The sequence below is a fragment of the Phlebotomus papatasi genome, chromosome 1 (genome assembly GCF_024763615.1).
Source record: "Phlebotomus papatasi isolate M1 chromosome 1, Ppap_2.1, whole genome shotgun sequence".
NCBI classification, from domain to species: domain Eukaryota; kingdom Metazoa; phylum Arthropoda; class Insecta; order Diptera; family Psychodidae; genus Phlebotomus; species Phlebotomus papatasi.
The window spans coordinates 76,454,458-76,576,353 of record NC_077222.1 but is presented as its reverse complement, the minus strand read 5'-3'; the positions used below and the strand labels follow the sequence as shown (position 1 = coordinate 76,576,353).

General features: G+C 32.5%; 4 protein-coding genes across 34 annotated transcripts; 2 read left to right on the top strand and 2 right to left on the bottom strand.

Annotated features, from left to right (window-relative positions):
• Positions 1–12,605: 12,605 nt before the first annotated feature.
• LOC129803441 (casein kinase I) lies at positions 12,606–93,296 on the bottom strand. 30 transcript variants are annotated; one of them, XM_055850101.1, is made up of 12 exons: positions 92,538–93,287; positions 91,163–91,599; positions 67,240–67,409; positions 59,968–60,078; positions 55,825–55,976; positions 42,657–42,771; positions 42,227–42,495; positions 38,392–38,562; positions 34,401–34,481; positions 28,886–28,984; positions 23,136–23,242; positions 12,606–14,373 (listed from the first exon to the last, which is right to left on the bottom strand). In XM_055850101.1, exons 2-12 carry the CDS (start codon positions 91,225–91,227, stop codon positions 14,322–14,324), a joined length of 1,392 nt encoding a protein of 463 aa, XP_055706076.1. In that variant the 5' UTR covers positions 91,228–91,599; positions 92,538–93,287; the 3' UTR covers positions 12,606–14,321. The 30 variants fall into 30 exon arrangements, with proteins under 30 accessions (XP_055706076.1, XP_055706052.1, XP_055705995.1 ...); XM_055850077.1 differs by lacking the exon at positions 55,825–55,976 and adding an exon at positions 47,028–47,179; XM_055850020.1 differs by having other exon boundaries at positions 12,606–14,391; positions 55,825–56,021; positions 92,563–93,287.
• Positions 65,465–67,238, top strand: LOC129803596 (uncharacterized). Its single transcript, XM_055850291.1, has 4 exons — positions 65,465–65,602; positions 65,674–66,603; positions 66,674–66,910; positions 66,974–67,238. The coding sequence occupies exons 1-4, from the start codon at positions 65,561–65,563 to the stop codon at positions 67,178–67,180; spliced, it is 1,416 nt and encodes a 471-aa protein (XP_055706266.1). The 5' UTR covers positions 65,465–65,560; the 3' UTR covers positions 67,181–67,238.
• A 3,509-nt stretch (positions 93,297–96,805) lies between the features above and the next one.
• Positions 96,806–98,567, top strand: LOC129803654 (uncharacterized). Its single transcript, XM_055850375.1, has 4 exons — positions 96,806–96,973; positions 97,255–97,405; positions 97,475–98,189; positions 98,253–98,567. The coding sequence occupies exons 1-4, from the start codon at positions 96,931–96,933 to the stop codon at positions 98,469–98,471; spliced, it is 1,128 nt and encodes a 375-aa protein (XP_055706350.1). The 5' UTR covers positions 96,806–96,930; the 3' UTR covers positions 98,472–98,567.
• Positions 98,568–103,490: 4,923 nt separating this feature from the next.
• Positions 103,491–115,382, bottom strand: LOC129803221 (period circadian protein). 2 transcript variants are annotated; one of them, XM_055849678.1, is made up of 11 exons: positions 115,015–115,382; positions 108,732–108,848; positions 108,537–108,620; positions 107,661–107,953; positions 107,056–107,598; positions 106,636–106,992; positions 105,262–106,574; positions 104,916–105,194; positions 104,715–104,843; positions 104,454–104,642; positions 103,491–104,396 (listed from the first exon to the last, which is right to left on the bottom strand). In XM_055849678.1, the coding sequence occupies exons 2-11, from the start codon at positions 108,815–108,817 to the stop codon at positions 104,181–104,183; spliced, it is 3,489 nt and encodes a 1,162-aa protein (XP_055705653.1). In that variant the 5' UTR covers positions 108,818–108,848; positions 115,015–115,382; the 3' UTR covers positions 103,491–104,180. The 2 variants fall into 2 exon arrangements, with proteins under 2 accessions (XP_055705653.1, XP_055705645.1); XM_055849670.1 differs by having other exon boundaries at positions 104,454–104,843.
• Positions 115,383–121,896: the final 6,514 nt, after the last annotated feature.

Here is a 121,896-nt window from a genome sequence, read left to right as displayed (position 1 = left end):
GGTAATGCGGATGCTGGGAAACAATTGAGTTTTCCATAAAAATAAAATTTGTGTCACTGTGCATTTTTCTCTTTTCACAAAATACCTGGGGTAGAAGTAAACACTTTCTGGGGAGAATGTAAACACCCTTTTTTCCACCCTTGAAATTAACTTTGCACCACTTTCGATTATTTTAATTACTTAAGAGATATATAAAAACTGTATATTTTTCAAAAAATCACGACACTTTTTACAAAGAATAATTAAAATAGCAAAAAAAACTAAAAGCATGCATATCAAAGACATTTTTCAATGGATTTTCCCCATATTTTGACATCATGTGACTTTTTATTGAACACAGTGCCACCAATTTTTTTTCGTAATCTATGAATTATAGATATTTCGCATGAAGGTCAATTTCCCGCTCTTTTACCTACTCAATTTGTGAAATTGAAATTGACTGTTTACATCTACCCCAAATGCTGTTTTCTGACCAATTATTAATTCTTTTGAAATAATATGAATCTCAATTTCTCTAGTATATGCATAAATATAATCCTAAAAGATGTAGGAAAGAACTGGTATTGCTACATTTCGATTATTTTACACAGTTTTTAATTTCCAGGTGGAAATCCAAATGACCAAAATAATTGAAATATCAACATTTTCGGGAAAAATGATTTTTATTTTTAAAGTATTAGGATTTTATTGACCAATTCATCTGTGGACATACATCCCCATGGTATCTATGAATGCTTATGGGTTTTATCCTCTGGAGTCTTAAAATTAATGAAAAAAATCACAGTGTTTACAACTACCCCAGTTTACTACTGCCCTAGTTCCCCCTAAGATAAATTCTTTCTTTTCCATTATCTCTTTAAGTTTAAATATTTTAAAAGTGTAGTCAAATTCTATGAGAATTCTTTGAAGTAGCAAAATAAAAGTTGGCAAATTGCTTTCAAAACTCTCAAATCTATTCAAATGAATTTTAGAGTGGTGCTATTATTAATTACCAAACACACTTCCTAATTTTGAGATCAGAAAAGCTCAAATATTTAAGTTAAATAATTTAGTGTTAGACAGACTTAGAGCTCAATTTGAGAGACAGCTTTGCGGGAAACTGATTCGAATGTAGTGTACCTAATCATTATTTTGATTATAATTACGGTAAGCTGCTGTAGCTCTGTCCAGCCCATTACGATTCTGAGTTAAAGGATCATCACTAGCGCTTTATTTTATTCCAATATTGTCAAGAATTATTCTAGATTTAAAAATCTAAAAGGTCCCCTCAACAAGCTTTAAAATAAAAAAAAAGCTTGTTAAGAACTTTGGCATTTACATCATTTCAGGTTCGTTGTTGTAAAAATTGTTAAATTTGACTTAAAAAAATTTGACACTTTGAAATTAAATAACTTTATAGGAGGAGAAAATGAATCAGTCTTTTTAAGTCGATTAAAGATTTATCCCAAAGTTGACCGAATAAATCTTTTTTTTTGTAAAATCAATAAATATCCAATTATATTTTTTACTAAAGATCTATAGAGATGGTCGTACTATCCCAATAAATTTCCGTCTAATGTGAATCCTGCTGTTCCTAAATTTTTATAGTGCTTCACTTACCTTATCTGAAGTTATTATTTGTTTATTATGCAGCACCTGATAAAGCACACTATTTTCTGGATCCTAAGGCGAACATATAATCCGGCTCACACAGAGAAAAGGTCCAACAATGTCCATTTGATTAGATCTAAAGGAAGAATACTGGAAAAGATTCGTATGAGTTGAAAGAATATAATTTTAATATCGCACTTCATTTTTGCTCTCAATATATTAATTTAAAAATATTAACCAATATGAATCATTTCTTGAGACATTTCATTTCATTCCCACAGGTTCCATCACTTGAAATAGTTTTTAACTTTAACAAAATGCTTAATTTATTTTTTCAACAATAGCCAAACGTTACTTCAATTTACAGTCTATATAGCACAGCTTGTTTATTTTTCGACCTTTTTAGAAGATCTTTCAACACTGGATGTCTTTGAAATAAAGAACCTCCAAGTGTGTCAAAATATTCTGCTGTTAGATACGGACTAAGCACTTTCCAGCGGGAAAAGAATTTTGTTTATGCTTTTGATTATGTGTAGAAAAAAAAAACCACTCAAACAATTGCCGTTTGTTTTATTCTTCGTTGGTTCTTCTGACTCTAAAATATACTTGATAAAAAAAAGCATTCCCCGGGTGAAATATAGATGAGAGAAGAGTCCGTGAAATTTTTAATTAGCAATTTTCCACCATTGAATTGAGTGAAAAGTTCATCAATCGTTCATTAATCTCCCCGAAATAACTTGAAAATATGAAATGAAATTAATAAAGAATCGATAGCCGTTCTAGCCGACAGTTGAGTGATGGCAGTGAAGTGGGAATCCACTGAGCCATCTGTTGAATACAGGCCCATCAGTGAAAAGTTCATCCAGTTTCGTTCAATACTCTCCAACACGGAGGCTCTTGGGGCAAGAATAGAAAATTCTGCTCGGAAATAGAAATCCTTGAAATGATTTAAATTTCAATTCAATACAAATTTCACTTTAGATATTTTGCCTTTCTCTCGGCAAATTGCCAATAACACGCACGACAGCAACATCAAATGCTTTGGATGAAGATCGGATTATTGGTTTTTTTCTCTGTTCTTGTTATTTCATTATGGTCTTTTTTTTCTTTTCTTGAAGGCTTTGGAAAATGTATTTTATTTTCTTGGCGGGAAAAGAGTTTCGCGCGAAATTCTACTTATGTAAAACTTCTCGATTTTCTGAATTATGCGGGGCTTTTCTTGGTTGTTGTATTCGCTGAAAAGCTCAATGTGCGAATTTTCCTATTTTGTTAATATTTCCATTTAAAAGATTCAACTGATTTTACTCGGCAAAATTGTAGGATTTATCCAACGATTACAGATGAAATTGCAAATAAATTTCATTTATTTAAGTTTACAATGAATACATTTAATCAATAACGGGACCATAATATACATTTTTCAGTTTAGCATTTCTTATCGTTCTTATCATATACAAAAAAGAGACTTATTGGTCAAGTATTTTTTTAAACTTTCCTTCATTCTGTTATCCTTGATTTTTTTCTTTTAATATAAAGAATCTATTAGTGATATTTAAAGTCAATTGTTCCACGATTTCTCGTGTAAGATTGTGTTAATCATAATTTTTTTTATACTGTTTTCCATTTTTATCATTTCTTTTCCTTCATCTTGTTTTTTGTTTAATAAATAAGCTGTTGTTTTGTTCACTAAAATAGTTCTTCTTTCTCACTGTAAAATGTAATTTAAATTTACATTAAATTAATTCAATTGAGTCTTGTGATTCTCAATTTAAAAAGGATTTATATTAACCTAATATTTTCATATATCTTTTTTTTCTGTCTCATTGTTCAAACCACAAATATTTTCTTCCTTTCTTTATTTTCGTGTCCTAAAATAAATTGATTGTTATATTTTTCCTTTTTTTCTGTGACTCTTTCAACTCCACTTTGCATTTAAAAAAAAAATAAACAATAAAGGAACGAGGCTAGAGAAAAAAGTGCAGGCGATAAATTGGCACAACTCTGGCTAACTAATTTTTTTCTTTTTAAACTCAGATTCGTTCTTTCTTTTTACAATAATTTTTTTTTTTAAACAAAAAAGTTAGCAAAATTATGAAAAATGTTTCATTATGATCTTTTTAAATATTATTTACTTCTTTCTCATCAATGAAAAAATGCAATATTTTGTTAGAACTCAGTGTTCCTGTTTCTTTTTCTTTCTGATAAGACGAGAGATCAATCCCATGTTTTATTTTTTAATTTTTTTCTCTTTATGATATTCATTTTCTAATATCACAAAACTTATATATTATTTATAATATTCCATAGTATCTTCATTTTTCTTCTCCTATCAATTGAAGTGATTTACAGTGTAATTGTCAATTTTCACTTTAGCAATGGATTTTCGTTATTTAAAGTTATGATGTGTGTCGAAATTGTATTTTTTTCCTTTTGAAAATTACCATCCCGTTTCTTGTTCTTTTTGTTTCCTTCTTTTTCACAAAATTCGCTTTATATTTGTTAAATTTATCTTTAAATTTAATTTTTTTTTGTATATATTTACAGAACAAACAAGCGAAGTGTTATTTTAATTATATTTTTAAGCTTTGGAAGTATTCTTTTTTTTATAATAAATTTATCCCTTTCCGTCGTCACGATCAACGTGCAATCTTTTCCTTTAGAGAAATAAAAAGTTTCTCAGTTTATTATACACGATTTGTCCAAACTCTGTTGCAGTACTCTATGCACTTATGATGTCTCATTTATTATTTGGTGATTGGAAACCTGAAAACTAAACTTATCCTGTGCCTGTAGACTAAATTTTCCAAATCTTAAAGGGCTAGCACTACTAAAGGGGTTACGTGGGTCACGCGGACTAAAAAAACAGCATATTTTCTTAACATCTTTTTTTTAACATAATAAAAAATATTTAATTCGGGCTCTTCAGTACATAAAAGTACAACATTTAAACTATATGTACTGAAATTTTGATTTCAAAATTTTTAAAATTCAGGCGCTGGGATGTGATTTTTCGAATCGGTTTTAGAAAAAATATACCTTTCAATGCAAGTATGAGTTTAACTCATCAGCTAACAGGAAATATTTAGTTTTTTGACGTCAGATGAATATACTCTGAGAGATCTTGTCCACCGTAAAGGATTTGTTTAAAAAAGTTCTCCGAAAACAAATTACTAACGACTGAAATTTTAAGATTTTTAAATGACAATTTTCGAAAATATAGTTTAAATTTTGTACTTGGATATTTTTAAAAACCAAAAACAAAATATAAATTTATCATGTTGGAAACAACACAATAGAGAAAATATGTTGTTTTTCAATCTTTTTGACCCACGTTACCCCTTAAAACCATTTTTCATGTAATACCACCTTGAACAAATTGGTAAATTCATAAAATGTTGCTGAATTGAAAAATTGCCAAATCAAAATTATTGATCAGTAAGGGGAGATGGAGCTATTTTAAAATTTGGGGCTACATTTAAAAATAAAAGCCGGATTTTACAATTGTTTTATTTAGTTTCATAATTGTTTTATAGAGCTAAATTACATTACGTTAAAGTCCAGTTTCCTTTAGAAATATTCGAAAAAGATCGTACAAATGTAGCGGTAGCCCCAGAGTTTAAAGTAGCTCCACTTCCCCCTATTTTGTATTTCAATTCTTATGGCTCCAGCACACCTTTTAGATCAAGATAATTTCATGAAATCAAAATTCACTATCCCTTTTATACTGGAACGTTTCGCATAAGTTTTTCTTACTCTTTCGCTCTTAAAATTAGGTCGAACTAAATTGAATTTGGTGTGATGCTTAAAAGAAGAAGAAGAGTGAGAAAGAATGAGATGGACTTATGCAAAAAGTTCGGGAATGAAAGTTGCCTGAATTTCAATTTTATGAAATTTTCTTGGTCTAAAAGGTGTGTCGGAGCGGTCGGAGCCAATAAATTTCATTTTCAATTTCTATTTCAATTTTAATTTGACAGAGAGAGGCGGCTATATCTGATTTCAGTTTGAAAGAGTAAGAGGTAAAATTTCAATCGATTGAAATTAAGTCAATTGAAAAGGTGTGCCAGCGCCATTAAAGAAAAATTATCATTTTACTGTATTAAACTAAAATTAGGCAATAAAAAATCAAACTTGAAAAATATATTGAATTTAGAGCATTAAAAGCACTGTATTAACACACAAGTTTTAGCAAATTCAACTTTTTATTGAAAAATTTGATTTTTGCTTATCATTTTTTAAAAATTTTATTTCATTCCGAATCGTAAGATATCCAACAAGCTAATTTCATTCCATCTAACTTTTTTCAAAAGTTTAGGTTTTCAATAAGAACTTTATAGTAAGAAGGAATTTTTCTGATTCAAAAAATCTTATAAATTATCCTACAAAAATGTTAAATGATTCCGGGAAAAGTACAAAAAAGATTGAGTTACAAAGGTCTCATAAAAACAATTAATATTATTTATTTTATTTCAAAGGTCTAGCGAAAAACGTAGATAAAGAATACTTGAAAAATTCGATAAATTAACACAAACTCTGTTAGGACTGAAAAATCTGATTCTCTAAAAAAAAAAACGTTTCTGACAAGTTTCTAAAAAGTATTACAGATGTTCAGTGAAACAATGTTTTTAACGTAAACACTTAGTTAAGAAAGAATATACCAAATTATGCAATCTTATCATTCCCAAATTTCCACAATTTAACAAAATCAAGTTGGGCGCCGATTTGACAAAACTCTTCTATTCTAAACTCTTCTAAGGTCGGATGAACGTTCTACAAGGAACCCCTATTGACACTTTTGTCAAAATGTTGAAAATTATTTAATGTATCTAGTAAAATGTAAGTAGTATGACGTTTTTTCTGTAATATACCTCTTCCTATAAACAGATATGTTCAAATTTCATATTCCAAATGGTACAGAGTAGGGTGTCAATAGGTGCTGACACGAGTTCTTAAAGTGTCAATAGACGTTCCTTTCACCCTATATTTTGTATGGATGAACATCCTTTGGCAAACTTTTCTTGTTAATTTGACAAAACTCGTTCTCAGTGTATGAATTATCTTATCATCTCAAGCACAGTTTAAATTAAAGTGATTCTTGTAGGGGAATTCTGTAACAGTATGACAATGTCATACGACAAATTTTCATAGTCAATTTTGGAGTATGACCACATTAAAGCCCAGTGAGCATCTAATGGCTCTTGTAAGCAGCTCTATGAAGCTCTCAGTAACTAATAAGTGTTGGCTTTTTAATTAGTTATTCCGAACATACCATATAAAAAATTTTAAATTTGTCATATGACATTGTCATACTGTTACTTCCCCTACTGATCAATTTTGTATCATTTAATGGCCGAAATAGAGCATTTTACTGACCATTTTAAATTTATTAAAAATCAATATGATTTTTCATTAATAAAGTCTGATAATTTAGAAATTATAAGCAAGTTAGAAACGTATTAGAAAGAAAATAGTAGCTTTATCTTTTTTTTCTTTTATAGCTGTAAGTCCTTGGTCATTTCAAGACATAATTCCTAAATCACTTAAATTTCTATGATTTCGTTGCGAAATCTAAAAGCTTCGAAAATAAAATTTCGCTAAAACATTATGCTGAAAATAACCATACATCCCACAAAAAAGCTTAAGGCTAATTAAGAGGATTAGCAAAGAAAATTTATTCAATAAATAAAAAATTGCAATGAATTTCTTTTTGTTCGATGAAACTTTTTTAGAATTAATTCAAGTCAAGGTGGACAATTCAGTCTTATTTCTGTTTTTACATAATTTTTTATTAGCTATCGTTTTGATTCTCGATCTTGACTTACTTTGTAAAACAAAACTTTTCAAATTCTGTTAAAAATTTAATAAAAAATACTCAAAACATTTTTAAAAGATTTTGCATTAGAAAAGTTATTTTTTTCCCAATTTTGACTCTCCTTAAATACATTTTCACAAATAGAGTTAAGGGAATGTCTATTGGCACTCTAAGAACTTGTGTGGTTTTGCTCAGCCAAGTTCTTTGAAAATTTTTCTTTTCTAAATTTTGACTTTAAATTAATTTTAATTTTGGCTACGAATCAGAAGATATATATTTTATTTTTCAAAGTGTTTGAAACGTTACAAAAAAGTAGATGAACTCCCTCCGGATACGTCAGGGGGTGCAATCCTTTTGTCTCTGAAATTCTGTTCACACTGTCTATCCACTACTCCAAATGACGATTTACAGGGAAAATTGGGAATTCGTCGCGGGTACTCCTTCTTGGACATTTATCAATTGTCAATCAATCAATATCAATGTCCAAGAAGGAGTACCCGCGACGAATTGTGTTTGGTTCATTGGATTTGATCAACAAATTCCGACGCTCATCGGAAAGACAAATTGTCCTGGAAAACCTAGCTCAGTTCCACCACCGTTGGCTATCCCTTTATACAACAATTACCGTTCGTGAGAAGCTAAGAGTTGAGAAGTTGCTTCTTCGTGTTGAGAGATCACAACTTGGATGGTATGGGCATGTTTAGTGCATAGATAGAAAAAGATTCCCCAGAAAAGCTATGCAAGCCATTGTGAGGAGACCTCGACCTCAGGGCAGACCTAGGACAAGGTGGCTGAATCAAATTCAGAATCTTGCCTTGGAGGGCCTTGAGATCGAACCCGAACATCTTCCTGAGTGGCGAAGGATCAACAAGGGTGAACTGCTAAACTAAATGTTAAGAGTTCGAGTCGCGACTCCAATAGGAATAAGAGCTTGAAAATGATGACGATCATGACTTCAGATGAATGTACTATGAGTAATTGTGACTACCACAAAGTAAGTTTTTTTTTCAAAAAAGGCTTCAGAAAATCAGGCCCAAAGGCTGAATATTGAAAATTTTAAAATGGAAATTAAAAAAAAATTAGTTAAAATGTTGTATTTTTAATGTGCTTCACTGAGAAAAAAAAGAGGCTACGATTAACTTTTTTTTGTCATAACTTTAACACTTTTTGGCTGTAAAAATATATCAACATTCTTTAATGTTAATTTTACACCTTTTAAGGGTCAAATCAACATGAAAGAAGGGTAACTTTAACCCATAATATACCTAAAAAGGGTAATATTTACACCGTTTTCGGATCAATATTGCAGGGTAAAATTAACATTTCGGAATGTTATTTTGACTTTTTCGGATTTCTCTCAGTCAATGTAAGAAATATTTATAGAAAAAATACGTTTCTTTAGCTTTGTGACTCACACTAACCCTTTAATTCACTATGATTTCGGGCATAGCCGGCTTAGAGTTATTTCCAACCTCTAAAAGGAAATTCGTCCTTAAAGAGCTAAGAAAGTTTCCAGAACGAAAATTACGTCCTTCTTCTAGATGAACTTCTAAAAAAAACATGGCTTTGTACACCCTTAAAATTTTTGGGACACTGCACTGACCAAAATATTGGAACAAGTTTTCCTTGGAACAAATTTTTTGGAATCAATTTGTACCTAGAGAAGATATTTTTTTGTTCTAAAAAGTTTTCTTTACAGTTTTGTTACGAAATATAGTTACAATTTTGTTAGAGTTTTCTTTTGGAACCGTTTTGATACGGTGGAATGTCTACAAATTTGAGTTGATTTCGTTTTATACAAATTTGTTCTTGAAAGTTGGAATAGAATTTATTGCACTCGGCTGTTTTGTTCCCACTGTCAGAAACAAATTAGTATTTTTTTTTATAACAATATTATTCCCACATCTGTAACATATTTGTCCCAAAAATGTTCGGTATCCGTGGACGAGGTAAATTTTGGAACGAAATTGTTATTCATATGGGGAATCTTTTTGTTTCCATTGTTGGAAACAAATTCGTGTAAAAGATTTCGTCTTACAGTTAAGGCCTATACTTCAGTTGAGATGGATTTTTGTGGCGAAAGTTCATAAGGAACATCAAATAAGAATCAATTTAGGAGTGTCTTATACGGACGCGTGCATGCCGAAATCATATGCGAGTGCTGTCAGCAAGAGGGAAAGGGAATCTCGAATTAAAAAAGTGAAACCATGTAGGGTAACGTGTGGTACCCTACATGGTTTCACTTTTTTAATTTCTGGACAAGGTGCTTTTCGGGACATAATCACAGTGAACAGACTGGGCTTTTCTACATGGTCATTGCTTTTTTACGCCTTCATTGCTTTTTTACACGTGAAAAATTATTCAAAAACTGGCTGCACAAAACCAATTTTTGCACTAATTTGATATTTTTTATGCCTTATGAGACATTATTCTTTAAGAAGAAAATGATATATTATTAAAATTTTCCGATTATAAGTACCTTGAGAAAGAGCAAAGATCAATTGACCGGTCAATTGCTTTTTGCTCTTGATTCAAAGTGTTTAGATTTGGCAAATTTTACTAATAAATCATTTTCTTTTTAAAAAATATTGTCTCAGAGAACGGAAAAACATCAAATTGGTGCAAAAATTGGTTTGGTGCCGCAAATTTTTGAATAATTTTTCCACGAGTAAAAAAGCAATGAAAGCGTAAAAAAGGAATGACCATGTAGAAAAGCCCAGTCTGTTCGCTGTGAATCTGTGTATTGTGGGACACATAAAAAATCCTATAAATATTTGTTTTCTTTATTATTCTGTATTATTTTTAAGTTCTATACGAAATATTAAGCTCTTTACGTATCAGATAAACATAAAACTTCTGAAATTTTATTTGATTTAAAGCGTGAAATACGCGTGAATTGTTAGAAACAGTGCTTAGTTTTATTCGATTTAAGTCACTTTAAAAGTGAAATTTAAGAAAAAATTTTATGAAAGAGTGAAGTTTAGAACTTCTACTTAAAGGTAAATAATCAGGCTCGATGAAATTTATTTCCATAATAGCGACTTTTGTCTGTCCCTAAATACCCAACTGTCCCGAAATATACCACTCTTATTTCTTTACATTTTTTTTTGCTATTTAGTATAAAAAATGATGCATTTTTCAACATTTTTCGATAAGAATCTTATTCTGGATAACATAAAGAACATAAATATTTGTATCAACCAAGAAAAAAATTATTTGAGAAGTCGTTAAGCTGTTTGAAACTCGAAAGTGTTAAAAAGTGTCCCGAAATACGACACGTTACCCTAGCATTAACATTTCCCACAGATTTGGCGTCCTCCTCGCTTCGGTGACTGGTGACTGAATGTGAGAAAAGGGATACGATTTTGTACTAGACGAGCTATTTTTTTTTTGGAACAAATTCATTACTAATATTAGGTATCTTTTTGTTTCTCCTAGAAGACACAAATTTATTCCAAAAATTTTCGGTGTCCGTGAAAGAGCTACGTTTTGGAACAAATTCGTTACTAATATTATCTTTTTGAGTCTCATAAAATGAACAAAATTGTGCCAAAAATTATGGTGTCCGTAGACGAACTAATTTTTGGAACAAATAGGGTAAAATGAGGTAATTTGGAACCATTTCCAATTTGGGACACTTGAGTTTTTCTCACTGTTTCAGATGAGTCAAGAGAAAACGAAGACCGCAAAATAGAAGAAAAAGACATTTAAGAAAAAAGGAACAGATTTCTTCCTTTTGAATCTCTAAAACACTGAGAAAATCTCAAGTGTCCCAAATTGCAAATGGTTCCAAATTACCCCATTTTACCCTATGTACCGATTTTTTTACCATGTAGGTCAACTTCTTATTTGGGAAATTTTCTATAAAACTTTTTGAGCAAATATTCAGCTGAGACATCAATCTTTGATAATAAAAGTTCACTACAAAGAATATTGGACAAACCGTGTAAAAACTGTTGTAAAAAAAGAAAAATTAAACGGATAATCACAATTGATTGTATAATTTGTTTATCATTTTGATCAGAATATGGTGAAAAATAGGTTATCTCAGAAAGTTATGCTCTTTACACTTGTGTACGCTTCCTGCAAGAATAGATTTATGCATTTTCCAATCAGCACACATTATGTTTTAGGGCAGAATCACATTAACATTAAAATGCTCGCAGTAGCCTCACCGTATTTCGTTAATTTACGCATTTTCATTGCAATTCATACGCAAATTCTCGATTACCGTATTACCTTATCTCATATTCGGTGGCAATAAGTGAAAATAATATAGGAAAATTGAAGAAATAAAGCGAAAATTCAATAAACGGTGAGCAAAAAAAACTGTAAGAGAAATTAATCGTACAGTTTTTTTTGGCTCACCGTTTATCGCATTTTCTTTTTATTTCTTTAATTTTCTTATATTATTTTCACCCAGTGCCACCGAGTATGAGATAAGGTAATACCGTAATCGAGAATTTGCGTAAGAATTGCAATGAAAAGTCGTAAATTAACGAAATACGGTGAGCATTTTACTGTCAATGTGATTCTGCCCTTACCCAATTATACCTTCAATTTCACTCTTAAGTCAGCATTTTATTTTCTCAATTCCCCAAACGAAATGTCACATCAGTTCTACAATGCAATGACATTAATTAATTACTCGCTTTCCGCATTCAATTAAATAATTAATCATTTTTCTCTCTGACGCTTCACTCTGGTGAATATCCTTTCATTCTGATTAAATAAATTTTCCTTCATTGGCCTTTTTGTCTTCAACAGTTTCCGCTTCTTTTATTTATAACGAACGAGTGTCCCTATTTCATTTCTTTTATTGCGTCCTATTTTTGTATGTTGCTTTTAATTGTAGTCTGCAAGCGATTATCTTCCGGCTATTTCAATGTTTTTAGTGGTATTTTTTTTTCATTCATTTTTCCATCTTGAATCCATAAGCACAACATTTTCATGTGTAAATGATGTTTACGAAAATTTATGAGAATGAAGCTTTATTTTTTCTTTAAAGGAAGCCAAAAAAAATGTGAATGCTTCTGGACAGAAGCAAGTCTCCCCTGAAAAGAGCAATGTATGTGATAAGAAATAGAAACAAGAATAGTTTTTTTTGAGCAAATAAATGAATATCTCTTTTTTTTGTGAGTGAAAATATTCATTGAGGATGGCGGAATGTGTGGGATTTGGATTAAAAAATAAACTTTAAAAATAATTTCTTCATAGCTAAATAACACTTTTTAATTCATGTCATTCAAAAATTTATAATGCAAAAATTTCACCTATAAATACTTTTTCTTTCAAATCTCCTATTTTTCTGCAGTTTCTTTTCTTTTTGTCTCATTTGATCTTGACTAATCATTCATCAAAAAATTTGGTGTTTTTTTTTCATTATATCTTACTTAAAAATGTTCTCAAACAATGAAAAGTCAATTGATTACAAATATGTACATATACACATATTAAAAAAATTCATTTCATCTCACTTAAAAAAAATTGTTCAATGAAATGTTCACCATTTTTATTTTTTATTTTTTTTTGCAGAAATCAGCTAAATAGATCTGATTTGTGTTTTAATTTCATTCTCAACTCCTCTCAATTTTCACATTACTTCATGACTTCTTTCTTTTTTTTAGTGGTTGTATTTTTAAGGGTAATATTTTTCAATTTATGTTTTTTTTCCTGTTAAAAATATAGTTTTTTGCATATATGCTTATGTGTATATAGTAACATGTTCTTTATGTTTTTATATAATAATTGTATTATGGTTTTTAAACGCAAAAAATTAAAATACATTTTTTATCATTTAATTACATACAGTATTTCCTAAGAATATTACAATTAAAGTTCTTTTTAACACATTCACGTTACTCACTTTGTTCATCCTTCGATTTTCATTTCTGTTCCTTCTTCTTCTCCCTTTTGTTTTTCTCAACTTCCTCAGAACCTGCAACTATTTTCGTTTATTTCTTTGATTTTATTTTTTTTTGTTTTTTGTTTTTCTTTGAGAATTTGTTGTCCTATTAGTTAAATTCTTCGTTCATTTCCTTTTTTGCGACTTGATTCTTTGAGATAACTCTTTTTTTCAGCTAAATATTTTTAAAACCTTCAATAAAATCGATGATTATGCTTGCAAAAATAGGACTAAATAAAAAAATATATCACGATTAACAGAAAGAAACAAATAGATAAAAAACAGATTCCTAAATAAAAAAACGCAAAGCGATATTATGATCACTTGAATATTTTTTCAAATACAACAACTAATAAAAAGGAAATTCAGCACTAGGAAGGAATTATTTTAAAATTTTGAGCTTTCATCTAAAATAAAATTTAAAAAAAAATGAATACACACCAACTAAATATATTCACTGGAACATACAATAAAACATGGTTATAGAAAACACAAAAAAAAACCTGCTGAAGAAAATGCCGCATTATCATCTGAGGAATCACTTGGACATTAACTTAATAACTTAAGAGAGGAGGTACATGGTAAAAATCAAGACATAAGAAATTTACCAATTGTTTTTTGTCTTACTCTCGTGCAATTAACAGGCTTTCCCATCAATTGCACTTTATCCACTTTTGCAAATTGGTGCAAGCAAACCAAGAAAAAAAAAACCTAAAATTGTTATTATCCTGCATAGAGTCCCTCCTGAAAATGTCTCCCAAATCATTTAACTAATGTGACTTCCTTGTGTCCGTTCCAAAAAAAAAAATATATGCACTGTGGTTACAATGGTAGAGTCGGAGTGTTAGTTGGTGTTGGCGTCAACACTGACGCGGATGGATAACGGAGTGTATGCTGTGAAGTTGCCTGAACGAAATCTTGACTCGGATTCAGAACACTATCCCGTGAATTTGAGTGTGAAGTGGCACGAAGCAATGTGACTGCCTCTCTTTCTGGACTGCATTGCACTGCTTCTAGTCATTTTTGACGTGATGATTTCTTCTTCTTTCGTTTAAAGAAACAGCAACACCTGCAAAAAACAACCCAACTTTTGAGCAATATTCCTTCCTGCCGCCGACACTTAGAAAAAAAGATCAACAGGGAAACCTGGGGCAAAGTATGACAAAAAATAAACATTGTATATTTTCCCGATCTGGAAATTTAGGGGAAGGCTTTCAGGCTTCGCATATACTCTAATTTCTACACTGAGAAAAATAGAGGGTGCGATTAACTTTTTTTCCTCATAACTTTAACACTTTTTAGGTGTAAAAATATATCAACATTTTTTAATGTTAATTTTACACCTTTTGAGGGTAAAATCAACATGAAAAAAGGGTAACTTTAACCCCCAATACACCTAAAAAGGGTAATATTTACACCGATTTCGGATCAATAATGCAGGATAAAATTAACATTTCCGGAATGTTATTTTAACTTTTTCGTATTTCTCTCATTGTAGCCAAGGGGCCTCTTGACATTCATTTTTCCATATGTTTTTAGATAGAAGCACTGAAATCTAGTATCAAGTCTTTCTTAAAGAGAATTGACTAAAAAGTCTGAGGAGTAGGGTAAATGTCCTAATTCAAAACCATTTCCAGACGCTTTAACTTTCACAGTAAATTCAACACATTATGTTCATATTTTTTCTGAAGCGAATCACATAAATTTGCTCCTTGACTCTTCTAGAATGTTACTGTTTAGTGAAAATTCTTTAGATATAATTTGAAAACTTCTTAAATACAAGAAAAATACGCGAGCGTAAAATGCTTCAATTGGAAACATATTAATCCAAATGGAAACAAGGAAAAGTTTCTAATTGCAGACAAACAGTGTAAGTGAAACCGCGACGAAAGGCTTCCAAAACTTTATTAAATTGCTCTTGAGTGCAGGATTTGTTCTTATTCCTGGTCTTTTCTCCTTTCCCAACTAAAGCAATAAGAAAATCTCTCCACGAAAATCATATTCCCGGGTTTCCTATTGAAGTATTTGCAGACACTTCAGAAAAACCCCTTTTGCTCACGAAATAGGTAATTATTTCATTTGAAAACTTCACGTACCGTTAACAATAAAGATTAGCACTTAATTTAACTAAAATTAGTCAGAAATATGACATAAATATTAAACAAAACGAACAAACGACAGTCACCTTATTGTGTTTTTCATTGGAAAACATGGTCGATCGATGAAAAATTCGGTGGTGATAAGGTACACTTTTTATTTTTCTGAGAAATTAACAAATTAAAATTTGTGAATATGAATGGATTTTCGCTTTATTTGGAGCAAAATTAACTAAATAATGAAACTGTGATGTAGAAAATATATAAATATAGTAATTTAGTACTGTATTTACTATGAAAACAGTGATGTTTCCTTTTGGAGTAGCGAAAAATTTCCATTTGGAGCAGGTTTTGAATTAGCTTAATTTACCCTACTCTAATTTCTAACCACGGGCCTCTCGACATTCATTTTTCCATATGTTTTTACATAGAAGCATTGAAATCTAATAGCAAGTCTTTCTTAACTCATTCCAGACCGCAACATATGCTGCAAGCCAATTTCATCATTTTTTAATCAAAAATATCTAAGCTCAGGAATTAATTGAGGTCCTACAAAAATATCTTACATTTGGACATCCTTAGTTTGTAATCATCTACAAGAATCGGATTTTTATCAGTTCTGAATAATTAAAAGATATTGTTTTTCACAGAATATTCATATGCTGATTTGGGTACTCAGAGTCCCAAAAGAGACGAAAGAGTTAAAGAGAACTGACTTAAAGGTTTGATATATTTTAACCCTCTAACGTCTGATTTTTTAATATGCAAGAAAAAGTGGTGAGATAAGTTTTTCTAGGCTAATTATGGTCCAACAAACTCAAAGATACCATCTGTTCGTCATTATTTTTTTTAGTTTGAGTGCCAGGTGGGAAAAGGCGAAGAAACCCTCAAGAGTATGATAAGCGTTTAGGTATCAAATGACTAAAATATTTTTATTATAAAATATCGAACAAAGAGTAAAAGGAGTGGCAAAGCATCCCAGGCTTTGCGAAATACTCGAACTCGTGACTTAGATGCTATACAGTAGACTCTCTCTCAATTGGGCATTTAGGGCGAAATGTCATCCGGTTTATCGATAGATTTGGGCGTCAATTCCACAAAAAGCGCTCAATTGTAAAAAATCACGATAAAATAGGAAGAACTACATCGAATTTGAGCAAATTAGCTTCATAATTAAACGTGAAAATTGTCAACAAAATTTTTCGCCCGATTGAAAAACAGTGTGTGTGCCGATTGAGTGAAAGTTTACTGTACCTCAAAAGTACTTTCGGATCATTTACCATTTACCGGTTCTCGACCGATTTGAATCGATTCATAAATAACTCAATAGATTTCACAAAATAGTTTAAAGAGTAATAAAAATTATATTCGAACAAAAAATACTTATTGGTAAATAACCGGTTCCTTACCGGTTCACAACCGATTTGAACCGACTTATAAATCACTCAAAATATTTCCCAAAATACACTTCAGGAGTAATTTAATTGAATTTTGTATAAAAATTATTTAACGGGTATGAGCCGGTTCATTACCGATTCAAAACCGATTGGAACCGGTTTAGTTTTGTCAGAAATTCCAAGACCTTTCCAGCGATCCCAAACGTGACCCCATTCGCTTGATAAATGCGCTCTCTTGTGTCTTTTTAATCTTTGATCTTGAAAAAACGTTATTAGGAATGATTCACAGTGTGATTTTAGATTAACCATGTTTCACAGTTATTATAATGAGAGCCGTAAACATACCACTCATTTCTCTAACCCCTTCAAAGTCATGTTTTTTAAAGTTGCTTAAAAACGAGTCGTGTAATTTTTTTTTTTTTCATTATTGGATTTGTTTTAGAAGATGTCCAAGTGGACATTTCGCCTAAATACGAAAATACTGGGATCGTTGGAAAGGTCTTGGAATATCTGACATATCTAAACCAGTTCCAATCCAATTGTTACTCAGTGATCACATTTTTTCTTTTTTTGCTTTGTCATAGCATCATAGGGTGTCCTTGATTGACAGGGAATAGGATTTCAGGCACTGCGTTTATAAATATTTCTTGCTATTTTTGCAACTTTTTTTTTTTAAACAATTTACACTCTATTCTTGTGGTTTCTTTGTGAGAATCTCAAGAATTGGCAAAATCGATTTTTTCTTAGCTGCCCCATCCCCCGACATAAGCCAAGATCATTAATCGGTTGTAGCGCCGGATAAGTAAATAGCTAGAGACTTGCAAAAAATATTTTAGATTCCTTCAACCTTCTACTTTACAATTATGTACAGACATAAGAAAAAAATAACTTTAGGTAGTCAGGAAAAATTATTTTCTTTATGGGACACCGGTGTTCCAATCGTCCTTAAAGGGTTAAATTAGAATTTTTACACAGAATTAAGCCATATCGTAATATAATTTAGCTTCACTTATTGGTTTATGGAGCTAAACTATATCATGGTAAGGTCCAGCTTCATTTAAAAAATAATAGAACAAAAACATATTTTTCAAAGATACTCCAACTTAAATATGCCCCACTTTTGCCCCTAATCATTTCTTTACGAAACGTTTCTCAATGGATGCAGTTCGGCCAAGAATCAAACCGAAAGCCTCTATACGTTACAAAGTCAATGCTTTGATCTTTCCACTACTGAAATGTAGCTAATAAAAGTAAAATTTGTGTTTGACTTCATTGGACAGGGTTGTAGGACTTGTAGTAATGAGACTTGTAAAAAGGTTTTCATAAACTCATTCTTTAAATAATTTTTTTTTCAATTTTATGAAGTTCCTTTAGCTTTTAATTCATTTTTTAAATTTCTATTGTATAACTTTTAACTTAAATTTTCTTATTTTTTAAAAAAATTTGTAAATGTTTTTAGATTGCCACTGCTGGGAATTTACATGAAATGCTCGTAAATCGTATTACCCACAAAAAAGTTTGTAAAATCTGTACATTTTCAAAATCTACATTTTGTACAGAAATAATTTTAGCTCACGTCTTCGAGACAAATTAATGGACAACTATAAAGTTAAAATCTATGAATTTTCACTAAGTTTAATAATGAAATGCTATAATACCGCGGAAAGTGCGTGAACAAATAACTACCACCAGTTCAATCTTAGACTAATGTATAGTAAATATCATATAAATTTCCTGAAACATCACATATCCAACAGTGTATACTGTACTGGAGCAAATTTCACAAGTGGACGTGAATTATTATTGTCAACAGAGCACTTCTAGTTGCACACATAGTAAAATTTATAGGTGCATCTTATTCTAGAGCTTCCACATTATAATACTAGGGTGAAAGGAACGTCTGTTCGACAGGGAACCCCTATTGACACTCTCATCAAAATATTGAAATTTATTTAATAAATTGTTTATATCTAGTGAAATTCATATAATCTGACCTGCTTTCCTTTAACCTACCCTTTTCTAGAACTGTTCTGCGAATTTAAGAAGGTTTTAAAAAGGTTTAAGCAATTTCAATTGTCGACGTGGAGAAATTTCAAGATTCTTATGAAAAAGTGTAAGAAAGAAGCTTTTACAAAAATAATTTTTTTCTATTTTTTTTTTTTAATAAAATGAACGTATATCTGTTGCATAACAGTCAAAAAATAACTAAATTTTAATTTAATACACAATTTGCATCAATTTATTTTAATTAAAATGAATTTAATTACAGTGTCAATAAACCGAGACAAAATCGTCGATTTCAACGTCTATTGACAGGTACAGATTGCCGACTTTTGTATCAGCTTGATGAAGAAGAATAAGAAGAATGAATAAAAGTAAACAAAGTTGGTGCATTTTTGTGAAAGAAATAGTGAAATTACTAACAAGTTAAGTGTTTGTGCGCAAAAAAGACTAAGAATGTTTGTTGGTGAGTTGCCACTGGTGATATTTTTATAGTAGAACTTCCTACAGCTCTAGCACTGCAGAAATCTAATGTGTGACAAAAATTTCGACTGCACCAGAGATGCCCCAATGGAAATAGTATTGTCTATAAGCTGTTGAGAGAGAATTCTTAAGGAGAGTGTCAAGTTTTATAAATCTAAAAGCTGCCCATTGCATCCTGTAAGGAATACAATGTAAGATTATGAGGATAGAGAAGTTTATCATCACGAGAATGGCTGCTGTGAAGGGACATAAGATTTACAGAAATCTCTGTGAGGAAGAGTTTCTTACGGAAGGACGGGGCATTCTGGATGGAGATTTAATAGATTCCCTGGTTGGCAGTCCCCCAGATGGAGTCATCCAGTGCAATAAGGAAGTTTTCAGCCAAAATCTCAATCAAAGGTGTAAAGAAAAAGTGTCCAATAGGTGTTCAAATTTCGTGTGTCAATAGATACCGAAAGTGTCAATAGATATGGCATTTAGTCATGATCTTAAAAAATACAGTTTTTTTTAGTTTTTCAAACATTTTGAGAAAAGTGAATGATACTGAACGGTAGTCAAACTAATAAGTTGATATAAGTTAATATTTAAACACAAAAAAATTTAATATAATAGAAGATATCAGTCAGGAAAGTTACGAAAGTTCTTAAAGTGTCAATAGACGTTCCTTTGACCCTAATTGTGTTGCTCTATTATTAATCAATATTGAATTATTATTAAAAAATAAATAAATATATAATAAATTTTGAATGGACATAATACTTAAATTAGACGTCACTTAAAACTATTATTTATGGCTCCGGTACACCTTTTAGATCAGGAAAATTTCATGAAGTCGAAATTTAGATCCCCTTCTTTCTCACATGTTTTGCATACGACTATCTCATTCTTTCGCATACCAAATTCGATTGAGCTAAATTGAATTTGGAGTGATGTTTAAGAGAAGAAGAAGAGTGCGACAGAATGAGATAGACATTTTGCAAAACATATGAGAAAGAAAGGGATTTGAATTTCGATTTCATGAAATTTTCCTGATCTAAAAGGTGTGCCCGAGCCATTATAACTGGAAATTACTTAACCCCGATATCAGACACATTACAATTTTAATGTGATTTAATGTGGTACACAAATATTTACGAACAATTTTACGAAATATCTTTTTCTGTGTAATTTTCAGATAGGGTAAGTGTGCCAAATTTCGGCATAGTTGCATGCAAGCGCCAAAGTCTCAAGTTTGAATTGTAATATCTTTAATAGAAATTGATTTTTTTTCAGTCCTTCTACTTAAGGAGTTTTGCTTAGAACCATGTAGAAATTTTATCGTCTTTATTTACTTTAAAATCATTCTTAATACATTTTAAAATGTACAAAAATGTAGACATAGCATTGGTGCCCTATTTCGGCCACCCTCATTCTCATAGTTCTTGCCCTTCGGGAATTCTTCAAATGTGTTTTTCCCATCATCTCGTATGTCGAACCTACATTTTTTGTTATTCTTTTGCATTGTATAATCTCTAGAGTATGCAAAAACTAAAAATTCATGGGAATTTGAGGAACAAAAAAGGCGGCCGGAATTGCAAGCTGGCCGGAATTTGGCACACTTACCCTATATCTTAAAATTTAACTCCCTAATGTAAATTGCAAAGTTTTTTTTTTTGATGAATTTTCGTCAAAAACACATCAAAAATTTTACATTAACGAATATAAACGAAGGTTTCCATTAAATTAATATCTTTAAAAAAAATACCATAGATGAGAAAGTGTCCCAAATAAATCACCAATTTGTTAAACCCACTGTTAACTATCCAAGGGCATATCAATTTCTTATCGAAATTCAATTTAGAATGACTATTTACAGGTGTATTTGACACATACAAAAAATATTTATATGACAAAGATCACATTTGAGGTTTTCCTTCCTTATCTGTGCACATACAACGATAAGATAAAAATGCCCCACTCAAAATGAGCGAGCATTTCGTGTCACATACACATTTTTCCTTGTACTATCTCAAGCACTATTGCAGTCATTCTCACCTTTTATCGATCGAAAATTTTGCTCTGATTTTCAAGAACAAACCCTAATCCACATTTCCCATGAAGCACTTTAGTTTTTGATATCACCAATATTTTTTCCAATAAAATTGCACAGATTATTTTTTAAGAAAGCTTTTCAGTATACAGAAAAATCTCTTATTGCAAAGCTCTTTCACTTGAAAACAGAAAAGTTGAAATTAGAATTATATGGAACGAATTTCAATTGCTTCCAGGAAGATGATTCCACGTTATGCAACCTTCAAAAGTCACCAAAATTCAGTAAAATATTTCAGAGTATTTTCCATGAAAGGTCGTATCAGATAATTGAGTACAATTCTGGGAAATTTCTGTTTATCAAAAATTGTGTTCACTGGAACAAAAATATTGATTTTTCCATTGCCCTGGTAGATACAAGTCCAAGTATATGTGAACGTTACCAAAAGTCTTGCTTTTTGAAAAAAAAAATGATACACTTCTGCTTTAAAAGTATTTATCTTAAAGCAGTAGGAATCGTTTTCAGAACCTTAACGTAACTCACAATACAGCTTCTAATAAGAGAATAGGAACATTCTGCGAAATCCTCTTAAAAAATGTTGCATAACCTAAATCTTTTCAACCCGATAAATAAAAATTTAATTTTTAATCCCTATTAGTTTAAAAATAATAGGGATAATAGGGATGAATAAAGGATCAGGATTGATGGGTTATGGTCGCCGACTGGGTTGGCATGTGTCGAATAGGCCATACGTTCTACAGAATGCTATATTCAAAACCGAAAAATCAAAGATCAAGGAAAAAGTATCTACATGTACATCAAAACAAACAGGTAGTCCTCCTGAATAATTCATAATGAAGTAAGCAATGCGTCCAGACGAAAATAATTTTAAACAAACCAAATATTTGTAATGCTAATTGAAGCGCTCGGAGAAAAAAAAAACTCTAAGTCGTATGCATTTCCCTGTTAAAATAGCGTTTTTTTGCTCTGAGCTCAATTGTCAAAAGAAAGATTCTTTAACCCTTTAAGGACGATTGGGTCACCGGTGACCCAAAAACAAATTTTTCCCTACTGGATTTAAAGCTTCGTTTTGCTCTTCTAAAGCCAGGAAAAAATGATTTTTTTTCGGACCCGGATTTTTGACCTTCTCGTCCTTAAAAAGCTAAAATGCAAAAAAAAGTATCCTTTTGAATTCAAAAACTTTTGAATTATGCCCAACACACAATATTTTTTATTTTTAAACATGTTTTTGACATTTCATTGAGAGTGAGAGAAATCTAAATCTAGTTATCTCGCTTACTCTCATAGGAAACGTTGAAAACATATTTACAAACAAAAGTTATTGTGCGCTGGGAATTATATGCCCCGCGCATAATAATTTTTGTTTGTAAACATGTTTTCAAAATTTCCTATGAGAGTGAAAGAAATGTAGATCTAGTCATCTCGCTCTCTCCCATAGGAAATTTTGAAAATATGTTTACAAATAAAAGTTATGCTCAACGCACAATAACTTTTGTTGTGTAACCTTGTTTTTGACATTTCAATGAGAGCGAATGAAACAAAGATCTAGTCATCTCGCTCATTCACATGTGAAATTTTGAAAACATGTTTACAAACAAAAGTTATTGTGCTTTCGGCATTATTGTGCATTGGGAATTTACTTGCAGCTGTCATTTTGAATGTTTTGAATATCAAAGTTTCAGAGATCTTGAAAACCTATTTATATTAATCGAGTAATGAATCAGTACAATTATAGAGATTCAGTTCCAGTTTCTGTGTGCAAATCGACAAATAGGATCAAATGGATAAAAAAACAATAACTTACTTTGTCTCATCAACTAATTCCACTTCAGGTTGTTGAGTGATTGGAGTATTTGAATGTCCTGCCGTAGGATCATCATTATTTAATTCACCATTTGTTGAGCTCACCACCTGTAAAGGTAAACATCATCCATGCTACAGATTAACTCAATAACTAAACCATATATCACTAGTTAATACCATAGACTTATTAAATTAAAACGTTATCACGAAAAAATCATTTAATTGAGAAATAAAATTATAAAGTGTGGAGCATTTTTACTCTTGTTGGAAATAACGAACATCTATTGAGAATAAAATTATCATATTTTATGTTTGATTTGCTGCAGAGTGATATTTTTTTTTGCAGATACTGTGTATTTGTGTAGTGTAGTTCCAATATATATATTTTTTAACAAAAAAAAAAGAGTGTGAGCATATTTGTGCGAGTTTTCATGGAGTTTTATCGTATAACTACTGCATGGCAAACACAATATGGATAAAATAAAGCGATAATGGTTTTATGTTTTTGCACAATAGGACCATTTTTCCCTCACTCCATATTAAGCAATAGCTCGTGGTGTTCTGTAAAAAAAAACTTCTTTTGTTGTGTAAAATTTGCATTCTATCTGAATTAGTTATGATTGCAGTATATTTTGTGAATTAATCCAATTTATTAGTGCAATCAACCTGGTGTGTTTGTATTAAGATAAGAATATAAGAGATAGATTTTTGATCGTTTTGGAGAAAATAAAATTGCAGATAGAAAGGAAGAAAAGACAATAGTGAGTACACTTTCACACAATTTAAAGATAGATTTTGCCAACTTGCTGCAACTGACCGTAGTTACGATTAGAGGTAAACCAGAGGCTAATTGTGGTAATCGATGGTAAGAAAGTCTTGCTTTTAATTTTTCATTCCGATGCTGCGAAAGAAAAATCCAAAAGCAAAATACAAATATCTTTCATATCCAAAATATGTTTTCTTTTTCATTTACAATGTAAACAAAATAATTTGTGTGTTATGCATTTACTTCGTAAATATATGTAGCCAGAAAACACACAACTACTAAGTCCTAAACATTCTCCTTTAGCTAAAAGCTATTTTTTTTTATCTATATTACCATTGGAAATTTGTTGATACAAACAACTTTATCATCCTACAGAAGCAAAATAAAAATTATTCCCAATCAATAGGCGCATACAGCATTCATTTGATTTCTGTTCCTAACAGATTACATATTACTAACTATAAAAACTTAAACAAATCATTACTTGCCATTCCGTTATTCGCAATTATGCTCAAATCAATAACTACAAACAAAGAACGCACTATATATTTGCTATAATTAATTTATAAAAGTGTATTTGTAAATTTCACAAATGTTTTTTAAGTTATTGTATAATGGGAAATACCTTGAAAATATGTAGAACAAATCAAGAGAAAATAGTAGAAGAGAAAAGCCCAAAAATAAGACAGTCTGTATAGTATACAACCAAAAACTTTGCCTTAATATTTCGTTCTAGGAAGATTTTTTTTTATATTATATATTTTTTAGTTTCACATTTGAATTACACTGAGCAACAAAACTACTGACAAATTGTAAAATGTAGAAATTGTAAAAATTAAAATACACAAGTTTGTTTGATTTTTTTTTTAAATTCTGTTTAGTTTTTTTTTCAATTTTAATATCTTCAAAATAAAGTTTATTAATATGGAAAAGTAACAAGATGTTTGGCCACCCTTATAGCCATGAGGATTTCTTGTAAAATCTTATTTTTTTAACAAAATATCTTATAAGAACCGAATGCACAGAGATTATTCAAAAAGATTCTTGTAAAAGTATGCCAAATATGATTTTTATTTTATTTTCTCAACTGATGGCGCTGGAAACACATAGTTTGCTATTTCATTATTATATTATTATTATTATTATTATTATTATTATTATTATTATTATTATTTCATCATTACTTCTTTCTCGTAAAATGAACTTCGATTAATTTATTTATTCAATCTTTATTATTACGAATGCCGACCGTCTTTATTACTGATCTAATTGGGCAAAACAGCAGAAAACTCCTGAGTCACTGATAGTATAAACCACTTACAGTATATAATGTATTTATAAAATGTTGAGATAAGTAAATATCAAATTATAACTTTAAAAACCATTTACACACGGTACAATTCTATCGTGAATTTTAAGTAGATTGCACCCTAACAGTACCAACTGTGTCAATTTGGAATATTGTATTATGATTTTAATCGTAATTATGATTTTCATGACCCTTATTGAGTGACTTGTTCGTAAATGTTTGTAAATTCCTATTGAAGACTTACGAAATGCTCGTGAGGCATAACGCACAATGACTTCTGTTTTGTAAATATGTTTTCAAAATTGCCTATGAGAGTGAGCGAGATGACTAGATCTAGATCTCACTCCCACTCACAGGAAACTCCGAAAACATGTTTACAAACAAAACTTATTGTACGCTGGGCATAAGTCGCATAACCCATTAAAGAATTTGTAAATGTTTGTACTGTCTTCAACTTGTATTTCTTCATTTGTTCTTTCCATTTTCTGTTCTCTTACAAACACTTGTTTGTAAATGTTCGTAATCACACAAAAAGTTTGTCATTTGCTGTAAAGTTTTATCAGAAAAACAAAAATGTACGAACAAAAACCTATAAAAGAACTAGCAATGTTTGTCAAGTAATCTTTTTATAAGTAATGTTTGTGAAAAATTACAATTTTTAATTAACTTTCCTGTGGGTTATACGATTTACGAGCATTTAGTGAGTTCCCAATAGGAATTCACAAACATTAACGAACATTTTTACAAAATATTTTCATCTGTGTAATGACAAGCGCACAATGATTTTTGTTTGTAAACATGTTTTCAAAATTTCCTATGAGAATGAGTGAGATGACTAGATCTAGATCTCACTCACTCCCATTGAAATGTCAAAAATATGTTTAAAATCAAGTTATTGTGCGCTGGGCATAATGCTCAACGCACAATAACTTTTGTTTTGTAAACATGTTTTTGACATTTCAGTGAAAGTGAATGAAATGTAGATCTAGCCATCTCGCTCTTTCTCACAGGAAATTTTGAAAACACGTTTACAAACAAAAGTTATTGTGCTCTGGGTATAATGACCAACTCACAATAACTTTTGTTATGTAAACATGTTTTTGACATTTCGATTAGAGTTGATGAGATCCATATCTAGTCATCTCGCTCACTCTCTTTGGCAGATTTTAAAACATGTTTAAAAACAAAAGTTATTTTGCGCTGGCCATAAGGATTATATGCCGGTATACTTTCTGTAGAGAATAATCAAATAGGACAATAAAGATTATTCCTGATCGAAAAATCGAGATATTCCAACGATTCCTATGGAGACAGGGATAGCCAGAAATCCTAATACTTTTCTGTGTGGAGCAACAAGATTTTTACAAGCACTTTTTTCAGGGTATATCTTCTACTAAAATGATCATCCCAAGTCCGTAAGACTTCTGCCAATGGCGCTATTAGACTATTTTTAAGGGAAAGTATATAGGGTAAAATGGGATAATTTAAAACCATTTACAATTTAGGACATTTGAGATTTTCTCAGTGTTTTAGAGATTCAAAAGGAAGAAATCTGTTCTTTTTCTTCTTAAACGTCTTTTTCTTCTATTTTCCTGTCTTTGTTTTCTCTTTACTCATCTGAAACAGTGATAAAATCTCAAATGTCCCAAATTGTAAATGGTTCCAAATTACCTCATTTTACCCTATATAGGGGAATGTAGGCATTTTTCGTACACAATGAACTTTCGAACCATGCGAATTTTCTCTTTGATTGCAAAGTGTTAGTTCTTCCCCGAAAAAATATTTGTGTTCCCCATGAGTTTCCTGACTTTCTCGAAAGTTTCCTGAAAAGATGTGTAGGCTCCCCAGGACCGGGTTCGTAGGTTTCTAATGTCCTCTTGTGTTTAAAAGTAACGAATTAAAATAAAACCAAAAATTTCTATTCTTGTTTTCTAAAATCAGTGGAAAATCCATCAAATATGGGAGTCTTATGCCGAAAATAGACACAGGCTGATCCACGAGAATACTCAGCTCGAAAAATTTGATTTGCCCACATTGATTGCTAAAATACTTCCTAAATGAAATATTAATGCATTTTTCATATAGGCCAGGAGTACTCTAACCTTCCCATTATTCCTATCTTAATGAATTTTAAAATTTTACGACATTGCGTACCATTACTCTCCATGTTTTTTCATTCAATTGACATTTCGAAAAGTACCCAAAAACACCCAAAGAGAAGCTTTTTATTTTCAGCACTGGCGCTTATGTCGCCTAATTCCCGTAATTTCACTAGACCACACGAATTTAGAAGATCAGCCTAATCCTCCAAATTTTTGGCTGAATTCTGAGTGTATTGACATCAATCTTCATTTTTCGAGCTGATCCCTAATCCAATCCCTGTGTCTATTTTTAGCTTTACGAACTTGGTATTTTAAAAAAAAATCACAAATAATTTAAATATCTTACAAAAGTAGTCAAATTTGTATTAAAGGGATAATTAATTTAGTTGGAATGATCAGATGGATAAATAATATTTTGTATCTCAGAAAATAGTGTCAGAAAAATAATTATCCAGAAATTTGTTACAATTAAATATTCAAACTTGCCTATTTTAATTTCAAAATCAAAAACATTTGTTGCTTAGTGTTGAACATTCTTTGGTTTATTATTTAGATTACATTCACATGTTATTTGGATGATTTTCAAAAAAAGAAAAATATTTACAATATTAATCACAATGTACATCAAAATTAGTTATACAAATATAGCACACATCACAATATACACTCCACTGAATATTTTTAATGGCCTATCTTTGGCGGAGGTCAAAATTGTACAAAAATATCGTCATCAAATTTCAATCCAAACAACTTTTTGTTCTAAATTAAAAAAATAAATAATTAAATACTTGTTTATTTGATTGAAAAAAAATTGCAAATTAAAAACAATTTCTGTTTTAATGTAAATAAAACCAATCCCAAAAATAGATTGTACAGAGAAATATGATACAGTGTATGTGTTTGAGTTGCTCAAAAAGCAAAAATCATTTTGCAACATCTCAAAATACACGAAAGATGAAAAAAAAGCCATAACAATTATACTCTATTCTTTTTATTTATACGCAAGAGGTAAAAGAGAAAAATAATCTTCTACAATCGTTACTAATTGTATATGTACTAGGAATGCTAAATTTACGCCAAAAATAATCCAATTGAATGGAAGGAGTTATAAGAGAATAGAGTGAGTAGTACACAAAAAACAAAAAGAAGTATGTGAGAAAAATGTTTATTAGTTGTTAGTATCAATCAGTTTCAATTAGATTTCTTGCCTTGATTTCTTTCTTTTTATTTCAAACACTATAACCAAGAAACAAGAGAATAGAAGAAAAAACTTTTATACAATGGATTTGTGGCTAAAAATAGTCTCAAAAATAATCTTTCTTTTTTTTTGTATGACTTTCCAGAGTTTTAGTAGACGAACAAAAATCTTGTCCACAATAAACAAAAGTCCAACAAGACCAAAAACTTTCGCATCTCTGTTAGTATTGTGTGTATCATTCACATATAATAGCAAAAAAATAATGGAAAGTCTGCCCTTATGTACGCCTTTCTAGAATACAGAAAGACAGGACCTTTCCAAATGACAACCCCATCAAAATGATAATTTGTTAGTAAACACAATCAAGATAACGTACCTGAACTGAACCATGTCGATCAGCCGGTGTGAGATTGCCCAAAGTCACGCCAGTCTTAGGAACATCGGTCCATGCAGCAACATTCCCCTTAGCGTTTGTCTAAGTTTTGTTTTTTTTTTAACATGATGGCACAATCATCACCATAACACAGTTTTGTTTTAGGCCCATGATATAGATTTGTGATAACACAATTTTAAATATAAACAAAATCACAAAACACAAAGAAAATGCAGCAGGTTGCCGAATTCCATGATAGAGATGATAATTGCACAGCACGCGCAATTGTGACGATGATGAATGGGGGCAGAAGTAGTAGTAGTAGTCAGTAGTGGTAGTAGTAGCAAACATGATATTTTTTTTTGGCAAAACAGGCACGCAACAATCAAAAAATGAAAGTATATAAAAAAGAAAGAAAAAAAAGAACACAAAACAAATTCATTGGTTAGTATATCAATTTTTTTTTAAATATTCTTCGTGTCAATAAGAAAAACTTCACTCAAGTAATATCAAAAAAAAAATTATTCCAAAACAAAAAACTATATTATACTGTATTGTATACTAAAACAAACGTAATAACTGCAGGAAATCCTGCACTACATTTACTCCTATAATAAATGTGTCAAATCATATCAAAGTGTAACTCTCTTCTGAGAACATGATAGTCATACATAAAAGAAGTGTAATATCACTTCCTGTTATCTTACAATGTTTTATTTCTCTCCCCAACATTCAAGCAAAACATTATATTAGCAATTTGGATAATTCTAGCGCAGAGTGGTCTACAATTTCTTCCCCTTCTTCTTCCCCATTTCGCATCATTCTTCAAAGACGACCACGAAAAAAATACATTTAGAGCATACACTTGAACTACATTATCAAACAAAATGTGTACTATACCTAAACTTTAAAGACCACACGTTTAATGTCTTCAATTGATCTTAATTAACTCTAATGAGATCTTAAGTGAGAGATCAGCGATATATGGTCGACTCTATTGCAGCCAAAAGGAACTGTATAATCTCCACACTACGCATACAGCAATGTTACTTGGACAATTTAAAATTTATTATTTGGAGACACGGATGGAATATTTGCTTACGAGTAGGATACAAATTTATAGCGCTAAAGGAATTACAAAGTAACATTATCTGGCCTTTTAATTCCGAGAGGATCATTTACTTTTAGAGCAAAAGAGTATTTTCTATAACAAAAAATCTAAGCGTTTTTTACACTTTGAAATTTTCAAAATTATATAAGTTTTAATGAGAGATAATATTTTTAGTGAAAACTGAAAGCGTTAGTTACTCAAAAATATAAAATTCAATAAGCAATAAAAACAACTTAGGGTAAGTGTGCTAAATTTCGGCATAGTGTCATGCAAGCGCCAAAGTCTCAAGTTTTAAATATAATATTTTTAATAGAAATTGATTATTTTCATTCCTTCTACTTAAGGAGTGTTGCTTAGAACCTCGTAGAAAGTTCATCGTCTCTATTTACTTTAAAATCATTCTTAATACATTTTAAAATGAATAAAAATGTAGACATAGCTTTGGTGCCCTATTTCGGCCACTTTCATTCTCATAGTTCCATACCCTTCGGGAATTCTTCCAATGTCTTTGTCACGTCATCTCATTTGTCAGAGTTATATTTTTTGTTATTATTTTGCATTGCATAATCTCTAGAGTATGTGAAAACTAAAAATTCATGGAAATTGGAGGAACAAAAAAGGTGGCCGGAATTACAAGCTGGCCGAAATTCGGCACACTTACCTTATAATATCTTTAACTTAGGTATACGCAAACCAATAATTGAGGCGCTCAGAGCAAAAAAAAACTCTAAGTCGTATGTATTTCCCTATTAAATTAGCGTTTTTTGCTCAGAGCTCCTCAATTATAACAACTATTAAAAATTAAGGCTTAGTAGTCAAATAAATCTAATGATCTCGGCTCACCATTTTGAACAGGAATTTTTCATTTTTCGTGTGTCAATAAGTAAAGTTCACATCCCTTTCTTTCTTAAACCTTTTTCTTTAAGTCTATCCCATTCTCTCGCACTCTTCTTCTTTTGGACATCACAATACAAAAAAAAGAAAGTTTTAAAAAAGAAAGGGTTGCATTTTGATTTCATTAATAAAATCTAAAATCTTCAATTTGAAACAATTTTGTAAGATTATTAAGAAAAGAAATACAGCAAAGCATATAACCGTATAACCCCATTATATTTTGGCAATATTTGTCTAGTCTAGATTAATAGTTTGCCTAGAAGTCTACATCGCAAGAATAGCATCGTGCTTATGACTTTTGATTTTTAATAATTCATGACCAATTTCAACCGGTAGATCATCTAAAACATTGCCGAAAACAACAATATATATAGGAATAATACATATTAATTTTAATCAAAAACTAATTATCTGTTAATAACCAATTGCTTCAGATTTCTTAGGGATATTTAGAGCTGTTCAATGAACCCAAAACTTATCTCAATCATTTGAGAAATTCACTCTATAGAGCTTTTTTTTAACTTTTTGACCTTGAAAACCCGTTATAAGGAATGATTCAAAGACATTTTCGTATAAGTTCTCAAACTCGGTTTTCGACAGAAGATGAAAATTTTTAGTCATGTAAAAATAGAGTGAGTATATTGCTCTCTCTGGAAGGGTTACTCAATGAAAAGGATAATAATAATGACCTTTCATTTTCGGATACGTTTTAGATTTATAGGGAGTCCATGCAAACATATCGTCCATAGATAGATGTGACCGAAAATATTTTCGACATCGAATTTAAATCACTTTGTTGACCTATTTCTAAGATTTGCTTAAATTTGGGAAATTCAATTCAATGCAATTCAATTCAATTAATTTATTCAATCTCCTATTTTGCGATTGCTGACCGACTTTACAACCGATCTCATCAGGCAAAACGGCAGAAAGCTTCTGAATCACTGATCGTATAAGCCACTTACATTGTAACAAAAAACAGAAGTTAACATAACATAAACAGAAAGAAAAAGGGAAGTAAATTTTATGGAAAAAATAAATACGCGAAAAGATAATTCACGAAGAGCTCTATCTCGTGAGTTCGAACATTCCGAAAATTTGGGACACTTAGTCATCTCTTTTATAGAAGATTTCGAAGGATTTCGAAGAAATCATTACCGAATATATCTTCTACATTTTAATCAATAATAATTAAACGCAAAAGGTTCACCGTTCACCTATTACTAATTGTCTCTGCATTATCACTTGTTTTAAGGCAAAATTCTGTTAAAATTTTCGACTGTTGCAAAGTTAGGCAGTAAAACCTCCAGACTAACATTCTGCATAGCAAATCTTGATTGATCTCTTTAATAAAAGGATTGTCATTTGAATTGTCAGAAATCTGAAATATGTGACTTTTGACGTTGTCGTGAGCTCAAATAGCAATACCACGGCTATAGAATCACATTTTCGAAACAGCCCTCCTGAGATGCGAGCGCAAATGTTATAAAATTTCTCTAAAAAGCTTTGCATTTTTTGTATTTTATTTAATAACACCAACGATCTCCGGAAGGACATTCTGTTCTAAAGGCATAACGATGACTTTTCTCAAAGTTTGTATTTGTATATACTTGATTTTCGACTTAATGATATACTTCAGTCGAGAAAAAAAAACCAAAAAGAAACCTAAAAGCCCAACAAAGGCCTACTAAAAAAAGACCCTACAAAGCTTTGCATTTTTTGTATTTTATTTAATAACACCAACGATCTCCGGAAGGACATTCTGTTCTAAAGGCATAACGATGACTTTTCTCAAAGTTTGTATTTGTATATAAATGAATTTCGACTTAATGATATACTTCAGTCCAGAAAAAAAAGACCAAAAAAGACCTAAAAATATCAAGACAGGACTGTGTACAATAAAACGGTTTTCAAGCCTGAAAATTGTCCATATCTATCTCTCTTAAGAGGTGAGATTCTAGATATTCATTTATCAATTTTTTAGGAAAAAACAGTAATTACTTATTAAGAAATGGGAGGAATTGGGGCACCGTTCAATTGAAGCACCTTTGAAATCGGTCTTTTTTCTCCTATTTTGAAATGCAACTGTTCTTTATCATTATATAATTCAGCTCGACAAACCAATTGTAAAGCTAAATTGCATTACGATAACCCTCAATTGGTTTTGAAAATAGGAGAAAAAAGCCCAATTTCAAAGGTATCCTATTTCAAAGATCTCATGAAAAATTTCGGGAGCTGGTATAAATCTATATTAACGCATCCTTGTCTTAGATTAAAACAAAAATGCTATTAACATCGCTAATAAGCAATATTGATCTGATGATTCGAAGAATGGGAAATAAATTGTAGAAGTTGAAAATATAGATGCATCGATCCTGTTAAAAACTATCCTTTAATGTCGTAATTGCCTTGAATATTTCCAAAAGCATGCATTTATTTTCAGACAATTTGAAAATTGATATTTAATTAAAATTGATAGCAAAGTTTATAATAAAGTTTCATTGAAGTTATCATATTGAATTTCATGAAATTTTGACTTGAAACTTGTTTTTTTCCCTGTTCAAAATGTTATACATTGTTCTTCTTTGAGATTATACACATTTTTCTTTTCATCGAGATTACCCTAGTTACAAAATAATAAAGTTTACTTCAAGAATCATGAGATAATAGTGATAAAATTTTCGTAACTCATCTTTCATGAGCTGCACAAAACTTTCTTTATAGTCTTTATATGCAAGAAAATTTAATAATTTCTCCAGCTGTTGGATAATTCCAAAATTTTGCGCATTCTTCATCCCTCTTTTCGCTAAATAATGCCACTTTTTAAATTTTAGCTAGGAGTGCACCTTCTACAGTGTGAAAATTATGTAATAAACTTGCTTTATCTCTCAATCAACACAGCATATCATTAGAGAGTGATAGAGTGTATACATGAAAAAAAGTGCTACACGAATGAAGCTTTAGCATAATTCTTTCTGTTTTTTTTGCTCTATACACAGTAAAAGTCCCAAATACGCTGGTGCGGCGCAGCACAGGCCAGAATGTTACTTTATTAGCGTCAAGTAAATAATTTACCTAATTTATTTTACTCTATAGCGCATTTTTTTTTGTCATACAATATTCACGCAATAAGAATTATATATTCCCTTCTGACCTTTGGTATTAGTATGCAGTCATCCATATCAAATTCGGGATCTCCAAAATATGATAAGTCCCATTCCTAAAGTTCAATATCAATTTTTATATAAGCTCATTACGCTCTTATTATAAATTTCTGCAACATTTAACCAATGTCAACTCAAGTATACAACTTCTTCTTTTTTCTTTGACATATCTCCCAAACTTTGTGAGACTCTTAAATTTTCTCAGAATGAGGTACATGTTGCTTGTAATTGAGTATATTATAATTTTATCAAATTAAAAAGAAAATCTGTGTGTGCACAAAAGTGTGTCTACGCGAAAGAAAGAATAACAAAATGTGTGAATAAAAATATAAAACGGATTAGGTCTTACCTTATTCACAGGAGTATGTCTGTCACGGTTTGGAGACACAACCACTTCATGACCCGTTTGTAGGGAATTAACAGGTGTCGACTGTTAAAGAGAACAATAAATTTATTGCTAGAATAATTCATTAAATGAATGAATTAGAATTTCAAAATTTAAATTATTATCATCAAAAGCTATAAAATGCAGTTCTAATATTGATGATAAATTTCAAAGTCCACATACAGTGGCGACAAGATAAATAGCACAGTTTCGGATACTGTAATGTATGCCTTATTTTTGGGAAAATTATGCTTTTAAATGATGAAACTAATAATAATAAATGAACTTGTGTATAATTACATTTTGAATATGAAGAAAAAACCTATAAGTTCTGTCAAGAAATTTAGTACAGTAAAGAAAATTCTTGAAATGGCACATAGGGTAAATGTCCTAATTCAAAACCATTTCCAGACGCTTTAACTTTGACAGAAGAATCAACACCTTAAGTTCATATTTTTTTCTGAAGAGAATTACATAAATTTGCTCCATGACTCTTCTAAAATGTTACTGATTATGGAAAATTCTTTAGATATAATTTGAAAACTTCTTAAATACAAGAAAAATACGCGAGCGTAAAATGCTTCTATTGGAAACATATTAATCCAAATGGAGACAAGGGAAAGTTTCTAATTGGAGACAAACAGTGTAAGTGAAACCGCGACGAAAGGCTTCCAAAACCTTGTTGAGTTGCTCTTGAGTGCAGGATTTGTTCTTATTCCTGGTCTTTTCTCCTTTCCCATCTTAAATAATAAGAAAATCTCTCCAAAAAATCCCTATTTCCGGGGTTTCCTATTGAAGTATTTGCAGACTCTTCAGAAAAAAACCCTTTTTGTTCACGAAATAGGTAATTATTTCATTTGAAAACTTCACGCACCGTTAACAATAAAGATTAGCACTTAATTTAACTAAAATTAGCCACAAATAAGACATAAATGTTAAACAAAATGAACAAACAACAGTCCCCTTATTGTATTTTTTAATGAAAAACATGGTCTATCGATGAAAAATTCGATGGTGAAAATGTACACTTTTAATTTTTTGAGAAATTATCAAATTAAAATTTGTGAATATGAATAAATTTCCGCTTTATTTGGAGCAAAATTAACTAAATAATGAAACTGTGATATAGAAAAAAAAATACAATAATTTAGTACTGTATTTATCATGAAAACAATGACGTTTCCATTTGGAAAAGCGAAAAATTTCCATTTGGAGCAGGTTTTGAATTAGCTTAATTTACCCTATTAAGGGGAAAATATAAATAGCACACTCTATAAGAAGTGATAGTTTTTGGCTTCTACTGCAATTAATAACTTACGAAATGTATTCAAAAATTAAATTTGGATTAATTAGTATTCAGTTAAGTAACTTTTGGAAAAAATAAGCGCTTGACAACGAAGGATTATTAAGGAAATCAGGATTTGGAACTATTCTAATTTGATTGTATTTCATGTAGTGTGGATATCTGCTTAAAACTATTCCAAATTAGTCATATTCGTGAGATTTATCTTCTGGTCAATCTTTTCCTTTAAATTCAACAGAATTGAGGTCCCTATATCGTCCTGGCCATTCCAAAAGGTCAATTTTGTTCTGATTGAACCACTTTTTAAAACTCTTGGCAGTGTGTTTGGGATTATTAGCTTGGAAAAAAAATTAAAACCAAAAGCAAATTCTTTTCGATTTTGAAGTACATGTCTTGTTCAAAGATGTCCTTGTCAGTAAATTGCTTTATATTGCCTGATATTCCATTAACAGGCAATCTTTCCGTACAGAAGTAGATCTTGAAAAATTCGAAAATCTATTTGAAGATCCAAAAAAGAGACTTTCTTACTTCTTAATACTTTCGCAAGGTGGAGGAAGTTACATCCTGTTCGATTTCGAAGTGCTCAAGCGTCAAAATGTGACGGTCTTCACATTGTTGTGAGGGAAAAAACAGAACAACGACGTTTACTGTTCTTGCCCCAGTATTAAACCACTCCATAATCACTGAGTAACTCTTTTGCCAGCTTTCTAGTGTGATATTTGATAAATTTTCCCCACCTTATTCGAAAATTTAGTATGAAAATTCGAAATTGAATTTGATTTCTTCGAACTTCAACGACTTTTTGTGCAAATAGAGTTCCATTTACCTTTTATCCAAGACACTATTGGAGAATCAAAATCTACTTCTGTTTGGGCTCAATACGTCACTTCGTAAAATGTAACCCCATACTATAAAATTACCTCCGCTAAGTTTTACGTTCTTAGTTATGTATCAAGGACAAAATTTTTGACTTTTGTGACATATAATATTTTATTATGTCATATCCTGTGATATTAAACAGGAAAATATCTGTTCAAATAATATTCCAGAATTACAGGTCCTTATGCATATGCTCTTTCACAAAAAAAACAAACAACAGGTACGGTTTCGTGTGGATACTAATTCTGCACGTCTGGAAACACTTCTAAACCGGGTATTTTTACATAATTGGCTTTCAGTAATGCTCACATCAGTTACTTTTTCAAATTTTGTTTAATTTGTTTCTTTATTTTCGGCACGACGGCAAATAAATTCAGTTTTACTATAAGAACAATGGCAGAATCTTCTATAGAAATCGTAATTCTTTCTGGAAATTTTCGAGTTTTTGCGTGATTTGTAAGTTTGATCATAAAAAATTATTGAATTGATGGTTATCTTCCTTGAACAATATAATTTACAAAAAAAATTAGTTATCCTAAATTCTTTTACTTAAAAGCTGTACATCTGCACTAAAGGCTCTATTTATATGATTTTTCAGTTCTCATAACTTTATTTTACAAAAATTTGTGGCATTAATGCCTATAAATGATCAAAAATACAGAAATATAATGAATTTTAAAATAAACGTAAATTTCAAGTATTATTTTCAGAGAAAATGAAAGTGTCCTATTTAAATTTGCAGCACGAATTATACCTAAATTCATAAAATGTCGAAAACACATGGTTTTAACAGACACAAATATTAAATAATTATCATTTTTATTTATAATAGGCATTATATTTTCTAAAAAATAAAGCATGATCAGGTATAAAGATTGATATTGTATTATAAAATATCAAAATAGGAAAATCTCTGAAGGTGTGCTATTTATCTTGTCGCCACTGTATATTTTCTTGATAAATTAATCAATATTTCACAACTTCAGTATTATAGGGGGGAGGGGGGGGGGGGGTATCTATTCTGTAAAATAGCAAACCACATAAGATCATAAGTCTCTCTAATCTTCAATCAACACGGCAATTTACCCAACAGGAAACTAATCTATGGAAGTTTCTCTCAATATTTCTCCATAGAATTTCTCTAAATGAACATAAAAACAATAGAAGCAATTTCAAATATGTACTAAAGTATTTAAAAAAAAACAACAACTCAAAATCACCTTGTCAGATTTCGTTTTAACAATATTCGATGGAGGTGCATTCCTTAATTGTCTCATAGTAAAAAAATTTGCAGGCTAAACAAAAGGTAATTAAAAGAGAAAAAACAAAACATAATACCAAAAAAACAATAATTTTCTTTTTATTGTTGCTCAAAGGAGACTTAAAAGAATTTTCTATCTTCAAAGAAATTCCAAACAATAAGAAAAAATACACCTCGGAACATTAATTTGAGCGTGCATCGGATATTGACAGCAATTTTGATTTCTTGATTTCATTGCAAATTTTTCTTCATCTCTTTTTTTCTTAAATTTCTTTCAAGTTTCTCATTTGTCTCTCTTATTTCCAATTTTATCCCACTTCAATCGCACACAAGAAAAACTCATCATAAAATCTTTAAATAAAGAAAAAGACAAAGGAAGAATTGTTATATGAAATAAATCGTACATTGCATGCTCTAGTAGAGATGCAATTGACAATGCTAAATGCTGAAAATTTTATTATTTCACATAAGGCACAACACTGAGAAAGAAGTGAAAGAGGAAGAGAACTTACCATTGTTTTGCCCGTCCAATCAAATTCCCCATCGTCTTCGTAGCCTTTCCGATCAAAAAGCTCCTGGAACAGTCTTCGCAAGTAATCATAGTCCGGCGTCTCAAAAAAGTCCAATCGTCGGACATAGCGTAAGTATGTAGCAAATTCTTCTGGATGACAGTCACAGAGCACCTGAGATAAGTATATTGCAAAGATTTTTTTTATGATGAAAAATCTATCTTTTTTCCTTTATTATCAAATGCTGCCAAATTGGTCTACCCTACTACTTTCAGAAAGATTGGCTATAAAGTCTTCTGCATTTCCATAAATTGTGGAATTTATAAAATTAGACATTTATTTTTTATTCGATCTCCAAAATTGCGAATTGCTACTGCCAATAGATTTCACTATCGATCTCATTAAGCAAAACGGCAGCAAATTCTTGAATCAATTATAGCATTGTCCACTTACATTATAAGATAAAAAACATATTAGAATGATTAGAATAATTTTTTTTTGGCCAATAAATGGAAAATTTCCTGTAAACATTTATCCACTTAATGGCACTGAACTTTTTTCTGGACCGTAAGATATTTAGCAAACCAATTTCATTCAATCCTTCTTTTTCAAATGCTAAGGTTTCCCAATTCAAAAAATACTTTTAATAAATTAGCCATCAAAATATTTTACATGATTCCAGGGGAGAGCACAAAAAAGCACATAAAATTAATAAAACAAAGGCCTCACACGCCTAATTCTCTTTCTAAAGAATTTAGAATAAAACTATAATTTATTTTAAAAGATCTAATAAAAAATATACATGTAAAAAAATCTTGTCAAAATAACAAGAAAATTTTGTCAAATGAATGTTTTCGATACAAAAATATGAGAAAAAGTTTTGTCAAATTGGTAAGCAACATTCTTTTGACAAAATTTTAACAAGATCTATTAGTTTGCTCGACAAAACTTTTTTTTTAGAGTAGATTAAAAACTATTCAAGATTTTGAGGAATTATAACTCTGTAAGGATTCTGTTTCTCCGGATAAGTCGCTTTTTAAAAGTGTTCCAAATGCTGTAAAATTTAGCACTATACTTGTAAAAATTATTTTAAATTTGGTTGTTCATTTATTTTACAATAACGCACAAAAACCAAGTTGTTTTTTTTTAAATCTTAAATAGATCAAAAATTGATTTCTTCTTGGGTATATACGGTACAGCAAGCACATAAAATCCTAAACGAGATGAAAGAAGACATAGGGTAAGTGTGCCAAATTTCGGCATAGTTGAATATAAGCACTGAAGTCCTAAGTTTGAAATGCAATATTTTTAATTCATATTGATATTTTTTGTTCCTTCTTTTTCGGGAGGGTTGTGTGGAACTTTGAAAACTAGTTTAGCATCTTTGTTTTCTTTAAATCACTTCCTAAAATATTGAAAAATTAATAAAAATATGGACATTGCTTTGGGTAGTATTCCGGCCACTTTGAGTGAAATTACGGCCACCTTTTTTCTGGCCACCTTTTGTAACACAACGGATAGAAAATTTCAAAACGTCAAACGGAACGAGTTTAATATTTAGTTTAAGACGTTTATATGACCCACAAGCCTTGAGATCTTCCGTGTAATTTGTCCTGAAGACCTGAATAGTAGCATCTCAAATTAACGCGCAGATTCCCGTAGCAATTTGCCCTTCTTGAACTCTTCCAATGCCTTTTCCACATCATATTTTTCATAGAAGCGATTGTTTTTTATCTGGACATTGTAGAACTCAGAAATTGAAAAAAAAAAACATTAAATGAATAAGAAATTTAGGAAAGGAAAAGATGTTGCCGGAATAGGCAACACTACCTCACCGGAGAGACGCTCAAAAAGTATATACTTTTTTACGCGAAATATAGGATCCAGCTGGGAAATTTTATCCGAAATTTAAAGATTGATTCACTATTAACATAAACAGAAACAATCTTTAATGAAAACTAATCAATTTTCATGAAAAACACCGAAGGAAAACTTTTGCACTTCACCACAAATCACAAGACTGCTAGAAACACAATCGATCTGTCACATTTTTTGTAAGACTCTTTCCACACTGAGTTTTTACAACGCAATTTAAATTATACCTAAAATTTAACGGTCTTTGTGTTAATACATCCTAAAATAAATTAATATTTAAAAGCAAAATGACTTCATTGACTATTTGAAGATTACATACGTAATGTTAATTTATTTATTTGCATGTCCGAAATTACACTCAAAGTGGCAGAAATTAGAAGCTGGTCGAAATTTGGCACACTTCACCTATATATTTTTACTGCTCGATCTTCACAGTGAGAGCAGTATATTTTCGATTTTTAACCCCCCAAAATTACCACCTTCCAACCGCCAGAGACCACTTTTCTCGACAGAATTTTTAGTGTTTCAGGCTATTTTTGGAAAATGATGTCACGCTGTATCTCCGTCCGACCGTATGGTACTACATATGCAGGTAGGTCAAACGGTTAGATATAGAAACTTGGGAATTTCAGGAGACCCCCCATAAGTCGATCCAAGGACTATTAACATGCCCCTAACATTCCCCCTCCAGAACCATGTTTTTTTACAGATAAACCAGACGTACATTTCGTCTTTATACTAAAATACCATTGAACCATACTTAATAATACTTTTTTCAAAGTCAAAGGTTAAATTAACCCTCTAACGGTGTTTTCTTTAATATGCGAAAAAAATTCTAAAACAATGTTTTCTAGGATAATTATGATCCAATAAAGTCGAAAAAACCATCCATTCTTCATTATCTCTTTTAGTTTAGGCGCTAGGTGAGAAAATATAAAAATTTTTTGAAACTCTTTTTGCTTCTAAAATTCACATTTTTAGTTTTTTCAAATTTTTTAAATAAAATATATAAAGTAGAATGACATATCTTTCAGTAAAAAATAAATTTATTTTAGTCAGATAACTTTAAATCGGTATTTTTATGGAAATTGGAAATGAGTTTTTTTGCATAAATATTTTTTGTTGCTTTTTCTCTGATCTGTCATACAAAACTGGGAATAGCAACAAAACAAAGAGTCAAAATGAGTTCAAACTTTCAAGAGATGTTTATAGGACTATTACCGAGGACACTATAGCACTTTTAAATAAATAAAACCTTTATTATCGTAAATGTGATTTTTGTGAAGACCGCCTGGCGTCGGTCTTACCCGTTAGAGCGTTAAAAGGTAAAAATAAAGGCTCTAGAGAGTATATTTCTCAACCAAATAATATCAGATCTATCAGATTTGTGCTCGTTGGAAAGGTCTTGGATTTCTTGACAAGTCTGAACCGATTCCAATTGCGTATAAACCAGCAATGAGCCGGTTATGAACCGATAAACAATTTTTGTCCGAAAATCAGTTCTATTACTCTTAAAACTATTTTGGGGGATCATTTCAGTGATTGATGAATCGGTTCAAATCGGTTAAGAACCTGTGGTAAATAAGGCGAAAGTCCTTTAGAGATATAGCATTTATATCGAATATTCTGCATAACTAAAAAGTAGGTTTTTCATTGCTGTTTATGCATAATAATTAATAAATAATAAATCGAGTTAAAAATGAAAGCAAGTTAGAAGTAATTTCTCATCGTCGTCAATGTTTGAATATTCAATTGTTATAATTTTTATCATTATGAAAAAACCAAACATGTCATGGATATGTGATATGTACAATCTGAGATAGAATTTTCCAAAATTTTAGATAATAATCGAGTTTATCGCTTTTTTTTGTAAGAAGGACCAATAAGGAAACATTTTTGACCTTAAATGTTTGAAAATAAAATTCCTGCAATATCGTTCAAAATGAATATTCTGTAAACTTACCTCAATTGGAGTAGCACGTTTCGTGTCTCCAATCTTTTGATATCGTTCTTTGAGCGTATCTGCTTTCAGTCCTTGCCACGGCAGTGATCCTCGCAGAAAATACATAAACATATGTCCTAAGGCTTCCAGGTCATCTCTTCGGGATTGTTCCCTACCCATGTGTGTATTTATCGACATATATCTCGCAGTTCCGGTCAACGATTTGTGTTCCCGATATGGTATGTGCTTATTTGTCTCTAAGTCGATATACTCTTTGGCCAGTCCAAAATCTACATAACACAAATGCAAAAAAAATGTATAAAATAAATTAAACACAAATTTGTTAACATCCACCAATCAATTAATAAAAAAAAAGTCATCCAATTATAAAGCAATACAGAAACATTATAATGTTTGCAATGGTCTGAAGAATCAGAGAGCAAAAACTTACCAATTATGTGGATTATTTTTTCACGTTTTGTTGATGTTCTGCCAATCAGAAAATTCTCTGGTTTTACATCTCTATAGATTAAATGGCGCCCATGAACATATTCAATCCGGTGAAGCTGTAGAAAAGAAATTTCAGAGAGAAAAAGAGACCTTTGTTATTGATTGAATTTTCTTACGCTTTCACATACATATATCTAGAATCCTTTTTATATACATTGTATAGCATGAAATTGACTTTGAAAATCCATATATACATTTATTTCTGCAGCTATAACCCTTTACAGTGTAGATGTGGAAAATTTAGCTCAACAATTGAATGCAACATGCAAACCCATTTTTTACCACCACTTTCTACTATCATCTACAATCTATGTGCTGTAAAATCCTCCCGGAACAGAAGGATAAAATGTACACAAAAGACCAAGCGACAAATGGGCTTATACTGAGTCATCTGAAAAATTCGTAAACTTTTCATTTAACCGATTTAACGATAAAAAATAGAAAAGCAAATCGTAATCCAAATAAATATTGTAAGTGTAACATTTTCTAAAACACACCCCAATAATTAAAAAATAAATTTATAAACTTTTACATGATTTTCTGAATTTTGAATTTAAATAATTTTTAAATTTACATTATATCGCTCATTCGGTATTACCGGGGCTTAACGCTAAACACAAACAATTTTAAGTTAAAGCATTCCGCAAATCTTTGAGGTTTTGACATTTTTTCACTCACTGCGATTTTATTTCAATGGTATTTTTTTTTTAGATTTAGAAGATCACGCATGAGCTCCGCCCATAAATCTTAATTAGACACGCCCCCTACTGACAAACCCAAGTAACTTTGAAACATTTTTTATTGATAATTACTCTAAGACTCCTTAAGCAAATTGCCTCAACAATTATAATTAAAATAGTATCTTACAGATCCCGCCCATTAAAAATAAGCCACACCCCCGAAAACATTTATTGGGAAAAATCCTAAAGTGGATCAATAAAATGATTATCGAACGAACAAATGTAGTCACACTTAATAAAATGTGTAATTAAAAGTAAAATGCGGTAATTCGACGATAGCTTTTTTAGCCCCTCTCATCAGTACACTGAAGGGAAAGTTACGTAGCCAACCGACGCGATTTTGTTGACTTTTTTTCAGAAGGATGTATTTTTACTAGTGATTTCCAACTCCACAAATTTAACCCAAATAGAGACAGGAAAAAATTCCTGCCTCCACCCACCTAGGCCTTTCGCTATCTAGGCGAATGCTCTATCAACTGAGCTATGGGGGCACTGGTTCTGATTGTCTTTGCCACTAATCTCATCCAATTGCCATGTGCACTTCAACTCGTTTTGACTCATTACGAGCATAAAAAACGGTATCATGCGTACAATTGAATCAGCAGCCTGTATTTTCCATGGAGAATTAATTGATTGTCCATAGCCCAGTTGGTAGAGTATTCGCCTATACAGCGTAATAAATTAATTCTCCATGGAAAACAAGAACTGCTGGTTCAATTGCACGCATGATACCGTTTTTTAGGCTCGTACTGGGTCTTAACGGTCCAAACGAGTCGAAGTGCACATAGCAATTGGTTGAGATCAGTGGCAAAAACAATCAAAGTCAATGCCCCCATAACTCAGTTAGTAGAGCATTCGCCTAGACAGCGAAAGGTCCCAGTTTAAATCTGGGTGGAGGCAGGAATGTTTTTCTGTCTCTATTTGGGTAAAATTTGTGGAGTTGGGAATCACTAGTCTTGATTGTCGCCTCTCCGTGCACAAACACAAAAATTCTTGGGATTACGTGCCAAGCGAACAGAACTCTGTTCAAAACTCTGATAATTTTTTTTAATCAATTTCAGAAGACTTTTTTTTTCCATATTTTATACAACAGTATATCTTTTTTATAAACTATTGACAAAAAGTCTTTACAATCTTTCCTTTCCGAGTATATATTGATCCAAAATTTATATTTCTATTAAAATTAAAAATTATATAAAATTTTCTAGTTACTAATCCTGGGGTGGGATGATAACTTTTCAATACTATCTAATCGATAATATCGATAAATCTGGGGTGACACGATAACTTATTTTCGATACTATCAACTGTTGATTCTGAAAAATTTAAACGATAGCAGGACTTCCTGTAACCAATATTGATATTTATCAACAGTCACAATCTTTTAAGAATGCCACAATGAATTGCCCAACAATGCGTAAAAATTCGACATTCACTTAATCTAACAGATATAGATTTATCGATACTATCGGTTCGATAGTGTCGAAAAGTTATTATCATTCCACCACTGTATCGGGTAAATTGAGTGAATAACAATTTTATAATCATTATTGGACCGCTTGTTGTGCCATTCATAAAGGAATATGACTGTTGATAAGGACTTCTACAGCCACAAAAAGTGTGACTATCATTTAAAATTTTCATAATCGACAATCGATACTATCGAAAAGGAGTTATCATATCGTCCTTGGTTTTTACGACTCTTTGGTTTTCCGTAGTTAATTTCTTTTACTTATAATACTGGTATTATTAAAAAAAAAAAAAAGAAAAATATATTTTAAGACAGGAATTGACGTCAAATTAATTTAAAATGACCTTGTACTTTATCAGGGCAAAAATAACTATTCTATTCCGTCTTTTTGTGGTTTAAAATTCTTTTTTTGCCAACTTTAAAGTTAAAAGTTTTTGTAATAAAACATAAAATTTATCTTTTAATATATAAATCATAGTCATGCTTGAATAGTATCGTTGAAAATATATAAAAACACTTTTTGGAGATTTACCAAAAAATATAATTGGCAATGAAGCAATAAAGTAAAATACATTTTCTTTATTGTATTACAAAATGTTATAAAGGATAACTTTAATGTTTTCTGAGGAACTACAATGTATCTCAAATTTTTCAAATGACCCACTTTAAGAAGCATTACGATGGATGGCACTCTTTACTGCAATATACATCAGAATTAAAATATTTTCCTCCCACTTTTCCGGTGCATTTCCAAATAGACTTGTAGATTTTTTTTTTAAATATCTTCCTGTTGGAAAATGCTTTTCCCCATGTGTTGGGACAAATATCACCAAATTCGCGTATAAACGTGCTGTATAAAACACGTGCTTATAGTGCTAATAGTGTTTGTCACTAAAAGGTGCAAAAAAAAAAAATAACCGTCACAGTGTTAAAAATTGAATCGTTTTTATCATTGTATTTTTGTGTTTAACCATATCCATTTAAAAGAATCACCAACATTGTAATGGAAATGCTTCATTTCGAGTTCATTCGTGAAAGCAATCAATAGGTAATTTTCAGGTACTTCGAATGTGCGTGCACAGATAAAAATGATCTAATTCACCAATCTTGTAAAAATCTCGGTATAATAATACGATGAAAGGTATATAGAAAAAAAATCTAAATGTATCTATATGGTGTGTGAAATCACTGAAGATTTGTGATAGCAATATCTGATTGTATACAATAAAATGAAAATGAAAAGCAATTAATTACTACTAATTGGTGCTGATATTACTAGTTTCTACATTACACATAAAACATGTTTAAATAAAAGCCCCCATAGGGTAAGTTTGAGAGGGAAATTTTTGACATAGCATATTATATGGTATAACAAAACTAATGTGTATATCATAAAATTGAAATATATTGCGCAAAATTTAAATTTCTATAAGCAATTATGTGTTAGGATAATTTATTCAAATTACCATAACTAATGATTAATCAATAAATTTTGATCACATTAGTATATCGGATGAAAAATCACGCTTCTATGTATATATATCCATATTTAAGTCTGACCTTTTGATAGTGAAATTTAAATGCATTTTCCATTGAATTTACACACATGACAATTCACTTTTATTAAATTAGGTATGTGCTATATATTGAAATTGCATTAATTACAAGAAAGCCTACAGTACCACATCATCGAGATAGATAGTAATATAAGTGATTATTGCATAGGACATTGTAACTCTATTATAGACTAAATTTTCCTAAAAGGCTTCTCTATATTATTTTTCCGCTAAATACCCCCAATTATTTTTTTTAAACCAAATATTGCACCAAAATCAAGGGAAACAGAGGAAGATTTTGTGATATAAAAAAATTATTTGTTGAAAAATATTATAAATTTATACAAAAAATAAATAGTAGTAGTAAATAAATATTAAATAAAATAGCTTTATCAAGGGAGAGCAAAATAATTATTCTAAATATTTTGTTATTAATGCATAAAATTTATTAAAAAAAAAAAAGAAACATACAACAAATGTGACTGATTTGTGTTTTGAGAAGAGATTATTTAAGAAAAAAAAATTGTTCATTAATCAATACTTACTAATTGTATTGCTATCATGAGTACTGTCTTCAGCGAAAATCTCCTCCCGCACAAATCGAATAAATCTTCGAGTGACGGACCAAGTAATTCCATAACTAGTGCATTGTATTTCCCACACGGTCCGAAATAATATACTTCGGGAATACCCTCTGCTACATCATCAGCAAAAACGTGAAATTACAATACAATGTATAACACAGATGTTGTATTTAACATAATTTAAAATGGAAATGTTCATTCTTATGTTTTCTTAAAAAAAAACATTTTGTATTATATAGCAAAAATAAATAAATAAATTCTAGTATAGAAGAACTAAGAGATTATTTAACAAGAAGGTTTTTAAATGGGGCGAGGGTAGGAGAGGATAGAAATTATTTCTTTCTCAAATTATACATTTCTCTCTCTCGTACACAAAAAGAAAATTGATACACACGGATGGTTTTTCGAGAAAAATAAAAAAAATAACAAAAGAAATAATATGGCAGAAAGGTGCGAAGGATTCACACAAAAAAAAAAAACAAGAGAAGGATAACGAGTTTTCATGTAACATAAGTATTTTTCATTATACACTGACCTTCATCGTGATTTTCTTTTCACTTAAGAAATCTTTCTATTTTATAAGAAGAAAAAGCTCTTGGAAAGTCTCGGGGCTTTAAGGGCGGAGACGAACAAGTGGGATAGATGTTTGAACAAAGCAGGGTGGAGTAATTATGATTAATGACTTAAATTGTGAATTCTATTCCCCATTAAAATAACATCTCTTATAACTTCCCTGGAAAATGCATCGGAAACATCGGAAGAAATTCACTTAAATGTGCCTCAATATCACATTTTACCATCACGTTATATGTATTTAAGGTTCATTAAGTGAATCCATACCTCAGACCTTCTGAGCGCAATTTTATTGAATTTTTCATTATCACTCTCTCTATATATCATGACCACGGTAGAATTAACAAAACGTATGTAAATCAATAGTACAAGTTTGCTTCTCGACAGATACCCGTCACTTTGCTCGCACACAGAAACCACCCCACATTTCTGAAAAATTCCACAACCACCCCCAAAAAGCCACGATTGTATCAAGAGTATTAAAAAAAAAACCACCCAAGAATTCAATGAGGTCGAAATGGTAGAGAAAAATGATAAAATGGTAATTATGTTGAAACACGAATAGGTTTTTCGTCTTTTTTCTCTTCTTTTTCACTATTTTTTTTTTTAGTTTTTTTTTTTGGAGAGAAAATTGGAGCACCTCACATCGTGTTAGCCTTAAATGTCTACTACACCTATAAAGTCAATGTTGTCAAGGAAATTTGTTCTATATTTTTGAGAAAAACTTCTCACAGAGGTTATTGGGCTCTTTGTGGACATTATACATACATTTACATAGTCATTAAATGAAGAAATTAGGGAGAATAAAATAAAAAAAAAGACTATAACTTCAAGGCCGTATTCTAACACTATTCTCTTTTCAAAAGCAATCCGGGTCGGCTAAATTGTTATTTTAACTCAATTTTCTCCTCACTTTTCTCCCATTCTGCATTATTTTTCATTCGCCCAGTGATTTATAAAATTCAAACAGAAAACAAGGAAAAAGGTTAAATTAGTAATATATACAAAAATGATCTTATATCCTAACTCTCGAATGTGGTATCTCATATTAGTATAACATGCAAAGTCGATAAAAATATTCACGGTTTTATTTGTCATATTTATATTTGAGTAAAATATCCGTTCTGTATTAACTTACTTAAAAAATAAATAAAAAATAAATCCGTATCGGACAAAATCAATCATCCCTTAACGATTAAAATGTTCCTCTGGTAACCCCAATTCTAGAATTTCACCTTAATATCAACGAAGAAAAACCTTATTGTTATTTAGAAAAACCTACAACATGATGTAGCTTTATATCAATTTTAAAATTTAATTGATCCCAGAGGAGATTACAGATTGATAACTACTATAAATATTGTATTGTCTTGCTAAGATATTTTTGTGTATAAAATGGGTCAGGAAAGAACTGGGTATGAGTGCGACCTAACGTTTTGAGATATTCAACTTTAAGGGCAGAATCACATTGACAGTAAAATGCTCACCGTATTTCGTTGATTTACGCATTTTCAGTGCAATTCTTACGCAAATTTTCAATTACCGTATTACCTTATCGCATACTCGGTGGCACTATGTGAAAATAGTAAAAGAAAGTTGAAGAAATAAAACGAAAATGCGATAAACGGTGAACAAAAAAAAAACCGTAGGACTTTTTTGCTACAGTTTTTCGTAGAGTTTTTTGCTCACCGTTTATCGCATTTTTGTTTTATTTCTTAAGTTTTCTTAGATTATTTTCACCTTGTGCCATCAAGTATGAGATAAAGTAATACGGTAATGGAAAATTTGCGTAAGAGTTGCAATGAAAATACGTAAATTACCGAAATACGGTGAGCATTTTACTGTCAATGTGCTTCTGCCCTTAACGTTTAGCTAGTTCAGTAAATGTACTAGAAATACTGGAGATAGAAAGTTCATATTTTGAAATAAAGTCCTTACAGATTAATGTCCAGCGGACAATAACTTTTGTTTTGTAAACATGTTTTCGAGACTGCCTATGAGAGTGAGCGAAATGACTAGATGTAGGGGAAAGTGCTCTCCCTTCGAACGTTCATGCCTTCGAATAATGTGAATTTCTTTTGTTTTACATAAGAGATTTACACTAAATTATTACGGGATTATCAACGATTGATGATAAGCCAACTATTATTTAATAGAAATGTTTAAGTCTCTTAGGAAAACTAAAAGAAAATTCACATTATTCGATGGCATGAACGTTCGAAGGGAGAGTACTTTCCCCTAGATTTCATTCACTCTCATTGAAATGTCAAAAACATGTCTACAAAATAAAAGTTATTGTGCATTGAACATAATCGGTTATTTTTTTTTTTTTGAAAAGCAAAAAAAAATAACTATCGTGGGAGCGCGGGAAGCCTCTGTCAAACACTCGTCTTAACGGTCACTGAATTTAAGATCTTTACGTTAATTCATTACAAACTCCATTGATTTAGATAAAACCGATAAAACACCTAGGGGAAAGTACTCTCCCTTCGAACGTTCATGCCTTCGAATAGCGTGAGTTTTCCTAAGAGACTTAAACATTTCTATTAAATATTAGTTAATTTGTAATCAATTATTAAGTAAAAGAAATTCATATCATTCGAAAGCATGAACGTTCGAAGGGAGAGTACTTTCCCCTATCCAAAAAATAAATAAATTGACAACAAAAATTCAAATCGTGCAAGAGGATGAAGGCTAATTTTAAGATTTTCGACGGAATGTCAAAAGTTGCCTTTATAAAAATACATTTCTCTCTAGGGGGAAAATGGGGCACCTTTGAAATCGGTTACCGTAAGTACCGTAAGTTCGGGTGACTTTGTCCCCTGCGGGTGACTTTGACACCCCCTGTTCGTAAGCTTTACCGATCCGATCTGCCACGTCTGATCGGTGATAACCATTCTTAAACATTAGAATCAAAGAAAAGCTTACGAACGACCCTCCTGTTCGTCACCCACAGGGGACAAAGTCACCCGCACGTACGGTACACCGAGAAAAACTAGGATGGTAAAATTTACCATCCTCCATACAAAATTCTAACGCCCGGATAGTAAAAAAGTCACCCAGCAAACGCGATATTTAATCGGACTGTCAAAAATTGTAGAATCTATTGTATGGATAGAAAATTCTAATAGCCTGATGGTAAATTCTAATATCCCCGGATATTATATTTTACTAGCCGAATGGTAAATTTTACTGGCAGGATAGTAAATTTTACTAGCCGGATATTAGAAAGAAAAATGTCGGAAAAATTATTTTTCCCTATTTTCATTAATTTTTAATTAAGACCAAAGCTATGGTGTTTAAAAAAAGCCTTTTTGATGAAAATTGCTCCCAATGTGTAGAGGCCTTTAGGGAGAAAATAAATGTCAATTGAATATTTATTTTTCGGCGGTGCATTTAGAACGGAACAAGGGATCAAGTTCTTTTCTATTGCCCAAACTCAAATAGACCATATTCCGCTCGTTTCAGTTTGTTTCCCGCCTATAGTCTATAATGGTTAAGCGGTCATCAAACTAGAGGATTAGCCCAGTTTCCAAACGTCTCAAAATCCTAAATAATGAGCAATTTAATTGTTTTTTGAGAACCTAATAGGTAATTTATCTTTAATAATCCAATTCTAAGTTAAATTTTTCCAAAAAATCGTGTTGATAATAAATTAGAGCAATTAAGTCTTATGGCTAATCCTTATGTCTGAAGCTTGTATTAGAAATATCGAGTAGCGGTCATCAGTGGCCCCTCTCCCTCCGTAAACTAACATCACTAACATTATCTCTATAATTTTTTCCTTGCTTATCAAAAGGCCTATTATCCAGATATAACATATTGAAATTGATGTGGAAATAGGTGCAGTAAAATTCACCTTTATGTAAGAAAATTTCCACTAACCTAAACTGGATTAGAACCCAAGACACTTTCATTATAAAACGAGCGCTTGACCACTTAATCCATTTAACTATCCGCTTTCAATATAAAGATCATTGACAAATTGCTAGAATTAGGATTATCCCGGTTATCCCTGTTCAACAAATTTAACAGAAGGTCTTGTTTAACATTTAATAAGTTTGTACATTCGACATTATGCTTATTACACCTAATATGAGATTCCACATGTCAGATTTAGTGTGTTAAAATGATGTCACGTTGAACAATATGTGGTTAGTCCATTTAAATTAATATGTGTCTATTCCGAAGAAATATTGAACATCAACAAACAAGTTATATGATTGTGGACTGTAGGCTATTTCGAGTAATAGATATAATAGAGAATATTTTATCAGATAGATCGGTACTGATAGCCATTATTAGAAAACATCTTGTTAATTACACTTTTTGATACGTTATACCAAAGCATATATGAAGCATTTATTTCAATTTCGTTGACAGGACATTACAGACACATGCCAAAAATACTGATACAATCTAATCTTTCACTGATAAATTGACTTTGATAACGAATATTTGGCATGAATTTGTAATTCCAGAGATTTTTTTTTCTTAATAAGCCATCTCAGAATTTAGAATATAGGAAATTTCAGAGAAAAAAAAAGAAAAATCTGCACTGTGATACAATATTACATTAAATACAGCAAATCAATTTCAAATTTTAGCACAGTATATGGAAAGTCAGATTGAAATAAAATAAAAGTGCAATCAATGACAGACAATAGTAGTTAACTTTTCTATCTTCTATCAATTTTCAAACCGTCGTCTATTCTGTAGTGATGAACCCTTCTTTTCAATCAACACCCATTGTGTTATCGGGTTAGACCATTAACTAGCGCGATAAAGCAGTTTTCTTTTTTTAGATAAGATATTTCCCAATACAATTGACCCCGCAAGTTGTATCTGTAATACCTAACACACCCTTTTCAAATTTAATGTTTTACATTTGAACACTTGACAAAAAAAAACAATCGCGCAATCAAAGTGAATCACATACAAAAACGAACTCCAATAAATTATAAAATATTTATATCCCCTAATTTTTTTTTGCACTTTTCCTCCAACTCTGTACCAGTGAGTGTTTATTTTTAATCTAATTTTCCAAATCATTACTTAATGTATAGAAGAAAAAACAGCACACAGTAAAAAGAACACAAAAAAACATAGAGTGATTTTTTTCCAATAGACAAACACAGAAAATATTAAAGTCTAAGCTTTATCTTCTCACCTACAATTAACTTAACTTAATTTAAAATAACAAAAAAATGAGACGCAAACTGATTCAAAAAGTCACCTTATAAATTTTAAAGAAATCATTACTTTACGCTTGCTTTTATCCGCAAATTTCATTATTCACGCAATGTTGCTTTTAAATTAACAAAAAATCATAATGACACAGAAAAACGTATCACAAAAAAAACTTATTCTAGAAAAATCCCTAAAAATATATTTTAAAAAATGCGATTAGGGTGGCAACATCTTTTAGTGTCAGTACCACACTTAATGTCATTTTGAATAAATAGATAGTTTTAATTAATATTGTGATATTTGAGAATTGCAATACAAGATCTCGATGTAATAAGGGAGGGTGAGGCAGATTAAAGAAGTGAGACTGTAAACCTTAAACCGGAAAACATGAGTTGTATAAACTCACATAGAATAAAATGTCGGCATTGTTATTAGGGGAGACTGGGACAAAAAGTCACAAAACGGATATTTTATTTTTTTCTTTTTACAAGCTACTCGAGCGCTTCAAAAATTTCTAATTAGCGCAGTTTTATAGGAAATTTACCGCTCTACAACTTTGTGAAAGTAATTTTCCTCTATTTTGTAAGGAAATACGTTTATCGAGCCAATTTCTAAAAGGTAATTTTGTGACTATTCTCAAAAATGCTGGGGCAAATAGTACCAGACATTGGGTATTATCATATTTTGATTCGCTTCAATACGGGCTTCCGTAAATTTGAAAAAATACCTAGATAACATATTTTCATTGAAAATTTATTCAACTACACCTTTGTAAAACACCGTTTTCTCTACGAGAAAAGCGCTTTTCAAGCTATTTTAGAAAAGAAACACACACAAAAGACTGCAAATCGTTTGACATGGTAATGACGTTGCTTTTCGCCGTGAGACATCAGAAATTGTTTCGCTTTTTTGTTACTTTTTGCTCTATACCTTTTGTTACTTTTTACCCCAAGTGGCCATTTTTAATAAAAGGATTTCTGGAGAAAAGAACTTTTGTGAAATTCTAAAATAGATAGCGGATTCGTATTCAAAAAATCCAAATTATTTAGAAAATATTCACCAGTGCATCAATTTTGGAAAATAAGTAGGTAATAATTGTTATCTTCTGCAAGGAAAATATTTCAAAAATAGGGCTAAAAATTTCGATTTTTTTATTTTCTAAATTCCTTGTTCGAATTCTAAGAAACTTACGACATTGAAGAAGGTCTATGGAGGCTATCTATAGAATAAAATTTGAGCCGCTATCTTTTTTACCTTGGTAGATATTGAATATTGAATTTTTCGATTTGTGACTTTTTGCCCCAGTCTCCCCTACTTCCAACCGCTAGTCTCTATCTGGGTCCCGAGTTTAGAACATACAGGTTAGTAACCAACGCATGTCGATGCTTTGCTACTTCAGAGAGGTTTTCGCATTCGCAGTCGATTCTGAGAAGATCCCGAGCAAAATTCTAAATTTGATCCAGCTATAGGGTCTAATGAAGTTATGCATAATTTTCTGGACAGGAAAAAAGCACGGGAAATGGCTTTACAGAAATAAGAATGAGCTACAGAACGGCTACATTCCTCACTTGATCTTTATGAGTGATACGTTCTACAGCTAGGAGGCGCCTCATTTTGGCTAAATTTGGTTTCGCTGCTTCAAAAAGGTTTTCGTAGCCGATTCTGAGACGATGCCAGACAAAATTGCTAATTTTTATTAAAATAAAGGGTCCAACGGAATTATGGACCGAAAAAAAGTGCACGAAATGGCTTTATGTTATACCGAAAAATTGCATATCCTTAGGAGATATCTTTTGGAATAACCTACGGAAACGCCATGATGTATACAAAATATTCAGCATTTTTTTTCTAAAATATTTGCATACATTTAGAGGCATTTCAAAAATAATTTGACAAACTAGCTCCCTATGGTATGCAAACATGCATAAGTGTGTTTACATAGTCTCACTACTCAGCGAGCACAGGTAACTGAAAAAGCAGCGTATTCAGCTTATTTTTGCTGAATCGGTCAGCAAAAATATGCTGACTAGTCAGCAGTTTTTCCAAAAAAAATGCTAACCACTAATGCTAAATGTTAACTAAAATGCTTATGTAGACGCAAAGCAAATGCAGTTAGCACAGTTTGCTGATCCAAAAGACGCTATGCCTAAAGCTTGAAATAGCTGGCATATTCCCAAACCTTTTAGACAATCATCTTCTGGATATAAAGCTAATCCGTGGTACTTCTACAAAGGTCTGAAAGCGCAATGTTTCTCACTCATTATCGGCTCGACCGCTCGACCATGTTTCAACATCATCTCTCAAGAACTTTGGCGGATTACTTTGCCAGATAAGCTCAGAAGGAAAATTGTCTTCCAATTGGAGCAGACTTTCTGCACATTTGTCAGCAGCATTTCTCAATTATAATTTTAAATTCTTAACATAAATCTGTTGTCCTTAAACTTATGTTTTCTTGAATCTGCTCCAATCTGGGGAAATATTACACTGAGACAAAAAATTGGGGTGCGATTAACTTTTTTTCCTCAGAAATTTAACACTTTTTAGGTGTAAATATATATCAACATTTTTTAATGTTAATTTTACACCTTATTAAGGGTAAAATTAACATGAAAAAGGGTAACTCTAACCCCTAATACACCTAAAAAGGGTAATATTTACACCGATTTCGGATTAATACTGCAGGGTAAAATTAACATTTCCGGAATGTTATTTCAACTTTTTCGGATTTCTCTCAGTGTAGTAATACTACAAGTATTTAAAAATCCTCAAGAACCACAAGAACTTGCCTCACTCTTGTAATATGACAATTCTCAAATACCGCAAAATAATTCTAAAATTATCATTTTACTCAAAGCGACAAAAAATAGGGTATTGGCATTAAACAAGTGCCACCACCCCAAATTTAAATTAAAACTATAAAAAATGCCTTATAAATAAAGTAAAGAAAAACAAAATATAGTTTGATTAATTGAGGGTGTTGCCGACCCGGACTTACTAGTTGCTTTGCTATTGTGAGAACTGTCTTCAACGAAAACCGTCTTCCACATAAATTGAATAGATCTTCTAGTGATGGACCCAATAGTTCTAATACCATTGCATTGTATCTGCCGCCACAAGTTCCAAGATGATAAACTCTTGGTATCCCCTCTGGAGGTTGATTATTCGAATTAGTCGACGAACTTGATGAGGTCTCTGTATAATTGGAACGAGCTGCTGTTTGCATTGAATACTCGCATTTGGAGGGACCAGGGAATAACATTTTAGCCCATTCACATTACTCCATACATTAGTCTCTCACATTCACATTCCATTCACCCACATATTCATACCTCACATTTATACTTAACATCCAGACCAAAAAGGTGAGTGAAGGGGGATAACATAAACAAGACAAGGATCAAAATGGATATAATCGGCCTCTCTCTTTTAGTCAGAGAAAGGTCACAACAATAAAGGAAGAAGAGGATTTAAGTTAAGAGATATGTCTATATATGAGAAAATCTGTTTAACTATGGATTAATGTGTGAAAAGGAAAAAGCTACTTTTGTATGTTTTACAGAAAAGAAACAAGAAACATATGTCAATATTTAAAGTTTCATGTCAGTTTGAGATTACAAAATTTTGAATAACAATGCCATAGGTCATGTAGTGTCAACCCAAGTAAAAGTCACATTCGTCAAAATTGCTCATGGTTCAAGAATAACTTTACTCTTCTGAGTACACACTACTTGACCTACCGTCACTGTGACATTTTATCATAATTATCGAGAAACTTTTTCTTTTACCACTTCCATGAATCCATAAAATCATATGGCGCAAAAAGGAACACAATATATAGTTATGGACATTTGGCTGAATATTTTTGCATATTACAGTACCAAACAAATAGCACATGAAACGCACAATTTTGTATACTGTATAAGAAAGTTTATACATATAGCAAGGTTTAAGATTTATGAACTCGAGACACGAACTTTGATCCTTCTTGTTTTTTTTTCTTCATTTGGTCTCTGTTCTCTCAATGCAAACAAAAAGAAAATACAATAAAACACACCAGAAGAATGCCAATTCTGCACATAATTAAGCGCTTTGCCACAAATTTATAATGCAAATTAATTGAACGCGTGGGAAGTAATTAAAATTTCTCGATAATTTGCTGTTGATGAAAATTCTGTGTGATTTTGTATATAAGAAAGAGAGAGAAAAAGAAGAAGAAAATCATGGAGAATTATTATGAAATATCTCAAGAGAGTTTCAATTTGTAAACACATTTTCAACTTAAGTATTTCCTTTTGCCATTACTATTATGTTATTTTCACAACTTTGTTGTAATACCAAATAAATTATTTTCACCATACTTTTCGTTAAAAAAAATGTAAATATTTTTATGCTATTCTTTAAATATTGCTTTTCTCTTGTGTCTTTATAAATTAAAGTACATAAGTTTAGTGTATACAAACGCATTATGAATAATATGTACGCACAAATGCTTCTATTTTGTAAACGTGTTTAGTTAAATTTGATCTATAATGCGACTACCAGATTTTTTGCACACTGACCGTAGTTTTTCCTTTAAAATTTTATCAATAGACTTATACGCGTATTTATAAATTTATTTAGTAGAAACTATTTATCTGAAAGAAATTAATATGAGCTATGGTCGCGTTGGTCAAGCAATCGCATGTTTGATCACTAATTGCTTGAAATTTAGCAAAAATAAGTCAAAAAATTAGCTTTTCACTTCAAGCACACAGAAAAAAAACAATCTAAATCTAGCTCTAATTTTTATTATGAACTAATTTTAAAGTTTTTTGCAAGGCCTATTTAAATTTTTAATAAATAATGTTTTTTAGATAAACTTGTAACATTTATATCTTCATTAAACTTAAAGTAAAACTTCGAAAAATGTGTTTTTTGCGCTAAAAAATTAAAGTTACAATATTTTTTGTTTTGTAAATATGTTTTCGAAACTACCTATAAGAGTGAGCGAGATGGCTAATTTTAGATCTGTTACTGAAACGTCAAAAGTATGTTTACAAAACAAGAGTTATTGTGCGATATGCCTAGTGCACAATAACTTTTGTTTGTAACCATGTTTTCAAAATATCCTATGAGAGTGAATGAAATGTTGATCTAGTCATCTCGCTTTCTCTCCTAGGAAATTTTGAGAACATGTTTATAAACAAAAGTTGTTGTGCGTTGGACATTAAGCATTATGCCCAACGCAGAATAGCTTTTATTTTGTAAACATGTTTTTGACATTTCAGTGAGAGTGAATGAAATCTAGATCTAGTTATCTCGCTCTCTCTGATAGAAAATTTTGAAAACATGCTTACAAACAAAAGTTATTGTGCGTTGGACATAAGCATTATGACCAGCGCACAATAACTTTTGTTTGTAAAGATGTTTTCAAAATTTCCCATGAGAATGAGCGAGATGACTAGATCTAGATCTCACTCACTCTCATTGAAATGTCAAAAACACGTTTACAAAACAAAAGTTATTATGCTTTAGGCATTATGCCCAACGCACAATTACTTTTGTTAGTAAACATGTTTTCATATTTTTTATGTGAGAGTGAGCGAGATGACTAGATCTCGACTTCATTCACTTTCATAAAAAAGTCAAAAACATGTTTACAAAACAAAAGTTATTGTGCGCTGGTCATTATGCCCAACGCACAATAGCTTTTGTTTTGTAAACATTTTGTCAAAATTCCTACAACAATGAAAGATATGAATAGATCTACATTTTATTCACTCTCACTGAAATGTCAAAAACATGTTAACAAAAGAAAATTTATTGTGCGCTAAGCATTATACGTATACCTTTAAGCCTAATGCCCAAATACAATAAGTTTGGTTTCATAAATATATTTTTGAGATTTCAGTCAAAATGATAGAGATCTTACTCTAGTTATCTTATCCACTCTTATAGATAATTTCAAAAATTTGGTCATTTCAAAGGAAATTAGTGATAATCACTAGAATTAGTCATCTTGCTCGATCTTACAGACAATATCAAAAACATCAAAAGCATGTTTACAAAATAAATTATTGTGCATTGCAAATCATGTCCAGCCCACAACATCTTTTATTTGATAAACATGTTTTCGAAACTGCCTATAAGAGTAAGCCAGACAACGGATCTATATTTCATTCACTCTGACTTAAATGCCAAAATTGGTCAAAATCATATTCACAAAACAAGAACTAAAAGTTATTAAGCGCTCGACATTACTTTTTCTGTCAACAATAAAAGAAGCAAATGTCGTTTTCTTTAATGACGCCGCAAAAACTTTTCAAAATAGCAAAAATTAGGTTATTCTAGCACAACTTATTCCTAATGGCTCCGGCACACCTTTTCGATCAAGATAATTTCATGAAGTCGAAATTCGCATTCCTTTCTTTCTCACATGTTTTGCACATGACTATCTCATTTTTTCGCATACCAAATTCGATTGGGCTAAATTAAATTTGGTGTGATGTTTAAAAGAAGAAGAAGAGTGCGAGATAATGAGATAGACATATTCAAAGCATATGAGCAAGAAAGGGATTTGAATTTCGACTTCATGAAATTTTCCTGATCTAAAAGGTGTGCCGGAGCCATAAGAAAAAGATATGAATACTTTAATGCGTTTGTACACATTCAACTCGTATGCTGAAATCTGATTTAAATTGCATCGTTCATAATTCTGCTATCATTTTTAAAATCAATTAACACAAATTTTGACTCATATTCATAAAAAATAAATTTCTATAATTGATATTTTCAATAATTTAATCTTGGCTTCTAGGACTTGGCATAGTTCACAATTGCTGTGCCATTAAGCTGCAATGGTTCAACCAGCAATGGACTATATTTCTGAATGAACCACTAGTATTTCGGGCCTTCTGGATCCCGTTTCAACGCTGAAGTATCAGACCACCCATTAAATTAATAATGTGATAATTTCAAATATTAGCGTAACAAACTTTAAAACTTTCTTTGAAATATTTCATAACAACATCTAAAATAAAATATGTGAAAAATTTGAAAGACTGAGAAACTTTCAAATTTTTCCAAAACCTGCTAAACAAAAGTAAACATCAATAGTATAGAAAAGAAATAGAATTAAAAAAAAAAAGAAATATCTTACCATGTGATCCTAATAATTTATAAAATCTATATTCTAAATGAAGTTGAGGTGCCTTGGATTTCATTGGCTCCATTTTTATTGCTACGTGTTCATTGTTATATAGATTTTTTCCTGCAAAGAGATAAAGAGAAAACCGAATTTTATTGCACTGAAAATTGATCAAATCGCTTATCTTAAGTGTTTCATCAGAAATTCTTCAGATCCAATTTGGGCTATTGACGAAAAATTCTCATTTTGCTCTTTTGAACTCTTATGTCAAAACCACATCCCTCAACATACAATGAGACTCTTTTTTTGCCATGATCTCTGCTTCTTCCTGCTTTCAGAAACAATATACATATATATAACTTTTTTTTCTCAGTCAAAGACACAAAACCACCGCGGCAAAGACGAAGAGCATCTGGACAAGCATAAAGTGTACATGATAGAAACCTGTTCAAACTTGTTGAAGTTCTGCTTTTTCATGTTGAAACCACCATAAGATGATACTCATAAAGAGTATAAATGCAAGATATTCTGCCCAATTCATGACTGTATACCCCAGCCAAATGAAAATTTCTTAATTAAGACAGTTAATTATCATTTTTGATAATTGTGCATAATATGGGGAACACTACTCTTTGTCCTCTTTGTCAGAGAAAAAGCAATTTAACAAAAAAAAAAAACAGGAAGTTGATATATGACACAGAGATAGGACGTTTAATTTGCACATATTTCGAACGAATTTTTCGGTCCAATTCCTTTTTTTTAACATCTTAAAGTGTCCAAAGTCCAAACACTTCACACAAAATATTGATGACCGTAATTAGAACAGTAAAATATGTATTTTGAATATATATCTTTTATTAGGAACAAATATTGATCATATGACATTGATACGGTAAGCATAAAGAATAATATTGATTTAGTATTTACGGAATTTCCATCTCTTTCACACTCCTAAAGCATATTTACAAATCTCCTGACATATATGATATATTATAATACATCAGTATATAATACTCAGTTAAAGGTGTTAAATGCAAAGCATTTACTAGGATTCTCCCATTTATACCAATATTTCTTTTCAATGATGGAATTGTGATTTACACCTTTGAAAAATGTTCATACCCATACATCAAAGAGAGAAACTATAATTAAATTTATTTTTGCACGTGGATATTCTCCCTTCCCTCCCACCTAACGCCCCACAAAAACCCGTGGGAATGTGTGGAAAATGCGCGTTTTATATAGGCTAAACGAGGAAAAGTGAAACAGATGGGTTTTAGTTCAATATCAAACGTGACTACTCAGCATCACAATATTAAGTGAAGGATTGTCAGTAAAAAAAAAATTATTCTAACCAGAATAGAATAGAAAAAAGACAAACCTGCAGACATTTTACTTCATGTAATCCAGTTCATTGAAATGTACCCAATATAACAAAGTACCACACGCAAATATAGTTGAAGGAACTATTTCAAGATACTCCTTTACTCTCAAAATCTATTTAAGATACACAAATTCAATAGAAATGTGTTATTTTTAGAAGAGGTCATTAGTGCCTCAATACAAGAAGAATATATTATTTTTGACACTTCTCACACTCTCGCCCATACCATCGTATTCACATTATATCTCACACTCGGGATATACCCCCTTTGACTGGGTGAACAACTTTACCATTATTTAATCGCATGCATGACCACACATAACACATAAGACCTAACTATTATTGCTTGCCTATTAATAAATTGATTAGGTTGTTATGTAAAAATTTAATTGAGTATAATGCAAAAGTTGATACAATAGCCCACATTGTTTTGGGAACTCATCTTTCCATCATCGTTTTATGCTCTCTGAATACTCAATTAATAATCCATGTTTTGAAATATAGTCATATTAGTTTCACAATAATAATAATAATGCGAACACGTATCTCAAAGAAGAACTAGACCTTCTCACGAAAGAAATTTTGTATTTTTTTTTCTTTGAACACAAAAAAGTCGAAATTCCAGTCGCATGTCCTGCGGAAATAAGTACAACCCACTAATTAATGTATTTCGAACATTTCGAACGTTTAGGAACGTTCTGATAATTCAAAGAGGATTCGAACTCAGGCCTTTTGCATCATGTAACTCGTATTTCTGAATAAAAGTTTAACCCAGTTGTCGAAGGTCATTTGCCTTTTAGTAAGTAAAACATTTTCAAAAAATCGTGATAGAAAATTAGGATAAATGAGTCATACGACTAAATATTATGTCTGGGGACAGTATAACGAACTTTAGGTTTTATTCAATATTTTGAATCGTATTTTTATAAACTCTGCATAATTTGATCATAAAAATTTAAAACATACTAATATTGATTTTTATTAAAGTTAAATAAGTAATTATTGAAACATAGAACTCAAATTCTGAGACCTAAGATTTCAAGATTATGGTATTCCGAAATTAAAAAATCAAGATCAAGATGTCAAACCTATCAAATGCCATTCGAATCTTGAAATCTAAGACCAATACCGTATGGATTTGTAAATTTGCAATTCAAGAACCAATATTTCAGTATTCCAAGACGTCAAATTTCTTGCTATCTTGAAATAATTCCAAGAAACTTTCAGATGTGCTAAGAATTTTCAAAATACTAACATTTTGAAGAATTTAAGAATTTTTTTAGAATATTTCTACAAGAAATATTCAAAAAGAAAAGAAAATTACTATAAACAATACTGCCTTTGATCTTGTAATTTAATCGAAATAGTACGTCTTTATAAATTACGTATGGAAGTGCAACACTCTAAAAATACCGGCAAAAAAACCATATCTTGCATAAGCATTTCGGGATTAACCAAAGGTCTCAAGTTTTGTTTGCACTCCCTACATTTACGGATATGGGCTCTCTATCTCTATTATTTATTATGGCCTATAAATTGATTTTCTCAATTTATGTGACGAAATTTCAAGAAATTCAGCAGATAAATACAGATACTTGTCAGAAGCGATGTTTCGTTTAATGTGGAAAATCTTGAAATCGTGGTTCTTAGCTAAGATATTTTAAGTATCGCATCAGAATTTGAAATCTTGATCTTGAAAATATTTGACAGCTTAAAATTTTAACCTTGATCTTAGTCTCAGAATTGAGCACATAGTTTAAAGAAATCACTACTGATTCAGAATTGGTTAGAGTCAATAAGTGATGCCTCCTAACTAGATTGAATTTTAAGACTAAGATCAAGATTTTGGTATTCTGTAATCAAAAAATAAAGATCCAGATGCCAAATCTGTGAAATATCTTCGAATCTTTAAATCCAAGAAACAAACCATGTGGAATTCAAGATTTCCAATTCTAGAACCATATTTCAACATTTTAAGACGTAAAATTTATTGTTTTCTTGAAATAATAATTTAACACGTATATCAAAATTTCTTATTTGAACTTCCTGTATTGATGATTATGACCTGTCATACATATTTAATCGGTGGCAGCCAAAATCCCGAAAGCCAAAATCCCGAAAGCCAAAATCCCGAACGCCAAAATCCCGAAAAGGCCAAAATCCCGAAAGCCAAAATCCCGAAAGCCAAAATCCCGAATTTTTAAAATCCTGAAAGGGATGAAATTATATGGAGGAAAATGTATAGAATAATTTTCCAAGACACAGAAGATTTCCCTTTGCCTCCAGCAAGCGCGAGTGAAATCGTGGGAGTAGCTATGACACTTTTAATAATTCGGGATTTTGGCTTTCGGGATTTTGGCCTATTCGGGATTTTGGCTTTCGGGATTTTGGCGTTCGGGATTTTGGCTTTCGGGATTTTGGCTTTCGGGATTTTGACCGGGACCCATATTTAATATAAGTCTAATATAAGATTTCCTAATTTTTGTAACGAAAACAAATAAATTCTGCATAGAAAATTATAAGACATTTTTCCGAAGTGTCATTTCGTTAAGTGTGGAAAATCTTGAAATCTTGGTTCTTACAGGGGCCTCTCGACATTTCATTTTTCCATATGTTTTTGGATAGAGGCACTGAAAACTATTGGCAAATTTTTTCCTAAAGAGAATTGACTTATCAGTGTGATATATTTCAAAATTGTGCATTAAGAGCTATCTAAAAATACATATTTCATTATGCTCGCCGAAATAATACAAGAACTACGAGGAAATTTGTTTAAGACGCGGTGCAATATCTGTTTACAATGAAAACTGAAAAATATCTTCACTTTTTATTAGGCTTGATGGGCCCCTGGTTCTTAGCTCAGAAATTTTTAAGTCCTTCAAATACGTCGCGTTAGAATACAAAATTTTGATCTTCGAAATATTTGACAACTTGAAATTTTGATTTTGATTTTGGTTTCAGAATTGAGGCTAATGGCTAATGTCCCAAATAATTTTAATTTTTACAAAATTGCAACAACCACCAAAACGTCCTATTTTATTTAAAAAAAAAATGTGAAGGATTTGTTAATGTTTGTCCTAAAACAACAAGACATTTATCGAAATATTAAAAAAAAAAAAAACATTTTTCTGAGGAAATTAAAAAAATATATATTTTTTTAAATTCGTGAAATAATGTGAAAATAAAAAAAAATATTCTTAAAAAAATGTTCTTAAAACATTTCCAGTCTTGATGAAGGATCCTTAGATCCAAAATGCAGGAATTAAACTGAAATCTAAACATAGAGTGTTTTTAAATCTAATACGATAAAAATTGTATACATATAAGAGTTGTTCAAAACCGATTTTATAATTACGCTTCCGTTATTGAACTTTGAATATTAAAATCTTTTAATTTTTTCATGAATTAAAAGTTATTTTTTTTTGTTAAAAATATATCAGTTAAAAAATGAAGGAAATTAGATTAAATATTGGGGATTCCAATACGATGCGACAGCACCAAGTTTTTCATTTTTCTCAATACTTTCAAAAAGTTTAATTAATATTTTATCTAGCACACATAATACAATTTATTTTAAAATATAAGTCTAATTGTGAGTGTCCTATTTTATGATGAGAAGGCGCTACTTCAGTTTTTCAGTTTCAAAGAAAACTCAAAAATGCTTCCTTCAAAACACTGTAACTCACAAAAGGGGCGTGAGATAAAATTATTTTAGGCGGAGCTTACTCGAAATGTTGCACATTCTAAGGATTCGTCTTTGCAAAACAGTCTTTTTTTTAATTAGAGAAACAGTCCTTAGAATTAAAAAAAAATCAACAATAACATTTCCTAAATTAAACCAAACATTGCAAATATTATTATTAAATCCATTCAATTCTCACATGTCGCAAAGTCAATTCTGTACATTTTCCTGCGTCATTGGACAATATTTCAATTAAAAACTCCTTTACACCACATCAAAAAAATCGTATTTTTTTCTCTTGAGAACGCAGAAGTTACGTATTCCACAATAATCACTTAAATATTTACTTTAAAAGTGCACAAACAGCAATTTATTTGAATTTACCTATTTGTTCTCAATGGCAATATATTACAAGTAAGAAAAGAAAAATCGATAGAAACAGATCATTTTCATCAAAGATATATAAATGTTAAATTCATTTTCACCTCAGACACTATTGAGTTTTCATTTTAGTTCATTCTAGAAAACGAGCTAAGAATATGAAGTTACTAATTGCTTTTGGTGTAGTTTGTGTATATCAAGTTAGTTTTAAGAACTTTTACCTCTCTTTTCTTTTGCTTTTTCTTTAATAACATTTATAAATAAATTGCAGATCGTTACGGTATCATCCGTCTTCTTTCCAGTTCCAATCATTACAGGAACAACATCAACATCATCATCAGGACAACCCACCACTGTGAACACAAATATATCCTTCCAAAATGTTTCAAACATCACAGATATGGTCATTTATCTTACACAAAATATTAGCCGAGCACTGCTAGTATCATTACCAACTCCTGAAGATATTGAATTAGTGGCTGAAATATTAGATACTTTTAGCGATGGTTTGAAGTCCATGATTTCGGAATCTAAGGAGGATTATGAAGAGAACCCTGCGACAGGTTCTGAGTGGATTACAGACGAATCGTCTAATAAACCAAATTTTTTTGATGACATTGTAAAGGATATCAATTCTATGTTTCAAAACTTCGCAGCACTTTTTAATCCAAATTTTGACAATCAGAAAAACAAGGAAGATACGAATAAGAATGCACCAGTTACGAATAAACAGGAAGAAAATATTAATAACCAAACAAATTCTGATACAGAAGACCAAACTCAAACAACCGAAAGTCAGACTGAAGCAATCAATAATCTAATTGCTGGGACTCGAAGAAAACGAGATTTGACATCGAGTATTTCTGAGATACTAAAAACATCAGCTGGCTTAAATTTGGCAACAAACCCCCTATATCCTAGTGGGTCTGTTTCAGCTGACTCACAAGCCTCCTTTCCAAACCTAAGAAATATTTTTCCTATGTCAGAAATTGGAGGAGATCTTTCAAACCAAACATTACAAGCTATGAATGAAGGAATCAAACAAATGGCTGAGCAAGATGCTGCTGTCCAGAGTATCGCAATTCAAAATGCTATTCAACAAGGAAAAGAACTTATAAATCAAGAAATGGAGAAAACTAAAGCAATACAGCAATTCGTCAATACCAGTCTTGATAAGATAAGCAAATTAATTGAAACTTTGGTGAGTATTTTCAGTACTAATCTTCTAAGCATCTTTAACTGCAACTTAAACTATAATTCCATTTAATCAGGCCCAAAAGATTAGGGATTCCAACTGTGTAAAACAATTTACAAGTATCAGAAATCTTTTATCAGAAGGAATAACTTGTGTAAAGAATAAATTCGACACTGGTATAAAAACCATCAACGATACTCTCTCAAATATTTCTGATGCTTTAGAAGTTCCATGGGACATTAAAAATGAAGCAGAAAAATGCGCCGAAAATCAGGAAGCGAATGTCTTATCCAAAATTCTATGCTACGCCACGGTAAATATACTAACATAAATTTAAATCAATATTTTCAAAATAATATTATCTTTCTCAATTTAGATACCGCTGAAACTGGAAGAGAATAAACTATTCCTACCCATTGAATTTGGTAAAAGAATTGCTGAAGCTGTTCAATTCTTTGCCACCTTGAGGATGGATCTAATAAGATGTGGTATAGTGACTATTCAGTCAATCGCTCTTAAAGCCGTAGATTGTGGAAAAGAAGCAATAATCATTGGGAAAGATACCATCCTAGAAATGATCTAAATTTACTCGAGCTATGTAAAAGAAATTCAAAAAATAAAAAATAAATGTTCATAACTTACCTAATCGAAGTTCTCCGAAATTGCCACATCCGATTTTTTTGCCCACACGAAAGTTTGGGCCCACCATCAGGACTCCGGATGAGGAGCTGACTGAATGCCTAGCTGAGTACATACTGGTACCACCTCGAGACGCTCCAACACCTCCTGATGATGAAGCGCCCGGAATGCCACTGCAAATGGAACAATAATAAAAATATATTAAACCTATTGTCATTTTCTTAATTAAAATTCCACACAACCAAGGTTCTTTCTTCTACACATGCAAGATTTTCAATCTTAGCCTTAAATATTGATCGACTTCTTCTTCTTCTTCTTAGTTTATAATATACAAAACGATGCGAACTATATTATGCAGTTGTAATTAGAAATGCGACGTAAGAAACTACGCAATAATTCGAGAATATGTTAAATATCAATAAAATCAATTAAAATAATGAATAATTATCATACACATTTTGACAACTGTCCAATGACAGAGTCTTTATGATAATAGAAAGTCTGAGGAAGCTAAGTTTTAATTTAAAAAAAATATTTAAAAGGTTACATTTTTCAGTAAGTCGCATCGCAAAGCCTTAATGCTTAAAATTGTCTAAATTCCGTTTAACTTTTAAATAAAAGATTCCTATGAGTCAACATAACCTATATTATTATGTAGTAATACTTTTAAAAATTTAAGAATTCCTTGTTCTTATTCGGGAAATTTTTATAAAGTCAAAATTCGCATTCCTTTCTCTTTCAAAAGTTCTGCATTTGTCTATCCTACTCCTTCGCATTCTTCTACTTCTTCTTTTGAACATCACACTAAATTAAATTCAGTTCAGCCCAATTTAGTGTCTGAAAAAATAGTGAATTTCGATTTCATGAAATTTTACTGATCTAAAAGGTGTGTCGGATGCGTAAAGATTAATATTCAAAAGCTAAACTGACTGATCAATTGTCTAGAACATTATATGAATTTCATATTTCCAGAGTAATATGTATTCCAAAAAAAAAGCAACAAAAAAAACTGTATTCGAAAAACGATCCGCCTATACTACACAATCTCCTATTTTTTTTAAACAATAACGTTCTCAAAACGTTATGTTTTTGAACCTAAAATAAAGTGTTCAAGCATTTCTTTTAAATCACACTAAATAGTCTTTCAATATGTTTTTACGCTGAAATAAAAAACCACAAAAGAAATTATAACATTGTATGATCCAAATAAATATTGAATGAAAATAAAATAAAGAAATACTCTTCAATTTTAATACAAATCCCTAAACGTTAAATCTTAATCCTTTTAAGAATAAGAGAGTAACGAGTGACCCAAAAGCAAAAACAAATTTTTAACTACAGAAATTTATTTTGTACTCTGAATAGTCTGAAAAATGATGTTTTTGGGTCACCTGTCACTCACTCGTCCTTGAACCGTTAAACCGGCCTTTTAAGACTGATTCATATTGTCATCTCGCACACGTTTTAGATCAGGAAAATTTCATGAAATCGAAATTCGAATCCCTTTCTCTCTCACATGTTTTGTATATGTCTATCTCATTCTCTTGCACTGTTCTTCTTCTCTTAAACATCACTCAATATAGTTCAATCGAATTTGGTATGCGAAAGAATGAGATAGTCATATGCAAATTATGTGAGAAGGAAAGGGTTTCGAATTTCGACTTCATGAAATTTTCCTGATCTAAAAGTTGTGCCGGAGCCATCACAATTTAATTTAAATTTAGAATACAAAGTTCTTAAATTTTAAATTTCTTTAAGCCTTTAACACTGAGAAAAAAAGAGGGTGCGATTAACATTTTTTCCTCATAACTTTAACACTTTTTAGGTGTAAAGATATATCAACATTTTTCAATGTTAATTTTACACTTTTTTAAGGGTAAAATTAACATGAAAAGGGTAACTTTAACCCCCAATACACCTTAAAAGGGTAATATTTATACCGATTTTGGATCAATACTGCAGGGTAAAATTAACATTTTCGGAATGTTATTTTAACTTTTCCGGATTTCTCTCAGTGAAGGACGATTGGCTTATCGGTGACTCAAAAATGAAATTTTCCTTACGATCTTTTAAAGTTATGATTTGCTCTAAAGTCTGAAAAAGTGATATTTTCTGACCCCCAATTTTTGACTCTTTCGTTCTAAAAGGGTTAAGCCTTTAAATTAACATCAATATGTAACAAACTTCACAATTTATTAATTGTGTCGAGGCTTAAAATTAAGTTTGTCTTGCTCAAAAACGGGTCACGTCAAGATATTCAATTTTCGTAAGTGTATTTCATAGTTAAACTAAGAAAACCAGAAGAAAATCGTGAAATAGGAACTGTTCTTAAAAAGTTTGTAAAAAAATGTATTTTTGGGGTAAAATTTTGATTTTAACATGCTATAAAACATAGAAAAATAGGTTTACAATATTTATTTAAATTCAACGAGAATTTAATACTGGAGAAAATGAGCCTTCATTCATTTCATTTGGTCAATAAGTTTTTTCTTAATCATTCCCGACAATTCGAAGGAATTACCAAATGAGAAAGCGCGCTTCAAAGTTTTGGATGTTCGCCCGAACGCTTGCAAATCTGCTTGGCACTCTTTGTTTTTCGTCCCTATTTCTTCGGAAATATTAGGTGAGATTCTTAACAATCTCACCTACTATAATCCTAACAAAATTTCATGTCCTCCGATCGCGCTCAAACTTGGCCAAAATGTGTTTCGCCACTTCCTGATCACGAATATATGGGGGGCTAAGTTACGTTCCCGGCCGGCCGGCCGGCCGTCCGGCCGCTCTTTGGAGCTTAATAGCTCCTAAACTAAAAAAGATATCGACTTGCGGTTTTCGGCAAAGGTTATATATCGCATGAAAATTGCAACTTGGTGCATTGACCCCCCACCCCCCACCCCTCCTTCCGCCATTTTGAAGACCCCCCTTTTTTTGTTTTCTCAATAGCTCCGCCCCTATGGCATCGAGCGGGCTCAAATTTTAGTATGTTATAGCTGGGCCTTAGAGCTTTCCATCAATACCAAACTTAAGGTCCCCCGACCCCCCTGACCCGAGCTATAAGGGTCCAAAAAAAATTTCTTAAAATGGCCATAACTCCGGTTCTAATTGTCAGAATTTAAAAAATGAGGACTTTTTGGAAAGCTCTCGTGAAATGCCACTACCTCTTCTAACATCGCAAGTTCATAAAACCACCGCTAGGGGCGCTATTATTAAAAAGAAAATTTTTAAATCTTAAAAGTTAAATAACTCAAAAATTCCATTGTGCATCGGGCTGAAAATTTAGTATGTTGTAGCCGTTGATTATACCTATCAAACAAAAAAAACCTTAAGTCGATCCATAACCCCTGACCCGAGCTATAAGGGGTCAAAGTTCGAACATTGACCGGCCTCTATCTCCGGTTCTAATTAACATAGCGACCTAAATTTTACCTTTTTGGTTTCGTCTCGATGAGCACTTTCAGATGGAAGTTCAAAAAGTCACCACAGGTGGCGCTGTGATAGCGTCAAAATTCATCAAAATTCAAAGACATTTTTCTCAAAAACGGCATTGTGCAAGTTAATCAAATTTTAGTATGTTGTAGTCCAGTCTAGGACGTTTCCAAAATGGTGCGTATGTGCGCTGTGGTTTCAATAGAACCGGAGATATGAGGGGTCAAAGTTCACGAAATTCAAAAAATCATATCTCTGGTTCTATGTGACCGATTTTGATGAATGAGGGCTTAAATGAAAGATCTCACCAAATACTACAACTTTCTAGAATATTTGAACTTCGTGGGACCAACACCAGGGGCGCCACAGTCGAAAAACCAATTTCAATATCACATAACCTCAATTATCTCGACTGTCGCTGAACCGATTTTGATGATTACTTCGACATAATTGTAGAGGACATTTGTCTCTACATTTCGTCCATACATCATTTTCCGCTCAGACTACGCTATCACTCCGATTTTGTCGTTTAAGTGTGAAAAAATTAATTTTTCCCATAATAACGCTTTGAAATCACTCAGATGCCAATTTGACTGCCTCTACTCCACCAAGACACTTAAAATATGGTTTTAAATGGAAAGTCCCACAAAATACAACAATTCTTTGATATAGTTGAAGTTCAACAAGTGACTACTTGGGGCACTCTGGATGAAAAAACGAGTTAAGAAACAGAAAACATCGCTTATCTTGGCTTCTGAGTAATCGATGAGATCATGTTCTATGGAAAAATTATAGAGAACATTCTGGTCTACATTTCACCCATATAACACTTTTCTGTCAGTTCATCCAAATCCTTGATATTTTGGTTTAAATACAAAATTTGTATAATTTCACGAATTTGATTCAAGATAACTGAATGGCGTCTCCCAACTTCAGCTCTAAATCGAATTTGCATGCACTCCGAGTTAGTTCACGTTAAGAATCTCACCTACATAAGCCGGTTAGGATTATCTGTCCCTTTCAAACTGGCTTCTTAATTTTTATGGTCTATTCTTAGATAGTTTATCTACCGATTTAAACAATAAAAATATAGACCAGTTTTGAACTTGTAATTAAGGACAGGTCTAAAGTCAGAACACGAAATTTTTAATTTTCACACTATATATTAAATTTAAATTTTTAAGCTTTCTTTTTCTGAGAATATAGGGGAATACTCTGTCAGATTACTCGTTTAAAGTACCTACAAAACAAAGAATTTTATAACGCATATAGAAACGTGTGGTGGTATGTTTGAAAACTTAGAATTGATAAAATGTCAAGTGATAATATGTTACTAATCTAAACTTTGAAAAAATAATAATTATATTTAACCTTTAATAAAGTGTACCAAAGAAAAGTGCACTTAAAAAATTTGATATTTTTGTCATATTGCTGTTTTGGTGATCCATTTTAAATAAACAAGTGTGACACTAATACTGAATAATGTTAGATTATTTACACCAAATTCCATTTGCAAATATTATTGATTTTCGGCATTGGATTACTTTTATCAAACTCTCTCTGGTACAAAAAAAAATTGTCAATAAATTTGTCACTTGATGTGTGATATGCACAAACTCTTTAACACATTCACATAAGATAAACCTTCTATCCGCACACTCAATCAGACTTTTCCCATACACGAAAAATCTTCAGGAAAAATGGCATAAATATAGCAAAGTAGAGAAGATTAAATTGAAGAATCATGACATTTTTCACTCCACCTTCAATTTGATGCAACTCAATAGAAAACAATATATAATATACACTTGAAATCTGCTTAACTGAGCATATTAAGTGTCGTTTAAACTATTTTTTTTTTACTTCTTTCATTTTAAACATAACCGTATGCTAATGATTCGAAAACAGGAAGGTGGCAACTCAACCGGATGAATATCAATTGAATCCATGACTGAGGTGACGCTCAAACTGAAACCACCCAGAATGAATACGGACGCTTCCACTATTTTCCACCTTTTATCCACCCATTACACAATTCAAATCATCCCCCCACAAAATACCCCATCCTATTTTTTTTTCCACCCCTCACTCTATATACACACACACTCGACCCTTTATTAGCACAACAAATAAGCACTATGAGGGACAACAAAATAGTGTTGCGATATGGAGAACTTTAAGCCACAACTTTCAACATCGTGTGACCACAAATAACTGAATACCACGGCACTGTAGCTTTTGCAGGAATGTCTTGACGGCGCGACGCTACATTTTACCCGTTATGTACTTTTTTTTTCAACTTTTCTTGTTCATCACCACCCACCCTTGAAATAGTAATTTTCCAAATAGAACCAATCATCACAGAGTTATATCTCTTTCACCCTCATTTTGAAAACCCTCAAACATGCTTTTCTAGCTCACACGTGATGTACAAATGAATAAGGGAATTTCGTGAAACCCTTCATATGCACGAATTTTTCCCAATTGAATGTATTACAAATACTCAAACTATTGAAAAAAGTGCTCTACATTTATATACAACATATGTATATACCCAAAAAAACATTTTATGAATTATTTGCCGTATTGAATGACGTAGACAATTCCACAAGAATCAATTTTCTACCCCATAGAACACTGAGAGAAAAAATGGTAAGTCTTCAATTTTCAGTGTATATGCTAAGGGGCGCAAATAGACTCAGGCTGATCCTCAAGATTATTAATCCCGTAAAATTTAGCAGCAAAGGATTAGGCAAAAAAAATTTACGCAAAGGACTTAATTAATGATCCTAAGGGCCTCGACAGACCTGAGGATTAGCAGAGAGACGGCTTAGCGTAATTATATTTGATATAATGATTAAACTACATTTCCATAATTTTCCACTAAAAGTCGTCTCTCGGTTTAAATCGTAAGTGTGTCTAGGCCATAAGCATCTGCCCGAATATCTGGGACCTAAAGTAACTTTTATTAACCATTTCTTGATAAAGTATTAATAAAATTTAGCGAATCTCAATTTCTTCATGAATCCGTAAAAGCAGATTTATACCAACGCATTGTGATTCAAAATCTCCTTTTCTAAATTAAAAAAATAAGCAATGAGCTATAAGGGGAAGTGGGGCACTTTCGAAAGTGGGGAACCTTTGAAATTGGGATTTTTCACCTATTTTTAAATAAAATTGTGCCTTAACGTGATATTATTCAGCTGCACAAACAGATTAAGAAGCTAAATTACATTATGATATGGTTTAGTCTCACTTAAACATCCTAATTTCAAAGGTGCCCCACTTCCCCTTTCTATATTTTACCTAACATTCCATGTATAAAATCTCCTAGTGAAGTTTAATAAAAAGAATGAGTGGGGTAGTTTCACACATGCGTTACATTCGAAAATTAAGACTTTTTGATCGAAAAATGATTATTTAAAAATTGCCCGTTTTTATCTACTAAGGAAACACTAATGGAACATGGTTAATTTGAATACGGTTCATATTCGTTTAGCAATTGAGTCTTGAATAAAAGTTCAGTTGCGTGAAACTGCCCCAGCTTGCACTACTTATCTTTTATACCTGGGGTGGAATGATAACTTTTTGATACTATCGAATCGATAGTATCGATGATTCTATATCTGTTGAATTAAGTGAATGTCGACTTTTTACGGATTGTAGGGCCATTCATTACAACATCCTTAAAAGAATGAGACTGTTGATAAACATCTATGTTGGATACAGGAAGCGCAGCTATCGTTTAAAGTTTTCAGAAACGACAGTCGATAGTATCGAAAATAAGTTATCATGTCACCCCTGATTTACATCTTTTCAAAAAAAAAAATAGAAAGTCTGACAGGGTTAGGTCGGGGCAGAATTAGCCAGGAAATGATTTTTTTTTGTATAATTTGTGAAAAAAATATTTATAATCAGACTGATAAATATTTCAGTTAATGGAGATGGGGGTGTGTATCAATAATGCTCAGTATACCGCGAAGACTCAGAAAGAAGCATAAAATGAAACTAAAAGAAAAGGATAATTAATTAAATTTAATAAAAGTGTGATGCATCTTCTCCCTAGGATGCGCAACTCTCTATTGTAATATAACAGACATCTCTGGCACTCAACAGGAATGTCTTACGATAATGTAACTGATTCTATTCCAAAGCTTCACGTTAAACGATAAACCAAAAAAAAGAACATATCGCAGAATGCTTTAAGGGGGTAAGCGGTTTTAAAGGCTTCAAAAAATCGATTTTTTTATTTGCTTATTAAATAGGATAATAAGTAAAGAACATTTTCTGAAAATCTCAAGTCAATCGGAGTAAAACTCTCGGAGGTAGAGCATTTTTAGTTATGCATTCCGCTCGCGCGCAAATTGTTGTAAAACTTTAAACGCGTTTTTCTCAAAACACCATTTTCAAAATCGATTGACAAGATATTTCGAAAACGCCTGAACCAATTTTTCTGAAACTTTGAACACTTCTTCTAGATATAGTTGGCTCGTGCTTAACATGAGTGTTTTTAGAAATATTGATTTTTACGAATTTTAAAGTATAAAAAATGTTAAAAAGTGGCTGAAAATGATCATTTTTTTGAAAAAAGTTGTGCCAAAATTTGAAAAAAAAATCCTTCTGTTAAGCATGAGCCACTTTCATATCCAAAAAAATACTAGTTTTATGAATTTAAGATAAAGCTAGATGCTATAAAAAAACGTAACAAGGGAAAAAATGATGGTGTGATCATACCATTTATCAACGGTTCAATTTTGAAAATTTTCCAAAAATTTCCTGGTGAAATTATCTGCCAAGGCCTAGGGTAAAGTGATACAAGTTGAACATAGTGTTACAATTTGGACAATTCGCCGGTACAAGTTGGACAAGGCTTTTTTCTTGTTAAATACAGTACAAAATTTGTTTTTAAGCACAAGAAACCAAATTATAAAACTAAAGCATTAAAAATATACATATAAAAATGAAGTACTAAATTTATCAAGAAAAAAAGCCCTGTCCAACTTCTACCACTTTACTCTACTCTATCAGATAGACGAAAATCTTAATTTACGAAATTTTATAGTTAAAAAATAAAAAAATAGACAAAATTATTTTTTTCCCATGTCAAACATACCCCCTTAACACATTAAATGCTTTATAAACGTTCTTTACGTCAAGATTTTTGTCTATCTGGCTGCAAGCCGACCCTGAAGCCAAATGGTTGGAGATAACGACTTGGGATCTTCGAGGGATCTCTCATATATCAAGCTACGAACCGTTTAACATTTAATTTTCTAATTTTTAAAATAATTTATAAATCATTTCAAATCGATTGTAAATCGACAAACATAAAAAAGAACTATGCAGTGGAAAAAAATTACTAACATTTCTAATTTAAATAAATAATGCGAAACTACATTTCCATTGTTTTACAAAATGACATCTTGAGTGAGAGCTTAGTGTCTTTGTTATTTATTACATTTAAAGGCAAGAAAGCTGTATATATCAACAATTTTAATAAATTCTTAAATGTATTGAAATATGATTTCTTAGTATGTTTGTGAGAAGAAATTTACTTAAATTCTTGTTCTCAAAATTAAAAGGCTTCCACAAACTTAATAAGCACAGAGGCCTTTTCTAATTATTGCGTTGAAGAAAAAAGTAAAAATAATACTTTTAGCTGAGTGTAGGAAACAAATACCACAATAACTGAAATAATACCAATATACTGATGGTTGAAGTTGAATGACGCTGAGGATTCCCCGGCACTTTGGTGTTCACATTCTTATTAGTCATCGTCATATTGGTTTACCCTCTCATACTTTTTAAGCTTTTATGGCAAATTTTTCTTATTTTCTTTCCCTTAAATTTCTTTTTTTTTGCAGTAATATTTCCAAATATTAAAGTCATCGTTGAATGCTAATGATATTCCTTTAAACTGCGCAACAATGTTTTTATTTTCAGTGATTGTAACAAGTTGAGAAAAGTCTCACGACACCTTTTATTTAATTCTCTCCCAAATAATACAGGTAAATCCGTGGATAGACAGAGAAGTTGTGTTCATTGTTTAAAGAGATAATTTTGAAAAATGATTACTAGCGCTAAAATGCCATTAACTTCTGAAAATTTGAGTCATTTCACAAAATATTGTCTTTCTCTTACATTTTCTGTACAAAAGAATTGTATTTTTTTTTAGCATGCTTCATATTGTTTTAGCTACAGAGCGTACAAAAAAATTATATTCATTTAAATTACTCATTTTTTTCTGAAAATTCCCATAATCACCAGAAAAATCATGTTTATCAGCAGAATTTCTTTCCGAACTGAATATTTAACATCAGAGGAGTGTAAATAAACAATTTCATTTGATAAATGATAATTTAATAAATTTTATTTAGGGCAAACTAATTTTATTATTGCACTATATCAGATTGTTTGTGTATTTCTAAAGATGAAGACACGAATCTTATTATACAATACAATCCCACACAAATCCCACAATATTAATGCAATCTTTTCACTTTTTTTTTCATAAACACCTTATTTTGCTCGTCTCTTTCTCTTGCCGCTCATCATTTTTTCTTAGCTATGCGTTTGCAAATTTAACCACAATTCCTTCCCTATTAGACACAATATATACAATAATTGCAGAAATTTAGTATGAATTTTTCTTTTCCATTTCTCGTCTTTGGTTGTGAGGTAAAAATTCCAAGAATTGAAAGTGGTTAACGGAAGTACTTACAATTCTTTCAATGCAAAATTATTTTCATCTAAATTTCAATAATTGCAGACACATTTTTCATTCTTTTTTTTTCAATCATATTGAAAGAAGACAATTTCCAATGTCCATAATAAATTTGGTTTTCGCTCCAGGGAACCACGTCCAAGATTAAAAAAAAAATCAATAAAGCCAAAAAAGAGCTATCTGGGCACAAAAGTTGAAAATTGTCTGCCAACATTATTTTGTGTACACGAGTTTGGAAAAAAAGAGTCTAAACTTCTCCCTTTTGCACCAAAGTCAAAGTTCTAACACAGCTAAATTTCAGTGAACCACCCCCCGGAATTTGTTTACTCAAGCCTCTAAAATTGTGCGACACACTTCAACCGAAACACTTTAATGAAAATGTCCCCAAAAAAAATTTATTAAGTCAGCTTTAAAGCTTAAGAGGATCGAAAAGCCAGAAAATGGCGTCTCCATACAAAAACCCAAAATTAAAAGTGTATCAAGTCTTACAATTTTTGAGATATTTCCTTGAAAATTTAACTGATGGTAGTTTTTTATATTATCTTTGAATTCCCTGTTTTAATTTTTTGAAAAACTGTTTTGCTTTCGTAATATAATTTTCCAAACATTCGTATACTCCTAAAACATGCCACAAAGAAGCTGCATTATCTCCTATAATATGAAAGATAGAGAGGTATATTTTTTTTTAATTTTGTTCCTAAAGACATGCTCTACAAAATGCCTGTTTCACTTCTTTCACTTTTCATACAAATTTTCCAAGTATTTTTCAATTGAAAATTGTCCAAAAAATGACAGTTTTCATTGCATCTTTGTACCGAGAATATCATTTTTTCCGAATTAATAATTATTTTTGTACCAATCTACATTTCATTAGCTTTCAAATGGTACATTAGAATTGGAGAAACTCCTAATAGTTTTTTTGCAATTAAATTTTAAACAATATGCTGCAAATTGGAAATTTTCATGAGCTTTTGATAGCTTTCCGAGCTTCCGAGAAATTCTACTCAAAATTGTTCAGCAATTCGCCACAAGATTACGCGTCGCATTTTTCACCATGTCTTTCCTTTTCTCTCTGACCTTCAGCACGCCTGCAGTTTTTTGCGATCAGGCGGAGGAGAAAAAAGAATACAAAACAACAAAACTCATCCCCTGTGTGAGAAATCTTATGAATTACAGCTGAGCGAATTTTTATGATTTTCACGATCAGTCTCGTTGTTTCAAAAAATTGTAGAAAATCGTAAAAATTATGAATCGTCAATCGTCATGGGCATTTCACAAAACCAGCTAATATCGGTGACTACATAATATGCGGATATACTTTTTCTCGGAGAAGAAAAAAGTCAGTGATAAGCCTAAATGGACTTATGCAATGTGTGATTCTTTCATTGCAAATTCGAATTGGGGGCAAAATCGAAGTCCAGATGACCTTATGCTAGCTGAGATTTATTACAGGAAACCTCGAAATGCGTGCAACTCGAGGTCGTTGAAAATTGAAGAGTGCAAATTCGATTGTCAGAAATGCACAAAAATACATGTAAAACTTTAATGCCAAAATGGCTCAGAAACTATTCCGCAATCCGCGAGTAATACTGCGATCTTCAAAAATCCGCGAAAAAATCCACGGTCCGGGAAAATCCACAATAAATTCTGCCGGCTGCGTAAATCCGTCAGAAATTCTTCGGTCCGCAAAAGATTCCGCGATCCGCGAGAAATTTCGCGGTTCGCGAAAATTCGTGAACGATTCCGCGATCCGAGAAAATCCGGGAGCAACACCGCGATCCTCGCAAATACACGAAAAATTCCGCGGCCCACTAAAATCCACGAACACACCGCGATCCGCGAAGTTACAGAATAAACCTAAAAGTAGCGAAAAAGCATAACATGATTTCGAGATTACAATAGAAACCCGATTTTGAAATGGAACTTTTGTGAAGGAGAGAAAAAATGAGACATGCATGTTTTACGTATATCTTTGTCTCTAAAAATTGATTAAAAAAAATTAAATTTTCAAGTGACAAAATTTCTATTTTTATTTTCTTCATAGTCCAAAATTTCTATTTCTTCAAAGAACACGTGCATTTGACACATTTAAAAGATAGGGGGAAACAGGTTTATTTTTTGGCCTTTTTTGGTACGGGAAAGTACTCTCCTTTCGAATGTTCATGCCTTGGAATAATGGGAATTTTCTTTTATTTTTCGTATGAGACTTAGGGGAAAGTCGTCTGCCTTTAAATGCAGCAGCCTTTAAATGTTGCGATTTTTTCGTTGTTCTCAAAAGCATAAATTATATTCTATTAACTATTAGATAGCTATCCATCATCCTCACAAATCATCAAAAAATGGAGAGCCTAGCTCCTATTTCCTAGATGCTAGATGACAAAAAATGAAAATGAGCTCTAAACTGTAATTTTGATGTTCCACAAATCATGTGATTTTTCATAGTAAAAATCATTTTACAAATAAATCTTCCATTGTGACACATAGAAGGTTAATCAGGCTTAATATTTCTGTTAATACATTTTGGTTCAGATGACACAATTTTTGTGGGTGGCAAAAATTTGCAAATATCACCCTGCAGCAGCCTTTAAATGCTAATGTCGTGTGCCTTTAAATCCTATCTTTCCATACATCAAAACATGTAAAATCGAACTCCTACTTTTCTCTGACGAACGTCATACAAATACTTATAACCCGCTATCTTGCTCCGGCCGGGATGTTTCAAGTTGACAATTGTCAACTTCAATGGCATTTTCTTCCAAATTTTCAAGTGCAAAACAGTGATTCAGAAAAATGTGAAGAAAAGTTATTTTGTAATGTCTTTTGACTGCAGTGATGATTTTAGTGAGTGCGTTAGGCTTCAATCTAATCATTTATAGCCCATTTAGTTTTATTGATTTGATATTCTCAGTGAAAAAAAAAAAACATTTAAAGGTAGCTGCCTCGCGTTTAAAGGCAGACTATGCCAGCTGCCTTCATACAAATTGACATCACTTTTTTAATTTCCTCAGAAGGAAAAACTTAGGACTTGTAAGTGTTAAAGGAGGTAATCATATACGCCGAATGAACAAGAGAATTTTTTGGTGTAGTAGAAAATAAAATCTATTTTGTGGATTCTTCAGAAAAAAATCTTAAATTTGGAACTACATTTTTCGTTTGAAGGCAGACGACCTTCCCCTACACATTTCTATTAAATATTAGTTAGCTTATCATCAATATTTATGATTATGTGATAATTATTTATAGGTCTCTTAGGAAAAATAAAAGAAAAATCACGCTATTCGCAGGCATGAACGTTCGAAAGGACAGTTCTTTCCCCTAACCCTTACGATTCGAAATTTAAAAACTTTACAATCTTGGCAGGTCAAACTAATAAATAATTAACATGACCTTTATTTTTCCTCCATTCTTTCCAAAAACCATGTTCTTCTTGGGAATCTTTAAAAACGCATCCTGCGATTTTTTTTATTTTTAAATATGTTTTAGAGGCCGACTCGGTGATAATTTCATATAAGAAAATACTGTTGAATCAAAGATTTTTCAAGGTCAAAGGTTAAAAATGCTCTAGAGAGCGTACTTTTAAACCGAATTGGGTGACATTTGGTATAGTTTCAATGATTATGCAATTTCTTACAATTCTGAAAAGGGTATAATTTTTTATGAATCCATATAATAAACCAGTTTGTACCCTCAAGGAGTAACAAAAAGATTTTCAATATTAGTAACTAATTTGTTCCGAAAGTCACCATCGCAGCAAGAAGGACGTTAAATTTGTGGCATTTTTCAAGCTATAATATTTACGGTTTCACTTTTTTTAATTCGAGATTGGTGAGATTTTTCCCCTCCTGCTACCAGCACTGGCACCTTAACTATAGACCTTAACTGTTAGACGAAACGGATGAGATCTTTTAAATTGCATTAATTTGTTCCCGATAATTGGAACAAAATGTCTATATTTCGTCGGTTGCCTCAGTAACTGTGCTAACTGCATTTGCTTTGTGTCAGCATTCGTTGTAAGCAACGCATCGCTGCGCGGCGTTTGCAATGAATACAGACACAAAGCAGATGCAGTTAGCACAGTTGCTGAGGCAACTGACGATTTGGTTCCGACTTTTAGCAACAAATTTGTACTTTTTAAGAGAGGCAAAAGGATTCCCCATATTAGTAACGATTTTTGTTCCAAAAATTAAATCGTCCACGGATACCGAAAATTTTTTAAACGAATATGTTACAAATGTAGGGATAGTATTTTTATTAAAAAAATCTACAAATTTGTTCCTGACAGTGGGAACAAAACAGTAGAGCGCAACAAAATTCTATTCCAACTCACAGATCAAATTTGTATAAAACGAAATCTACTGAAATTTGTAGGTATTCCACCGTATCGAAACGGTTCTAAAAGAAAACTTTTACACAATTGTCACTATTCTTAACAAAACCGTAAAGAAAAAAAAATATTGGAACGAATAAATATCTTTTTTAGGTACATATTTGTTCTGTAACAAATTGTTCTAAAGAAAATTTTTACCAATATTTTGGTCAGTGTCCAAAAGTTTTTACTGTGATTGTGCAATTTGCTAACAATACTACAATTGGACTTCAGATTAAAATTAGTTATAGTTTCATAACTGGTTTATTATATGGATTCATAAAAAATTATACCCTTTTCAGAATTGTAAAAAATTGCATGACCTTTGGAACTATACCAAATGTCACCCTATTCGGTTTAAAAATACGCTCTCTATAGAGCATTTTTAACCTTTGACCTTGAAAAATCTTTGATTCAACAGTATTTTCTTATATGAAATTATCACCGAGTCGGCCTCTAAAACATATTTAAAAATAAAAAAAATCGCAGGATGCGTTTTTAAAGATTCCCAAGAAGAACATGGTTTTTGGAAAGAATGGAGGAAAAATAAAGGACATGTTAATTATTTATTAGTTTGACTTTCCCGTACCAAAAAAGGCCAAAAAACAAACCTGTTTCCCCCTATCTTTCAAATGTGTCAAATGCACGTGTCCTTTTTGAAGAAATAGAAATTTTGGACTATGAAGAAAATAAAAATAGAAATTTTGTCACTTGAAAATTTAATTTTTTTTAATCAATTTTTAGAGACAAAGATATGCGTAAAACATGCATGTCTCATTTTTTCTTTCCTTCACAAAATCTCATAATGCATCGCAAGGCTAAAAATCTGCCTTTGGGTTTTCAACCTTTTCAATGAGTTTTTTGTGTGCTCTGGGTCTGGGGAGCGCTTCGGAGAAAAATAGACAGACGATGAGCGTGAACAAAAAACAGTAGAAAAAACGAGAGAGCTGATGGCGGGTGATGACTCTTTTCACCACCAGGGGACATCACGGATGCTTTGAGTAGCTCCGCGAGAGCTTGAATCTGGAGCTTTTTTTTCCTTGACGATCCTCTTAAGTCAAACTCATATAAATAGAAGATATAGGGACCTAAATAGCATTAATCACTCAAGATTGAACAGAAATTTATTGAAAGAGATAAGGGGGGAACCTTTTGAGTTGGAAAAAATGCGCGCTCATATAATTTAATTTTCTCTCACTCTCAAAGATGTTCCTACACACAAAATATTTACTCTGGTTTGCCACTCTGCATATAAAGTGTCAATTATTCTTCCTCTTTTCTGCCCTTCATTTTCCTTTGACATATTTTTGCAAAAAAAAAATGACGAAAATGAGGAAAAAGCCACTCTTTCCATTATCACCATCGACCTCTTTTGTATATTTTTGGTGTTATCATATCAGACAATAACTACTTTGACAAGATTGCAATTATAACTTTTTTCAGTGTTTTCTTTTTTCTTTGTAGATTATAAATCAATTACACAAATACACTAGAATAATTTAATGAATGAAAGAAAATGAGAGACAATCACCTCACAAATACCAAACTAACCGGGACGATATTCTTTTTTTTCTCTCTCTCTTCACATTCTTACCTCTATACATTTGATTACGATACACGCTAATTCTTCAGCGCACACCTAATGAACACTTTGCAACTTGGACATGAAATTAAGCGTGGGATTTTGCAAGTATTGGCAAAAATCGCACATCCCATTCATGAGTAATCTACCTTTTAAAACAGGACAAGTAGGACATTGAAGTATTGAGTACTTTTCTATACAATTTCGAATTGATACTTTTAATTAAACATTATTATTATTATTATATATTTATCACAAACAAATAAGGTTCGCTCCTCGTCATTGACACCCTTAGGACTTAAGCCAAGAAACGGCAGTGGAAAATGATAGAAATGTGGTTTAACCATAACTTCGAATATTATTACACTAAGCCGTCTCTCGGCTAATCCTTAAGTCTGTCAAAACCCTTACAATGCCCCTCTTATCTTAAACATTATATTTTTATAAGGGTTGGCAATATGTCCCATACATTGCGAAATATTTGAACTCGTGACTTAAGCTGTCTTCAAACTAGAGGTTTAGCCCAGTTCCTGAAGGTCTCAAAATCCTAAATAACGAGCAATTTTATTGTTTTTTGAGAGCCTAAGTGGTCATTTATCTTTAATAATCCAATTTTAAGTAAATTTTCCCAAAAAATCATGATTGATAAGAAATTAGAGCAATTAAGCCATTTGGCTAAGCCTTAGGTCTGAAGCCCGTATTAGGCGCTACAACTCCAAAGCACTTCCGTATCACTTACCGTTTACCGACTTGAATCGATTCATAAATCAAAAGATCGCCAAAATAAATTAATATAGTAACAAGGTTGATTTTCGGACAAAAAGTATTTTTCGGTTCATAACCGATTGCAACCTGTTTAGATTTATTAGATATTTCAATGCCTTTCTAATGAGCTCAAACATGACAATACTCGGTAGAAAATACGCTCTAAATTGTTTTTCTGACTTTTGATTTTGAAAAATCGGCATTTGGAATGATTCAACGGTATCTTCTTGTATAGATATGGACAAAATATCTGGCTAAGCAATTAGTGCTCAACTTGAATAAGACCAATTTGGAGAAGAAAAGGACAGTGAACAACATACCTGGTGGGAGGCAGTCGCTTTAGAGCCCGGCAGATTGCTAACCTAACCAGTTACAATATAACATATTAACAATTGGGTCGAAGGAACACCTCTTCGACAGTGAACCTCTATTTAGACTTGAAATAATGACAATGCAAGTAATATTATGTTTTTCCTGTAATATACTTTTTCTTACGAACGGAGTTGTTCAAATTTCATATCCTAAATCGGCCCTGAAAGTGTCAATAAGTATGGCATGATAAATTCCTAAAGTGTCAGTAGGTGTTCCTTTCACCCTATAACACAATGTGCAGAGGATGCAATCAAAATGAGTAGACAGTCACTCACTATGTGTGCGACTTCCCCAATTTATATAACATCAGTCGGGTGTTGCTCGATGAAGATCCATCTGGGTCTGCTTGATGAAGATCTATCAAGATTAAAGCCGGCCTGTTTAATGGAGTTTATCCGAAAAACGGGCCGGCTTGAGCCATCTTGCCCTTAACAGGGGTTAATTTAATGGGTCCCAGTCAAAATCCAGAAAGCCAAAATCCCGAAAGCCAAAATCCCGAACGCCAAATCCCGAAAGCCAAAATCCCGAAGTCTTAAAAGTGTCATAGCTACTCCCACGATCGCACCCGCGCATGCTGGAGGCAAAGGGAAATCTTCTGTGTCTTGGGAAATTATTCTAAACATTTTCCTCCATATACTTAATTTCATCCCTTTCAGGATTTTGAACATTCGCAATTTTGGTTGCCACCGAATTTAATTGGTAATGTATAATGGGCCAAAATGGAGGCCTGGGTACAGCGGTCCTGCAAAGGACCGCCCCCATTGTAATCTAATCTAAGCAACCAGGGTAAACTTATGGGAAAGGGTGTCCCAACAGTCCCAAATCTCTATCTCTAACTGTTTGACCTCTAGGCGTGATAACGGATAGGCAAACAAACAACGTGACGTCACTTCTCGAAAATATTTTGAAACGTGAAGATAATAATGTTGTGAAAAGAGGTTTACAACATTATTAGAAAATAATGTTGTGACGGGAAAGAGGGTGAAAATCAAGGCTTCACTCACTGTAGAGTTTGAGCAGTAAAAAATCAAAAATAGAAGCAATAGAAAAATTCTTGAGATCATCTTTATTTCAAATCTGATTGCAAGAAACGAAAAAAAATCAATATACCAGCTTAAAAAAAAATGGTCTACTTTCTAATCTAAACTTGGAAATCCATAGTTTTATCAAGTTTCTATTCTAATTCTAGTCACGAATACTTTTTAAGATTATAAAAATAAAATAGAGTGACCTTGGAAGATGCAAATCTATTCGGAATCATAAATATATTTTTTAAAGCTTTATCTTACATATAGCTAAAGAATTAATTCCTAAAATATTTTCGTATTGACGCGTTCTGTTTTTGTTTAGAACTATAAAAAGTCATCATTAAGCCATTTACATAACTAAAAGGGGAAAAATGCTTTAAAATTAAATATGCACGCAATGAGGTAAAAGTTGTTGTAGGTAGGTTGTACAGCACTCTTTCTATAATAATGCAAGTGCTCTAGGATCGAATTCCTTTTCATGCCTTCGAGTTGCATCCAGCTTCACTACATTCTATTCAACAAGGCATAGTATCGAAAACCCCTTACTTAAGAAAAATATATTGTAAGAGAGGGCTTTCAGACTTCGCACACATTCTGGCTCCGAACACCTTATATTTTTCCCATATTCCTTTAATGAATCTGACCTATGGCAATACATATTAATAACTAGTATTAAGACACACACTTCCTGAAAAAATTAGGTCACATTCATTAATGTAACATATGGGAATGAAATCTTTAAACCAGAATATGTGCGTAGTTTGAAAGCCTTCCCCTACATCTAAAAATCTTCCTTGAAACATTTTTTTTTTAAATTCCAGAGGGAAATATTTAACATTAAATATTTAAACTACTTTTATCTCTAAAATAGGGAGGCTGGCACAGTTTCAGTCAGTTATGATTTTTTAAAGACTCATTAGCCAAGAGATAATGAACTATATTCAAGCAAGTCCAGATAGTTTCTCTTAAATAAAATAAATAAGTAATGTAAGTAAATCATTCTTCATAGCTTTTTGTATGTCTTTACAAACTATTCGTTTTTAGAAAAAAATAGTCAATTAGAAAATATCATAGTTCAATTGATCTCCTCCATTCACAAAACTAAAATCAGAAAATACTTTTACAAAGCAAGTGAAATTGTATGTACCCCATTACAATAAATGACATTTATCAGGCCAACCAGCCAACATCGTGAGTGCCAATAAAATCGGATGAAACTATTATATGAAAGAGCCATATTACTAATGTCTGCTCCTTCTCTTTTCCCTACACGTTTGCATAGTTTCTTAAACGCGATTTTCATGTCATCCGCAGTGACAAAACATTTCACAATAAAATTCTATAAGCATTTGTAGGGCAATAAATTAGGTTTTCCTTGCACTAAGGTGTTGAAAATCAATTCAGGAAGAACTCAAATAAAAGTAAATAAAAAAATAAATAAATAACGACTTAATCCGAGAGACGGCTTAACGTTATTATAATCAAAATAATACTTTGAGTAAATTCCCATCAGTTTCCCAATAATTGAGCAGTTTCTCGGCTTAACCTGAGAGACGGATTAGTCAGAAACTGATGGAAATGTAATCCTGATAATTATTTATGTTATAATTACGTTAATCTGTCTCTCGCCTTAAGTCGTAAGTGTGTCTAGGGCGTAAGGTTCCCAAGAGAAAGTGGGGTTTCCCTTTGAATTCGGGTACCTCTGAAATTAGGCATTTTTCTTCTATTTTAAAAGGAATTGAGGCTCATCACAATGTAGCTTAAATTCACAAATGGTTTATAAAGCTCAATTATTTCACGCACGGTAAGGTCCATTTCTATTTAAAAATAGGAAAAAAACCCAATTTCAAAGGTCCCCCAATTCAAATGTGCCCTACATCAATATTTTCATTAAAAAATCATATAGTCTGAAGCCCGTATTTTCCTACTTTGTGAATTAAACATTTTTATTCCAAATTTTAAATGAAAGACTAACCAATGAAGTAAACCAAAATTATTAAATTTAAAAAATAAAATAAAATTAATGGATACTCTCCCCTAATTATCAGCGCACAATAACTTTTATTTGTTAACATGTTTTCAATTCCTATGAAAGTGAACGACTCAAAATAAGGAATTAGGGTAAGTGTGCCAAATTCCGGCCAGCATGCAATTTCGGCCATATTTTTTGTTCCTCGAATTTCAATGAATTTTTAGTTTTTGCATACTCTAGAAATAATACAGTGCAAAAAATAACAAAAAATGTCGCTTCGACGAACAAGATGATCTGAAAAAGACATTGGAAGAATTCCGGAAGGGCAAGGAACTATGAAAATCAAAGTGGCCGAAATAGGCCACCAATGTTATGTCAACATTTTTATCCATTTTAGAATGTATTAAGAATGAATTTAGAGAAAATAAAAACGATAGACTATATACAAGGTTCCAAGAAACACTCCTTATAAAAAAGTAACAAATAAGTTCAATTTGTATTAAAAATATTACATTTCAAACTTGAGACTTTGGCGCTTACATGCAACTATGCCGAAATTTGGCACACTTACCCTATACCTTATTTAAATGAATGAAAAATATGATCTGAATGAAAAATATACTACTCAATTATTCTAAGTTTAGTATCAGAACGCTTTTTAATTGTCTCGCTACGCATAATCAGAATTAATTTGTTAATTGAGAAGAAGTACGCTTTGTTCGAAGTACAGATCTCATCGGCCATCTCGGCCATTTTTTATCGCATTTCGATGTCATTTTCGCGAGCAGTAGAGGTTATGTCGGTTATGTTTTTGTTGTGAAAAAGAATTTCCCCAGTGTGAATTTTGCATTTTATCAATGTGAAACATCTTGAAGGATTTCTTAGAAACTCCAATATTCAGCGGAAGGATTGAAAAATGTGCTGGATGCCATGACGGCATGTGAATAGTTGGTAAATTTCATGAATTTCCGCCTAAAGTAGATGGCGACTGTTGTGAAATTTCTGAATTTTTACCATCTCTACATGTGAATCATCCCGAAAACGGCTGCAAAATAGAGTGCCCAGAATGACCCTGAATGACAAACTTTCCGGAAGACAAACAATAGGAAAATCACTGGTAAGCCTGTAGTACTAAGTAGGAAAAAGAATAATTTAAGATTGTGAAGGGTCGTGAATCAAGTCGAAACTAGATTTCTTGTCCTTAAGTTCGAGCTCCAGGATTGGATCAGAAATTTGATGAAAAATGAGAAGATGCAGAATCCTTCACCAACAATCTCCCTGGAAAGTGGTAAAAATGGTTCTGATGGTTGGGCAATCGTGGGTTTTTATAAGGAGTGGATGACAGAGAGTGATTCTTCGAGTATATCCATAATTGATAACAAAAATCTTTAAATTTGTATTACTTTATAAAGGCTTTTATTTATTGGACGATATCTGCTCCACTCTCGGCCGATATCTTCTTCGTCTGAATTCACTAATTTCTCTTAATATTAAGAAATCAAACGTAGAGATATGGATAGAGTTCCAATTGGGATATTTAAAAATGCCAAAAATTGGTTTAGAGCTTTTATTTTAAGCAAATTATTGAGCATTTTTCTTAACTGGCCGATACATACTTCCCTTACATTAACTAGATCTAGATTTCATTCACTCTCATTGAAATGTCAAAAACATGGTTACAAAACAAAATTTATTGTGTGCTGGGCATTCTAAGATAAATATATATGTTTTAATTAAATATTAAAAATTATTTTTGAAAGCAGAAATGGGAATATATTTTTATAGTTCCTATTCAATAGTACAAAAAATAGGGTAGAGTCAGTACTTTTTCGCCAGTAAGCACTTTTTCGCCACCTACAAATAAAATCACTTTTTCAGGGAATTATGAGCTCATGGAACTACGAAATGACTATTACTTCGTAACCTCTAGTCCAACGGATCAGAAAACCATAACTGGTGCTCCACCGACTAGATTATTTGCAAGTTAATTGAAGAAATTGTCGACAAGGTGAACAGTCACCAAAAAAATATGGAGTTCTTAATAAACTTGTCAACGCTTAGACAAATTGTCTTGCAATATTTTATGTTTTTGCAGTACAGTATTTGATATTTTTTCACTGAAAGTCACTTTGTTATTAACTAAGCTTCAAAAAAAAATAAAGAAATACGGATGTGGTGAAATAGGGCTTACTTTTTTCGGTTGTGTAAGTACTTTTCGCCACTCATTTTTCCAAGCATTTTACAAGTGGCGCACCTCGCGGAATTTAGTTGAAACAGACGTAATTGTCAATTGATTTTTGTCGCAAACAAAAAATGTGCAAAAAATCATTCGAAACACTCTAATAATTGTCTAATATCGGTGTTAAATAAGAAAAGTACTGTGCCGTGTACTTTTGCGGGTTTTCGAAAGCTGCTGCTTCTTAAAAATCAATTGAAAACAAGTGGCGAAAAAGTGCTTACACAGTGGCGAAAAAGTGTTTACAAGGTGGCGAAAAGTACTGAAACATGCATTGTTGCAGGAAATGTATTTTTTCAACTAGATGCCCAAAAATTCCCGGAAAGTCTCCTGGTTCATTAGAGAGACAATGCTTCAAAGCACTTGTACAGAAAATTTCTTTTTATTTCAACAAAATTTATAAGAATTACAAGGGTACAAAACCTTAAGGTGGCGAAAAGGGCTTACTCTACCCTATACCTAAAGTTTTCGAATCTTCTAAAAATTTTACTAATAACTCTTGATATAAAGCATTTACTCGTTTTAATCATACATTTTTAGGTATAAAATATTTAAATCTTTAGGGGAAAGTGCCCATGCTTGATACCATTGGAAGCTTCGTAATGACTAAATTTTCTATGTTTCACAATATTATATGTGACTCATCGCAACCATATTTTAAAAACTATGGGAAAGTGGCCAGAGTGTTTAAAATATATTGCGGAGTCACATTTATTAAGAAACATAGGAAAAATTTAGTCATTACGAAGCTTCCAATGGTATCAAGCATGGGCACTTTTCCCTATACATTATCTCAGAATTGACGTACCTATGCCATTTTTCAATAAAAGATTGTAAAGCCGTATACAGATGAACATGCAGGTTTGAGTTTGTAATTTGTTGAGTTTCTTATAAGAACAGCAAGCATTCTAAATCGAAAAGCTTTTAAAATCTCTTATAAGAAGGAAACAAGTTCCATAGTATCTCTTGAGCGTATTTCCTGATTAATTTGACACTGGCATTGCTACTGAACTCGCGGATGGGATGCACGAAACAGGAATTAGAAGGAAACTGTAGGTGTGTCACTAGATCGTGACATTTTCTTAAGACAATTTAGCGCTTTCGTAGTGTGTCTCTATTAAATTTCTCGCTATAAAATTTTAAGATTATACAACAGCGCGGACACTTGAAAACTGTCACAATAGGAAGATTGATAGGAAAGAACCAAGAATGGCAGAAAATAAGTGTACTGCTTGATAAATTTCCATTTCCTCTCCTCCATCTCAGCTGATCTTTAGAGGATGAGTCATGCAGGTGAGAAAATTTGTGATGAGATGCGGAAAAAAAATGTGAGAGAGGAGGAAATTCGATTGGACTCTTTGTCGAGTTTTTTCTTTTCTTTCTCTCTCTTTCTCTGTTATCTGTCTGCTTCTTGCACTATACAAAAGTATGTATAAAAGATTATTAACAATTTACCTTGTTTGCCTGTTAACATCACGGTCGCGACCATCGCGCTGGTCTCTGCCCTCGCGTCGCTGCATTCTGTCGTCTCCTTCAGTTCACAATCCTACGTGTGGGTCTCTCTAGGTTCTCCCCCTTTTTTTTTGTTATTCGTCTCACTCAGACCACTCCCTGCAGCCCTCACTTCCGATTGTGATGCAGCCAAAGCCGCCAGATGTTTTGTTGTTTGCTGGTGGCAGAAATTTCACTCACTCTGATCTCTTCTCTTTCTCAGTGTGTCCTAAACCCTTCATGCGTTCCTTTGTCTTTCACCTCTTTTTTTTTGCCCCTGACCACTTTTAGAACTTCCAACACTCACAACACTTCACACTATCATACCACCCTTTGTTTGGGGGTGGGATGCTTGTTTGGTCACTTTGTCGCACAAACTGCCCTCACTCCCACGTCGAATTCTGTGGATGATGGGAGAATTTCTGGGATTGAGACATACAAATTAAATGTGTCTCAATTCCCTTGTAATCTCTCTCTTGCCTTAGAATCAATTGTTATGCAACTCTCAGCAATTTTCCCACCCAGACCACACACAATTGATTGGCAAAGTCGTCCGATTAGTCACTTTTCATTGATACTTGCTGCTCAACATCGTCTCCTGACGTCACCAATCGCTCTCTTAAAGACATTCAACCATTTGGTGTTGGGCATCAGCCCGACAAACACGAAAGAGATTGAGACTCTGTGGAGAGTTTGATGCCAAAGCCGGCAAAATGTGATATTTTGGGCAGACTTGAGGACAACTCCATCAGTTTATCTCTGGAGATGGAAATTTTGATGGGAATATTGGGGCGTTTCCGGCGTGCTTTACCAAGTCCCAGACGACTCTATCCAACTTCATGAATATTCATCCAATTTACCAAGATAATTGGTGAATTTATTCCATTAGTATAGACCTTGCTGCCTTAATGCAAAACTCTAGCAAAATCTCCCAACTCTCTCGGCAAATTAGCACGCTTCATTTTCCACCGCCCGGAGGAGGTGACTTGGAAGAAGTTGGGGCAAATGAAGTTTTATAAAACAGACGGTTAAACAAAAAGCACGGGAGATTACGTAGCAAATGCAGAGATATTGCAGGTGATTTTTATTGGAAAAAAAAAGAAAAAGAATTGGGTAAGAGTCTGATTGAGAGAGAGAGAGAAAATGGGCTGAAAAGTGAATGGAATTGGTGGAATGGGAAAAGTCTCTTGCACCACCCGCATAGAAGGGCACACGGAGGCAGCAGGGACGGGAGCCCTGCGGGAGACGCCGAGGACACAGTTCAATTGAGAGAAAAAAATAGGGCGTCAAAGTCAATATGGATGAAATTGCTGGGAGTTGCAGGAACAATTCTATCTACCAAGAGATTCATCACTAGGTCACACCTTTCAGTCCAGCATACTTTTTTCTTTTGTTGCTTTTCCTTCCAATTGGAAAATCCGTGGAAATGGCTGAAGAGAGAGACTCCAAAAATTTTGTTCGTTGAAACGCCAACTAAGATCACTTCTAGCAAGAGGGATTTTCACGTGAAAATTTATCACCACCGGGAATTATTAACTGCAAATTTTGCCGTTTTTTTTACTTCTTCACGTCTTCCCCCAACAACAAACTCCGCACAGCACAATCAACAAATCGCCACTCGCAATTTATTTTTATCGATTTTCACGATTGCAAGACACTTGCCACAGCCTGCTCGCATTTTTCACACACAATTTCTCCCCATGGACTACTGAGTCAGGGAGACACCGGCGAAATTTGGAAAATATGGGGCTACGCAAGTGTCAGAACAAATGCGATGGGGCCACTCTTTGCCACCATTATTCGCCCAAGTTTCTGTAACTCTCTTCAAACCATCCAAAATGCCTTTTTGCCTCTCCTGCCCACTTTGCACTTTGTGCCAACCAAATGGCCAATGATTTTGGGCAGGCGACACAGTTTTTTGCACCAATTTCACCCACTATACACTTTTACACTACTCCTATCTACACAGTGCACCTTCCAAATTCATTATTTCACACCTATTTTCCCTTTTCGCCCTTTTTACAGGATTTTTCTTACAATTTCTGACAAATGGCGGTGACTGTCACCAAAATACACCACCAGTCAAACCTCATGCGGCAAAAGTACCTTTTTCACCACTCCATTCGAGCAATTTCGCCGCCGTTTTCACCGCTGCGGCGAACGACAGTAGCACCCCTAGCGGAATAATTGTACAAAATTTTCTTGTGGTTTTTCCTGTGGAAAAGCCGGTTTTTTGGAATTTCACAATTTTATTATTTTTCCCATTTTCCAATAAATAACTCAGTGTATTAGTTAAAAGAAAGTAGTTTTAAATCAAGTGCCCTTATTCATTATGCATTTCAATTGTATAAAACAGTGTGCCCTGTGCGCCGTGTGATTTTTTATTTTGTGAAAATTGTTTCAATTTTTCCTTCAACGGGAGGCCCGGGTAAGTGCAAATCCTATTTTCTCCTAAAACTAGCGTATTTCTTCATTCAAATACTATAAGATATTCAATTTAGATCAAATTTACACAATTGCTTCTTGATTTTTAGGTGTGATTCCTTCTAATCACACCTATTGTAATCTTCGGATTTTCTCAAAGTGCTCCGATCGAGCTGAAATTTACAGGGTATATGTTTTGAACATCCCTGATGCCGAAAATCATAAGCCGGCAATTTTAGGGTCCGGCTGCCGTCCGGCTGTCCGTAGTACGCAATATCTCTGGTTTGAATAGAGATATCTTCATAATTTTTTTTAAAATATACTCGCACGTACAACGATTTCTGTGCTATTAGTTTTTTGAAAAACCGGTTCTAAACCGGTTAAAAATCACGTTTTGTAGTTTATCTCGAAATCTAAGCATGCGATTTTGATTTTTTTATGTTTATGTTGTAGGGGAGACTGGGGCAAAATAAGTCAAAACGGATATTTTATTTTTTCACAAGCTGTCAGTGAATTTGAATGATTTCTGTTTAGAATATTCTTATAGGAAATTTACCGCTCTACAACTTTGCCGAAGTTATTTTCCTCTAAATCAAAAGCAAATGCGCCTCCCGAGCCATTTTCCGAAAGATGATTTTGTGGAAATTCTCAAAACAGGCTGGGGCAAATTTTGTCAGACGTGGGATATTTATAGACGAAAGAAAATCGATTTGTTACGGGGTCTCCTGAATGAAAGAAATATTCACACTTTTTAATATCTAAACCACTTTTTAATATCTAAACCAGAAATGTGTTTTTCAAATTGTTTTCAAAAAGCTGTTTTTGGCAAGAAAATTCTCTTAGCCGGCTTAGAAATGGCAGAAGATCGAATTGGGCGAGTTGAACTGAACGAAGTTTGCCGAGTAAGTGTCACATAGTGTATTGTGTTTATCGCTCTTCAGAAAAATTCAAGCATTAAAAACACATTTGTGTTGTTGAGAACCAGTGACTGGATGTGTCTTTTCGCCATGTGAAATATCGGAATTATTCGTTTTTGCCAATTATTGCCCCATGCCTTCTGAAAAATTTTACCCCTACTGTTCATTTTTAATAAAACTACTTCTGGAGAAAAATCAGTGTGGAAAATTCACAAACGAAAAACAGTTTCATGTTCAGCAGATTTAAGTTTTTCAGCAAACACACACTAATGCATCAATTTCGGAAAGTAAGTTAATGAAAATTGATATCTCCTGAAGAGGAAATATTTTAAAAACAGGGCTCAAATTTTAAGTATTTTTTATTTTCTATATTTCTTTCTCGAATTCCTTATAACCTCTGACGTTTATTGAGGTTCATGAAGGAAATCTATGATAAAAATTTGAAGCCTCGGTATCTTTTTTCTTGGAAGATATCGAATTTTAAAATTTTAGAATTGACAAATTTTGCCCCAGTCTCCCCTAGTCCAGAAAATTTAGACCAATTTAAAAAAAAATTTAAGACATTCGTCGAACGGTTCTCGAGATATTTCACTTTAAAGATTTCAATTTTAAGAAAATTTGTTAATTGCTTCAGGCGGGAAAAAAAGCGGGAGAAGCGGCGTCGGACAAGTTTTTCCCATATATATATATAGCACTCTCACACTCTCCCTCTCTCTCTCTCTCTCTACATAATGAGCCTATATTCTAAAATTTGTAAGATTACATATACAATTCGCGATCTGCGATTTTTTCGCCGATCTTCGCGGGGCGCGAAATTTTCGCAGATCTTCGGTGGCGCGAATTTTTTCGCGGATTTTCGCGGGGCGCGAAATTTTTCGTGAATTTTCGCGGGGCGGATATTTTTCGTGGGTTATGAATATCTTCGCGGATTCTCATGGGTCGCTGACAGAGGTTCTAAACGGACGTAAAGTTTGAGGCCTCTATCTCTCATAGTTTCCGAGATAATCGACTTTAAAGATTTTCAGACACATTTATGTATTTCTCATTAATTTTTTTTTCATTTTCAAGTGAAATTTAGCACATATCAAACCTGAAGGATGCTCTAAATGGATGTAAAATTTGAGGCCTCTATCTCTCATAGTTTCCGAGATTATCGACTTGATTTTCAGACACTTTTACGCATTTCACATTCAATTTTTTTCGTTTTCAAGTGAAATTTTGCACATATCAAGCCTGAAGGAGACTCTAAATGGATGTAAAGTTTGAGGCCTCTATCTCTCATAGTTTCCGAGACAATCTACTTTAAAGATTTTCAGACACATTTATGCATTTCTCATACAATTTTCCTCATTAATAACGATAATAAGTTATGTGCAATTTAAACGAAATTTGCATTTATGTATAAATAATATGAATGCATGAATGAAATATTTATTGTATAACAGCCATTTGGCCTAATATACATGTACTACATATTTGTTATAATAATTCTCAATTTCAAAATCAAATTTTAACTGAAAAACAAAATATCATTGACTACAATAGACTTTTCAAATTTTCATTAATGTATATCATTTTTTTCTGCATCTGGTGTTCCTGGGTTAGCCACAGTGGTGCTTCGCCGAAATGTGGGCCCTGCATTTCTTTGAGCCCCCGCTTTGTGTCTAAATTCTCCAGACAATCTCCAAAAAAAGAGATGCACTGGCGTCATCCCTTTGGAGTCGACCAGCAGTGTTCACGTTGACCATCCTCAGTATTATAATTCAAAACCAGTTTTTCCATCCAATTTGCTACCCGTTAGATTAATTGTTCTTATCAATCCAATCGATCTCTTAATATTTTTTTTTCTCTCGAGAATTTCACACTATACTGACTTTAATTTTATATTCTTCACAACAATGTTCACAAACTCTTGGTCCCAACATCAAGGAATGGGTTCAATCCTTTTCTACTAGGATTCAACGTACCACCGGTAAAGGTCGTAGAAATTAGAATCCTTGGTAATACTACTTTAACTTTTCTCACTTTTTTCTTGAATTTTTCTTGATTTTTTGGAGAAGCACAGCCCGCTCTCCTGGGCGATCTCTCTGCTCGATGTCGAGAGAGAGAATGGTAAATAATATGATAAATATCGTTCAAGCTTGCCACAATCCGAATTTGCAACGAAGGAATCACACCTCCATAGGCTGATCTAGGCTTATCACTGGCTTTGATATTTTTTTTTTCAAAATCCGTACTTTTCTACCATCTGCTAGAAAATAATTTGAATAAAAAACCGCCACTGAATCCCATCCCAAGTCGAAGGTCAGTGACAAGAGAAAGTTCGCCTATCCTTCAAAAGTTTATTTTATCTGTTCATTTATTATTTGTTACCTCTAAAACAATGTGAAGATGCAGCAAATAAAGCATAAAATATGTGTGCATGTTGTAGAAGGTAAGTTGATGATCTTTTTAAGTGTAAAATTCTCCTGGAGCGCATTATGAAAAATCCCTCCAAAAATTTCTTTGCATTTTTCTTCAAAAAATTATTAAATATCTTTATTTTTCTAAGCCTTTTGCTAAGTTTCTGATAACTATTGACTGTATTACAATAATTTTAATAGATATTTCTGGATAATTTGCTTTAAATTCATAAAATTCCAATGCCATTTTCAACCTAACCTCAATGTCTTTGTTTACAAACAAATCTCTGGGGATTTCTTTGTAAAAATACAGCCAGCGGTCTCCCGATCATTCCCGAAGGATATATACTTGCTGCATCTGTTGGGGATACTCACTTGAATACAGATTCCTTCAATGGAAAAGGGAATTCCTGCACAATTGACACAAAACTTGTGTGGGAAGCTTCAAAACAAGATATTTCCAAGTAATTTTTCCTCAAATTCAGAAACATTTCCCTTTGAAACAGGGAATGACTCTTTGACTTTTTCTCTAGATTGAAATCCAGGAACATACCGATTAAAATACAGTGCCTGCGGAGAGCGAGGAAGAAAGATAATCAAAAATGTGTGGGAAATCTTTTATTTTCTATCCGGAACATTCCTTTTGTCCCCCAAGAGAAAATCGAAGAAATCACTGCACATTGGTACAAAATGACCAAGACCTCAAGTGGCTTTACGAAGGGGAATATTGAAATACTCATGGCAATAGCAATCACCAAAGATGCCTGCGGAACGCCAGAGGATGGCTTTTCCGACGACGATAGCAGCGTACGGAAATATCTCTCACAGAGGGATTCTGGACGGGACTTGAAAGGTCAGATCTATCAGGAATTATTGGAGTTGGAGCACTGGAAGAGGAAGCAAAAAAATGAGTTTCTCTGCAATTTGAAGCAGAAGGAGGAAGTGCTACTGAATCATCTTTCTAATCAATGGAGCAATCAACGCAGTGAGGAATCTGATAAATTAGCACAAAATCTCAGGGACTGTGTGGAATTGAAAGAGTCCCTGGAGAGCGAGCACAAGACTCTCAGGGAATTGATGGCCAAAAGTGAAAGGTGCAAATGTCGGCAACAGTCGCAGAGAGAGGAATCTTCCAAGCAGATCTTGCTGGAAAATGAGTTACTTCGTAAGGAAAACAAAGCCTTAAAGGACAAACTTGAAAATGAATCTTCGTTGAAAGAAGAAATTCAATTACTGACTAAAGAATTGGTGAGAAAATGAGGATTCTATCTCCATTATTTTACAGATTATTCAACAAAATTTATTTTCCAGAGAAATGTTGCAAATGTTCTCAGGGATTGTGACAAATCAAAGACACTCTATAAGGAGGAACTGGCCAAAATTCATGACATTCTGAAGGATATTTGCCTCAACAGAACTGAATCGAGAAGAAAAACTTTGGATTTGCAGAACATCTTGCAGAAAGAATACCGGGAAATGGTTGAGGAGAGACGAGAAATTGAATCAGTCAAACAATCACTCTATTTCTAACTTAAAACTTGCCACATTGTTAAAAAAAAATTATATAACCAACTTTTTCACTTTTGCATTTACTACAATAAATAAAATCATTTATTAAAAAGAAAATCTTTAATTTGAAAGAGCTGAAACTTTGAAATAAATAAATAATTTGAGGAATTAGAGAATATTTAGCATAAATTCTGAATGTTTCTACTGGTTCAATTAACCCTTTAATGACGAGACACTTTTTAGTGTATTTTATGCTTCTATGAACGATAGGGACAAAAACAGCCCAAAAATTTAAGTAATTTTTCTGACAATACCAATGAATAATATTTTTCGCTTTAATGAAAAATATTACGTATGAGTTATTGTAGTTTTTATTGCCAAAACGGGTTTGCTTAAAAAAATGGAAGTAGGGTGGAATCACCAGTTCTCGCCAGTGCCCCACTTCTCGCCACTTACATTGAAATCGCTATTTTTCGCGATTTATGAAATAAATGAGTCGCAATTTTTTTGTATTGTTTCTGCTTCTACGCATAGAATCGAAAAATAATAATTATTCGTTTTGGATTCACGATTTTGATAACTTTTTAGAGCAATATTTTAAGCAGGTGCATCGAATCCAACATCTCTTACCAAATGTACTAAGTGTCGTCAAATTTTCATCAGGCCAAAAATACCTATTTGGGTAAATAATTTGTCTATTGAATATTTAATTGCACTTGTGGAATACATAAAATTTGTATTTAGTCAATTAATATTTCATTTTATATTACTTTTATATAAAAATTAGGCATGGCGAGAAGTGGTAATATTCTGGAATTGATTTTACCACCTGTCGCCATCTCTTTTCAATAGGCGACGCTAACTTCACTTCGTACATTCTCAGTTGTCAAATCTGCATTGTTTACTTTCTGCAAAAGCCCCATAATTTCATTTCTCAAATAAAAGTGAAGAAAAATCATTTAAAGAGAGTAATAATAAAGTGATCACAAGGAAAGAGAAATGGTGAATGTATTCTTTTCATAGCATTGCCTAAAATAACCGAGTGTGGTTCTTTTCAAGTGGGTGGCGAGAAGTGGTTACAAATTTTACAAAACTGGCGAAAAGTGGTAAAAAGTGGCGACGAAATGGTTATTTTTGCATTATTAATAAAAATCAGTTTTTTAAGTAGTCCAGCGTTATGTTCTAGGATTATTGTTTTCACGTATCTAGAGCCAATACATCTAAGTAACTTTGTGTCAAATTTGACTTATCTTGTAACAAGGATTCAAAAGTTATGATTAAATGAATTTAATTTTTTCCTAAACATGGCGATAGCCGGTTATTCCACCCTATAAAAAATAAATAAAATCAATTATGAATTTGAGAATTTAAAAATTCGTCATTTTTGAGCTTAAATATTTACTATACATAGCAAATAGCTAGACACTCGCAAAAAATATTCTAGATTCCTTCAACCTTCTACTTTACAATTATGTACAGACATAAGAAAAAAATAACTTTAGGTAGTCAGAAAAAATATTTTCTTTATAGGACACCGGTGTTCCAATCGTCCTTAAAGGGTTAAAGTCTAAAAAATAGACTCAAACTAATCCTTAAGAATATATTTAGCTTAGCCCGTAAAATGGGCAGTAAAAAATTAAGTAAATGAAATTAATGAAACAAATCTTTAATCCCTGATCTTAATGTTCTGGGCACATCTCCGGCTTAAGCCGAGGGACGGCTTAACGTAACTTTAATCAAAATAATGATTAGACTCATTCCCATCAGTTTTCCACTAAGTCGTCTCTCAGCTTAAGCTCTTATGCCCCATACACACTTACGACTCAAGCCTAGAAACGGCTTAACCTAATTAAAATCAAAATATCGACCAAGATAATTTCCACATAAGGTGGGTCAACGAAGACCGGAAGTCGATTTTCTTACTGTTTGGCCTTTAGCTCGGGAACAATATTTAAATCTAGTCAAAAAAAAATCTTTTGAAAGAATAATTCAATTACCGTTACTTAACTAATTCATTAACGATAAAGAATTAAGACCGGTGCAGTCAGACTAAAAATTGTAAGACCTTTCCAAAAATTTCAAATCTAAGCAAATTGGTTGAAAATTGAGCCCTCCAAAGTGGTTGCACTTTGACCTTCAATATATCAAAATGGCGAATGTCCGCCTGGGGTACCTAAAAACGTTTTGAAAAAACCAAAATTGCATGGTTTCGGAGGGGATATATGCTGATTTTATTGGAGATCACCGAAGACCGGAAGTCGTTGTCTCTTACTGTTTATCCTCCAGTACAGAAAAAAATTGAAAAAACCTAATTGTAATATACTGCCATAATATAGGTGAAATCTTTAATTAACGCGGTCGAGTAAAAGCAACATATCAGTGTACATTCGAAAGGTTATTATGAGAAAAAAAACATTACACTGAAACGTCACCAAAACGAAATCAAAATTAATTATGCTAGTTGAGATTATCATCATCATCATCATTTTCAACAGTTTATCCCTATTGGGGTCGCGCGGGCCCGTGACATCAAAGTTAACAGCCCACGTCTCTCAATCCTCCGTCACTTCAGGAAGATGTTCGGGTTCGATCCCAAGACGCTCCGAGGCAATATCCTGAATTTGATTCAGCCATCTTGTTCTAGGGTTGCCCGAGGTTGAGGTCTCTTCACAATTCAATAGCTTACAAATAACTTTTCTGGGCAGTCTTTCTCTATTCATCCGCTGAACATGTCCATACCATCGAAGTTGAGATCTCTCAACACGAAAAAGCAACTCCTCGACTCTTAGCTTCTTATGAATGGTTACGTTCATTCGATGTCAATGAGTGAATTCTTTAACCGCCCGGAGCGATCTTCTACTCGCGATCTTATACTTTCGGTCATTACCCAAATTTCATGACCATATATTTAGGTGAGAATCTTCTGCCAAACACCTTCATCTGCCTAACCTAAATCCTATACCATCACTCGTAAGTAACACCCCGAGATACCTGAACTTCTCCACCTGTTTCAATGGGACTCTATACTAACACGTAGAGTGCATTGTACAGGCTCTCAAGAGATTACCATTATCTCCGACTTAACCACTTTCACCTTCATACCTCTTTCAGCACAAACTTAAAAATCGGTCAAGTGCGAAGCTCTTCTTCGGAAGATCCAAAAAGAATCAGATCATCTGCAAATCGTATTGGGGATTTCAGAGTGAGCCATATCTCCTCTTTGCAGATAGTTGAGATTATGTGTTAAAGAAATGGTTTTTTCGACAATGGCGGCCCTATCTTCGGATCTACAGAATTCAAATCGTTCAAATGTTGTAGAAGAAAGATGCAGTGAGTGTTTTGTGAAAGCTTTTACTTGTACCTTTACTCATCAAATTCGGTCAAACAGAACCGAAGATAAGGTGTTTAAAATTTTGTGAATTTCAATCTTGTTTATCTCCGGTTCGGATTTTGATTTTTTTACTGATCGAAATGCAAATTTACTGACCTAACATGATGTGTAACTGGCAAAAATAGACTCCATCTCTTCACAATCTGTGGCCAATTATTTCTTTATTTTTATGTTCATTTTGAAATTTTCATAAAACCGCAAGTGAATTTATAAAATATTTAAATTTATTGATTTTTTTCTATCGGAAATGGTCCAATTGGTCCAACAGAGATGGAAATTTTGTTGCACTTTTCTCGCTTCGCGGAAAGTTAGATTTTTATGCACAAAGTTACGTATAAAAGGTTTGATGTTGCAGCAGTTCTAATAGTATTTTGAGAACATAACAGGTCATTTATCTTAGATAATCCAATCCTAAATTAAACTTTTCCAAAAAATCGTAATTGATAAGAAATTAGAGCAGTTAGGGCAGAATCACATTGACAGTAAAATGCTCACCGTCACCGTCAAAGCCCTCACCGTATTTCGTTAATTTACGCATTTTCATTGCAATTCTTACGCAAATTCTCAATAACCGTATTGCCTTATCTCATACTTGGTAGCCCTAGGTGAAAATAGTATAAGAAAATTGAATAAATAAAGCGAAAATGCTATAAACGGTGAGCAATAAAACTGTACGAAAAACTGTAGCAAAAAAATCCTACAGTTTTTTGTTTTGCTTACCGTTTATCGCATTTTCGCTTTATTTATTCAATTTTCTTATACTATTTTCACCTAGTGCCACCTAGTATGAGACAAGGTAATATCGTAATGGAAAATTTGCGTAAGAATTGCAATGAAAATGCGTAAATCAATGAAATACGGTGAGGGCTTTGACGGTGACGGTGAGCATTTTACTGTCAATGTGATTCTGCTCTTAAGCTATGGTTAAGCCTTAGTTCTGAAGCGCGTTATTACCATTTATTCCACTCTTTTCAGTAATTCCAAACTTTTTAGTAATCGTAGCAACACATATATAGTTATCATAATTTCTTCAGTCCACAATACCTGCGCATTTTTTTCAGTTTCAAAATAAATATCTCAATGGATTTTGTTAATGTTAACTTAGTCCTGTGCAACTTTTTCTGTTATCAGATGTTATGAAGAATGGGTTTAAACCTAGTTTTTCAACAATATTTTTGTTTTTTTGTAATTTTTTTAATCATTTCACAAAATCCAAATGTACAATTACATTTTCTGTTGACTTTTTTTCTAGGGTTCCAGAGTTTTTAAACTTTAATTTTGCAAAATCTGTTAGGCATGTGATTAAATTATTAGTTTCGCATTGAACATCCAAAACTGAAAATGTAGCACGGCACGTTTTCAACCTAATTTGAAAAAAATTAAGAAAATGTGGTTCTAGCGGTGAAGGGGGACTGAGGAAAAATGAAGAGCATTTTAATAATAGTTCTTTGATCGATTTAATGAGGGGTCATCCGAAGCCTCCGAGTCGCTATCTCGAACTATTTACACTTTAGCTAGGCGAACATTATATAATATTAAAAAATCACCTGAATTCGCGAATATTTGTCGAAAATGTAGATCCTAGAAAGGGTGGAAGGTAGGAATTTTAAAAGATATCCTTTTTAAGTTTGAGTGAATAAATCAATATCTTTTCTTTTCAAAATATTTATTTTGTCACTTTGAGACATTAAAACTATGAAAACATATTTAAAATCTTTAACCACTTTAATTGGTATCATGATAAATAACGACGATGCATGCAAAATATCAATAAATATAAAATGAAGCACTTCAAACTGCAATTGAAACTTTATTAATAAAGCTAAAAGGTCTAATAAACTAATGAGTTTCAGGATGGAAATAGAAGACCAAGGAAGGAACAAAACATTGCAGTCAATTAGTTCAGGAGATGGATATAAAAAGGTTCAATTAATAACTTAAATATATTTTTAGATTTAAATCATAAATTTAAATTTTTGAAAGTTTAAAAGGAATTTATGGAAATTAATTGAATATTAAATAAAGTCTTTAACATTAAGTACACAACATTATTTAATCCCTGTAGAAAGCAGAGCACCGGTCATAACGTTTTCTATAGAAATCAAACTCGTCAATTATTAATCAATCCACTCAATTCAGTCTCTCTCTGTGCGCTCATAATACTTTAAAATTGAAAACGAAAATACACAATATTACGAGTATATAGCAAGTATACTCCCATATATAGCTAGTAATAATTAATTTATAGAGAAACTGGATAAAAGTGGAAACTGTTTCCCGGAAACAGTTTCTCAGTGGGAAAAGGGAATGAGAAAAACACGTTTATATATTCATCTCATTTAGGGTTGCTCAATTGGTGGTGGAAATGGGGCATTTTCTTCATAAATCATCATCAATTTCCCGTATTGAAATTCCTTTTTGCGTCTCCTATCCGGATTGTCTTCCTCGCCACCGCTGCTGTTTGATGTTGTTTCGCTCAGTGAAAGTTTTGCCGATAGTCCTTCCAATTCGAGATCCAGGTAGAGTTGGTCCAGTTGATCGTTCACCATAACTGGCTGAAAGACAAAATGGAATTCAATTAGAAATTAAAAACTACTCAACCGTTAACAAACCTGATGGATTAGCTTGAGTGCACTCAAATCGGCTTTTAAAACGTCGGTAATTGCTTTAGCTGTAACCTGGTACCGATACACTAGATCTGGAGTCACGGACACATTATCCAGCCACGGTGGTTCGGGTCGTCGCCATGGTTTACGAGTTGTGGTGGTGGTGGTGGTGGTACCCTTGTCCCATTGCATCTCCTGGGAATGATCGTAAAAACGGTCACTCTTGAAACTCTGTATGCCTGAAGGGCCAGATGATACAGAGAATACCTCAGAATCTTTTTGCATACTCCTATCACCATCATTCCGATCGTCTCCGGAACTTGTGTCTGTCTTCAGAAAGGATGAATAGAAGCTGGACATGGATGAATCATCACTTCCATTGCTCAGATCTTTCATCTGCAATGTGTCATATAAAATGATGGGTAGTTTTTTTTCTCTTGAAAAATTCAACACATTTATCGATTTTACCTTGATGACGTCTTCCATTTGGCTCTTGGAGTCTGCAGTTGCGTCAGCATCAGGTAAAGATGTTACAGGTGAATCAGCAATTTCTTTTTTGGATGACTCTGAGAGGTCTCGATTAACCACAGAGGCAGAAGCTATGCTTCCCATATTGGAACCTGGTTCTGCCTTCACAGATGTCGCCTGCGACGGAGGTCTCTGAAATGGTCCATGCCCTTGAGATCCTCTACCTACTGTGTTAGCTTTGTGCTGAGACATTGTTCCTTTATGGTCATTCACTGGGTTCTGCAAAGGATAACTCTGTTAGAATTGTAAGATGTATAAAAAGTTAGGAAAATTGGATGTGACTTACATTGGTTGATCCTGGATGATGATCAGTTACACCGACAGATGGTGAGACAGATTGAAATTGCAGAGGTTGATACATCATTGGTGGGTGGGGATAGACGAATTGCTGACCAAAGAGCGACGGATGGGGGTAGACCACGCTTGCCATGTACTGAAACGCGTATTGTGCCTGAGCATTCGGCGGTCCCGGATGCTCCGTCGGAGGATTGCTCTTTTGCGTGGCAGGGATGTAGTAGACGGCGGGAAAAATTCCAGACGGTGTGGCAAAGTGATTTCGACCTGTGGGGTTGGGATTTGGAATGGTGGTGAGACTAACTGAAAAGGGCGGCCAAAGGTCCACATTGCGAATGCATGATTGAGTACTGAAGGATGTCCCCAGGCCGTCAAGGGCTTCAACTGTTATCATTGGTTTTTGCATAGGTGTTCCACTTGATTCGCCATGTCCAGCAGCTAGATCCTTGTGGCTATCACTGAGATGTTGATGCTTACTCGTGCGATATGCTTCAACACCCTCCCATGAGTGAGAGCCACTTCTCTTGACACCATACCCAAAAGAATGCTCCTGCTGCTGTTGCACTTGTTGCTGCGTTTTATCAGGACCCTTCTTCATCTTTTCGGCACTACGACCACCAGTCCGTGACTCACGATGTCTCTTTAGCATCATCTTTTCCATGTCATCATTGTGCTTACTGAGAAGTGCCTCGGTAAGGGTGGGTGGTTGATAACTCCCTGAAGATGTTCCAGTTCCAGTATTACTTGTTGTACTGTCCATCTGTATGTTACTACCTGAACTCAAATTTCCCGCTGACCCACTGCCACTGCCAAAACACTGCACCGGACTGAGGCTGTTGTTTGGATCGCCTGTTGATTCTGGTTCAGGATGATCAACCTTCATGGCTTCATCCAACCCTATTGTTATAGGCTTACTCTCAAAGAAACGCTGCAAATTCTCATTGTAATTCAATTGATTGTAACTCGGCGGTGTTTCAGATGAACTTTTACTGTCATAGTAATCATGATGAGGTGATATTTCGCCTAGCATTACAGAATCTCTCTCAGATATAGTCAGTTCTGTTTCTTGTGGTAACTCCAGTTTCAGATCGGGACGCGTGACTTCATCCATTAGGGTCTCCATAAAAGATGCCAAAGCCAAGCATCTTTTGGAAACTTGTTGTTTAACAGTATCCATATCCTTGGAAACTGGTTCAGTGAGCAAACATAGAATTTTTTCCTGATTCATCTTGGCGTCATTTAAAATATCTTCGGGAAATTGTTGGGTAACCAGACCTGCTGAAAAAACTTGAGGATTTGACGGTCCTAAAAAATTATTTCAAATGTATCATTTGCTACATGGGTAAGGAAACAAAAAGCTAATCACCTCGAAGAACCCGATGATGTCCAATGACAAATTCCAGTTGTCTTGACCAAGGGTTAACGAAGCTTGTCCATTCAGTTTCAAGAGTAATGTAGCAACCATTGTGGACTAGAAATCTATAGGGTTTACTGCAAAAAGATGCTCCGGCTGTTTTGCCAACTCTCATGACTGTCTCATAGACCTCCTTGAGATAGGAATAATCTTCAGGATGATAAAAATCCATTATGGATCTTCCAATCATGTCTTGCGGGAGGTATCCAAAGGCCCCTACCGCACTACCTTCGACATGAGATAATATTCCAGCTGCGGTATGTCGTGTGCTAAACTTTGGGCTTCTATTGTATAAAATTTCATCTGGATCTGCGAAGTAAATTTTAAAGTTAGGAATAGTCGGAAAATTTAGTTATATTTAGTCATAATTACTCTTGTAAATACTCTTAACGGGAGTTGCACAGATTACAAGAAGCATTGTACTGCCATTTGGTGCCACATTCTCAGAGTTTTCCGAACGTGGATCTTCAGGAGCTTCCCGAAAGCTCAATACCAGTCTGTATGGTTCATAGCTAACGGCTTTTGCTGTAACACCATAACCAGCTGTTCGCAAACCCCGATATCTTCTGAGCATTACAAAGAGAGAGTTACGAATATCTTTGTGGTAGCCACCCTTTGTTTCAGAAAACGGAACTGCGACTCCTGACGTGATTTGACTGGCAAAGGTAGCACGATCCTTAGGATGAACAAAATCAATAAATGATCGCCCTAGCCACATGTCTCGGGGAAAGCCTAGGCTATCTGTGATGCTAGGCGTTGTGAACAGAACAACGCCGTCATGCATAGAGATCACACAACAAAACCCATCTTCCATTGTGTTCTTATCAGATTTGGCTACATTATCTCCTGAAGCTACGGTCATCTCCGCTACACCTTCAGTTACTTGCTTTCCAGCGTCAACCTGTTCGTCACATACTACAATGAAGGAATGGAGCATTGTTATTACAAGACTATTTGGCAGGGATAGGTTTTAGTACCTTCGAGCGGAGAAGGTGTAGAAAGTATTGGGATTGAGATATCCTGACAACTTGAGCTGCTCTGTTTTGCAGTAGAGGTTCCCACCATAGCATCATCCTTTGGCTCCCTGGGTTCACCCAGAATATTTTCCGTACTGGTACACTGTCCATCATTCTTGATTTCCGAACACGATGCCGCTGTGGTGTCCGTTGCATCGGCTATTATTGTGAGAGCCTGCAAATTGCTCTTGAGCTTTTTCTTCTTGCGTTCTTTATCCTTTGTGCGCTTCGGCACCTGCTGTGATGTAACATCGCTAAAAATAGATTTCCCAGACACAAATAATAAACTTTAGGTAAATTTTCAATCATTAAAGAGCATATGCAAGTGGCGGCATTGCGTAAAGTGTTCCTCTAACAAGAAGGATGTTTATAAATCCAAAAATACAGCGGTATAATTGCATTATGTTGCCACAAATAAATTTTATCATGGAACCACAGGTGTTGCACAACATATCAAAACATGATTACATAAAAATGGTATAAATCTATATTTAAAATTATAAGTTACGCAACTGATAAAGGAAATTGCAAGCTTTACAATTTATTAAGTAGCTCAAATATAACAAATGAAAAAAATGAGGATTTAACTGGCGGCTAAAAGGTATTCTTTTGTATGCATGGAAAGGTAGATAAGGTATTAAGAGTTCTTTAAGAATTGCGTCGAGGACAAAAGATGAGCTTGTGAAAAACCTGGGAAAATTATTTTTTTGTAAATTTCCCTTCAGGCATCAAATTAAAGTACCAAAGGATGGCTAGGGATTGCAAAAAAAAAAAACAAATGTCGCCTTAGGCCTAGGAATTGTAGGAAAAAAGAGTGATAAAGCTTAGGAAAAGTACCTGCTGGCTTGTGTTGAAGGTTTTCCACCGTAACCACTGCTCCCAGAGGAATTACTCCCACTGTGGCGTGACTTGGAGCTGCCACTGTAACGAATTCAATGGAATTGGTGAGATATCAGTGGTGTGGGCAAAAAAGTAGAGCTGTGAAACGTGATGAACAAATTGGATCTTGCAATATGGTTTTTCTTCACATACCTTCTCTGCGATTGACTGTTGCTGCAGCTATTTGAATATGCTGAATCCGATATTTTCGTATTGTGATTCGATTGACTGCTTTCCATGGCTGAACGATGGTTTTCTTGTTGAATGACTCTGAAATTATTTTATAAATGAATGCAGTTCATCAAAATACCAAATTTAAGATCCTATTCTAAAATCCTATTTGCTTATTCAATTTTCTCCCTGTATAGCATCTCATAAAATTCAAATACAGACACAATGCGTCATAATCAGGTTGTTTTGGTCTTTTTTCTGGTTTCTTATTGTTGAGTTTCTTTGAAAATCTCACATGAGAATATTTTCCTAAGTTACGCAGCAATTTTCTAGTGTAGTGCTATAATTTCCACAAAAGTTTCAGATTTTATTAATATTAGTATAAAATTGCCTTAATTTTAATTACTTGTACAGCGAATTTATTGTGTAGGGGAGACTGGGGCAAAAAGTCACAAAACGGATATTTTATTTTTTTACAAGTTACCCTAGTGCCCTAGGAATTTAATGCTCTACAACTTTGTGAAAGTAATTTTCCTCTTTATTTGCAAGGAAATACATTTATCGAGCTGATTTCTAAAAGGTAATTTTGTGACCATTTTCAAAAATGGTGGGGCAAATAGTACCAGGTATGGGATATTATCACATTTTGGTTTGCTTTATTACGGACTTTCGTAAATTTAAAAAAAAAAATAGCTAGGTGACATATTTTCATAGGAAATTTATTCCTCTACACGCTCTACACCTTTTTAAAACACAGTTTTCTCTATCTGAACGAGAAAAGCGCTTTTCAAACTATTTTAGAAGAAAAACACACAATAGACTGCTAATCGTTTGACCAATGCAAACAAAAATCGGTGAGACATGGAAACGACGTTTCTTCTCGCCGTGAGACATCTGAAATTGTTTCGGTCTTTGCTCCTTACCTTTTGTTACTTTTTACCCCAAGTGGGCATTTTTATTAAAAGGATTTCTGGTGAAAAGAATCTTTGTAAAATTCTAAAATAGATAGTGGTTTCGTATTTAAAGAATCGAAATCATTTAGGAAATATTTACCAGGGCATAAATTTTGGAAAATAAGTAGGTCAAAATTGATATCTGCTGTAAGGAAAACATTTGAAAAATAGGGCTAAAAATTTCAATACTCCCTCCGTTCCGAAATAAGTCGTACGTTTGGGAAAAATTCTTGTTCCGAAATAAGTCGTACGTTTGGGAAAAAATTGGGATTAAGGGAAAGTTTGTTGGCAAATGTTTTGTGTATCAACAATTATCTCTTGTAAAGAACTATTGCTAATGTCCAGTACTAAAATTGGGGTCCAGTCTTGATGGTATGTTGAGGAACGAATGTCTTAAAAATGTCTTATTTTTGGCGTTTTATTTTGAATCTAAAATAAGTTCAGAATGGTGAGAGATACAGACTTGGGACCTTCGGGGGACCCCCCCATAAGTTGACCCTGGGACCATTAATATGTCCTTTATTTTGCCCCCCACTCCTCCCCTTCCCCTCCAAAATCATCTTTTTAGGATTGCTCGAAAACACGTCGTGCGATTTTTTTTTCAATTCTGGATATGTTTTAGAAAAATATATAAATGGTCCCAGGGTCAACTTATGGGGGGTCCGCTGAAGCTCCCAAGTCCCTATTTCTTAACATTTTGCATCCAGATATTCGAACACATAAAAAAGGATGTTCTTTTTATTGCTCATTCTGCAAAATTTGAGATATAAAAAATGTGATATCGGTAATAACTGTTGCATTCTACTTGTGCATTACTAAAAGTTTAGAACAAATTCTGGCCTGTAATGTTAATCACAGTCCATCTTGTAGTGATTAACTATCTACCGGAGGTCTTTAAAAAAAACGCGAAAAATGGACAACTTCAACATATCGATTCCTCAACTTACCATCGTGATAGGATCCCCATATTATCCCTGAACATGGAGGATAGTTCATACATAAGATATTTACAAATAACAAAAACATTCTCTGAAACCATTCCTTAATCCCTAATTTTTCGCCAAACGTACGACTTATTTCGGAACGGAGGGAGTATTTTTTATTTTCTGAATTCCTTGTTCGAATTCTAAGAAACTTACGACTTTGAAGAACGTCTATGGAGGCCATCTATGGAAAAAAATGTTAAGCCGCTATCTCTTTTATCTTGGAAGATATTGAATTTTCAAATTTTAATTTGTGACTTTTTGCCCCAGTCTCCCCTAAATACAATTTAAACATTTTTTTATATTTTTGCATATTGAATTTTACAATATTAAAAAATAAATGTTTCACTATGGGAGACTAAAGTTAATGAACACAAACATAGGGGGAGGGGGGCTACATTAGTATACGATCGTTCTGCATATTTCTAGAGGAAGCTAGAAAACAAGCTAGCTAAAAACCTATAAAAAAAATTTAAAAAAAATCATGGATTAATTTGGGACTTAATGATTTCAGAGATTCTTTACAACCTGAGCTTATTTTTTTTCATTTTTATAGAATCCCTGTAGGGGAAGACTGATGGTTCGCACATGCGCTACCTTCAAACACTTCGTATTTCTTCCGTAATCCTTTAGGAATCTCACATATGGCTATATATTTTAATAGGTAGTCTTAAAACCCACTTTTCCTGAAAAAATTGGGAGTCTAATCCTTTTTTCTTAGTTTCGAAGCAAAAATTAAAAACAGGGCCAAAATCGTAATTTTGCTATGTAATACTTCATACGATTTTGCACAATTAATATCACTTTTCTGAAAAATAACTATCACGAGGGGTAGAGGGGTTATTAGGGTTTATATTTATGTAAAAGCCTTTTGGGCTGGAGGAGGCTATTTTTGTGGGTGGAAGAAAATTTACAAACTCGACTAACATTGATCGATCGTACATCGAAGACATTGCTTCTTTGCACATTTTCCAAGAAACTTCATTTTAGATGCGATCTCTCATATTCACATTTATCGTAATTTACCGATTTGGTCTACTACCAGTTGTAAAAAGTTCCAAAAAAGTGATATTACAACGTTTTATTCCTTATAAAAACGGTTTAATCAAGTAGATTAAAGTTCCCTTCAAACAATGATGTGCAACTTTTAGTGTCCGGTGCAAAATTTACGGTGAAAGTGGGGTGCTCAATGATGGCGTGAATCGTGTGCGAAGATGGAAATTTGATTGATACTTCGCACAAAACGCCATTAAATTTTCATTTTCCTCTTGGAGAAAATCTGAGGATTTCCTGGGATTTTGTGGGATGGGATTACGAATCTTGTAAGAGATTTTTTTGGCATAGCTGGTGAATCGATACGGTTTGGTAGTCAGAAAAAATCACTGAATTTGAACATCATTTATGTGTGCGAAACATCAAAGCCTTCCCCTATAAGAAATGTTTCTTCTCTACTAACAACTGAATTTATTTCAATTTTTGAGAATTGGAACATCATAAATTACAATTTATTTATTTATTTTTAAAAATAAAAATCGTATCTTGAAGTCATAAAGTCTTTGAAAAAAATCCTTGAATCATTAAAAAAAAGAGCTTATAATTCTCGTTTCTAAATAATGATTAATTAAAATTTTATTTATTTTGTCAGTTACTGTATTAAAAGGCGTATGAAACTTTGGTATTTTTTTAAATTTAATAAAATATATGAAGAACTTCTAAACTTCAAAACTTCGAACTTAAATGAAATATAAGTCATTAGTGAAAAAAATTTCAAAATTCAATATTTCGCAAAATAATCGAAACTTTTAATTTTTATATTAGATACACTTCATAAAATAATAATACAAATAAATAGTAATAACAATTTTTCAAGTTCCAAGATAAAAAAGGCTCCAGAGAGTGTATTTCTTAACCGAGTTGTATCATATTTGGGATCGTTGGAAAGGCCTTGGAATTCTTGACAAGCCTGAACTGATTCCAATTAGTTATGGGCCGATAATGAACTGATTCATAAACGATAACATTTTTTATCCGAAATTCAATTATATTACTCCTAAGCTATTTTGGGCGATGTTTTAAGGAATTTATAAATCGGTCCAAATCGGTTGTGAACCGGTAAACTTAAGAAGAAATTGCCCAGTGAGAAACACTCTGGAATACCCGTGACGCGTGTATTTCGACCATATGTATATCAGCTGAAGTCAGAGTGGGAAATTGGGTCTAATCTTTTGTTCTTCAATTTGACTTTATTTTGCCAACGTTTCGATCCTGGATGGAATCTTTTTCATGGCATCAAAATGTTTGGGAAAACTAACGTCAAGGAAAAGACCCACTTTGACTTTGTCTGGAAAATTTCCCTCTTTGACTTTACCTACTCTTTTTCTCATGCATTGAACCCATCCAGAACTTTAATAATAGGGTAATTTGAAATCATGTCTATTTGGAACTGTGAGATTTCCTAACAGTTTTAGATTGCAATAGGAAAAAACAACGAAGAATTAATCTTGAATGTAAAGCCTTGTACTTCTTCGTAGTTTTCTTTTTCACTTTGACCATCTGAAACAGTGAGAAAATCTCAAAATTCCAAAATAGACATGATTCCAAATTACCCCATCTTACCCTATAAAGTATTGTCTTTGGATCCGAAGACAATGCCTAAAGGTAAATGATGCTAAACTACTTTTGAAACATAGTATTGTCATCTAAATCATGAGTTCAAGCACTTTGAAAAGCCTGGGACGCTTTGCCACCCGTTTTTCATTAACGTGAAACTCTGATAACTTATTCCATGCCTGTTACTATTTGCCCCATAAGGTCATAAAATTAATTTTTAGTAAATGGTCCGAAAAGAACATTTTCTTTCGAGATGGTCATTCAGTAAAGTTATATTGAAGTAAATTTCGTACAATTTTGATTACAAACGTACAAACACAAACCCTACACCCTACAAACCTCTTGGGTCTTATGATAAGAGATGTGAAGCATTGACCATGAAGGTTGGATCGTCGTCATTCCAAAGTAAAATGTTTTTTTTTTAAATTATTCGCTGCTTTTAACGAATTATCTTTTGCAACATGTACTCCATTAGTAACTACTGCATGACATTAAAAAAATAATTTTCAAAAAAAGAATAATTTTCAAAAATTAATTAATTTTGGGGGTTGTCGATACATGCTTCACTTCTCCTGCTTAAATACGATACCTGCTTAAAGCATAAATTTTTATTAGAAAATAAATGTTCTCAATAAGAAATTAAAAGAAATATTCCAATGACTAATAGAATATTTTTTCTAGGGAAAACTTTTTAATGTGAAAAGAAAATAAATTTTACACGACAATCTTTACATTTTTCTTGGGAAATTTTCCCTATTTTTCTAGAATAACAGCTCTTAGATGAAATTCTTTTTCCTTATTATCCTGTTTTTTTTTTTTGTGGAGAAATGCAAAGTGAAACGCCAAAGAGGATGTTGCTTGTATGTACGGGATATGAGGGTGAAACACAAGACACCTGGCTCAATCATTAACACATCTGTAGGTGTGAGATGGGGGAGACTAGGTTGGTCCTGGCTTTACCTGGGAGTGAAGGTGTGAGAAATTGAAGTGATGAAGGACTTTGTGATGCCCTTTTATTTTTAGAATGGTGTAGTGAAAGGATGTGAAGAATGCTCGTGATATTTTGTGCGGGTATATGTGAAACAATTAAGTGGCATCACGTTGGGGAGATGTTATCCATCACTTTGTTAGCTGAAGTATACACGTGGATGTAACTCTGCATACATTATGCGCGCAACTTTTCCATACACACATATCATCGCAAAAAAAAAATGTATGACTTCAATTATTAGATAATTCTTTTTTAATAGTTGTCTGTTGTCAAGAGGAGCTTTCCAAACTAAGTTAAACTAGCATAAGGATCTGGTGAATCAAATAGTGAATCTTTATATAGAAAATCAATTTATTGCCATAGGGTCCTTAGGGATATAGCAGGCAAACGGACCAACCCAATTAGACCACAGAAAATTGAGTATTGAATAACTCTGGGGTTCTGCTACATGAAGCTTTTCACGCAGTCAGTGTATGACTAGGGAAATTCTCGAAACGCTCACACTTTTCCACACGTGACATGCTACTTATACACTGGACACCAATTCACTTAGACATTTTTTTTTTCGCCCTGGAATCTCTTATGCATTCATATTATTTTATAAAATTCTCGTCTATCGATTTATTTTCCCCTATCTTTTGCACTTAATGAGGCCCCTAAGAGCTTTTGGGGATTATAGTTGAAAACAAAGAACAATTTTACACTGTATGCTAACACACTCCACTTACCTTGGTATAATAACGTTGAAAATTACTTTAAATACGATTTAACACAGATAGGGAGATCATTAAAATCAAATTTCCCAAATCCGGATGCAATTAATTAGCTTTCAAGCGACCTATCACTCCAAAATTTCTCACAGTTGTGATGCTGTTGGAAAATCTCCCTCGTAATTTGGGAGAACCTCTCTGATATCTGCTAAAATAGCTTTTCAACACACACCATTCACAGCTTCCAACCCAGTTAATGATATTCCCGAAATGGAATAGCCGGATTTCGATGTGAAGTGCACTGTAGTCTCAATGAAACTGAATGTGTGAACGATAAGAGTGATCAGGCAAAGTATATTGGAGAGTGCTGAAAGAGAACTGCCGATCATTCTACGACTCCAATGTACTTGTCTGCTGGTGGGTAGGAGAATGGGATGGAGCGTGTCTCACGTAGAAAGCCACGTGAGTCGCAAAATATCACTGTGTATGAATAAATACAATACTACAAGCCAATATTTCTATATATCTACGCGGCTATATACATAAAGAATTCCAATGGGTGTCACAAAGTAACGACGCCAACAATTAATTACATTATAGGAAAAAGATGAAAAGTGTTAGGGAAGTCTTTACCCCCCAAAAGCAAAAAAGAAAGTTCAATGTTAAAGCTCTTTTGACTTTCATCACCTTTTTACGTAATCCACTTAAATTTTGGTCGTAATTTTTCCTAAACGTACCCAATCTTCCAATAAAAGGATTTTCAATCTTACCTATTCCAAATTGCCGCCAAAACCCGTATTTTGAAAAGGATATCTTTTTAAAAGCTTTTAAAGGATACTGTGCTTTTATGCAACTGTGAAATATTGAGAATCGATTTATGAAGGGAGTAATTATATTTGTACATTCTTCTTTTGTTGTCCGTTTGTTTTTCCTAAAGAGTTACAGGCAATGCAGTTAGAGATAATGACTTTATATTTTTCATGACCCTCCTCCACCCTTAAGTCAACAATCCTTCCGCTCCGACAGTCACGTTGTTATAGTCGTTTTTGTCTACATTTTTTGTATCTATATTTTGCGAACATTCGATAATGGTCATTTAACTCATTACAAAAATGTACAATTACTGGATAAAGAATGTAGAGGAGAACCTGCATATTTGAAACGCGGTAGATTATTTAAATAAATGTGACAAAAACACTAATCGAGTTATTTTAAGAAAGTCTATACCAGAGAGTATACTAAGCGCTATACAAAATTTCAAGGTAGTTTTTTTTGGAGATTTGGAAATAATGCCTTAAAGTCAGAACATAAAATAATGTCTCACACATGTCGGCTCTTCCCTTCCCTACATATTTTAGAATGGCAAAAAACAAACGAGCAGTAAAAAATTCTAAATGGGCAGTAAAAAATTAAAAATGAGCAGTAAAATATCTAATTATGGTCAGTAAAACACTTAAATCTTTACAAAAATGGGCCTAATTTGTATATTTAACATTTAAAATAGTTCCATATAGAGTGAAAAGCCCTTTATTTTCCCTTTGCCAAACTTTGGACGACAATATCATTGTTTCAAATTTCTTTGTAACTGATCAATTTTAACTTTTTACTGCTCATTTATTCAATGCCTTTTAGAATCAACTCCTTACAAATTAATAGATAATTATTGTAAAAGAACAAAAAAAAGCCACAAGGATACGCTACCAAAAACATGCCATTAAAATGCCAAAAACATACCTTTGAATTAAATCTGTACAAATACCACTTATTTATATAGTGTAAGTATTTATGAAAAGAATTTGTCACCCAGAATTTAAATTATGAAAGAGAGTGAAGGAAAATATTATCAAAATTGATACAATGTCAAACTTTTCGTGCGTAACTTCGTTCACAAACTTACTTTGCATTACGTTCCACGAATCGAGAAAAGTTCAGCAAAATGTATTTCTACTGCTTTCAGGCTATTGTTTTTCACGTCATTGAAAAATTAAAATACCTAAATATCAATTTCCGTTAGAAATTCAGGTATCAGTTTTGCTTAGAAATAAATTTATCCAAAATAATGTACTAATATGCTTAGAAAACCATATTTATCAAGATATTTCATAAAATATTTACTTGACTTGATAATCCTTGAAATTTTAACCAAGTATATTTTTTTTAGTAATAGTGTAGAAATTTGTTTAGTTGTTCATTTTGATTTTATCTCACATCGAAAAAAACACTAAAGGAAGGTGGAGCTGCTTTGAGCTGTGGATCTACATTGTCATTGATATATGATTTTTTCCCATATTTTTAAAGGAAACTATGGCTTTAATGTAGAGTAATTTAGATAGAAAAAACAATTGTGGATCTAAGTTAAATTATGACTAGGTTCAGCTTTCTTTAGGAATATGCGAAAAAAATCATATGTCAATGTAGCACTGCAGTTCAAAATAGCCCCACCTCCCCCTATGTGTTTTTTTAGTTCATTTGTTAAACTATTCAGAAATGTTACCTCAAGTAATGCTTCTCTTCCATACTTGTACTAAATTTAGTTGTAATTTTATGGATTATGATTTCTATGGATTATGGAAGATTTATAAACATTTATTTTCTATAGGGGAGTCTGGGGCAAAAAGTCACAAAACGGATATTTTATTTTTTTACAAGCAACCTGAACACCTCCAAAATTTCTAATTTCGGATTCGTATTTCAAGAATATCCAGATAATTTGGGAAATATTTACCAGTAGTGCATCAAATTTAAAATAAGTAGCTAATAATTGATATCTTCTGCACGGAAAATATTTCAAAAATAGGGCTAAAAATTTCGATATTTTTTATTTTCTAAATTCCTTGTTCAAATTCTAACAAACTTACGACATTGAAGAAGACCTATGGAAGCTATCTATAGAATAAAATTTGAGCCGCTATTTTTTTTACCTTGGAAGATATTGAATTTTAAAATTTTCGATTTGTGACTTTTTGCCCCTAGATAAAATCAGTAAGTACACTCAGAAAAATAATCGAGTAAAACTTACTCAAATCGATGTTGAATTGACTCTTTGAATTTTTCATTGTGATTTTCGATTAACTATATTTTAGAGTTGATTTTACTTCTATTTAGGTGTAATATTCGAAAGAGTTGTTTTAACTTTTTTTTCCTAAAAATTAATGTGACAAAAGAGTGTAAATAACTCTTTTTAAGACTAAAAATAACTCGTTTTAAGAGTTAAAATAACTCGTTCCAAGATTTAAAAAAATCTTTTTTGGAGTTAAAATAACTCTTTCATATCCCAAAATGGATAGATTTTGCAATTTTATGTTTTTTTTTATTTTATCATTTTCTTTATTAATATTTTCTTGATCACAAGTTCCCTACATTCCGAATTAATACAACTCGCACGAAGATTTGTTTCAACTCTATTTACTAAAATTTACAACAAAAAAGAGTAACAATAACATAGATATTCGTAGAGTTAATTCAATTTTGCCATAGAGTTCTTTTAACTTTTTAGGTTTTTTCTTAGTGTAGATAATTTATTTAATCAATAATGACCCAATATCGCGCAACACAATGCTGTGTATAATGTCTGCATCCTTCGTCGTCTTACGGTGTTATCACACTAGAAAATTTCACATTGAAAAGTTGCTAATTAAAACTTCTAGAACCACTCTAAATCGCTGATTTAGCCAGGACATTATTGCTAGAATTGCTCAATGTCACGATGGCATGTGGGTTGTCAGATGAGTGATTTTGTTTTTGAAGCATTTCAGTCGTTTGAGTAAAAATGTGTGATTTTAGTGAAGAAGAGGAAGTTCTCATCCTGTACACTGCTTTTGTGTTGTGCAAAAGGACCCGCAAAGGGAAAAGAAGGAGGGTGTGGGCGAGAGATTGGCTTTTAACGCGACCTTCACATGGTTTCGTTGAAAATCTTTATGACAACATCGCAAGTGGAGATTTTTTTGGACACAATGATTTTCTCCGAATGACTTCGGAGGAATTTGAAGAGCTTCTTCAAATCGTAGGGCCTTATCTACAAAAGAAAACTACGAAAATGAGGGAGCCAATACCACCCAAATCCCGACTGAGGTGTGAGTTCCGGCGATTGGTGACTCACTTTGTCGCAAATGGCCTGAAAACCATCAGATCGTCTGCCTCTATTTTTGTATTCCCGGCAGTTGTAGTTCCAAGTTACGGTTTCCTGATGTACAGCCTCAATTAATTCGGTCACCATCTCATTTGACCACGAAATCCTAGAAGTTTATGAAGGAATATAAAATGTAGATCGAACACATTTTTGTTTAGCTTTTTTCTTACTTATCCTCTTCACCGATCTTTTTCAATGCCCTTTGCCCTTTCTTCTCCATCTCGTTTACGATAAATTGGCACTACTTTTAATCACAATTTCATCACTAATAAACTGGTGGGAGAGTTGTGGTGCAGAAACTACCCGAATGACTGCAATAAAGTAGTACCAGATGCAAATGTAATGAGCAAATTTTGCTCATTATTTGCTCATTAGTTATCAATCGTATTTATGCTATTTTAATCTATTTAAACCAATTTTTGTGACTCGAGTCTACTTTTTTATCACTAAATGAATCGATTTCTAAAAGTTCTTGAAGAAAATTGCACAATAGGGCATATATCAGCAACAATTGATGTGAATCACATGAAAATTTTCATGTGAAATTCTCTAGTGTGATACCACGGTTAGAGTTGGTACCCCAAATCCTTACCAAAAACCGTTAAAAAGCTTCTTAGCAGGTTGTATATGCCAAATAATACAATCTGTATACACTTTGTGAGCCCAAGTAAGCTTATAGACACTGCGATTCCAAAACAAGTACAGACTGCTTGCAACTCAAAATTCGATAATTTTTAAATCTATAATAAGTTAAATTTTGGGATCAGAGAAATCTGAAGACCCAATTTTATCCATTTTAGATTGCTTGACGTGATTCTTTTCAGAATAAATATTTTTTATCAATAAATTAGCTGTGTTTAGGTAATAGAAATTTAAATTGGTCAGTAAATTATGCATATTGAATAGTAAAAAATCAGCTTTAATGAGAAGAAATTAAAAAATGATCAGATATCCATTTAAATCAATTGACAATTCCCATATTTATGGTATCATAATGCCTTCTCGGCACACGTTTTAGATTAGGAAAATTTCAAAAAGTCAAAATTCACATTCACATCCCTTTCTTAAAAACTTTGCATATGTCTATGCTACTCTTTAGCACTCTTCTTCTTTTGAACATCACGCCAAATTAAATTTAGTTCAGTCTAATTTTGAGACCGAAAGAATAGTATAGACATATGCAAAGCTTTTAAGAAAGAAAGGTATGTGAATTTTGACTATATATATTAAATTTTCTTGATCTAAAAGGTATGCTTGAGCCATAATTTCCTGATTTTTGAATATTTAAATTAAATGAGGGTATAACTACTTAATAAATCCTTCAAGTATAGTAATTTTAAGAAATTTATGATAGTATATTTACCACGATTTAATTAAGAAAAACTGCAGCAGACGGTACATAATAAATTTACTATGAAGTTAAAATTGCATTCTGAGAAATAAAGTGCATAAAAAAAACAAGTGAATACTTGTTGCATTAAACTTTCCATAAGCATGAAAGTTTTGCAACATTAAAGTTTTATTTGAGCAATATAAATAAATTCTTTATGTGAAATATAAAACAAATCCGAAATGCAAAGTTTTTTATATGGTAGTGATATCCTCGAAAAAAAAATCTGCAATTTAATTTAAAACTTTAACCATTTGAGTTTTGTATTAAGGTTTTAAAAGCTATCAAGCACAGTTATACGGCTTGAAATTTATTTTATATATTTTTATTTAAATTTTATTTATGAAATTAACAAAGGAAGCAATATGATTTTTTATTTCTTAAATCTGATTTTTGTAACACATTTTTTGCGATTCTCACGTTTTAAAAGAAATTTTCTAGTTTTTTTCCGTTCGTTACGAGTTCTCAAAGCTAAGCGGTTTGAGTTAGCCACATACGATTGTCGAGAAACCTCCAAATAAGTTGCTCCTGAAAACTTTAACATGATCTTACAATGACCTTAAACCTTACAATGACAATCTTAAAATGGCTCTTATTATTTCTCTTTCATTTTTGCGGATTTTTAATTTTATTTCTAAAGCTTTCGGTACACCTTTTAGATTGGGATAATTTTATGAAATCAAAATTAGCATCCTTTTCTTTCTCAAATGTGTTGCATAGGGGGTGTCATACTTATTGATGTTATACGGGCAGCATGGAAAAAACTTAAATTTTTACGTAAAACAGATTTCGAAAAATGATAAAATAAATATTTTCTGATATGTTTAACAATTTTTTTTTGATTTTTGAGAAATCTATTATAGATAAGACTTTAAGTTTTTGCAAGCTGTCCATGAGTGTATAACGTGTATAATGTCCATAATTAATGACTCCACCCTATGTCTATCTTATTCTTTCGTACTCAAAATTCGATTGAACTAAAATGAATTTGGTGTGATGTTCACACGAAGAAGAAGAGTCCGAATGAATGAGATAGACATATGCAAATCTTTTGAGAAAGAAAGGGACGTGAATTTAGATTACATGAAATTTTCCTGATCAAGGTGCTAGAGCCATAAATAACTATTTTTTCGAAATATTATTTTTCAAAATTAGTCATAGCTTTAATTTTTCCTGTTGCTGTAGTTCCGGATTGTTCATTTTTCCCCAAAATGTGGGTAAATAGGCATCATCGTTAAGTAAATTGGGAGGAAGAATGTGGAATTGAAGTGTTAAGAATGAAATTACTGCCAATTTTCTATATTCGCCTTCTAATAAATCAAGGAAAAAATCTCAGTCCGTCCAGGGCTTGTGTGTGGTAAATTTTCTTTCTCCCTTATGG

Bases quoted from the DNA above. Each gene is read 5' to 3' on its own strand.
- LOC129803596 (XM_055850291.1), top strand. From the start codon at position 65,561: ATGAAGTTACTAATTGCTTTTGGTGTAGTTTGTGTATATCAA. The intron at 66,604-66,673 runs GTGAGTATTTTC...CCATTTAATCAG, and splicing joins GCAAATTAATTGAAACTTTG to GCCCAAAAGATTAGGGATTC. The intron at 66,911-66,973 runs GTAAATATACTA...TTCTCAATTTAG, and splicing joins AAATTCTATGCTACGCCACG to ATACCGCTGAAACTGGAAGA.
- LOC129803441 (XM_055850020.1), bottom strand. From the start codon at position 91,227: ATGCAGCGACGCGAGGGCAGAGACCAGCGCGATGGTCGCGACCGTGAT. The intron at 38,563-42,226 runs GTAAGTTTACAG...TACTTATCTCAG, and splicing joins AACGTGCTACTCCAATTGAG to GTGCTCTGTGACTGTCATCC. The intron at 23,243-28,885 runs GTACGTTATCTT...TTACCTTTACAG, and splicing joins ATCGACATGGTTCAGTTCAG to GTGGTGAGCTCAACAAATGG.
- LOC129803221 (XM_055849670.1), bottom strand. From the start codon at position 108,817: ATGGAAAGCAGTCAATCGAATCACAATACGAAAATATCGGATTCAGCA. The intron at 108,621-108,731 runs GTATGTGAAGAA...AATTCGTTACAG, and splicing joins AACAGTCAATCGCAGAGAAG to TGGCAGCTCCAAGTCACGCC. The intron at 106,575-106,635 runs GTGATTAGCTTT...ATAATTTTTTAG, and splicing joins ACATCATCGGGTTCTTCGAG to GACCGTCAAATCCTCAAGTT.
- LOC129803654 (XM_055850375.1), top strand. From the start codon at position 96,931: ATGCAGCAAATAAAGCATAAAATATGTGTGCATGTTGTAGAAG. The intron at 96,974-97,254 runs GTAAGTTGATGA...GTAAAAATACAG, and splicing joins ATGTGTGCATGTTGTAGAAG to CCAGCGGTCTCCCGATCATT. The intron at 97,406-97,474 runs GTAATTTTTCCT...CTTTTTCTCTAG, and splicing joins TCAAAACAAGATATTTCCAA to ATTGAAATCCAGGAACATAC.